This window comes from Podarcis vaucheri, assembly GCF_965113315.1.
Source record: "Podarcis vaucheri genome assembly, chromosome: 3".
In the NCBI taxonomy this organism is placed as follows: Eukaryota; Metazoa; Chordata; class Lepidosauria; order Squamata; family Lacertidae; genus Podarcis; species Podarcis vaucheri.
In genome coordinates, this window is record NC_138761.1 from 124,615,485 (window position 1) to 124,759,663 (window position 144,179).

At 44.1% G+C, this 144,179-nt stretch overlaps 1 long non-coding RNA gene across 1 annotated transcript; it reads left to right on the forward strand.

Annotated features, from left to right (window-relative positions):
* The first annotated feature begins 18,005 nt into the window (after positions 1 to 18,005).
* Positions 18,006 to 80,250, forward strand: LOC309528893. The gene is made up of 3 exons (XR_014217965.1): positions 18,006 to 18,137; positions 70,957 to 70,997; positions 80,142 to 80,250. It is a non-coding gene; the product is annotated as an uncharacterized lncRNA (long non-coding RNA).
* Positions 80,251 to 144,179: the final 63,929 nt, after the last annotated feature.

Genomic DNA, 144,179 nt, shown 5'->3' on the forward strand with positions numbered 1-144,179 from the left:
AGCTAGGTTGAAAACCCCCCAGCAATTTTCCCAACTTTACACAGTGAAGGAAGAGTTTAGATCAGCTCCAAGTCCAGCACTGTGTGTAATATTCAGTTTTGCTCAGAGTAGTCTGGGGATGAAGGGAAAATTGCCTAAGTAGGCATCTAAATCCAAATCTACCACATTCCCACTTTCCAAAACGCTATGTGAACCGAAACACTGCCATCCTTTGAAATGCACATTTATCTGAATTTGGGGAGACAGTTCTCTAACCAACCAATGTTTACAAAAATGCATAAAATAAAGATATGAATGAAAATAACATGCAAAAGTGCATTATATTACAGGAAATTGCTTGCAAAAATGTGTTTACTAGAATAATTTTGCACTAAGGTGCTGATTAATTTTCATAAGGACCTCCCCCCCAAAACAACAACAACAACAACACAACCCACTGCAAATTGTGAAGAACTGGATTTAAGGTTGGAAAAATGAGAAACTGAGAGGGCCCACATTGACCAATCCTTCCATCTCTAAAGTAGTAATTTTGAAATTAATGGACCTAACTTATTCATGTTCATTCATTTCAGTGGGTCTGCACCAAGTAAAACGTAATTTATTATCACCTTGCACTACTAAACAGCTATTAATTATTGTAGTTTATCTGAGCAGTCAATGTTAATAGGAGGGCAGCAATTATTGGACACAACCCAAAATAAGTAAGCTGTAATTATGTGCTAAACCAGATGGACCTCATGTGGGTGCAGGGAGGAGGGGAGGGAAGAAGGTTGGGGACACAATTTGAAGTAGAAAAACAGGAAGAAAGGAAAGGGTTCAACACCCACCACCTGCCCTGCAACTCTTCATTGTAAAATCAGGTGTTTCTCATCCGCCACCTCCTGTAAAGTGACCATTCAGAATTAAAGCACACTTTGTGTATAACATTTAGGTTGACCCTAAGGCTGTACTCCTGTGAACCTTTACTTGGAGCAAGTCCCACTGAAAAAAGTAGAACTGTTTCCTGAGTAAATATGTTTAAGATTATGTGGTACATTCCGTTTCTGGATTTTCTATGAACATTTGAAGAACAGGGCTGGTTCAGACATAAGACCTAGTTAATCCAGCATCCTGTTTTCTGATACTGGGCATTTTGCCTCTGTCCCACATTCTGCAGTGCTTTGGCGTCATAGTTTGTGAGTCACAGGGGAGGAATGATGGGATAAGAATGGCTTCCTAACCCTTTTCCCTCCGGTTATTTCTTCAGCTTATGCTTCCCAGCTTGCTTTTTCACCTGCAGTTGAGGATATCATACGCTCCAACATTCTCGAACGGCAAAGTGGGACCTCCCCCATGGACCATCCCACCCGCCACATCTCAGTGCTACCTGCCCAACCCATCTCTATGCTCTTTCGCTCACGCTGCTCCCCCTCTCTCCCCCTCCTACCTTTGCCTACCACCAAAATAGGACCTCTAGAATTGGAATCAGCAGCCACGGTAGCTTCTGTCAATCCAGGATGTCCCACCTCAGTCGGGACAGTTGAGTGGCATATGATATAGGGGCTCTTTATCTTTTCCTCCCATGGCTGAGAAAGTAGCCTGGGCAGGATGTTCTTTTGAGGAGGCCCTTCTCTGCATTCCATCTGTAGGAGAAGTACATTATGTGGGTACAAAAAAGAAGGCCTTAATGGTGGTCCCTTGGTTGTGAAATGCCCTCCACCGAGAGATAGGCCTGGCCCAGGCCCTATATTCTTTTAGGTACAACAATAACACATTTTAAAATCTACCTAGGTGTTGTCATTATTCAACTCCCTTAAAAACAACAACCAGGAAGTGGTTAATCATGGTCAGGAACAGGGAACCTGTGCCCCCCCCCAATAGTGCTACAAAAGTACAACACCCATCATTCTGATCATTGCATCCTGGGGCTGCTGGGAGTTGGAGTCAATGACATCTGGGGGCCATAGGTTCTCAGTCTTTGATCTGGATAAATATTGGATAGGACTTTGTTAAATTAACACTGTTTCAGTTTTCAGGGCAAACCAGAGGCTTTGGAAAAGTGGAAAGTGCACAATGCAACACACACACACACACACACACACACACACACACACACACCACACACACATACACACCCTTTATGCCTGCTTCCTTAGGCTTCTGGTTTGACACCATTATCCCGCCACCCGGCTGATTCTTCTTTCCTCTTCCTGAATCCTGTCACATGGACAATCCTTTGAGCAGTTTGATTCTCATGGAATCTAACATGTATTTGAGACTACCCAATATGGTCTCATTACAGTTTCTCTCTTTAAGAAATAAAAGAGCATTTTCCCCTCCCCTCCGCCGCCCAACTGGAAAACAGAGAGCATGGTTCCTCTTGTTAATTCGGGACAGTGGGAGGACAATAGAAGAACTGCATGTTGGCAAGTCTTGCTTCCTCTAGCCTCTGGATAAGAGATTTGAGTATGGTGGATATTGCCAATTCTTTCAAGATCTTCCACACTCTTTAATTGCCCTACAAATGAGAATTAAAAGAAAAGGACAAAAACAGCAAGGGTTGCCTCTGCCAAATATATTGGACTTTAGAATGTGCTTTATCATTAAGCTAAGTATGGATAATTGGTATAATGCTCAATAAATCAATTATAAATTATATGCACAAATGGAAAATTGAGAGGGAGGCAGCTAAGTGAATTAGTTCCCTTTAGTTTCTAGGAATATCTTATCTGTCTATCCCAGCGCTGCCGATCTAGCCCCATATTTCTTCCTAATATGTTTTCTCTAATCCAAATAAGAATGGTGTCTTCCATTGGCAAGTATAAAGCCAGCCTGAAGTTCCTGTTGTATTATGGTCACACAGAAGCTTGTGAGGAAATAATAAAAGATATGTAATGATGAAATGAGGGTAGAGGGAATGTCGATTTAGTTTGTGTTTAAAGGTGAGCTGCCATATCTGAACTTTCCAAAGCAAAATATGAACAAAGAACCCCACAGCTATCATTAGGAATTCACACTTATCTGAATTTTAGGATGCCATTCTCCAATGTGTACCAAAATGTATATATTAGGGGAAAGTATGCATAAAATGAATATTATTAGTAAAAATAACATACAAAGGTGCATGGGGGGGTTGCTTGCCAAAATATATTAGGAATATTGCTTGCTTGTCAAAAAATGTGTTTATTGGGAGAAATTTACACAAAAGTGTTAATAAGTTTGACATGTGCATTGCTATTTAAATGCAAATTGCTGCAAAATGTGGATAAGTGAAGAAAAATGTATTATATTACAGCAGATTCCTTGCAAAAATGTGTACATTAGTCAAAACTGCATATAAAATGTGTTTAGTATAGATTTTCACTAAAATACTGGCAAAGCTTCATTGGGATATTATTTTTTAAAAGTCCTCAGATTGCTATAGGAATGTGGAGAACTGAATTTAACACTAGAAAAATGAGAAACCTAGAGAAATGAAATTAAGAGATTCATCCTTATTATGAATTGATTGTTATGTAACCTGCCTCTTTTGCAGGGTGTGGCTATTAGTATGTCCCCCCCCTTTACTGAGTTGCACTCAAATATGCAAATATTATATTGCAGTATAAAATATGCAGCACAGATCAGTGCTCATGACGTTTAATTCCTGCCCAGTGCTGCTCCAGTTCATCGTCATCGTCATTAATTGAATTTCTGTACTTCCCTTCATCCAAGGATCACAGGGCGGCTTACAATATAAGAACAAAAAACCTCACATGGTAGCAAACAAAAACAATAACCCTGCTTTAGAAGCTACATGAAGAACAAGTTCCCACAAGGAGCTCATAGGCTCATGGGCTCCCTTGAGGTAAGACTCAAACCAATAGAATAGATTCAGCCTGGATAGCTCAGTTGGTTAGAGCATGGTGCTGATAACGCCAAGGTTGGGGGTTCAATCCCCATATGAGACAGCTGCATATTCCTATATAGCAGGGGATTGGACTAGATGATCCTCAGGGTCACCACCAACTCTGGTAAGTTACAAGAAAGGAGATTTTGAATAAATATCAGGAGGATCTTTCTGACAGTAAGCTGCTTGACAGGGGCAAGGACTCCCTCAGAAGGTGGTGGACCCTCTTTCATTGGAGGTTGGATGGCCATCTCTCATGGATGCTTTATTTGAGATTCCTACATCGTAGGGGGTCGGACTCAATGACCCTTGGGATCCGTTCCAAGAGTCCATGATTCTATTTGAACATCTCAAAATCCATCATAGCAGCACTCAGAATGCCTCCTTTATATCACTCTGCTTCTGTTTTATTATGCCCCCAAATTACTCACTGTGTCTTCTTCGTTCTATTCTTTGTTGCTTGAACTCTGCTTCTTTCTTCCATTCTTGATCCAGTCCCTTTCTGGATGTCATGTCCCCTGCCGTGCTGCTGGGATCAGGCTTGGACTGGCAGGTCCAGAAGGAGGAGGAGACAGAGGAAGGCGCTGAATTGTGGGAATCTGGGTTGGAGGAAGGGGGAGCAGAAAGCCTCAAAGGCCTGGATCAGATGGTGGGGAGGTTGGACACTGGTCAGCAGGAGGATGCAGCTTTGTTGCCCAGACCTGCCTGCCCCAATGCAAGGTGAAAAAACCCTGTGAATGACTGGGATGAGTGGAGAAACTTGTTGAGACATCTTTGTTGTTCTGAACGCCTTGCCCTGCTCCAGAACTCCTGAATCATGACTCCTGCGCACTGTATCTGCTGCTGTTCCTACACCAGTACTTGCCTGTGTGTTTGGGGCAGGACCCAGAACAGGGAGCAGAAGTAAATGCGATATCTCTGTACATATGGGGAATGAAAACATGATAATGGTTATTATTCAGATCACACTCAACAACACATCTAAGAAATATTAACATCTCCAGATGAGACAGCAAAACCTTAGACAACTAGAGTGCCGATGAGAAAAGGGGGCCTTCCTCTAAAAGCATATGAAATGCTGGAAACTATATATGTTTGTTGTTTTACTTTTCTGTTTGTTTGTTCTTATGTTTTTTGTGTTTTTGTTTTTGTCTTTGTCTATATAAAATGTGAAAACCCAATAAAAATTTTATAAAAATAAAAATAAAAGCATATGAAATGATTTCAGTGAATAATTGGGAGCAGAATTGTTAAATGTATTCTACAGTTGAAACTTTAATATTTCCATTGCATATATACAATCTTATTTTACTTTAGATTGCTTCAATACTATCAGTTAAAGTCATTGCATATTGACTGTTCCCCATTTCATTATAGGATTAGGAACAATCTGCATAAGAAACAGTGCTTTCTGCATTTCTTAAAAAACTGGAATGTTTGAAATTAGTTTGGCTACTTTGAATTCCAAGGGCATTTTCAGATATCACATTTGCCCTTTATTTGGCCTAAGCTAACGAGGCATTTGCACCAGGTTGTCTCCATTCTGTCACCACATAGTATGTATCCTGGACATCTGCCCTGTGGCAATCACTACTGCCATGTACTTCACATGTTTGTTTTTAATTATATTTTCCATTTATGGTTTTTCAGGCAAACACAGAGAAGTGGGTAGGCATGCATGCCTTAATGGGTAGCTTTTCCCAGCAGATTTTGTGTACTGTACATGTTTGCTAACAGAAGCCCTATTTAGAGGGTTAACATGTGGCGTCAGAGCATGTGAGCAGGGAGGAGGACTCTGCCCCGATGCCACGCCCTCAACTAGCCCCACCCTCCTGACTTCCACGTATTGTAGTGAGGATGCCTTTAGGTGCACAGCTTCCATAGGATCTGGAACTCCAGATTGTGCAGAACCCTTGAGGCAACTCCCGTGTGAGAGATTTCATAACACTGCAGGAGGTACAGAAGATTTACTCCATGAAACATTTCAATTCAATCTAGGTAGACAGAACACTTGAGGTCAAGTCTATAATGTGTGTGTAGGAGGAACACTCTTGAAGCAAAAGTTTGTAGCAAAAGTTCATTACCCATTTTAGCTTCTGACAGCATGTATAGGAGGGTAGCTGGTGTTGCTGACCTGTCTTGAAACAGGGCTATGAATGGCCCAGATGAGGGAAACAAGCCTTCCTCCAGAGGCATACCTTTACTCTCCCTCCTGAGGAAAGTTGTTGCTTCTTCTACTTCACCTCCTAGTGTCTTTAGCTGGCACAGACTGGAAAAATCTGGGAAGCGAAAATAAGGAGGAAGAAGAAACCTTTAAAAGTCACAGCAGCAAAGTTGCCATTGAGTGAAGTTGCTGTTCTGCCAAGCGTGGCAACTGGTGAGCTGTGACAGATCCTGTCAGAGAGGCATTGGCCCAGCTTGCAGGTGTAAGCCTGACCTATCAAACTGAATGGGAGCTGACAGAAGGGATTTCTGCAACATGAAATGGAGAGCTGACATGAAAACAGTGACGTGTGAGGGACCGACCAAACCACCCCAAGCAGAGCTGTCACTAGTGATGTCCAGAGAAATGACAGTGGAATACTAACTTTAGTTGATGTCAATTTAGTTGTCCTTTGTGTTAGGAAGAGGAGATGAAAAGGAGGAGCTATTATAATAGCAGAGAAAGATGGTAAAAATATTCTCCTTGACATATAAAGCAATTTCATATTTATTTCAGCGTCGTTAGGAAGAGCAAGCTGTATCCTGGGCAGCCTTATGCTCAGAGAACTTCTGGTCCTGGGGTCTTTGCAGCATGGTGCTGGGGGGAGATAGGCTCCACATGGAAGAGTAAAACACACACAAAAATGAGATGGACTTATCCTGAATCAGGCCATTGATCCATCCAGTCCAGTATTGCTTGACTGGCAGCAGTTCTCTAAGGCAGAGCCTTCCCCAAATCCAACCTGGTTCCCTCCCTATGTGGTTGGACTGCAACTCCCATCAGATCTGGGCAGCTTGGCTCAATGGTCAGGGGTGATGGGAGTTGTAGTCAAACAACTGAAGAGCACCAAGGCTAAGGAAAGCTGCTCTGTGGGCTCAGGCAGATGCCTTTCCCAGCTCTGCTCCCTGAGCTCCTTTTTACTGAAGATGGCAGGGACTGAACCCTGATTGAAGTTTGGAGGAGGGCTATTGCTCAGGGGTGGGCTATAGGCTTTGCACGATGCAGGCCTTGGGTTCATTCCCTGGCATTTCCAGTGAAATGATTGCAGTAAGTAGCCTGGCTGGGAATTACTCTTTTGCTTGTGGCTCGGGAGAGCTGTTTTATTCGGTAAAAGACAGCTTTGTGTGATTAGAAGCTAGAGAGCCAAACAGTCAGAACCTGGAATTTGAACTCAGTGCAAGCAGCAGGCTCAGTGTAAGGACCTCAGCGGCTGCAGGTCAGAGAGGGGGAGATTTCGACAGGCAAGGTTCTCTCTTTTTTAAAAAAAAAATATTTATTAGGTTTTCACAAATTATACAATCAAACACAACAATACAAACAAACACAAACAAGAAAAAAACCAAGTATAATTTCAAATCCTTATTTTCTTAAAACTTATTTCACCGACCTCCTCATACCTCCCCTTTCTGCGTACCAATTTCGAATATTTAATTCAGCAAATCCTCACCCTTAATTTTATCTAATTGTTAACCTTTCTTTTCTTTTAACTTAAACTTTACAGCTTTAATCCACTTACTTTCTAAAGTCGCATCATTTTAACACTCATTAATTTTACAATGTTTCTTAAGATAGTTCTTAAATTTCTTCCAATCTTCTTCCGCCGTCTCTTTTCCCTGGTCTCGGATTCTGCCAGTCATTTCTGCCAATCCCATATAGTCTATCACCTTCATCTGCCATTCTTCCAAGGTGGGTAGATCTTGTGTCTTCCAGTACTTTGCGATGAGTATTCATGCTGCTGTTGTAGCATACATAAAGAATGTTCTGTCTTTCTTTGGCACCAATTGGCTGACAATGCCCAAGGTTCTCAAGAAGGTGTAGGGCAGTTGCTCTACAATGAAGCAGTTGGCCAACCCACCCGCCATCTGCTTCTGTTCTCATTTGCAAGGACTGCTGGGTGGAGTTGGTGAAGCCAGGACAATCAAATTACTCCTTACCTACCTCATTCCAGGTCATAGCAGGAGGATTTAAAGAGAGAGCCCTGGCTTTCTATACCTATGGTGATTACCTTCTAGACCAGGGGTCAGTAACCTTTTCCAGCAGGGGGCGGTTCCACTGTCCCTCAGACCTTGTGGGGGGCTGGACTATATTTGGGGGGGTGAACAAATTCCTATACCCCACAAATAACCCAGAGATGCATTTTAAATAAAAGGACACATTGCATTGTACTCATTCTACACACTGATTCCTGGACCGTCCGCGGGCCGGATTTAGAAGGCAATTGGGCTGCATCCGGCTCACACTCCCTAGGTTGCCTACCCCTGTTCTAGACTCTACTCTTTTACTCAGTGTAAGCCATCTGAGTGGTCCCTGTCCTGCAGAAAGCACTCCTGACCAGGGGGCAGGCCTGCCTTTGCTCCTGAAGCTAATCCAATGGAGGATATGCTAGGTTGCAGGGGCTGAACTAGATAACTTCTTCATTCCTTTTTTCCCCTTTCTTGCCATGCTGTCTTGCATTCCTATGAGGAGTGCTGTTTAATGACTTAATGAATGCAGCTGAGGAATGGGGCTCACAAACAGGCTTCCCTCCATCCATCCCTCTCTGCTTCCACCACTGACCTTCCTTGCATGACTGATCTTGGGCAAATTGTTTTATGGTACCTCTCTGTGTCTTTCCTCCTATGACATGTTTGTATGCTACACAGCACAATATGCAACCCCCACCCCCCCCCCAATCCTGGATGGTATTAGACCTTTAGGTGTTACTGTAATACAAATAATAAATCTAAAGCAGATCCAATTTTAGCATTTTGAGAGGGAAAGAAAAAAACTTTCCTCCCCTAGAGCTAGAGTTTGAGGTTCGAGTAGTGGCAGATCATATGATGGGTTCAACTAGAAGGCCCTAGAGGGTAGAAGAGGAAATTAGAACTAGAGAAAGAAAGAAAGAAAGAAAGAAAGAAAGAAAGAAAGAAAGAAAGAGAAACTTAGAAATGCCCATTGTTCCTTAAAACTAGCATTGCCACACACTGGAAAGGGTGGGGAAGAATCGTCATTGTTTGCTTGAATGCATGACTTACCTGCGCCAGAATCCTGCACATAAACTGGCTCCATTTCAGCCATCTCACTCATATTGGTACATTGCTGAAAATCAGGATGTGAAAGGGTCCTATCCTCTGTTGGCAAAGTGCTGGTGCTATCAGTGGGACTTTTCATGACCTTCATGTAGTAGCTGACCTGAAAGAAGATATTGAATCAACAAGCAAGTCTATTGGAGCCTTCGTTAGATACCTATCCAGGTGTTACAGCTGTGAAGAATGCATTAGCAGTGTTCCCACCATCATGCAGTAGCAGCCAGTGGGGTGGCAGGGTTGGGGCTCCTGTAGTCTCCTGAATTCCCCACACTGTATGTGGCTGCCACTTACCAAGAGAGTGAAAGGGACAAAGCAGTGGGTGGGGGGCTCCACACAGTGTGGGAGCAGCGGCAGGCTCCTCGCTGTGGAAGCCAGAAGGAGCCATGTGACAACACAGCAAGACTATAGCAACTTGGAGCGGGGCTTTCATAGAATCATAGAATTGAAGAGTTGGAAGGGACCCTGAGGGTCATCCAAAGCCCTACAATGCAGGAATATGTGGCTGCCCCTGTTCTGTGGAACAGCATGCCTCTTGAGATATGACAGTGGCCCACTATCTGCACTTTTTGGAAACAAGTGGAGGCATTTTTCTTTCAAGAGGGTTTTTCAGGTTGGTGCAAAGGCCCTCGCCTGTTTATTCTGTATTGCTTTAAAACTGGTAACTGGGGAACCCCCCAGGGACAGAAGACTCAGAGCCCAGGGATTGGTAGTGGGTTGGTGACGAGTGGTCAGGGGAGAAGAGGGAGAAGAGGCAACAGGGGTTGGTGAGCAGGGAGAGGTGATGGAAGAGAGGAAGGGCATCAGGAGGCAGGGTGGAGGCAGGCTTCTGAAGAAGCCAGGGAGTCTCCCCCTCCTGCTGTGACCAGCTCATAACATTTTTCATAATACAGTGCTACCTTGGTTTACGAACTTAATCCGTTCTGGAAGTCCATTCTTAAACCAAAACTGTTCTTAAACTGAGGCGCGCTTTCCCTAGTGAGGCCTCCTGCCGCCGGTGCCCTTCCACCGTTCAGATTCCGTTCTTAGACCAAGGTAAAGTTCGCAAACCAGGACACTGGTATTGCAGAGTTTGTAAACCAAATCATTCTTAAACCAGGTTGTTCTTAAACCGAGGTACAGCCGTATGCTGAAAACACATCTCTCTACCCTAGCCTTTGACACGCCCCCCTCTCTCTTTTCTTATGATTATTTTAATTGATTTTAATATTGTATTTTTTAATCTTGTTTCTTAACCTTGCATTTTTATACTGATGTAGCCCACCCTGGGACCTTATGGGCCTAATGGGCAGGTAAGAAAACAACAACAACAACCAGTTTATTGTAACGAGTGGCTCCTTTTTAGACTACCCTCCCCACCCAAAGAATAGCTTTCACATTGACAACTAAACATTACAAAAGTTCAGCATAAACTATTTGCACGTGTGTGGAGGCACTATACTCTAGGGAATTAGTTTCATGTCCCCAAACAAAGAAATGTAATAATAGGCCTGCATTATTTGGTACATTTAATTGGTTTGTAGCCTAGCTGGAATTAACTATCCCTTGCTGTCATTAAGAAACGTGAGAGTAAAAAGTGGGTCACATACTCGGCTTTAACTGCTCATAAATAATTTCCTTTGAAACACTGTCCTTATAAACTCTGCCTTTAAACACTTAAGTCTGCCGCAGCTATTAACAGCAGGTGGGGAAAGGCGCTACTTTTACAAGGTTCAGAGGCAGGAATAGCAATCATTTGTACAGGATACTTTTTCAGCATGACAATGAAAGGTAACTAAATAAGACACAACATTATCAGTCCAATGAAATCAGGCATTCTTCTGTAAACAAACATTACATAAATGTTCTATGCCACAATTCCATAGCTTTATATGGCGTGTGTGTGTGTGTGTGTGTGTGTGTGTGTGTGTGTGTGTGCAATGCAAGCTGTAAATGAAGCTTACTTTTTAAAAGAGAGCAGGGATGGATTTTAGGTGGAGAGGCTGTCAGAGAAATTGAAGGAGAGATGAACACAAGATCTGGCAATATCTTCTTCCCAGTCTTCTCTCTATGTATGGTTGAGGTCCAGAGGTTTAGGACCATACAGAACGCAGAGCCAGAATTGGACAGGATCTCCGTATCAGAGGAGGTCACACAACATACAAAGGGAATCAGAGACTCCTGAGGGAAGCCCCATATCACCCTCCTAGAATACACCAAACCCAAAGACCCTGCATATTTATTTATTTTACTTCTACAATGCCTACCAACCAAGTTGCTTGGATGGTTTAGAAAAATAAATGAAAAACAGAAATACAGACTCAGCAAAACAAAACAAAACACAGAGACCAGCATACACCCAAATGTTGCATGAAACCAGACCAGCATAAAATCAGGATTTATTTATTTTTAAGCAGCAAAGGAGAACAGCAAATTAGTGCTCAGCTCTAAAAATGTACTGTAATTAAAAGGGCTGGGATAATAAAAATGCCTTTAACTGGCATTGAAAAGACCATAATGTAGGCAACAGGGAAGCGTCTCTGGGGAGGGCATTCCATAACTCAGTGCCACCACCAAGAAGACCCTCTAAGAGGCGCTTAACACCTCCTGAATGGATTCACCTCCGCCCTGTGGCAAACACCCCAGGATCTGAAGAGCACAGTGAGTCTGCACCAAAGTTTAAACCAACCACTGCAGTCCACACTCAACAGCACAAGACATTCCATTTCAGAACTGGACTCGTGAGGAGGCATCCCTACCTAAGTGTCACCAAAGCCCCTGTAGTGAACTGGAAAGGTGAGCTTGATTGACTAGCATTGACTGGTCAGCTGTGTATTTCAGGAGCAGGGGAGGAATTTGTCTAGGCTGCTTTTTGCATTGGATTGACCTGACCTGATTTCCCCGAACTTGCTTGCAGACCAAACTGCAACACAGTATGATTATGCACATCTCTGAATTTTGCGATGCAGTTTTGGTGCATGAAAAGTCTGCATAAATTTTAAATTTATTGTTGTACATTGTTTTAATTGTTTGTTTTCCTTCTGTGACTGTACCCCCAAGTGTGTTTTATAAGCTGGTCTCCGACCGTAATAAATGATCTATCTATCTATAAAATATATATCATACATAAAAGTAGCATATGAAATGGATAGTTGTAGATTCCCCATGATGATGGTTATAATGGGGAAAATCAAAGCTTTATTTTATATACCGAATGGCTCAGAATCTATAACACAGACTGAAGCAGGGAGAGCACAGATCCATTTTTTTCTTTTTGGGAAAAATAATAATACCGATACCAGGTGAAACTTGAGACCTGGGCACACCCATCCTGGTTACTTTCATCAATATAGCCCCTGCCAGCTGCCTGTTAGGTACGTTGGCAGGCATTCCAAAAGGATGTTTTAATAAGAAATATATAGGTTGAGCACATCACCCTTTTCAACAGACAAAAGACAATTTTCCAAAAAAGCTGCCTCAGCTGTACTTAACATCATGGGCTGGCATGTCTTTCAGCAAAATGAAGCTGAACAGCCAGCCAGAACCATGAGCCTTGTGCAGAGAGTAGTCAATTTGTCCAGTAATGTTCATCTTGCACTCTTAACAGTTTTATTTGTTGATCATTTCAGATGTTAATGGTAATGGGCCCCATTGGTATTGGGATATTTATGTCTGATAGCACAGCACAATTTACATTAATAAGACTCATTAATTTTCAGATGGTTCCTACCACTCAAAAGGGGAAAATGTGAGACACAAGCCTTTGTAACGTGATTCCTCTTGCCTGGTGCGTCATAGACCCACTAAGTACATTTCTACACAACAATCAATGCCCTCTTCTTGTTGTTATTGATTATTTGTTTCCTTGCCAAAAGGCGGACCATTTTCCCTTGGAAGAAAGCACTTCTTTCCACACATTATGATTTTTCTTCTTCCTGGGCTCCATTTGTCATTTTGCAAAAAAAACCCACTGGAAGCCTTTTTAGTTTTATGCTTCTATTTCCTACATCCTCTTTGTCTCTGATTGTGGCGATCAGAGAAATTGGGATGTGAAAATCATGTCCAGCATTAAAAGGGAGAGCTATAAGAGAAACAACAGGCCTTCTTTTGAACATGATACAAATGACTCAGCCCTTCAGTCATGTCCAATTTTTATAACAGGAAATAGAAAACTAATTACTGGCTATTTTGGTCTTTCTAAATCTCTTCTTTTTTATTGGTAGGACAATGAACAGTTACTCTATATAGGAAGAGAGGCCTCAAAGCAAATAATTTATTGGGTCTGATTTCCATAATGGCCTTTCAGGCCACAGACTGGTGGGCGCTGACTGCTAACACAGCTGTCCTGACCTGACATCAAAATATTTTTTTGCTTTTCTCTACAAATCTGGTTCAGTGTTTTATTCCTTTATTATGTCCATTGATGAAACTGGAACTGAATTTATATGCATAAATCAAATGGTCGAGCACTGCTAAATTAACAGAAAAGTATTAAACTAATAATATACGGCAAGGATTTAAGAATACTGGGGAGTTTTGTACAAATTTATTTTGGGAATAAGAAAACTAATCCCTGAGCTAGATATATCTAAAGCAAAACAAAATCTCTAAATGGCTCAGTTTTGGTTTCTTATATGAAATTGCCTATTGGTGGATGGATCTCTGCATTCTCCCCCCCTCCCATTTGCAATCTGAATTAGTTTTAGACTGAAATCAAAGTATGCCAAGTCATACTTTGAAAGGAGGTGGGTATTTCTAGCAATGTTTAATTTATAGAATGAGATGCATTTGGACTCCTGGCCAGTCGTGTACTGAGGATGATTCCAAAGTAGGGTTGGAGGATCTGTCTGTTTTGGTTCCCACTGTTTCTCATTTTTCCAGTCTTAAATTCAGTTCTCCACATTTCCCACCAATTTATGCTTTATTTTTTAAAAAAATGAAATGAAAAAGAAAAAGAAAATCCACCAGCATTTAAGCATGAATTTCTCCTAATAAACATATTTTATGTGCATTTTTATAAATGTACACATTTTTGCAAGCAATTTCTGTAATAAAATGCATTTAGTAAGCTACTTTCATGAATGATTTCATTTCTAGGCAAACTGTCCTCTAATATATGCCTTTTTATAAACATTGTTTGGTTGGAGAACTCCATCAAAAAATTCAGATAACCATGAATTTTGAAGGATGGTTGTGTTTCAGTCCACTTATCATTTCAGAAAGTACATTCAGAAAACTGATAGATTCTACTTTAAATGTGCATGGAATTGAATTTTTCCTCCATCCCTACCTGGAAGTCACACTATTGACCCCAAAGACCCTCCTCTTAAGTTATTGACATGCAGACCATGGATGGGAAAACTTTCAGAGTGAGGAGTGCCAAAAGAGTACCAAATGAAAGCTGTTGGGGTGTGTTTGGCACAATTCAGTGTTGAGTAAGGCCCTGTTACACATCCTAAACTCACACTCACAATCTGTCACACGCAAAGCTATTTTCCATGGAAACAGAAGCATATATCTGATTTTTAGTAATTCCACTCAAGTTTCAACATTGTATGCAAAAATGCACATAAAATATGTTTATTAGGAGAAATTCACGCTAAATGCTGATGGATTTTCTTTTTTCTTTTCATTTCTCCATAGACTTTTATGAAGTTTTTCTTTTTTAAAAAACAGCTCTTCAGCACCCTTTATCTGTCCTGACTGTGCAAAAGGCAAAAAAGAAATCAATAATGTCAGCAGAAGAATGCAAACACTGAAAGCTCTACCTTACAGCTATTCAAAACCTCAAACTTCAAAATGCAACTGTATCCTGAAAACAGCATGTATACAATCGGAAAATGCATTGACACTTTGGGCATATTACTAAGGAATAGAAGCCTACTTCTAGGCTAAGACGTTTTCCTTCAGATTTAGTCAAGAAAAGGACAGTCACAATTCTCTGATACAGTTTGTATTTTGGGTATTTGGTGAAAGGAAACTCTACTAATTCAAATCATATAATACTGATTATCAGTCATAGATATTAACCCACCATATCACAAATAAGGCGCAATGCAAGAAATAATTTGCTCGATTTGAATTTGCCCTCCCAAGTATTTTGCCACTATCACAATTTGGGAATGTGAGGTCCTATCAAAATATGGCAGGAAGTATCCATATGACAGCAGACATTTGTCATGTATGTTCTAGCTGAGATTCCTGCATTTCAGGGGGTTGGACTAATTGGCTCTTGGGACCCCTTCCAACTCTTCAATTCTATGATTCTTTGGTGGATAAGTTGATCTGTAGCAGGTAAAATGGGCTGTGGCCTGGGAAGGCGTGAATGATGTCAAAGCCTGGATTACAAAATAAGCCTTCACCTTCTGCTGCGGTTTCCCTCTTTCCCTTCCTCCTCCTTCACAGCTATTTATATTGTGTTGCTGTCAGCTGGGTTATTGCAGTTCTTGTACTACCAGGACTCTTCCTTTGTCATCTTCAGAATGTTTTTGGCTCAGGGGCAGATTGGCAGAGACAAAGGCAGGAGAACGTAAGAAGAGCCTGGTTGCTGGATCAGGCCAAAGGCCCATCTATCCTGGCATCCTGTTCCCATGGTGGCCAACCAGATGCTGGCTGTAAAAAACAAAACACCTTTATAGCATCATCTCTGGATCAGGAAAAACTTATTTAAATGTGGGGGGAAGCTTGTCACTTGAATGACAATGTCAGGTGGACAATGTGATGCACTGAATGCTCTTTAAATTGCTGGGTGTACATATCCTTGGGGAGCAGAATCAGGGCTGGATTAAGACCATTAGAGGCCCTAATCACTTAAAAGATTTGGGTGCCCCTATCCATATCTAATGCAAATAGAGACAATTAAAAACTGTAAAATATTATCTTCTACAATTATTTTATAAAGTTCATCCTGACAGAATCTTTTTTTACATGTTTTGTTGCACTGAACTTATGACATGTACCGGTATATTGTGGGAGCCTTTGTTTTTGTGGAACCTGGTTCAGCTGCAACATATGGCTCGTGGTCAACCCGACAATCGAAAATTTCTGTGGTGCCTCCCTTCTCTTGATGCCCTAAGCACGTGCTTGTTTTGCTTAATGGTTATTCCAGCCCTGAGCAGAATGCAGAGGGAACCATTGCCTGCATCTAACTCTTGCTCTCTGGTGTCATTAAAAGAAATGAAAATGAAAAAAAGTACTTTTTTCAGAGTAAGGCAGGAAAGGGTTTGAGCAGTGTGCTGACTTTTTACTTCAAATGCAAATGCAAGGCTGGAATTACTGAAACAGAGAGCCACATACAGTAATTCTCTCAACACTGTATGCATTTATTTTAGACATAGGCATCATTTTAACCAGGGTTAGCACCAAATTCACCTAAAATAAAATTCCATGATGAATTTAAAGGTTCTCAAAACTACCTATGAATGTTGAAATAAGTAAGGAGTTTGGATAAGACTAGCAGAGTTTTCAGACAGGATAGGTGAGTGCTACCATAGTTGCTAGTAAATTTCTTAAGAAGTGATATCCAAGGACAATTTGGGAGATTCCTGCTTGGGCAGACACCTGCGAAATCTCCAGAAAAGCAAGAGTGTTTTGACAAGAAGAGCAAGATGTCTCTAAAGCAGTGTTTCCCAACCGGTGTTCCGCGGCACACTACTGTGCCGTGAGACATTGGCTGGTGTGCCGTGGGAGGGAGGCGGGCGAGTCGGGCGGTGAGAGGCGGCGGCGGCGAGGATCCGCGTCGAGCCGGGGGCGGCTCCGCGGTGGTGGTGCCGAGCGGCGGGGCAGCGCGTGCAGAAGGGAGGAGCGCGAGACAGCGGAGGAGGAGGAGGCCGGCATGTCCGGGCAGCAGCAGCAACAACAGCAGCAGCAACTCCCGGCGACGGCTCCTCAAGCCCCGCCGCCGCCCCCTCCTCCGCCCGCTATCGCCGCCACCACCACAACAGCCGCCGCCGCCTCAGTTGCCGCCGTCCCTCAGTCCCTCGCTCTGCTGCCTCCTCCCACCCCCAAAGCTTGGAGGTTCCCCGGCAAGGGGGAGGGAAAAAACTTTCACTTTCGTGCGTCCCTCCCGGCGTGACGCTGCGCGCTGACGTCACGGGGCGGGGCTTTAATGGTGGTGTGCCGCGAGATTTTTTTTCAGTAAACAGGTGTGCCGTTGCCCAAAAAAGTTTGGGAAACACTGCTCTAAAGGGATCAGCGTTTAGCAATGCTACCTAGGGAACCTACTGCTACTTTCTTTACCAGGCCCCTGACTTGCATCGGCATATGGAGGTGAACACAGCCCAGCTAAGACGGAACCCCAACTCTCTCTGCAAAAGCCAGCAGATTTGCGAAGCCTTCATTTTTAGCAAAGGTGCTGCTGTCAGTAAGCCTGACTTACTAAAGGAAAGCAGGAGGGAGCGTGCCCAGCAGTAAAATTATAGCAGATGCTATAATTGTATGTGATTGAATTACAAAGGGAGGGGAGGACTCTATAGCGGTTTTTTTTCTGAAGTGGGAAATGAATTACACAACAGACCTTGCAATTGAAAAGTCAAGTGGATGTACACACACACACACACACACACACACACACACACACACAGAGGCACTCACACACAGACACAAAGTCGGCTATCAAGTCTAAACTAGGCATGATGGCAAGTATCCAGAAAAAAAGGTATGCCTGGTGCCAAACTTGTGTAAGAATAATGATTTAATAATCAGCCCCATTGCTTTAACGGCCCCCTTTTTTTTATAAACCACTTTCCCCTTTATTGTAACTAATCTCATTAAATAGGGTTCATTGTTTCTCTGTCACTGTCAGACAACAGGCTCTTTCAAGAAGAACTGTGCCATGGATTGGATTGCTCAACAGGATTTGAAAGAAGCAATAGCAACATCCTGATAAAAGGTTGGATTGAATATCTTTTGCCATTGGAGGGGAAACGGAGGGCTTCCCATGTTTGTCATTTTGTGTGCCATTTGGGGCTGCCTCTCAGTAAACCTTCTGTGAAATCTTATGAGAGTCTGAGATTTTTGGAAGGTGAGTAACAGAAGTGATTGATGTGAATGTGTGTGATGATATAAACCTTGTGGCAGAATGACAAAAGGGTAGCTCAGTCACCAGGGCTAATGTGAGGAAGGATGTGGTGACGGCCAGCAGGTAAACTGCCTAACAGCCAGATCCGGTGTTCCTTGTATTCAGTGGGAAGGCTGTAGCAGACTATTCAGGGTAGTGGCTAATGTGGTTATATATATATATATATATATATATATATATATATATATATATATATGCAGGTTTTGGTGTCTTCGGGTGTCTTCCCGTGTAAGAGTCGGGGTGTCTGGGCGACGTTTCGACGAGGTCTCACTCGTCATCTTCAGGCTGGTGCTTTCGGCTTCTTGTTACTGGAACAGAGCAGAATCTGGTGTTTGAGTTCCTATAAATACTGTTGAGGGGTGTGGTGTATAGCCTCCAACGTTCTGGGCAGAGAGGAAGTTCCTAGATTAGTGTGCCTTTTCTTCTTTTGTTCCTTAATTAATTGAGGGATATCTTGAGTGATTTCCTCTCTGCCCAGAACGTTGGAGGCTATACACCACACCCCTCAACAGTATTTATAGGAACTCAAACACCAGATTCTGCTCTGTTCCAGTAACAAGAAGCCGAAAGCACCAGCCTGAAGATGACGAGTGAGACCTCGTCGAAACGTCGCCCAGACACCCCGACTCTTACACGGGAAGACACCCGAAGACACCAAAACCTGCATTCCTGTACCCGTATATATATATATTGGTATAAAGGTAAAGGTAAAGGTACCCCTGCCCGTACGGGCCAGTCTTGACAGACTCTGGGGTTGTGCGCCCATCTCACTCAAGAGGCCGGGGGCCAGCGCTGTCCGGAGACACTTCCGGGTCACGTGGCCAGCGTGACATCGCTGCTCTGGCGAGCCAGAGCCGCACACGGAAACGCCGTTTACCTTCCCGCTAGTGTTGTTGTTGTTGTTTAGTCGTTTAGTCGTGTCCGACTCTTCGTGACCCCATGGACCAGAGCACGCCAGGCACTTCTGTCCTCCACTGCCTCCCGCAGTTTGATCAGACTCATGCTGGTAGCTTCAAGAACACCATCCAACCATCTCATTCTCTGTCGTCCCCTTCTCCTTGTGCCCTCCATCTTTCCCAACATCAGGGTCTTTTCCAGGGAGTCTTCTCTTCTCATGAGGTGGCCAAAGTATTGCAGCCTCAGCTTCACGATCTGTCCTTCCAGTGAGCGCTCAGGGCTGATTTCCTTCAGAATGGAGACGTTTGATCTTCTTGCAGTCCATGGGACTCTCAAGAGTCTCCTCCAGCACCATAATTCAAAAGCATCAATTCTTCGGCGATCAGCCTTCTTTATGGTCCAGCTCTCACTTCCATACATCACTACTGGGAAAACCATGGCTTTTACTATACGGACCTTTGTTGGCAAGGTGATGTCTCTGCTTTTTAAGATGTTGTCTAGGTTTGCCATCGCCTTTCTCCCAAGGAGCAGGCGTCTTTTAATTTCGTGACTGCTGTCACCATCTGCACTGATCATGGAGCCCAAGAAAGTAAAATCTCTCACTGCCTCCATTTCTTCCCCTTCTATTTGCCAGGAGGTGATGGGCCCAGTGGCCATGATCTTCGTTTTTTTGATGTTGAGCTTCAGACCATATTTTGCGCTCTCCTCTTTCACCCTCATTAAAAGGTTCTTTAATTCCTCTTCACTTTCTGCCATCAAGGTTGTGTCATCTGCATATCTGAGGTTGTTGATATTTCTTCCGGCAATCTTAATTCCGGCTTGGGATTCATCCAGCCCAGCCTTTCGCATGATGAATTCTGCATATAAGTTAAATAAGCAGGGAGACAATATACAGCCTTGCCGTACTCCTTTCCCAATTTGGAACCAATCAGTTGTTCCATATCCAGTTCTAACTGTAGCTTCTTGTCCCACATAGAGATTTCTATGTAAGCGGTCCCTATTTATCTACTTGCACCCGAGGGTGCTTTCGAACTGCTAGGTTGGCAGGCGCTGGGACCGAACAACGGGAGCGCACCCCGCCGCGGGGATTCGAACCGCCGACCTTTCGATCGGCAAGCCCTAGGCGCTGAGGCTTTTACCCACAGCGCCACCCGCGTCCCTATATATATTGGTATAGTCATTGGTTATACGAAGCTTTTTGACATATCACAGATTATGAGAGCCTGGAGCTAATAATAAATACCTGAAATTCAGCTTCCTTCACTGCTGTGTGGCCTCAGTACCCCTTAAGGTTACCAGGCCCTAATGTTGCTGTGACAGTGTTGCTACAAGAGACAGAATTGCTAAATCAGCCTCTTCCACCCTGGGCCCTTCATCTCTTCTGAGCATTGCCTGTCATGACTTGGGGCTGAAGGGGGGCTATGGCATAGAGGGCACCACACTGGGGAAGACTGTCTTATATTCAGGAATTAGCAATCCTATGCCGCTTTAGAATCCTGGCCAGCAACCTCCAGTCCTCTAAACCTTTGGTTTGCCCTGTTTCCAATACTGCAGAGCCCTTTCTTAGGCCAGCTCCCATGTGTCGTTTTGACAAGGACTTCTTATCTTTCCACTATGTCTGGTTTTAATCTGCGACAATGTGACAACTGTCCTTTCCCTCACAGCAGTTGGACTGCAGGCTGTTTAGTTCCTTCAGCCACTGAGCATTCTGTACTACCTCATCACTACAGGCTCAGTATAGAAGTGGCTCACCTAACAGGGGACGAACCACAATACTGACTTCTCAGCATCGGTGTTGCTGCTGTTTAGTAGACGGGGAGAGGTGAGGTGATGGGAAGGTTAGGGTTGTGGTGGGTGCACCACCCGAAGTGATGGATTGGTTCTGCTGATGTATCCTTACACCTGAGATATGTCGGATACAATATGGATAGAAAAACTTGATTGATAGCCTCTGTGGGTTGATTTTGAAATGTAATGTGAACTTTGATGCTGTTTTGAGAAAAAAACAGATATTGAAACTGTGGTTCATCAGTGAGTGGAAAACCTCAGAAATATGGGTTGCTCTTGACAAATCATGTTATCATGGCTCCATCTTGGCCAAAAGGAGATTGCTTCATCTACCATGTTAGAATGGTAATTGAAATCTGTCCTTTCTTGAGTCTTCAACAATACTTCCAGCCTCTTATATTCATATACAGTGGTACCTCAGGTTAAGAACTTAATTCATTCTGGAGGTCCGTTCTTAACCTGAAACTGTTCTTAACCTGAAGCACCACTTTAGCTAATGGGGCCTCCTGCTGCTGCGCCGCCGCCATGCAATTTCTGTTCTCATCTTGAAGCAAAGTTCTTAACTCGAGGTACTATTTCTGGGATAGTGGAGTCTATAACCTGAAGCATCTGCAACCTGAGGTACCACTGTAGAAATAAATGCCTATATAATGTAGGGTTGCCATGCATCCAGAATTTCCTGGACAGAATACTGTAGTCAGAAACAGTTCCCAGGTGGAATTTGCTAAAAATGTCTGGGAACAAACCGTGTTGGCACTGTCGTGTTTGGCGATTTTCCTCAAAAATTTCTTTTCCCTCCCTGCAAATAATAACTTTTATTTTAGAGCTTCTTAAAACAGCACAGGTTGTTTGAATCAAGTATATTAGATGGGTTTGGATTATTTGATTGAAATGTTTCATGGGCCACCCGAGTCCCAGGCCCCAATCCAGGGTTATGAGCAATATGATAAGTTTCTTGCCATACTCCACACCATCAAAAGCCAATTCAAGTAAAAGCTATTATCTTACACATGATGTCACTACTGTGCCATAAAGGTATATTGCAAATATATTAGGAACTATACCATGAATACTTTCAGAATTACACTAACAACATATAGCCTTCTCCTATGTCAGTGGTATTGTAAGTAAGAAGAATGTGAGTTTATATAATCATAGCACAAGCTATTTCGAAGTATTGGTGAGCTGTTGTGGACTCACATATCCAAGGTTGGGTTTGTAGTAACCATTGGGTGTGATCTACATTATTGTTACAAGAGGTCAATGGTTTTCAAACTGTGGGTCTCTTGGGAGTTGATCAGGAGTTCCTCAGTGAGAAGATGACAATATTCCTTCAAAAGCAGCTTCTCCATGAATACTATTTTTTCCCCAGCAATGCCAACTGCAAGGCAATAATGTGGTCCAAGAGGTCTGGCCACCATTCTTCACAAACTGGCTGTCTGCTCTAGGGCAGCCTTCAAGATGTTTTGGACTACAACTCCCATCAGATCCAGCCAGCACAGCTGGAGCTGATGGGAGATGTTGTTCAAAATGGCTGGAGTTTGGCGGGGGCTGCTGCAGAATATGCTGTAGAACACTGAACAATACACAAGTGTACCTTGGCAGACTGCTCAATGTGGAAAGGGTTCCCAGAAGGTAGAAAACTGAAAGATCGCACAATGTATATAGCAATCAGTGGAGGTATTTGGGCTTTCAAATTTCAGCAGCGCCCTGTGTGACACCAAAAATTGGTGTGTGCGCTCTCTCTCTCTCTCTCTCTCTCTCACACACACACACACACACCTCACCTTCCATTCTAAGTCATTGTTGTGACGTCCCTCGTGCGGGCAAACTGGTTGTGCTCCCTTAAATCTGTCTCTGTAGCAATAAAGCACCACCCTCCTTTATATTTGTCACTTCCCTTTGGAATCCAAGTGGTCTGATTCTGAAAGCTACTGAAAGGTGAGAAAGGAAGAACCACAGATAAATGGAGAAAACAGAGTGAATCGCAGATGGAGCTCTTGTAACAACAGGAAAAAACCACAGACTTTAAGCGGCTTAAAAATAACTGTCTTGTTACATCACAAGAGCTTTATCCTTTCAGGTATTAAACCAAAGGGCAACAAGGGATCAGCTCTTTTTATATCCGCAAATATCTTAAAATTCAGCTTAATGGATCAAAAGGAAACATGCAACAAATCCTATTTCGAGGGTGCAAATTCTTTCCAGAATGACTAAAACTCTAGAACCTGTTTTAAAATATTTATTTGAATATGTGCTTCCTCATCTTTGTCCAATCTGTTTTCATGACTGCAACGGGCTGGGCAGAGTGTTTGGGTGTGTTTTAAATGTGCTGCCTACTTTTAATATTTGGGGTTGTTTTAAAATTTAAGGTTTTAAGTGCCACCCAATCCTTATCCCTGCTCCTGCCAAGCTATGCCCTCCAGTAAAAGCAGGATTCATCCTTGGTGGCCATTCTGCAGCCAAATACCAAGTTCAGCACTGCCCCTGCTCCAGAGATTTTTTGCATGGATGAGAGTGCAGGCCCAGGATTTTTCTAATAACTTTTTTTTTAAAAAAGTCATTGAGCCTACAGTATTATGATTTCTAGCCATGGTGAAAAAAGTTGGAAACACAGGCGAATGTTCATACTTTATTAATTATTTTGGTACACTGCTATAATAAACCACTCTTGATTATTGTACTCTTCTGGGCATATGAACAATGCCAGAATGTCAGTTTTACATTAAAAGGATGCAGTTTGTGAACACTAAGTACTGAAATAAAATGTGTGTTTAATTAAGACTTTAATCTTTCCTGAGCTCAATTAAAAAATAAAAAGGTTGGGGGGGAATTGCATCCCTATAGGGGCCGATAATACTTTCCTAAAATGATTCCTATTCTTATGATGTTTATTAGTAAACATCCGTTTGGGTGAGTAATTAACTAGAATGTTTGGAGATTATTTTACTTCTGCTAATTGTGCTCTCAAGTCTAGATGATCATTAAACCAACAATGCAATCTATTTATTCTGCTGAGCCAAGAAATTAAACGGGCTTCTTATTCCATCAATACTGAGATAAACAGGACAAGAGTACCACTCAAGCTTAAGGTTAGTACTTAACATTTGTCTGAATTTTCCTCAACGGTCTGTCTGTTTGTTGGCCTAAGGATATAAAGTAATAGACACAATTCTAGGAGGGAAATGAAGGCTTATGTTGAGTCCACTTTGCAAATTCTGTAGCATAGTTCTTGGCATCTTTTATCATTCCCACTCTCCCTCTGATGTCTCTTCTCTTCACTTTCTGGGGGCATGATCCATCCTGTCATTGAAGCGTATGCAGTGGAACCTTGGTTCACGAACAGCCTAGTTCACGAACAATTTAGAACCCGAACGTCACAAACCTGGAAGTGAGCGTTCCGATTCTCGAATTTTTTTTTGGAAGTCGAATGTGTACTGAGCTTCCGTTTTTATTGCTGCGCTTCTGTTTTTAGAGAGATTGCACTGATAGGGCTGGTGAGGAGAAGCGTCCAGGCAGCGCTTAGCAGCCCAGCCGCTTTGGTGAGAGAGTTTTAGAATGTTTTGGTTTTGAAACAGACTTCCGGAATGGATTAAGTTCAAGAACCAAGGTACCACTGTCATAGGGTCAGCATCCCTCCGATGAAAATAGGGACATTCTTGCAAGTAGATAAATAGGTACCGCTCCAGTGGGAAGGTAAATGGCATTTCCGTGCACTGCTCTGGTTCACCAGGAGCGGCTTAGTCATGCTGGCCACATGACCTGGAAGCTGTACGCCGGCTCCCTCGGCCAATAAAGCGAGATGAGTGCCGCAACCCCAGAGTCGGTCACGACTGGACCTAATGGTCAGGGGTCTCTTTACCTTTACCTATGGGGTTGCGGCACTCATCTCACTTCAGGCCGCTATATACACATATACACATAAACATCCACTATATACACATATACACATAAACAGCCGCTATATACACATATACGTCTGCCACCTCGGGCCAATTACAACCTCTCCAGCTAACATTCCTCACAGAATTGTGGTAAAGAAAAGGTGTGTGAGGGAAAGGATCATGCACAACACCTTCAACAGATAAATGGAATGAAATAAAATTTTAGCTGGAAGCTAACTTGAGTCCCTGTCAGGAAAAAGTTCAGGATCTAGCAATGACAGCCATGAAAACTGAGAATGATCAGGAACATACCAAGAGAGTAAATCCTGTTGAACTTAGTGGGTCTTACCTGTGAGTGAGAATGCTTAGGACTGAGGTGTAAAGGCTGCAGTCTTTACTCAGTTACCCGGGAGTAAGCTCCATTGAATACAATGGGACTTGCTTCTGAGTAGACATGTAAAGGCTTGCAGTGTAAGGCTCAATTTACAATAAAGGAATAAACACTCCACGTGTTTCCTAAAAAATTGCTGGCTGCTGAACTGTTGCATTTAAAGAATAGGAAAGGCTTCATATGTCAGCTTCACCATTTCCTTCTTTTGGTGCAAGTCCACACACACACACACACACACACACACACACACACACGTACAGAGCAAAGGCTCCTGTTTCCAAAAACAACAGGAGGGAGAGGTCTGATCTTGGCACTGCTTTTAATTGTTCTCTGAGATGTGGAGGGGAAGAAAAAGGAAAAAGAAGAAGATAAAGGGTATTCCCTTTCCTACACACCCAAACACATGAGGCATGACACTGCAACTCCTTCGCTGCTCACTGGGCTGCTGTACATCTTCTTTGGCGATCACTGGTGATATTTGCTTCTTCCAGTGCACAGATATTAGTTCGCCTGTCTTCCCAAGGGATGTGTAAAATTTTTCGGAGACACCTTTGATGGAATCTTTCAAGGAGTTGGAGATGGCGTTTATAAGTGGTCCATGTTTCACAAGCATATAGGAAGGCTAGTAGTACAATAGCTTCATAATCAAGCATTATGTTTTCCCTGCAAATGTCCCGGTCCTCAAACACTCTGCACTTCAATCGGGAGAAAGCTGCACTTGCAGAGCTCAGGCAGTGCTGCATTTCGGCATCAATGTTGGCCCTCATGGAAAGATAACTGCCTAGGTAGGAGAAGTGATCGACATTTTCCAATGTTACACCATTGAGTTGGATTTGTGGCGCTGCAGAGGGGTTATTTTGTACTTGTTGGTGCAGCACTTTGGTTCTTTGACGTTGAGTGATAGGCCAAGCTTTTCATAAGCTTCTGCAAAGATATTTAGGATGGTTTGGAGGTCATCCTCTGAGCGAGCTCACAATATGTTGACATTTTCCCTGAAAGTGCCCAAGATGAGCAGCTAAATCTCTCCCCTCCTCGACTCAACAGGGACTGTCGGCTGGCTCAGCTTTTTAGACTGATGCCCTGCTCCTAAACACACTTATGTAGAAAGAAGTAATAATAAGGAACCAAGGCTTACCCAGCTTTGAGGTGTCCTGCTGCGCTCTGGCAGGATCCTAGAGGCCTCCCACCTCCTCCTCAAAGCTGGGCAACCACTAGGTTTTGGGAAGGAGGCCAGAGGACTCTAGGAGCCTGTCAGAGCACACATGCCTCCTTCCCAAAGCCTACTGGGCTACCTTCAACCAGTCTGGGACTCTGAGGGAAAACGTAAGAAGCCAGGATGCCTTATGAGGTTTGAGGGCTGTCCCGGCATTTTCAGGACAGTTGGAGACTATGGCATACAACTCAACAAAATTCTATAGCTCCCTACAAAGACACATAACCATAAGCTCAGTTCACACACGCCTGAAGTGTCACAGCTAGGACCAACCCAAAACATTTTGGCACCTAAGGCGAAACAAAAAATGGCATCTCGCCCCTCCAGGGAAGATGCCAGAGGGAAGACCTACTATCGGGAACAGGGGGAAATAAAGGTCTACAATGGGAACAAGCGGGTGAATGAAGATCTACATCAGGAACGAGGTAGGGAATCAAAGCAACATTACCTGGTGGCTGAATTGGGAATCATCCCTAGGGATGAGAGGAGACCGGCAGCACCTCCTATTTGCCAAGAGGCCACTTTAGGTGACATACAGGGGCTGCCAAGAGGCGGCACATCCAGCCTCCCAAGAATGCACCATAGCTGTTCCTGATACTGTGGCAGCAATGGGCAATGCATTCCTTGGAGGCCAGATCTGGTGCCGCTGTGGATCCCACCACCTGAGCTGGTTGGCTCACCTTGCCTCATGGGTGGACCAGCCCAGGGCACAGCCATGATTGAAAATAGGAGGTCTATTGTATTGTCTATTCTCTTCTTTTTCTTTCTTTATTTCCTCTTTCCCCCCCTTTTTCTTCCCTTTTTTCTTCTTTTTTTCTTCTCTTTTCTTCTTTTTTCCCTTCCTTTTGTAGTGCTTAAATTGTTGGAAAAGCAATAAATATTATTTTTAAAAGGAAAAAAAAAGAAAATAGGAGGTCTATGCCAACTACCCTCCTCCCGGGCATCTTCTAGCCCAGGTACAAGCTACTCAAACCCAGAGCTTGGCTGTGTCATGTACCCTAGAACTTAGTTCTTCTAGTTTCACAAAACTCCTCTTCCAGAAAATTGCCTCACTAATTTCCACTGATCTAATGGATCTCCATATTTCTTTCCTCCAAACATTATGTTCCTTGGTATTCTTCCATTTTTGAGTGTTTTCTACTCTATTACCATCCTTTGAGCAGGCTGCTAACCCTTCGTGATTTTAATTCACATGACTACTTCAAGATAATAAAGATCTTTTTTTATGACCAATATTTATGTCCCACTTTGCTAGCTAAGATGTTCAAGGCAGCTAAACAGCAATCCAATAAAAATATAATAAGAATCATGATTTCAAAATTAGAGCATTAAAATTAATAGTCCCACTTACTTAAACAAAATAAGAATAAAATAGCAGCAATCTGATTTCAAATTGCAATTTTAAAATCAGTACCTAAAAAAGCCCATTGCAATAAACAGTCCTTTCTGCCCATTTAAAGCACACCAGCAGTGGGGGTTACCAGACTTTGCTCAGATGTTCCAGCTTCCAAGTACCATAGTTTAAACAGCACCACCGTGAACTCGTTCCAGAAACAAATTTGATAGCCAGTGTAGTAGATAAAAAAAAATCAAGGTAATATGGTTTGTAGTTTCCAGTTAGATCTGGCAGCAACTTTTGAACCAATTGTCATTTATATTCAAGGTCAACTCCACACAGAGAGTACTTTTCAATAATCTAATAGCAGTTATAATCAATAAGTGACCATAATGAAATATATGAAATAATAATAATAATAATAATAATTTATTATTTGTACCCCGCCCATCTGGCTGGGTTTCCCCAGCCACTCTGGGCGGCTTCCACAGAAACCAAAAAACACTAAAATATCATACATTAAAAGCTTCCCTGAATAGGGCCGCCTTAAGATGTCTTCTGAATGTCAGGTAGTTGTCCATCACCTTGACATCCGATGGGAGGGCATTCCACAGGGCGGGCGCCACCACCGAAAAGGCCCTCTGCCTGGTTCCCTGTAGCTTCGCTTCTCGCAATGAGGGAACTGCCAGAAGGCCCTCGGCGCTGGACCTCAGTGTCCGGGCAGAACGATGGGGGTGGAGACGCTCCTTCAGGTATACTGGGCCGAAGCCGTTTAGGGCTTTAAAGGTCAACACCAGCACTTTGAATTGTGCTCGGAAACGTACTGGGAGCCAATGTAGGTCTTTCAAGACCGGTGTTATGTGGTCTCGGCGGCCGCCCCCAGTCACCAGTCTAGCTGCCGCATTCTGTATTAGCTGTAGTTTCCGAGTCACCTTCAAAGGTAGCCCCACGTAGAGCGCATTGCAGTAGTCCAAGCGGGAGATAACTGGAAGCATGCACCACTCTGGCGAGACAGTCCGCGGGCAGGTAGGGTCTCAGCCTGCATACCAGGTGGAGTTGGTAGACAGCTGCCCTGGATACAGAATTGACCTGCGCCTCCATGGACAGCTGTGAGTCCAAAATGACTCCCAGGCTACGCACCTGGTCCTTCAGGGGCACAGTTACCCTATTCAGGACCAGGGAGTCCTCCACACCAGCCCGCCCCCTGTCCCCCAAAAACAGTACTTCTGTCTTGTCAGGATTCAACTTCAATCCATTAGCCGCCATCCATCCTCCAACCGCCTCCGGGCACTCACACAGGACCTTCACCGCCTTCACTGGTTCTGATTTGAAAGAAAGGTAGAGCTGGGTATCATCTGCATATTGATGGACACCCAGTCCAAACCCCCTGATGATCTCTCCCAGCGGCTTCATATAGATGTTAAAAAGCATGGGGGAGAGGACGGAACCCTGAGGCACCCCACAAGTGAGGGCCCAAGGGTCTGAACACTCATCCCCCACCACCACTTTCTGAACACGGCCCAGGAGAAAGGAGCGAAACCACTGTATAACAGTGCCCCCAGCTCCCAACCCCTCTAGACGGTCCAGAAGGATGTTATGGTCGATTGTATCAAAGGCCGCTGAGAGATCCAGCAGAACTAGGAAACAACTCTCACCTTTGTCCCTAGCTCGCCGGAGATCATCAACCAGTGCGACCAAGGCAGTTTCAGTCCCATGATGAGGCCTGAACCCTGATTGGAAGGGATCCAAATGGTCCGCATCCTCCAGGCGTGCCTGGAGTTGTTCAGCAACCACACGCTCAATCACCTTGCCCAAGAATGGAAGATTTGAGACTGGGCGATAGTTGGCCATACTGGCCGGGTCTAAAGATGGTTTTTTAAGAAGCGGTTTAATGACCGCCTCTTTCAGCGGATCTGGGAATGTTCCCTCACAGAGGGAAGCATTCACCACCCCGCAGAGCCCATCGCCCAGCCCTTCCCGGCTAGCTTTTATAAGCCAGGATGGGCAAGGATCAAGGAGACAGGTGGTTGGTTTCACTCGTCCAAGCAGCCTGTCCACATCCTCGGGGGTAACGGATTGAAATTGATTCCATGCAACTTGACCAGACAGGGCTCCAGCACTCTCCCGCCCCAGCCCTGCTCCCACGGTGGTGTCTAGCTCCTTCCGAATATGAGTGATTTTATCTGCAAAAAACTTTGCAAAATCGTTGCAGGAGATCTTGGGGTCTTTACAAGGCCCCGGTGGTAAAGGTGGTTCCGTTAAATTGCGGACCACCTGAAAGAGTCTCCTGCTACTATTTTCTGCAGATGCAATAGAGGCGGTGAAGAAAGTCTTCTTCGCCGTCGCTATCGCCACTTGGTAGGCTCGACGTTGAGCTCTAACCTGTGTCCGGTCAGATTCGGAGTGAGTTTTCTGCCACCGACGCTCTAGCCGTCTCAGCGATTGTTTCATCGCCCTCAGCTCCGAAGAATACCACGGGGCTGTCCGGGCTCCATGCAATCGGAGAGGGCGCTTCGGAGCCAGACAGTCGATAGCCCTGGTTAACTCCGCATTCCAACGGGCCACCAGGGAATCAGCTGAAAGGCCATCAACATGGGATAAAGCATCCCCTACCACTCTCTGGAAACCATTTGGATCCATTAAGTGGCGGGGGCGGACCATCCGAATTGGTCCCACCTCCCTGCAGAGGGGAAGGGTCGCGGAGAAGTCCAGTTGCACCAGGAAGTGATCTGACCATGGCACTTCTTTGGTTTCATTTTTACTTAGTGTCAGATCACCCACGTCGCTAGAGGTGAATACCAGGTCTAAGGCATGTCCATGACTATGAGTTGGGCCCAACTTATTCAGGGACAGCCCCATGGAGGCCATGCTTTCCACGAAGTCCCGAGCGGCCCCTTGTAAGGTTGTGTCGGCGTGGATGTTAAAATCCCCTAGGACAACCAAACTAGGTGTCTCCAGGAGAACATCCGCCACGACCTGAAGCAGCTCGGACAGGGAATCCTTGGTGCAGCGGGGAGGTCGGTACACCAAAAGGAATCCTGTACTGCCCCTATTGCCCAACTTCCAGAACATGCACTCAGAAAACTGGGTCTTCCCAGTAGGACGCCTGATGCAAACTAATGACTTCCTAAAAATCACTGCAACCCCCCCTCCCCGCCCACATGACCTGGGTTGCTGTGCGTAAGAGAAACCTGGTGGGCAAGCGGCAGCAAGGACAGGCCCATCTGCCTCATTCAACCAGGTCTCTGTCACACATGCCAGGTCAAATCCTCCATCCACAATCAGGTCGTGGATGGCAGTGGTTTTATTCATCATTGACCTGGCATTACACAGCAACACCTTCAGGTTATGTGGGTTTCCCCTGTTGATTCCAGTATCCATCTGGTCAAGGCCAGACCCGGAGGCAGGGATAGTCTTCAAACAACGACTAAACCTGCCTCCTCGGTAATGACATGGTCTGGTCTTAGCGTAACTCCGCCTCCTGCCCATGATCACCGAGATCGGATGTCCCAGTGCTTTCCCCCCTGTGGAACTTGTCCCAGCCATCGTGTTGGCTGGGGCCTCACTCCCAGGCAGCCCTGATCCCGCCCCTTAAAAACAAAACACAAACTATACAGAACCAATAAAACAACAGAAAACAAAAACAGAACAATTATACTAAAATTAGTCCCCAACCAAATATCCATTACACCCACCCACCCCCAACAAGGGAAAAAAGGAGAAGAAAAAAAAGAAATACAAATTTAAATTGCCACCAACTGCTTGAGGACATTTTAAAACACATTGGAACAGGGAAGCAATTGCAGAACACTTCCCAGCTTCCCCAAAAGTTTGTTCCCAATAAGGGCCTGGGCCACACCCCCTGGGCCAGTTGGAGAAGGCCCTGGAAGGGAGCAGGCCCTGCAGTCCTCACCCAGCCGATGAATAGATAGAATGAACCAGCAAATACAACTATAAAACCATCAAACACCTTACCTCTGCAGCAAGTTAGAATTCCTATAGACAAAACGTATGAAACCTTGTAATTGCTGGAAAGGTAACCCACAAGATTGTGTGATAAAGAACTAGTAGAAGACTTTTTGCAATTGGGTGAGACTTACTATCTTAAGTTTCAAACAACAGCCTGCATGACTCCTTATCTAAATTATGTGTTAGTTTAATATGCCTATGTAAAATTGTTATTGTATAAGCATCACTCTGATGACTTTCTGCATTCTTGTGATGGGGGCAGAAGATTTTTGTTTTTTGTTTATCAAGGTTGATAAAAATGTTTTGTGTGTATTGCTTAGAGTTGTAAAACTGCACATGTTTAGAGCATTTGTTGCTTGTTGTTGGGCAGCTGGCAGCCCCAGCTGGAGAGCTGGTGAGGAGGAGGAGAGGCTCTGATGCGCAGGTTCTGGGGGGTGGGCAGAGGGCAGGGCCACCCAAGGCAGAAAGAAAAGGGGAGCAGAGCAGAGCACAAGGAACCTTCACTTTTTAAATTAAAAATGCTTTGTGTGTCCATGTCTCATCTTGCCCCTTTCTAAAATTTATTTATTGGTATATGTTTTTATTTTTCTAAAATAAAATAAAATCAAATCAGGATTAAGGTGTTTTTCTCAAGATGGTGGAGAGTGAGTGTGCTGTGTCCTGTTGGTGGGGACACAGTGGTGGAGGCACTCACCTGTCTTCTGATAGGAAATGCTCTGCAGGGGGGAGGTACAAAAATGTGAGGGTCAAGGAGGGTCAGTTTTGGGGAGTGAGAAATATTGGAGGGTATGCAAAATGTGTTGAGCAATTTACCATTTTGTCAAACGTTTCCACATTTTTTCAGTACCATTTGGAGGCTTGTCCCCCCTCCCCAGCTCCACCCGGTAGTAATACTGCATGAATTGTATCCTAAAGTTCACCAAGAAAATCTGGGTTCCACCAGCTTCAAAGTTTGGTACTTATCCCCATCGGTTTTCACATGAAATCTGTCTGTTCTGTGGAACTTCTCCCCTCCCTTCAAATCAGCATAATGGATAACAAACAACAGAGAAAGAGGAAGAATGCAAAGGAGAGGCCAGCAGGGAGATGCTGTCAGCAGGAAGAGCGGTGGCAGTAACTATTAGGTGATTTCATTCACATATGTCAAAGAGAATTCAGATACTTCTGACAATGAGCAGGCCGCAGAAAGTTCAACTGCTGTATTCCACCTGTTAGGAGATGAGTTTCAGTTTATGTGTCAGCATTTACATTTTCATCACAAGAGAATTTTTAATTTAAGTGCTATCCAACTTTGTCCTGACTTTAAAGAAACAGATGTGCTGGGTACCAGTCTTAAACAGAAGACCAGCTTGTGTGCGTGTGTGTGCGCGCACGCCATTGTTTTTAATGAATGTATTTTTAAAGGATATATCCCACTTTTTCTTAACAAAGAGGCTAACATCAAACATTTTAAAGAAGCATTTATTAATTAAACAATACAATAAAAGAAAACAGCAAAAATATTAAAAACCATTAGTGACTAAAAGGTCTCAATCCAGCCATTAACCTCTCCCAAAGGTTTAACAGACTGGCAGAGTGGATCAAGCAATGGAGTTAAACAGGGGCACTGCAAAGCAAAGGCTTCATAACTAGCAAGACGCTGCAATTCCTACCTTCCCACTCGCTGCACCCACCCCCTAGAATTCATCTAGTGGCTGAAGCAATTGTGAAAACAATTGGTTATCTTGCATTGCTGTGGGGGGTGGGGTGAGGAGGAGACTTCCGGTGCTCACCTTGGAGAGCAGCTCTTTCCAAATAGTATAATTATCTCTTCGTTTGAGTCAAGTCCATACCCAATACCTTGTGCATGGTTTGTTTTGTGCCTGTAAACTTCTCTTTTGCCAGTTGTGTCACATATGAAAGCAGGACAGTGGTGAGCAACTAGGGAAGGGGCCTTTTCAGTGTGCTTACATGATGACTCTTTTAGGTGCCATCAATCTCTGTCGCTGGTTTTATTCCGTGTTGGGTTTTAGTTTCCTATTGTTTTTTACATTTTTACATTTTACTTGTGAGCCACCCAGAGGACTCTTGTCATTAGGTGATATATAAATATTGGAAATTAACGAGTAAAAATAATTTATCTGTCGGAGCGGGGCCTCTGATGTTGATTGTAATGCATGGGAGAGAACAAATGGGCAGAAGCCTGCGTGGAGTGGGGACCAGGCGGGATGATCATATTTATTGCTGAGTGTTTTGTATACACAGGATGTATTTGGGGGGCAGGGATGCTGGAAGACCTATCTTGGTGACTGAGGGGGTGGGTCAGCATGGGAGAGGGAGCCATCAGAGGGCAGCAATTTTTCTCTGGGCTTTAATCTGAAGGATATTATGACCTCTCCTCTTTTAGTGGGGAGGAGCTTGTAGTCTTGCCTTTTTTTGTTAACTTTGTTTTTAGTCTTTTAGCTGAATTATCAAGTTCTTGGGTTTATACTGTTGCCCTCAATTGGGTGTTAATGTAAATCACTTTGAGTTACCTTTGTGAGAAAAATTAGTCACAAATAAAAGTTCATAAGAATAAAATAATAATACATTTTGGGAAGAAATAGTGAGGAGGTCTTTTCGGAGCTGCACCCCTGGTTATGGAATGCTCTCCCAGAGAATCTTAACTTAAGGTTACCAGATGTCACCAGATTTACAAATCTGTCCCCATACAAAATCCATTAAAGTTGAAAGGTTTCCCCAGATTCATTGAAAAAAATATGGTAACCTTATCTTAACTGGATCAACGTGAAGATCTCTCTAGCACCAAATGAAGACCTCTTTGCTCTTTCAAGGTTTTGCTTAATTATGCTTTGGTTGCATTTTAAACAGGGCTCAAATTTGCTTTTTTCCCTTTGCTGGTTTTGGGCTTTTTATTGAGTATATTCAGGTGTGTGTTTCTTCTGGTTTTCTGTTGTGTTTTACGTTGTTTGCATCAGTATTGTTTTAATACTATTGAATTGTGTTGTTTTATTTATCTTTTTTATAAATATTTTTATTGGTTTTTAACATACAAAATTATAAAACATACCACACAATTTGTCACAAATACATTCTTAGTGCACTTCCATAAGCACCTCTAATAATCCTCCGTCTTAATCACTTCTTATGCATTTCCTAACTTAATATTGCCTTTACATCTCTTAACATATCATCTCTCCTTCTCCAGTTTTACAATATTTCTAATATTATTCCTCACAGAACTTCTTGCAAACCTACAAATGTTGTCTGGTCATCACAAATACTTTTCAAATAATCCGTAAATTTACTCCAGTCTTCAGTAAATTTCTGGTCCCACCGTTTTCGCATCCTTCCCGTTAGTTTCTCAAGTTCCACATACAGATGGGTAGCCGTGTTGGTCTGCCATAGTCAAAATAAAAATTTTTTTCTTCCTGTAGCACCTTAAAGACCAACTAAGTTAGTTCTTGGTATAAGTTTTCGTGTGCATGCACACTTCTTCAGATACCACATAGTTCCACATAGTCCATTAATTTCATCCTCCATTCTTCCATCGTTGGTAATTCTTGTTGCCTCCATTTTTGGGCCAATAGTATTCTTGTTGCTGTTACTGCATATAGAAAAAGCTTGCATTCCTTTCTATTTATTTCATTTCCAACAATACCCAAGAGAAATGCTTCTGGTTTCTTTATAAATGTATATTTCAACATTTTTTTCAACTCGTTATATATCATCTACCAGAAACATTTCACCTTTTTACATTAGTGTGTTCTCCTTCATGGAGAGCACGTGTTGCGGTGGGGGCTGCCAGGACACTCCAAAGTTGGGGGGTGGGCTAATTGATCGTTGGCCACTGATGCGATTTGGGGCTTCCCTTGTTGTTGGGAAGAAATTAATGTTGCCATTTATTGATTGACAGCCAGAAATGCTAAAACTCCTTGCACGAGGCTAGGGCTTCCTCTTTTCACCCGTGCAGTGGATTGCCCGTCCCTCCCTCCCTAGAATAGGGTTGTTCGCTTTGACCTTGGTATGCCTGTCATGGGGTCGTCTGCTTTGGAGCGGGGGCCTGGTAGGAATTTTGTCCATCTGGCTGATTGACTGGGGCCATTTGGTTTTTGCCTACTGCGTAGCAAATCGTCACAACTTGTAAGGTTCGCGGTTAGGCATTGGTTTATGGTTTGGTTGGTTGAGGGGCATGGATTGGCTGTGCCTGCCCCTCTAATGCTGCTGCTGCAAGGGATTTCGTTAAAGGAATTGGGGGCTAACTATTGCTTGTCCACTCTGTCAAGGGGGCTCGGGCCATAGCAATGAGCTCCTGGTTGCATTTGGGGTGAGGGCAGGTTCCCTGCTCCGCATAACCCCCAAGTGTATTCCCCCATTCTGACTTTCGCATCATGCGGAATGTCAGTCTGTCCCCCATGGTGGGGGCAGATAGTCGCAACCAATGCCTAAGCAACCACTCACATTTTTGTATTTTAATAAAGTTGTGGCCAAAATTATGCCAAAAATCTTAAACAAAAACTTCTGTGTGATGTGTGAGTTATTGGGGTGGACCTGGGGACCTCGACACGCAACCCACCACATGTGATAAAATGTTCCCTCTTGTTTTATTTATCATATGCTGCTTACACTATTTTTTGTGCTAGTACTGCTTCTATATTGATTTAAGTTGGTTGTTGATGGTATTTTTATTTTGTTGATTTTATCATATAAATCCTGTGTGTAAAACAACAGTTTTTGGACCAGTATCATGTTACTTTTGAAGAGTGACCCCAGACATTACAGTATTTTTTTTAAAGCAAAACACACAGAGACACAATGAGAAGCCAAGAGGAAAGAGTTAGGATTTCTCTTCTTGAGTTGCTAGTCTCTGCTCAGGATTATCCCCTGGCTGTTGTGCTTTTAAAAAAGGTTGAGGCAATAAACAGACAACTGAACAGCATTCTATGATGTTCAATCCTAACAGAGTAAAGGGACTTTATTTGAATGATTGGTCAGTCCTATCAGAGATCTGATCCTTGTGGACCTGTTCTAATACTGTAGCTTGGGAAATTGTTTAGGGGAGTTGTTACTGTAATGGATATCATCATCATCATCATCATCTTTATTTTAGGTTTTCTTATGACATGTGGAAATTATTTGGTTGTGTACTTTTTGCTGTTTTCTTTATTGTTTATTGTTTTTATTTTTTATTTTTTTATTTATTGACTATTTTTGTTATGTTTGTAATTATGTGGTATTTAATTTGTTGTAACCCACCTTGAGCATATTTAGTATGTTGTAACCCACCTTGGAAAGGCGGCATACAAATAAAATGACTGATTGAATTATCTGAGCTTTGCCTTCTGCTCAGAGACTGCTGAACCCTCTAGACCTTTAAAGATAAGTCTTTGCAAGATTTTGTGCAGCAGCTTCTGGGTTGAGCTTCCCTGAACACGGCATTTCTAGGAAGTACTTGACAGATCATTTTTCATCAATAGGAAAATTTAACACCCTCTCATTAATTCCCTGCCCCCAATTTCTTGCAATTTAAAAAATTTTAATTTCTTTTTTTTTAAATGCAGGAAAAGGACTGCACTCCACATATGTGACTGACTGTCAATATGTCAACTCTGTGAATATGTCTGCATATTTTGGGCCACTGCAAAAATACAAAGGAAAGACAGTATAAAGAATTTGCAAACAAAACAGACTTACCCCTCTCTGCTAGGCAAAGTAACTTGCATGTGCACAGTGGCACTTGTTTCCCTGAGGTAATTTGGCAATAGTCCTGGAATAATTGGTAGGCTTTATGTCATGGGAAAGTCTTCAATCCAGAGTGGCAAAAAGCCTTGATCTCTGTATGCTCCAAGCTAAGAATAATTTACTAGCGCAAACATGGTAGGCTTGTGGTTCTGGCATTTGGAGGGACTACTATGCAGTCAAGCTTATAATATGTGTTGGCCATTGCCCCAGTCCGTTGGACATGATTTTTGTGTGAAGAAATGTTCCCACATACAAGTAACAATTTGTAGTAAGAAAAAAGCTGGTTGAATGTAGAGAAAGTAAACCAACATCCACTGAAAAACTGATATTATCTGGTATCCTGAACCTTCATTTCAGATTTCTCCTTTTATCTCTTTGTGTGTTCAGATCCAGAGACCTCCCTCCTAAATAAAGACACATTTGACTCAAATTTTAGTTTTAGTTTTTGGCAGAATTTAGGCCACAACTTAATTGATTACAGAAAAGTGAGTGGTTGCATAGGCTTTGGTTCGACTAGCTCCCTGCACCCTTGCAGGTAGCACTGACCCAGAGCTCTATCATAGGTCAGCCAAGGGTGAACACCTGAGGAAGGTGAAAAGCCAGGGAACAGATTCTGTTCACTCCCCAGATGCTCCCCTGGACTCAGGCATGGGCACAACTCCTTTTCGGGGGTTGACCAAACCAAACTGAGTCCCTGGATTCCTTTACCGGAATACCCTTCACGTAGGGATGGTGAAATCGTTCTCCCAGCCCTATCACATGAACCAGTGCCTATCCGCAACCTTACAAGTTGTGATGAATTGCTACACAGCAGGCGAAACCCAATGGCAACAGCCAATCAGCCAAGTGGGGAAAATTCCTGCCATGCCCCTGTCCCAACGACAGACGACACACGACGGCATAGTAAGGTCAATCTCAAAAGGCCCTAAAATTAGGGAGAGGTGGGTGTTCCGATGCACGAGCCGAAAGAGGAAGCTCTGGGTCACGTGCATGGGTTTATATAGGTCCCTTGATCCGTTTAGACTGCAGCCCCATTGGCCAGATTGAAACCCAGCATCGAGGGACTTACCAATCGGGTGTTGTGGCTGTCCAATATACCCACCCACAACCAAGAGGTCAGTCTCCAGATCTCACCACAACACATGCCCTCTTTTAGGGAGGACACGATTTCACAAAAATAAATGGTTAGAAGTGCCCAGCAGAAAAGTAACATTTGCTCATCTTTAGGGTGCCACAAGACGCTTTGCTGTTTTTGCTGCAGAACACTAACATGGCTGCCTGCATGAAAAGGGAGAAAAGGGGTCTCAACCTGCCTTTTGTGGTACATTTTCAAAGGGTCTTTAAGGGAAGTAGATAACACCATCTCCCTACTGTGTAAACCCCGTCTCAAAACAACAAGACATTGTTTTCCAGGAGGTGCTCTGTACAACAGAGGTAGGTTTACTCATTTGAAAAACTCTCGCAGAAACTCCCCTCCCCCAATTCCAATGGACAGCTTGCCGTTCCTGGGAGAAGGGAGGGGAATAACTTTATTTTATTTCATTTTATTTTAAATAGCATTGTAGAGCTGTTTTGTTAAGCCTCTGCGGCTTAAGCAAAGACAGAATTTATGATGTGCCCAGGAGCAAATGAACGGATGCTTGAAAACATTAATATTATTATTTATATCACTATTTAGTTAGCTGTGCTGGAAGGTATTAATATTACCATCATCATTATGACTGTGAAACAAATGCTGTGAAACATTGGCAATGGCGGGGTGGGTGGGTGTTGAATAAGGATGCTAAATATTACCCCCCCCCGACAATAAAACCTATAAATCAAAGGAGGAAAATGTCCTTTTTCAAGTAATAACCGCCCTCAAATATACCACAAGACTGAAAGGAAGGTAATTAACATGGCTCTTGTGCTAGTGCATTCATTTGCATTTATGCACATCCCCTTCCCTCTGCGCCCCCTTTCTTAGTGCCCTTTATTTATCTCAGACTTGCTTTATCTGGGAGCTTTCATCGTGGCTGTTGTTTATTCATGTTGCAGTTCTCCACTGAAAAACAAGCACATACCGTCAACTTCCAACTGGCCAACATGGATGCTCGGGATCACATGGGGATCAAAGCGAGATGAGGACAACAGGGGTTTCATTAAAATGTTGAGTTCTGCGCCTGAGGAAAGAGCAGTGAGGACGGGGGTGAGGAGCGGGGGGAAATATCATCTGGCCCAAACAAGTTTTAACTGGGGGGGGAAAAATCTGAGTGAACCACCTGTGGTCTCCTTGGAAACTGGCATGCAACCCCTCCAGCCACCTTTTAATGAAACCCCAGAGCCCCTTTATTAATTTATTAAAGAATCTATTTTCTGAAGATTCATAAACCACACATAACTCATACTCTGACACATCTCTGCTATGCTAATAGTGCTCGCCACTATGAATAATTAATTCTTTAATTAGTAATAATTAGATGCTGTTGTATAGGTCAGGCCACCGGACTGACAGCACGCTGTTGTTCAAATGTCACTGAGGGTCGCAGGGCAGGTCCTTAAACTGGAACGGCATGTATCATTTCTGCTTTATTCATGCCCATCTGATGCACTAGCGGGCTCCTTTTAGGGAGAGAAGATTAATATAAAACACCAACTAGAATGCACTGTATATGAAAACCTGGAGGACCATAGGAGTTTGGGAGCTTGACAGGTTATAGCACCAGATCTGAATATGTATGATGCAGAATATGAATGGTACAAGGCGTCTGCCCACCCCACCCCCCTACGCCTAATTTACAGAGCAGTGCTCTGGCAAACAGGAAGGACAACATATACAGTAGATACCTGGTCTTCTTCCAAATGCAGAGGCTTGAAAAGTGATGGGCAATAGCAAGATCTTGATCACTTTATGATGCAGCAAAGTTAACCCAAGCTGATTTACCTATGTCAGTTTTGCATGGTTTTGAATGCGTCTTAACTTGGTGATGTATGTTCCTTGTCAGTGATTCTGGGAGAGTTTTCCTTTGATAAATAGTAGCATTCTCAGCACAAATTTGACTTGGTAAAATCACTTTGTGGTGACATTTCCATGTAAGGTATGACTGTAATTGAACATCCTGATGGGTATAAAAATAAAGCTGCTTTTATCTTGTACTAATTAGTACTTTGTGGTGAAGTGGTTTAGACTGTTGGGCTGGAACTGGGAAGACTTAAGTTCGACCTCCTCTGAGCCACAAGAATCACTGACCCCCTCGTCTGTGCATTGTGTCACAGACTCAACCTCTTGGTCACTACATTACATTAGCTCTCATTTGCGTGTCGAGGTCCCCAATCCACCCCCCACAATAACTCACAACGGACACGTAATTTTTTGTTTAAGATTTTTGGCATGATTTTGGCCACAACTTTATTAAAATACAAACCGTGAGTGGTTGTTTAGGCATTGGTTAAGACTATCTGTCCCCCTGCCTGGGGACAGAACTGACTTCCGGGCACCACCGAAAGCCAGTGTGGGAAAACAAGTCGGGGAAGAATTGGAGCTGAGTCACAGACCCTCAATTCTCACCCACCTGCTCCCCGAAGGCTTGCCGGTCCTAGTCCCATTCCAGGGATTGGACGAAAAGATAGCAAGCCCCAGGATTCCTTTAATGGAATTCCCTTTCCGCAGCAAGCATGGAGGGGCAGGCCCAGCCTATCCTAACCCCTCCTCCACCAGATTTATAACCAATGCCTAACCGCAACCTTACAAGTTGTGACGATTTGCTACGCAGTAGGCAAAAACCAACCAGCCAGCCAATTTTCCAGGTGGAAAAATTCCTACCAGGCCCCTGCTCAAAGGCAGACGACCCCATGACAGGCATAGCAAGGTCAACGCAAGAACCCCTTACTCTAGGGTGGGTGGGCGGGTGATCCGTTGCACGCAGCAAAAGAGAAAGCACAAGGCTGCGTGCAGAGTATTTAAACCTTTTACCCCTCCCACCAAAATTGCAACATAACTTTCCCCCCAGCAACTCAGCAATCCAATCACTGCTCCCTGGCCATCTTGGAGAACTTACCCAGCAACGAAGGGGTGGCTCAGTAGACCCCACCACAACACGTGCTCTCCCTGAAGGAGAACACGCTTTATAAGAAAAGGGAACCACAATATGTTCTGGGGATTTCTCACCCTGTTGTGATAGTTCCATCTGAAAATGGAAACTTACATCAACTGTAATGCACATTTTCAGGTACACGTTTTGATAGTGACTTTGTCCTATTGCCCCATTGAGGAATGCAATGCTTCAACAAAAATATATGACTGATTAACTGTACGTTTGCCAGTTCTTCCTTTTATGCTTCATCTGATCAGCATCCTGAACTGCTAACAAGTGACTTGAGGAGGCAAAACAAATCCAGAGTATCTTTTCTTGTTGAAAGATTAGAAAAATCCCCTTTTGTTAAAGGAATGAAAGATGTGGAGGGGGGGGGACTAAACAACAAAGATGAAGAAGTGAACTAGCAGCAATTTTGCTCCCAGTAGGGAGAAGGAGAAAACAAATCCTATCATCAGAAATCTCTTTGCATTGTGTATCTTGATATTTTGGAGGAAAACAGTTGAGGGAGATGATACACAAACATTATTTGCTGATGACTATAGAACAAGGTCAAGCAAGATATTATGCTAAGGCTTTTTGAGATCTACATCAAGAAATGTGCTCCACTCAGAAAGAGAAACAAACATGAAGGCAACGGACAATATTGCCACATATCTTTTCATATGCAATGCAGGAAAGAAATTATTTTTTGCTTTGAATCTGCCAATGTATTGCCCTCAAAGAAATGCACCAGTTAATGAAACACTGAACAGATTGTCAAAGCAGAGGTTGAGCTCCTGAGGCAAACATCACTTATGCATATTGTCCACCAAGTCATTTCTTTCCATCTCCCCGACAAATGCACAGGATTAACTAAATAAAGGTGTAGTGAACCTGAAAGTTGCCATATTGGATACATTTGGAACCCGCTCATTGGTGTGGGAGGAGAGGAGGATAAATTTGCTTGCGCTGATGGGGTGCATTAATTGGATATAGCCCAACAAGCTAGAAATTTCAAAAAGTGGAGAATCATTTACAGAAGTACTGTGGGGGTAGTGATACTGGATAGTTTAGTTTAGAAGATGTACTATTGTTCGCCTGACCCAAAATTCCCAGAGCAACATTGAGATGGAGAATGAAATAAAGGCAGTAGCCAAAGGAGGAAATAATGGAGTAATGAGTGACCACTTAACCCTCACATAGAATAGGTGTGTGCGTTTTCCAGTCATGACAAAGTGGTAGAATGTCATTTAGATACCCTAAATGAACACGCACTAGAACAGTTGGTCATGAAGCCAACCAGATGGGCAGCAACCCCTGGATCGAATATTACGCAGCTCTCACAACCTGGTGTGAGATGCGTTGTTGAACCAATTAAGACTAATGACCATAGCGCTATCAAATTCAGCCAAGAGGCACCGGCAACCCACGCTATGCTACTGGAAGTTCTTGCCCATAGGTTGCTGGTGGGGTGATGTGAGGTGGGGTCTGCAGAGGCCCCAGTGCAGTGTCCTGGGCCCAGTAAATCCTTTGGCACTCTTGAGGTATACTGTTGGAGGTAGGAGGCACCAGTTGCTGTGGATCACAAGTAGGGAGAGTACTGCTGCACCCAAGTCCCACAGGCATCTGGTTGGCCACTGTGAGAAAATAATGCAGGATTAGATGGGCTCTTCTTAACCCTTTTAAGACTGACTTAAATTATGCTTGGCTGAAAATTTGTTAGTGTGTGAAACAGAGTAAAAAAGATAGAGTGCAATTTAACTGCCATCTGATTTGATGGAGGTGTCTATGCTGTCTAGAAGATTTGGAGAGTGGCTGGCTTTTAGTACACTTCCTCCCCTTGTACCTACCAACCTTTTAAATCTTTCCATTTTTTGCAAGTACGATGACATGTGCTCTGTTGGATTTTGAAGCCAGAAAATGACATTTTAAAACTCTGTTTTTTCACCTGAGAAGTACACTATACAATGGAGGGTTTAGAAACCTGTTTGATGAGAGCTTTATATACAAGAAAATTTGTTTTGATCTCCCTTTTTACTTTGAGACATATAAAGCATTCCTTTATTGTTTTGCTTCTAATTTTAGCTTTGAGTCCTTCTCTCTTTTCTTCTATAAAGAGTATGTAGATGCCATGTAAATATTATGCTAATTGAATCCACAGTCAATTAATGTGTACTATTATATTCACTAATACCTGATAGGCAATGTCACATCAACCCTCCCAAGTTTTCTTTGATCTTTGTCAGAGGCAGTAAGGCTGTCCCTCCCACCTGTATCTCCTTTGTTGACCATCTTTTTCAATATATCAATATATCAAAGGGGGTGGGATCAGTGAAACATCTCTGTGGTTTGTGCAGAGGTGCAAAACTCTGGGCACCAGTAATCACTGGCACCTAAAACAACTGGTTTGTGCCTGATATCTGGTCATTCTTCTTACTTGGCTTCTACAAAATGTTTCTAGTGCCTAAGCTTTGGGAACATGTTTGCAGCTCTCTATTTTGACATGATCTAATAAAACCTATATCATCCCGATTCCTGCCACATTGCCAAAGCAGCAAGATAAAGGGGGGCATATTATTAAACAAACAAAGCCCCTTGCTTTTCATTGAAAATTATCTTTTCATCTAAAGAAAACTCTGCATTTTTTTTTAAAAAAAATATATTATGGAAAGCCAGTCAGCATACTTAACACATTGTTGAGATGTCACAAAACTTTCTGGTTTCTTTAAAAACCAGGAAGGTAAGGCAGGATGTCTGATGTGTCCAATAGCTACACACACACACACACACACACACACACACACACACACACTTATCCCTTTCAGTTTGCCTTGGAAAAATATGTGCAAAAATGCTAGTTGTAATTTGTAATTTCTATTTTATGAACAGATTCAAAATCACATTCCAACTTACTTTCTGTACATAGCTGTCAACGTTTCCCTTTTTTTAAAGGGAAATTCCCTTATTCCGAATAGGATTCCTCGCAAGAAAAGGGAAAAGTTGACAGCTATGTTTCTGTACAGTGGTGCCCCGCAAGACGAAATTAATTTGTTCCGCAATTTTTGTCGTCTAGCGAATTTTTCGTCTTGCGAAGCACGAAATCCCATAGGAATGCATTGAAAATCAATTAATGCGTTCCTATGGCGGTTCGAATCCCCGCGGCGGGGTGCGCTCCCGCTGCTCGGTCCCAGCGCCTGCCAACCTAGCAGTTCGAAAGCACCCCCGGGGGCAAGTAGATAAATAGGTACCACTTACCAGCGGGAAGGTAAACGGCGTTCCGTGTGCGGCTCTGGCTCGCCAGAGCAGCGTTGTCACGCTGGCCACGTGACCCGGAAGTGTCTCCGGACAGCGCTGGCCCCCGGCCAATAGATGTGAGATGGGCGCACAAACCCCAGAGTCTGTCAAGACTGGCCCATTCGGGCAGGGGTACCTTTACCTTTTACTATGGTCAAAAAAAGTCCAAACAAAGCCAAATTTGGTACAACAACAGTTTATTAACTGCTCTTTAAAGTCACACATACTGTAAAGAGCAGTTCAAAAATTTAAGGGAAAATAAATTAACTTTATAAACAAAACATGTCTTTGTTTTTAGTCAAAGAAAAAAAGTCGCGAGACCTTTTCGTCTTGCGAAGCAAGCCCATAGGGGAAATTCGTCTTGCGAGGCAAATCGCGAACGGAAAAAACTTTCGTCTAGCGAGTTTTTTGTATTGCGAGGCATTCGTCTTGTGGGGCACCACTGTATCTGCTTCACATTGGTGTATATGTCCTGTCCTGCTCCATTCAAAGAACACTATAGGAGTTTTGCTTGTTCCTAAACAAACATACATGAAATTACTTTGAAAGCAACTGTACTGCCATTAAAGACCAAACAAGATGTGGCACAGGATATATGAGGTTCACCCATGTGTTTGCTTTGGAGATTGGGGAAATGGTAGCCTGGGAGAGGACGTTTCGGCTAATAATAATAATAATAATAATAATAATAATAATAATAATAATAACAACAATAACAATAATAATAATTTATTATTTATACTCCGCCCATGTCATTTCCCTGATCCAAATCTGCCCACCTCCCAACAGGGCTGCCATTAGTTCCCCGGTGGTAGGGAAGAGTATTCGCCTCTTTTGGCCCTTAGTCAAGAGAACTTCACCATTCAGCAAGACTATTGAATGTAGCTCATAGAACTACAGTATATCTTGCCGGTGTAAATCATCTCTTATGATTCTCATGGTGGTTAGCATCCTCTTCACCAGCTATATATAGATTTAAAAACAAATAAAAATAAAAATTTAACAACCGCCATAAACTAGGCCAACTAATAAGATGGCATTCTCATGGAGGGCTGCTCATGTTGAAAGCAAAGGACACATATATTCAGCTTATCTAAGTGACTTCCTCTTCTGCCTGATTTATTGCCACAGCAGAAAACTTCCCTGCACATTCTGCAGACTCTGAGCATGTGCCCTTGCCAGTGCATGTGAGGTCACTGATATTGTCAAGGGCAATTTTTGTCAGTTATTGAAATGAGAACTAATTTGACCTAATCTAACTTGACAGACAAAATAGTTCATCGGTGAAATAAGCCAACTCCAGAAGCTGGTGCTAAAGATGAGGAGGGAGGATGCATTAACATGTACATTGTAACCCTAGACATGTCTGCTCAGAAGTAAGTACTGCTGAGTTCAGTGGGACATACCCTAGATTATTGTGTATAGGGTCACAGCTCTAGTCTGTATGCAGGATTTTGAAATATGGGGATGGGGTGGGTGGTTAAGTATATTTCCTTCTCTCTCCCCTTTTGATTATAGATTTTAGGTCTGGAATCTGTGGTACCCTAGCAAAGTCAATATTGTTGTCAGCCAGAACATCTTGCTGTTAACTGGAAGGGCCATAACTCAGCACATGCAATAGGTCCTGGGTTCAGTCTCTGGCATTTGCAAGTTGTTGTTGTTGTTGTTTAGTCGTTTAGTCGTGTCCGCCTCTTCGTGACCCCATGGACCAGAGCACGCCAGGCACTCCTGTCTTCCACTGCCTCCCACAGTTTGGTCAAACTCATGCTGGTAGCTTCGAGAAGACTGTCCAACCATCTCATCCTCTGTCGTCCCCTTCTCCTTGTGCCCTCCATCTTTCCCAACATCAGGGTCTTTTCCAGGGAGTCTTCTCTTCTCATGAGGGGGCCAAAGTATTGGAGCCTCAGCTTCAGGATCTGTCCTTCCAGTGAGCACTCAGGGCTGGAGCACTCAGGGCTGATTTCCTTAAGAATGGATACTGTCAGGGGTTCAGGAGCAGAGGCAAGGGCAAGGGAGGAAACAGAGAGCGAGGGGGAGGAGGCAGAAGAAAGGATGAGTGATGACGACGACCCGAGATCTCCGAGTCTTTCCAGTGAATCGGAAGATTCACAGAAAGGAGCACCAGTGGCCAGGGCAAGGGGGGAGCCTAGGGGGACACCCCAGGAGGAAAGGGCCAGAGGGAGCTCAGAGGGGAGCAGTTGGAAATCGGGACCAGCGTCACCAACAGAGAGCAGGGGAGAGGAAGGGAGTCAGGTATCAAGCGCTGGCAGCTCACAACAGGAGGGAGGGCACGAGTCAGGAGTGGCCACACCTCCATCAGGGAGCGAAGAAACAGTCAGACGGAAAGTGGAAGGTTGGGCGCGCGCGCCAAGTTCAAATGCACAGGAAGGTGGCGCAGTAAGCAGCCCGGAAAGGGAGCCAGGTCCTAAAGCCCGGCGCAAGGAGACAGAAGGGTCCGGGGGGTCAGCGTCAGAAGAGTCCCGGAAGGAAGAGACCCCGGGGGGCAGAGGGACCCAGAGAAGAACAGTCAGGCGGAAAAGGTGGAGTAAGGCTAGGATATTAAGTTGGTGTACAGGAGGCGGGGACCCAGACAGAGCTTCGCCGATCTAACCATAAGACGTAGAGTTGCACGCAGCAGCTTGAGAATGGGAACTGTAACTCAATAAAGACTTTTACTAAATGATCGCTGGCTAGCGTGATCCTCTGTGAGCTAGGATCGGGGAGCAACTCTGACAGATACGTTTGATCTTCTTGCAGTCCATGGGACTCTCAAGAGTCTCCTCCAGCACCATAATTCAAAAGCATCAATTCTTCGGCGATCAGCCTTCTTTATGGTCCAGCTTTCACTTCCACTTCCAAAGATTCCTGCCCGAGACCGTGAAGAGCCACTGCCAGTCAGTCTAGACAAAATTGGGATAGATGGTCTGACTCGGTATAAGGCAGCTTTTAGACTGACCCTGATCACCTTGCAAACCTGTATGGCATGGAATGCCTAACCTAGGATCCTCCAGTTGGTGTTGTAAGTCCCAACAGCACCAGCAAGCATGGTAACTGGCCTGGGATTAGGTGTGCTGCAGTTCTACAACAACTGGGTGTATGGGGTGCTAGGGGAGGGTTAGTACCTCTGGTGGGGGACACGTCGTGCTCTTTCTGGGGTAGTCTGTCTGCCTTTGGTCCCCACCCTGTGCTCAGCCACCCCTGCTATATAGGTGTTGTGAGCATTCTTCCCAAATACAAAACGTGAGATGATGTTCCTCACTTCCTCTCCCCCCCTCATTTTCCCCATCCCCTTCACAATCCATATTGGGAGCCTGCCCTTATTTCCTTCCATTCTCATTCTATCACACTTAATGGGCTTCAGCTAATGTTTAAGTTAGAGATGGGGGCAAAATTCAACTTAGTTCACATTTAAAGGCAAATCTACCTAATCCATACTTTATGCAACAAAGTGTGAACTGAAGCAATCTTCAAAATTCACAGTTCTCTCAATTTTGTAGTGCAGTGCTCCAGCAAATTATTATGGTACAGTGTGCATATTAGAGTGAGAATGACCTAGAAAATGCATTATATCAGGGGAGAATGGTGTTCCAAGAATGTGCATATTAGAAGTTCACATTTAAAATTTTGTGAGGAATTTTTTTTTTAAAAAAAAGACAGTCGCAAGCCGGGTGCAAGTAGATAAATAGGTACCTCTCTGGAGGGAAGGTAAACGCCGTTTCCGTGCGCTGCTCTGACTCTCCGGAAGCGGCTTAGTCATGCTGGCCATATGACCCAGAAGCTGTATGCCGGCTCCCTTGGCCAATAAAACGAGATGAGCGCTGCAACCCCAGAGTCGGCCACGACTGGACCTAATGGTCAGGGGTCCCCTTACCTTTACCTAGTTTCAGTACATATTAGTAAAACAATCTGGAAATGATCACTATACAAAAGTGCGGTCTGTGAGGATGTTTGGGTGAATGTTTACATGTACACATGTTCAGATGTGCCACCTTGCCCCCACAATAGAGGGGACCTGGGGTCGCTTGATGTCACCATGTCACACGGTGTGCTCGTGGTGTGCACACATACTGCGGGGCATGTGGACACGTCGTGTGGACACCCCACAGCACGCACACATGACATGAGCATGTGCCACAGCTTGTGCACATGGCTGCCACAGATGGAGCAAGCTTGTTTCCTCCTGCTCTGGAGGGTAGACCCCAAACCAATGGATTCAAGTTATAGGAAAAGCGATTCTGATTCAACATCAGGAAGAACTTTTTGAACAGAGGTTGGATGGTCATCTATCATGGATGCTTTAGCTGAGACTCCTGCATTGCAGGGCATTGGACTACATGACCCTCGGGGTCCCTTCCAACTATTTAATTCTATGATTCTATTATTACAACAGATCTTCAAATGCTATCTTTTTTTTTAAAGGCTTAATTAACCAACTAAATAAATAGACACTAAAATAATTAGGCAAATGTTTTTGAACAGATGCTTGATTTGGCATCTAGCCTATTATCTGACCTAGCAGTGAACTTACTAGGGATGTGAAGAAGTAAGTTGGATGGAATTGCTCCCACATTTTAACATTAAGAAATGTCTAGATCAAGTAAACAGTGCAGGACTGAGCTGATAAATGTGAGATGCTGTTGACAAGATTATGTTTTGTCATGCCATCATCCTGGGTTATTATTTTTAATCTACTCCTGGGTATGCTGCATTGTATATGCTATTTTATGTTGTCTTTTTTATCATGTCGGCAGATTTGTGTATTACGCATTAGATCCATTCTCCTTCCTCTTTGATAGGATATAATTCACAAAAGCAGTGTGATAATCAGATCACAAGCTCTGATGCCTCTAGTATACAATTAGATGCACCTCTCTCTCTCTCTCTCTCTCCTGTTCTTTCTTACTCATCTGTCTGTGATAACTGACCATATAAAGTGAAAGAGGTTAAAATAATCTCACCCCAATCACTGCTGAGTGAGTTGGATTTTCTGTACTCTCTTTGCGCTCATCTATCTCACCTGTGAGGAATGAAGATGTTCTGTAAAGGGCGAGTGCTGTGTGCCATGCTCTTGAGTTATGGGTCATGAAAGAAACAGAGCACTTGCCCTTGGGACATGAGCTATCCCACATGTAATATATTTTCCAAAAGTGCAGTGTGCTCATAATTTCTGGATGTCTGTAAACTCAGAATTATTGCTACTGCTTCAGTTTGGTTCAGGATTTCTAAGCAAACTCATAATGTCTCTGTAAAATATCCATCTCGCTGACTGTATCCATGGCTCCATCTCATGCTCTAGGCGCTTCTGCCATAGGTCACATGAGCAGTTAATCACATAAATAACCAAACAGCTGCTAATAAAATACCTCTCTGTGGTCCTTTGATGCCCTCCATTACCATAGCACCTGTATGCCCCACAACCCTTAATGGAGCTCTCTTTTCAACTGCCCCATGAGGTAGAAAAATGCTGTCATCGCAATTTGAAGGTAGTGACCTGAGGGACAGGAAGGTTAAATGACTTCCACCAAATACACCCAGGTAGCTTCTACTGATGCATGGACTTGAAACTAGTGTAGAAAGTGGAATCCAAATCCTAAAAGGAATGAATACTATTGTATCACTTTTAAGAGAACTCCAGAGAAATAATCCATTAAAATAAATAAATGGTTGCCTTCACATGTCCAGCTGCACAGTATTTTCTTCCACCATGTGAACCCTACCATTATGGAGGTCCAAGCTGGATGCTCCAAGCTTAGACTGCATGGCTTTAGCAATCCATCTTTGTGTTTCTATACAAATAATTTAGAAACATTTACCATTTTGAAGCTCAGTTAAACTGCCTGTCTTTGCCTGCTGCGTTATGGAAAAGCCCATGAATCTAACCTTTGAAGAGTTTGTAAGTAAACAATTTTTAACTTGTCAAATATGTGTCTTTCTATGCTAAGGGAAGTGGGGAGCTTTGGAAACAACTTAGAAGGGGATAACAGCCTATATTCCCACCCTTTACTTTGTTGCATGTTTTATGATTTTAAATCTCGGCTGTACCTCCCTTCCAAAGAATACTATCCCCAAACTTGGATCTAGGTATCCAGGGAATCCCCCTTTTATTTTACCTATAGCATTTTCCCTTTAACCAAACCAAATACAAAATATGAACAGTGAGTACAGACAGCAACTCAGAAACAAATCAGAATTTTAAGACATGCAAAGATACAGATAAAAAGTGATGGTCACACACACCCCTACAATATACAGGACTGTTTTCTCTGGTGGTTGGATCCTATAATTTTACAGAGAAACATGGTGTCAATTCATGTGTTAAAATGGGCTTTGATATGCTCATGTGAGTGGCTTTCCTGTGTGAGCAGTGTGCCATCAGAGAAACACACTGAAGGCAAATAAGCAATCTCTGTAATTAGGTCACTTTGGGGCAGTGAAAATTCCTGCTCATGGAAGCAGCTGTATCCTCCATCAGTCTACTTCTCCAGCATCATGCTATTCAGGACTCCACTAGACAGCCTGTTTATGGAGCATGCATCCCCATTAGCTTGCATAAAGTTCATGCAGGAGTTAAATTATATAGTTGGATTATATAATCCATGAGCAAATGTTCTGATTTGCTCGTGGGGTGATTGCATGTTCATTCATCCCACAATATTCAATGCATTTCCTTGTTACTTTCCAAACTGCAAGAAGTCCAGCTCTTTTTTAGAGTGGATTAGTTGTGCTAGGGTGATGGGACTGTTTAATCCAATTTAACTGCCAAATTTAAAGTCCCAGCATGCACTTGAATCCCTCCTGTGGAATTCTGGAGGCATCCTTGGGTAAGTGGACCACTTGTGTGAGCAGTTATTTACACATATCTATATATACTAATACAAATTTGAGGCTTTCCATTCTCAGGCTTATGTAGCCCAAACCGTACAGCAATGCCCTGTTCAAAAGCACTAATTTTAAAAGGAAAGTTGCTAATAGAACCCATTACTTTTGAAATTCTTTTTTTAAAAGTGAGAAGTAATGGTCAAATATTTCATTTGCTTATAAGCTAAGTTGCAGGGGGCAGGGTTGAATTAATTAAAAAATAAATAAAGGAAAGCTACGGTAATTTATAAACTGTGGTGGTACCCCTCTTTCTTCCAGCATTCTTCCTCCACTAATGATTAAGAGTAAAGCCTATGCTCTCATTAAGTACCCATCAAAACTGGGAAAGAGAAGAGAGTTTCTGAAATATTTACCATGGCTACAGTGTTATTAGCCCAATTCTGAAACAGGAATGTGATAACTGAACATGTCTCAATGAGCAGAAGAGCCTCACTACAGTGAGATCATTTCCAGAGGGTAAATTCCAGCTTGCTTATATTTTATAATACAACATAGAGGAGATGTACATTCTGTTGCTAAAGGGGAAAAGCATATGTCCTTTACAGAAGGAAAGAAAAATAAGGAAATAGTGGAAGGAAAACTATACAAATGTATTCTTCCTTTACCTTTTAAAAGATTACATGGTGTTCAGTAATATTATTACAGTACTTATTATTATGAGTTTAAGGTGGCTAGAAACAGTAAGCGAAAACGATGTGTTCTAAGTATCTTAAAAATCATTTGCAATAATAGTAGTACACAGACAGGACAATCCAAGTGCCCCTTAGACCAGACCATGACTTCATCAGCAGCATTGACCTCCTTCCACCCACAGGAGCCGGTGTAAAGCCATGAAATGGGGGCATTCCCAGGGCAAAGCTGAGCCAGCCCAGGACCTGCTGAATCCCTGGCTGGTCTCATGGCTGTTGCATGTTGCCATTCACTCCCATCTGGATCATCCTGCCACATCTTCTGCTGCGGTAGCTGTGAATGTCAGGGCAGTGTTTGCTCTGCACCTCCACAAAGCACGACTGGTAGGAGCAAGGAGTTTGGCTTGCACCCAAAAGTAGCTAAAAAGCACTAAGGACAAAGTGGGGTGTTGTGTTTCCACCTTTTGCTGGGGCAGCAGGCTGGGGATACGGATGTTTGGAATTGAGTTCTTCTGAAAAAGTGATCAGAGGGGCAACTCATGAAACCCACATACGCCTGATGACCTCCAGCATGGCAAGCTGGTGGCGGAAATATTGCCCATTTCCTGTGCCAGAGGCTAGCAGGCATAGGAGCCAACTCTTAGGAGCCGAGGTCCCTTTGACACCACAAATAAAATAATTGAGGGGGTCAGACCTCCCCAAAGTTGATGGGCATTGCCATTCAAATGGTGTTTGTGTGCCCATCATGTGATTGATTATGAGGGGTGGCGCATATCTGAGGTCCTCCCAAATATTTTAGTCAAGTTGGCACCCCTGCTAACAGGAGCTTGCAAAGCAAGAGCCTACTGCACCCTGGCAATATTCCTAGGATGTCACTTTGCATGCAACAGGCATCAAAGAAAGCACCACTTACTCAATGGAGCAAGGACCAAGAACATGGATAATAGGGAGGCCAGGAATTAAATATCTCATGGGTCTGGAGGCCACATGTTCAAATAATATTAATATGTGTCTCATGATCTTACAGGTGAGTTCTGGCTCCATTCCAAGCCAGCACCCAGAAATCTGTCCTCAATGGGGCAAAATTTGGTGGCATTCCTAGTTGTTAGTGAGAAAATCCAATTCTTTGTTTTCCTAATATTTCCCTGTTGTGCACAATCAGCCAAACTCCTTGCCTGACTTTCTGAAAAAGTGGGGTTTTAATTCCACTTCGCTCCAGATCAGGGAGCATAGAGGGTGAGCAATGGGACCTGGGAATAAAAGGGTTCAGGGTTGCAGCAGTGGTAGACTTTCCTACTCTTCTGTTACCCTAAAGGCAGCTTTCCTGAGTTCCAGCCTGAATCTAGTCTCAGTTGGTCACATCCAAATAAGTCATGCAGAGGATCAGCATGGATAGTTTGGGATTTTGCCCACACTTTCTGCTCCAGAATAATTTGGGCTGTATCTGTTTCAGGTTGAAGACATACACAATGGTTGCGTACACACAAAGCATATTTGAAGCATATTTCCCCTCAAAGCTTAAAGTGCTTTAAAGCTGTAGTGTTGGTGAAAAATATGTTCAACTTTTACTTCTGAAAAGGATATACCTTTCATCAATCTCAAGTTCCACTTGCTAGCATCTTAAGATGTGCATCAGTAAATAATTACATGGCGATACCAGCTCGGCCCCTGACACTGCTCCTGAGAGCCCTTGTCAAGAGCAGCTACAGCTGTCTGAATTATTTGAAGGTGAAAATGTATCCACCTACTCTTGACTGCACATTGTTTGGAGCAGAATATGTGCATGTCATACAAGGGTGAAAAGAAACCCAGAGGAAAGTATTCTCTTATAGCAGACATCTTAGCAGCATTTCTTATGACAAATGTCTGACAGTTTCTTTCATGTTCACTGCTCTTTGATTTTCTATTTTTATTTATTTATCTTTAGTGCCCTCTGGTTTGGTCTTAGCCTTTTCCCTGTCAGTTGGCTGCTTCCTACCCTCATATAACATGCATCTTAGTTTTACCCTTCAGCTTTGGTGTCAACTGTATGGATGGGCACAAGAGTCTAGTGTGTGAAGACTGCAGGACACAGCAAACACCTGAAGATAAAACTACAAAAATGAGTGCTTCTCTCTCTAAATAGGAAGTGAAGCACAGAGTTGACGGCTACCAGCTTTTCAGTTGGCAAGCGTGGCTGCACCTTTAATTGCAACTTGATATGCAGATATTAACATTAGATCAAGTTTATACTGTGACGATCAGGACAGGTCATTCTTATAGCAGCAAGATCTAGACACAGATGCAATATGAGAGAGTCTACGCTTCCAGCCCTACATATGTTTAAAAGGTAAAGGTAAATGTACCCCTGCCCGAACGGGCCAGTCGTGACCGACTCTGGGGTTGCGTGCTCATCTTGCTTAAGAGGCCGGGAGCCAGCACTGTCCGAAGACACTTCCGGGTCACGTGGCCAGCGTGACGAAGCTGCTCTGGCAAGCCAGCACCAGCGCAGTGCACGGAAACGCCTTTTACCTTCCCGCTATAAAGCGGTACCTATTTATCTACTTTAGGTAAAGGTAAAGGTACCCCTGCCCGAACGGGCCAGTCTTGACAGACTCTGGGGTTTGTGCGCCCATCTCACATCTATAGGCCGGGGGCCAGCGCTGTCCGGAGACACTTCCGGGTCACGTGGCCAGCGTGACAAACCTGCATCTGGCGAGCCAGCGCAGCACACGGAACGCCGTTTACCTTCCCGCTGGTAAGCGGTACCTATTTATCTACTTGCACCCGGGGGTGCTTTCGAACTGCTAGGTTGGCAGGTGCTGGGACCGAGCAGCGGGAGCGCACCCCGCCGCGGGGATTCGAACCGCCGACCTTTCGATCGGCAAGCCCTAGGCACTGAGGCTTTAACCCACAGCGCCACCCGTGTCCCTATTTATCTACTTTATCTACCTATTTATCTTTATCTACTTTATCTACCTAAAGTAGATAAAGATAAATAGGTAGATAAAGTAGATAAATAGGGACATTTATCTTTATCTACTTTATCTACCTAGGACGCGGGTGGCGCTGTGGGCTAAAGCCTCAATGCCTAGGGCTTGCCGATCGAAAGGTCGGCGGCTCGAATCCCCGCGGCGGGGTGCGCTCCCGCTGTTCGGTCCCAGCGCCTGCCCACCTAGCAGTTCGAAAGCACCTCCGGGTGCAAGTAGATAAATAGGTACCGCTTACCAGCGGGAAGGTAAACGGCGTTCCGTGTGCGGCTCTGGCTCGCCAGAGCAGCGATGTCACGCTGGCCACGTGACCCGGAAGTGTCCCCGGACAGCGCTGGCCCCCGGCCAATAAATGTGAGATGGGCGCACAAACCCCACAGTCTGTCAAGACTGGCCCGTTCGGGCAGGGGTACCTTTACCTTTACCTTACTTTATCTACCTATTTATCTACTTTATCTAGGACGTGGGTGGCGCTGTGGGTAAAACCTCAGCGCCTACTACTTGCCGATCGCATGGTCGGCGATTCGAATCCCCGCGGCTGGGTGCGCTCCCGTCGTTCGGTCCCAGCGCCTGCCAACCTAGCAGTTCGAAAGCACCCCCCGGGTGCAAGTAGATAAATAGGGACCGCTTACCAGCGGGAAGGTAAACGGCGTTCCGTGTGCTGCGCTGGCTCGCCAGATGCAGCTTGTCACGCTGGCCACGTGACCTGGAAGTGTCTGCGGACAGCGCTGGCTCCCGGCCTATAGAGTGAGATGAGCGCACAACCCTAGAATCTGGCAAGACTGGCCCGTACGGGCAGGGGTACCTTTACCTTTACCTATTTATCTACTTGCACTTAAGGGTGCTTTCGAACTGCTAGGTGGGCAGGAGCTGGGACCGAACGATGGGAGCTCACCCCGCCGCGGGGATTCGAACCGCCGACCATACGATCGGCAAGTCCTAGGCACTGAGGTTTTACCCACAGTGCCAAATTTCACTCACTTAAATGCATAATTATGGGTTGAACCCTGTTGGCATCTGATTGATTTCAGTCAGTATCCCCTAAGTAGGATCAGTGTTCCCCCCCCAAAAAATATATGTTTAGGGTACTCTCATTTTCCTACTCATATTGAAATACTGCCCCTCAATGAGGCCAAACTTAGATTCACAAAATGTTTAGGGGCATGCGTCCCCCTGCGTCCTCCCAGAAAAAAGCACTGAGTAGGACTATGTCTGGATCCAACCCTAAGTGTTCTTGGAATAGCTCATTTGGAGCTGGGATTCAATGTTTCCAACAATTTTACTAAAATATCACACTGGAGCTACGCTTCTTTATCTATTTATTGTTTATTGAATTTGTGTACCATTCTTCATCTGTAGATTTCAGGGTGGTTCACAGCATAAAAATGCATGATAAAAATACAATACAGTGGTGCCTCGCAAGACGAAAAGAATCCGTTCTGTGATTCTCTTCGTCTAGCGGTTTTTTTCGTCTTGCAAAGCAAGCCCATTGACGGATTAGCGGATTAGCGCTATTAGCGGCTTTTAGCGGCTTTTAGCGGCTTTTAGCGGCTTATCTGCTGATCGGATCAGCTGATAAGCGGCTTAGCGGCTTAGAAAAAGGGGGGGGGAGAAAAAAAACAGCAGGAACTTGCAAGACATTGTCGTCTTGCGAAGCAAGCCCATAGGAGATTCGTTTTACGAAGCACCTCCAAAATGGAAAACCCTTTCGTCTAGCGAGTTTTCCGTCTTGCGAGGCATTCGTCTTGCGGGGCACCACTGTAAATCACAAGAACAAAACAAACCAATAGCCCCCCTCTCAACCTTTGTTCTCCAAGGTGCTCCAGGTGTTGCCCCTGGTTCTCCCCCCACTTCATTTCACACTCACAATAGCCCTGTGTGGTGGGTTAGGCTGAGAGGCAGTGGCTGGCCCACGGTCACCCAGTGAGCTTCATGGCTGAGGGAGGATTTGAACCCTGGGCTCCCAGGTCCTAGTCCAACACTCTAACTAATACACCACATTTTGTCTAGGCTACCCCATCGAAAAGCTTGAGGCAGGAAACAATAATTTAAAACAAAGGCACCAATAACAGATCTGTACAAGAGGACTGTGCCTTTTCTTTGGAGGTAGGAAATCCAGAAGACATGAACTGGAAGGTCCAAACATATTTCTGAAATGTAGAAATGTTATCATCAAATCTCTGACAAGATCGGAAGTTCCATTGGCTGACATTCTGAGCTTTCCTTTATAATATAAAAATGGCAAATATATGAGTTTGACCAAACTGTGGGAGGCAGTGGAAGACAGAAGTGCCTGGCATGCTTTGGTCCATGGGGTCACGAAGAGTCGGACACGACTAAACGACTAAACAACAACACCACTCGGGTTAAGAACTTAATTCGTTCTGGAGGTCCGTTCTTAACCTGAAACTGTTCTTAACTTGAGGTACCACTTTAGCTAATGGGGCCTCCCGCTGATGCCGCTTGATTTCTGTTCTCATCCTGAAGCAAAGTTCTTAACCTGAGATAATATTTCTGGGTTAGCAGAGTCTGTAACCTGAAGTGTCTGTAACCTGAAGCGTCTCTAACCCGAGGTTCCACGGTAATTAGAATGTGTTGGCCTGTACCAGCCTGCCCATACTTGGAGATCAGCTTGTGAGTCTGCCTGTGAGAGCAATTCGACGGGGAGGCGAGGGAGAGGGCTTTCTCAGCAGCAAACTCATGTCAGCAAAACTCTGCTCCAGTTGAACTACGTAAGGCCTCATCACGACAGGCCTTTAAATGAACCCATCTGTTTACAACCACCTTCTTTTAAACGAGGGGTGCATGTGAGTTACAGTATATATATGTTGGTGTTGCGGTTTATAATTATTTATCTGATTTTATTATCTTTAGTGGGCTGAATGCTGTTCTTCCTGCCGGCTTTGGTATTTGTGATTTTAAAAAATATTATTGAGTTTATACTGTGAATTTATAGATTGGACACCACCTTCGTAGCGTTTGATCCTAAATGGCATTTCTACAAATATTTTAATGAATAAACACAGCATACCACAGAAGAAGGAGAGCCTTCAGCAGCATGTAAGTGATGGGGGGGGGGTCAGCTTAAATAGTGATTCTCCTTTCATGAACTGTGATGCTGTTATCTTCATTTGTGAAATGTTTTTTGGGTGTGTAATGCCCTGCTAGATAGAACCCCACATTCTGTTTCCAGCAGTGGCGTGGGAGATGCCTCTTGGAGCAAACAAATTACCAAGGGGATCATCAGCGATTGGCTGTTTTCTGACACAATGCAGACCTATAGTTTTTGCATTATTTAAAAAGCTATTGCTGTAGCTGCTGCTGCTGCTGTTAAAATTTTTATATCACCCTTCATCTGAAAACCACAAGGTGGTTTACAACGTAACAGAAAATACGTAACACAATAGGCAAAACAACAACAACAACAAAAACCAAGAGCACCCCCATAGTTTAAAAGGCCATAGCTTGTTTAATCAGCCCAAGGCCTGTGAGAATAGAAATGTTTTTGCTTGGTACCTAAAGATAATGAAGGTGCCAGGGGAGAGGATTCCACAAATGCTCCTTCTCGTGTTGCCTCTCGGGCACCTTGGGTGGAGTGCCCAGGGGCGGGGCAAACCACCCATAGGGGCCCTATGGGCGACGTGCGCTCGGTGCCGTCCTCTCCCGTGCCGTCCCTATGGGCGCCACACACTCTGTGCCATACCTATGGGCGGTGCACCCTGACCCTATATGGACCCTATAGAGGTGCCCATAGGGACGGGGCACATGGTACGGGTTGCGGCACCCATAGGGATGGGGCATGCAGTGGGACCTCAGCCGCCCTACAGCTGGGGGGGAGGCAGAGGGCAGACAGCGCGGAGCTTGTGGGCGCTGAGACGTGTGGCTCACACGCGTTGCAGGCCCTGCAGTGACGAGGGCCACCTGCCATTTTGTCTTCCCATGTCAGGGTGGCACCCGGGGTGGATCGCACACCCCTTTGTATGCCCCTGTATGGGGTCTGCTTGTGGTCCTGCACTGTTTAAGTCTTTATAGGTCAAAACCAACATTTTGAACTGGCACTGGAAACTGAGTGGCAGCCAGTGCAGTCGGCCAGGACTGGTAATATATGCTCAGATTGCCTTGAGCAACGTGCCTACAGAATTCTGCAGCAGCTGGAGTTTCCAAACTGACCACAGAGGCATCCCCATGTATAATGCATTGCATTTCTTTTCATCATGAGTTTAAGGCTGCGATCCTATACCCACTTACTGGAAGTCCCAGTGAACTCAGGGAGCATGGGCGTAGCCAGGACGTTTGTTGGGGGGGGCAGGACTTGGGGGGGGCAGAATTGACGTGGTTGGTCACTTAGTTAAGTATTTCTATTGTTTTACTTGATCGGGGGGGGGGGGACAGCTGCCCCCCCGCCCTCCTTGGCTATAACCATGTCAGGGAGACATCCTTTTGAGCAGATATGCATAGGATGGCACTGTAAGACAATGAGTGCCTCAGCTTGCTTAGTTTCTTCAGATGCACTTCTTTATTTAAGGAAAAAATGTGCAGCTGATAAAAGCCTAGTCAGCATGTACAAATGACAGGTAAGAAATCAGAAATTTGAACCAAATGTTGAAAAACCTTGCTTTAGCTTTTCTACCTTTATCGAAGCCTGATTCTTTGTGTACAAAGCAATTTTACTTGGGAGAAAGTTCCATTGAGCACGGTTGGCCTTGCTTCCAAGTAAATTTGCATAGAATTTGGCGGCATACAACCTCTTCCAAGATGGCATTTTATTTTTTCACTCTGAAAAGCAAAAGGTACTGATCTCAATCTCTGTGCGTGCAAGTGTCATACTATTAATCAAATAGCCCCATAAGCTTAAAGGGGAGGGGAGCTTCTTAAAAAGAAGAAGTTAAAACCAGGTCAAGTCAGTCTGGATGTTCAAAATGTCAGCAAATTGCATGCTTGAAAAGCTACAAAAAGATATTAGGTTTTTGAAATCTGAGAGGGAATCCATACAGACAGAAAATTTACAAACACTTTCCCTTTCTAAGCTCACCAAAAAAAGGAATCCTCTGGGTGCGACAGACGTGCTTTGAGAACAGAAGGATCAAACACCCAAAGAGCAAAAAGTATTCTTTATCAGTGACATTGAAGAACTAAATAGAGTGAAAGGTGGAGGAGCTAATTCATTACGACTGAATAAAAAAGCAATTTAAGGGCCACACGTGTAGACTACGTGTGCTCAGAAAGTGAAAAGCTAGCATGCTGAGCCATTGGAAGGAGTTGCTAGACATCTCTATGGGAGCAACACACCGGCCTCCCATAGAAGATCAGGGCCAAGTGCAGTCTGGTGCATAGACACAAAATACTGTGAAGCATTAAGAGCATGAACCTGGTACTCCAAGGTCAAACCTCTGCCACTGGGGCTGATGGCCACAGCAGGAAAATGCAAGCAGTTCCAGCTAGGACACTTGTGGAACAGCACAGAATCCTCCCGGCTTAGGATACACCATTTTATATAAAGCTCAGAGATCTGTGGTGATAAGTGTGGGCAACAATTCACCGAGTTGATACCCCCAGATTCTCCTCTGAAAAGCGAGGTTGTGCTTGACCACCACCAGTGATCATCAGGTCCCTGAAAATTGTACTCAGGTTGTGTTAATATATATGAATTAAAATGAATTAAAATATGAATTAAAATATGCAAACTAGAGTGGTTCTCCTTCATAACAATAGACACTGAACAATGTCCTTGTTCAGGGCAGTCTTTGTGCCTTTGTCCACACTGGGGAATACTGAATATCACGTTGGGCATTGCCATGGCAAACCAAACATTTATGCCACTTACCTGTCTCTTAAGGGTGACTGTTGCCTGGCCAGGGCAAGGATCGTGACAAATCTTAATCTCCTGACCTATTTCACATGTTCTTCCCAACACCTTTTTTACCCTTCTTACTTAAGAATATCCAGATGAAGCCTATCACTTTGAACACAGTTACAATTTCAGGTTTGAATTTCAGTGAGTGCTTTGTGGCAATAGCAGAGAAGGGTTGTTGCCAGTTGTCTGTTATTCTGTTGCTAATCCCAGCCTGGCCAGGTGTATGGCCTGCAGGTAAGGCGTGGGAAGCTGCTGAATACCAGATCTCTTTGTTGCGCATTATCTTGTTAGTTAAGCTGTCATAAAAGTTTTCAGTGTGAGTGTGTGTTCGTGTGTGCTCACATGAAAGGCAGAGTTTAATCGAGTTACACTTTTGCTTACTTTTCCACATAAGTCTTTTGCAAAAGAACCCTAGAGAAGGCCAGGTAACGTTGAGCAAAAGTTTTGTATGCAATTTATGTTAGTTAAATTTGTAGAGCAAATGAAGGCCTTAAGCTACCTGTAACCCATTTGAAAAGCAGTCATTAAAGCAGGTGGAATGACGGTTGGGTCTATTGTAGCCACTCTTAGACTCATTTTACCTTGGTTTGAGCTCTCCAACGTAGGATCACCGATCATTGTTTATTTTAAAGACAGATGGAAATGCCTTCTTTGAATGACTAATACACATGACAAGATCACAGCCAGATATCTACTGAACATCTGCATGGCCTCCCGAGAGGTCCTGGGTTGTGGCCACGTCCCTGTCTTGTATATTTAAAGCAGGATTATTTTATCCTTGTAGGCACTGGAATGACTCACTGGAGATATTATGCGGTATGTTCTGGGATAAAAACAAACTAAATCTATGAACCCATTTTTGGGATTGTATCATTGAAATGAATGGATCTTATGTCTGAAGGCTTCACCCAGAGCAAAAAAGCTGGCTAGCACCCCTGTAGCTATGGCTCTGCCTGGCGGTTACTAGGTAACCTAGGTTACTAGGCAACCGTCTCTCTACCCTCACTCACAGGGTTCTTGTGGAGAAAATGGAGGGAGGGTGGCATAGGAAGCTGTCCTATACAGAGTGAGGCCACTGGTCCAACTTTGTTGTTGTTTAGTCGTTTAGTCGTGTCCGACTCCTCATGACCCCCTGGGCCAGAGCACGCCAGGCCCTCCTGCCTTCCACTGCCTCCCGCAGTTTGGTCAAACTCATGTTTGTTGCTTCGAGAACACTGTCCCACCATCTCGTCCTCTGTCGTCCCCTTCTCCTTGTGCCCTCCATCTTTCCCAACATCAGGGTCTTTTCCAGGGAGTCTTCTCTTCTCATGAGGTGGCCAAAGTACTGGAGCCTCAGCTTCAGGATCTGTCCTTCCAGTGAGCACTCAGGGCTGATTTCCTTAAGAATGGAGAGGTTTGATCTTCTTGCAGTCCATGGGACTCTCAAGAGTCTCCTCCAGCACCATAATTCAAAAATTGGTCCATCATTATTAATACTGACTAGCAGTGGTTCTCCACTATTTCAGGTTGACTTTCCCAACCCTACTTAGTCACACAAGGGACCTTTTGCATGCGATGCATGGCCTCTACCACTAACTACAACCTTTCCCATATATGCCATGCCATTTTGAGAACCTTGAAGAAAAAGTGGTAAAGGTAAAGGCGACTGTGGGGTAAAGGTGACTATGGGGTGCATTGCTTATCTTGCTTTCAGGCTGAGGGAGCCGGCGTTTGTCTGCAGACAGATTTTCCAGCTCATGTGGCCAGCATGACTAAACTACTTTTGGCACTATGAGACACCGTGATGAGTGCCAGAGTGCAGAGAAATGCTGTTTACCTTCCCATTGCAGCGGTACCTATTTATCTACTTGCACTGGTGTGCTTTCTAACTGCTAGGTTGGCAGAAGCTGGGACAGAGCAATGGGATGCGAACAGCTGACTTTCTGATTGGCAAGCCCAAGAGGCTCAGTGGTTTAGACCACAGCGCCACCTGCCAGTGGCGTAGCGTGGGGGTGCAAGGGGGGCCGGCCGCACCGGGCGCAACATCTGGGGGGGGGCGCTCGCTGCCTCCGGAGTCGCCGAAGAGCCTCGGGCGCAGGCTCTTCTTGTGGAACCGACGAGCTGTGCGCGCGCCCGGGCTGTAGGCGTCCGGCAGGCAGCGGCTCTCAGCGGCTCTCAGCGGCTCTCAGCGCTCGTCGCAGTCCCCGAGCGTCAGGGCCGCGGAGGACGCTCCAGGCAGCCCTTCCTCACAGCCCCGCTTCCGCTGCTGCTGCAGCTGCTGGGCCATGTTGCATTTTCCTCGCCTCTCTGCCCCCCTCCTCCTCCGGGCAAGCGGCGTCGTTTGGGCGGCAGCGCCAGCGGCAACTCGCCTCAGATCGGCAGGTTAGGTGTTAGGGGGGGGCGCAAATTACTTGCCTTGCCCCGGGTGCTGACAACTCACGCTACGCCACTGCCACCTGCGTCTTTATTCACACCTAGGTGACATCTAAATAGCCAGCGCCCACCTTCTTAGAGGGCTGAGTATTTTTGCATTATGCCACCCGAGGGGGAAAGCCTTGATCTATTGCAGCACTGCACAATTCAACAAATGAAGCAGCTAACTTTTATGAGTTAGCCAGAGCACTATGTTATTTAGGAGATGTAGGGCTAGTTTTTGCAGAACACTAGGCCAAGACAGTCAGTGTATGGGAAACAGGCTGTTTTCATAAGCAGAGATATACCAGCCGAGGAATTTCTACTCTGTCACAAATGTTCTGCAAAATGCAGCATTCTCCCACTTTTGTATCAGGAGATTGCCATATATTTTACAGAAAGTAACAATATGATAAGAGGTGCCTCAATGCTCATGAATAGCATCTCTGAGGAACCTGCTAGCACAAGAGCAGCGCTACTGGTGTGGAACTGTTTGCAATTTCTCTAGCTTGAATGGGTAGCGGCTATGCAATCTGCTGTATGAGTCACGAGAGCTTTGATTGAGGGATGAGCACACCTGGGAACTTGGGAACATCTGGTAGAAGGGCTCACTTTTTTAAAAAGCCATCCAATGACTTGGGAGCAGCATCTGTGTAGAGTGCAACACATGGCTAGTTTGGAGTAGGAAAGTAGGCAGAATTTGATCAGATCTAGGAATTTGATCAGATCTAGGTGAAGGTGGGCTGTAAAAGCAGGAATACAGAACTAAGTTATAAAAAGAAGAGCAATGGGCTGAATGAGTAGCATTGAAAGGTATGGTATCTGAGGTGACAAGCAAGTTCAGTTTGTGGCTGCTCCCTCCTATCATTCACACAGTACTACAGTTCCCAGAGTTCCCTGGGAAAGATCTGATCACAGACCCTCTGAGTGTCCCTGTTTTCCAGGGATGTCCCTGACTTAGAGAAGCTGTCCTGTTTCTGATTTGATCCCGGAATATCCCACTTTTCCTTAGGATGTCTCTATTTTCATTGGAGAAATGACGGAGGGTATGGAGTTATCCAACCCCTGAGCCGTCTGAAGGCAATCCTGTATAGGGAAGGGTTTTTAAATGTTTCTTAGTTTTCGGTTTTATGAATTATGTGGAAATTGTCTTCCATTTGGTTGTGTATTTTCTGATGTGTTTTATTTATTGTTTATGACTTTTGTTATGTTGGTAATTATGTAAATCTTGTGATGCTGTATGCTGCCTTGAGCATTGTGTGGGGTAAAAAGGTAAAGGTAAAGGGACCCCTGACCATTAGGTCCAGTCGTGACTGACTCTGGGGTTGCGGCGCTCATCTCGCTTTATTGGCCAAGGGAGCCGGCGTACATCTTTCAGGTCATGTGGCCAGCATGACTAAGCCGCTTCTGGCGAACCAGAGCAGTGCACGATACGATACAATATCTTTATTGTCATTGTCCCTTGTGGAACAATGAAATTGAAAAACTACATAAAACTACATAGAACTACCACAAAACTACATAAAACTCCATAAAAACTACATAAAACATTCAAAAACCCCTAAAAACTCTAAAACCCCATTTTAAAATACACTATATTACAGAGAGTAGTATACGAAGGTAAACACCGTTTACCTTCCTGCTGGAGTGGTACCTATTTATCTACTTGCACTTTGACGTGCTTTCAAACTGCTAGGTTGGCAGGAGCAGGGACCGAGCAATGGGAGCTCACCCCGTCACGGGGATTCGAACCGCCGACCTTCTGATTGGTAAGTCCTAGCCTCTGTGGTTTAACCCACAGTGCCACCCATGTATAAATAGTATAATTATCATTATGGAATGGGACGGCCCTATTTTCATTGGAGAAATGTTGAAAGGCATATGATCATTAATAAATGCCTTTAATGGACAGTCAGGCAGTTTGAACTCTCACATGGTGAACTCAATGATACTTGAGAAAAATTCTTTTATATTGAAAAAGTCACTACTCACAAACCTCTTATGTTTCCATCCTGTCACAACTCACATTTAAATATTGCCCTTGTTAATCTGAAACAGTGTGAAACGTGGAACTACTTAAACTGCCCTAGACCCAAAACCGGCCTCTGCCTTCCAGCAACGAGATATGAAAGGAGGTAGGGAGAGGCTGTTGGCAGGCTGCCTTGCTAACGTTGGATAGTGTTGTGGCATCACCAGGAAGGGAGAATAATCTGACCAGGGCACAGAAGGGGTGAAGCCTGGGAGTGGCGAATGAGCTACTTCTCTTGGGTAGCTGCTTTCCGCCCCCCCTTCCCCTCAACTTTTTAAAGGCTAGCTGCCTTGGCAACCCTGAACCAGGCTTTGCTAGAGTTCTGCCTTCTGGACTTCGTCCTAAACTAGTTCCATTCGTGATACGAATTATGCCTGATCATTACCTCTGCAGCAGGCATGCAATGGAAATGTGGTGGTCAGGGTGCCATCTTGAATAAAATATTCTGCAGGTAAGCCCCACCCTGCATAATCAATCGCATGACACAGTGAACACACACCATTTGAATGGGAATGCCCATCAACTTTGTGGAGCCTGGCCCCCTCAAATATTTTATTTTGGGGGCTGAAGCCCCATGGCTCCTAGCAGTTGGCTCCTATGGTGGTGATGGTACTGCAGATGTGTTGCGGGTGTGTCACATGTTTGGATGCTCAGCTGCATTAAAACTCCTATGTGCACTGGGGTGTTGTTGTTTTTTTGGGGGGGAATATTAAATATAGGAAGCGTTTTAAAATAAGTTACCTCTACCTACAGATGGACATTATAGCTCACTTTATGTCTTGTTCTACTGCCTCATTCTACTGTTTGTGTTGTCCAGGCTTGCAGCAAACCAATCACATTTTACTGCTTTGTTGTTGCACACCCAGTCTCTGAACCCACTGCCCCTTGACTGGGTAGGAAGAATAGTCACAGCACAGCTTAGTTGGCTCAAATAAGGCCACAACTTTATTGACTACAGATGTAAGAGGTGTGGCATAGGCATTGGGCATAACCATTGATTTCCAACCCACCTGCTGGCAGTGAAGCAGGGTCAACCTGGCAGCAGGGAAGTCCCATGATGACCCTTGCAGGGCTTGCCACAGCCTGGGCATATGGACAGAAGCCACGCCTCCCGGACCCCTTTAACAGGAGGGGTAGGCAGAGACTACAACCTCAGCTCCACCCAAGACTAAGATTTACCCAATGCCTAAACCACCAAAGTTGTGACGATGCTATGAGTTAGGCAAAATTACCAGGCTGGAGCCCATTGGTGTGGTGGACACGAAATCTGGTGACCAACATGGTCATAGCAAGACATAACATATACAAGACATAACATAACAAAAAGGAGGGGGTGATCTGACAAAGAACTGAGTGCAGGGGGGCAGGAGCAAGGCTATGTGCTCCATCAGGACCACCCCTAAGGGGAGTGCTGCCTTTTCAACATTGGTTGAAAAATCAGTTACCTCAAGGTTCTGCTAGTTTTCTCCCATGTTGTGCAAGGTCTTACCCTGGCTTCAACCCTGGTCAATTGGCAAATTGGCCTTCCCAAATCCAGGGCATCAGCTTTAAACTTCCTAAGGTAAAGGGGTAAAGGGGATGCCTGACCGTTAGGTCCAGTTGCAGAAGACTCTGGGGTTGCGGAGCTCATCTTGCTTTACTGGCCATTTTCCCCCAGACAGCTTCCAGGTCATGTGGCCAGCATGACTAAGCCGCTTCTGGTGAACCAGAGCAATGCACGGAAATGCCATTTACCTTCCCACCAGAGTGGTACCTATTTATCTACTTGCACTTTGACGTGCTTTCGAACTGCTAGGTTGGCAGGAGCAGGGACCGAGCAACGGGAGCTCACCCTGTCACGGGGATTCGAACCGCCGACCTTCTGATCGGCAAGCCCAAGAGGCTCAGTGGTTTAGACCACAGCGCCACTTGCGTCCCACTTCCTAAACTGACATCCTAATCAGCAGGTCCAGACCCAAACTTTGTGCTTAGAACACTGGACATGTGGGTGCAGAAGTATTTCAGTCTTTATAGTCTCAAGGCTTTCGCTGTTATATACATCCCATTTGATCAGCTCTTTGAAGACAAGTATATCCATGCGCGTGCGCACAAAACCCATACTCGTCCTTCCTGCTTGCCACTGGGAAGAATTCATGCCTGACCTCAGATTTGATAGTCAGTACATATGAGCAAGAATCGCTACGGCTAGAGATCTAAACTGACAGTGAAAAGACTGACAAACACATTTAAAACGCACCGCTCTTCTGAAATGTGTCTGTGGGAAAATGGCACTTTCTTAACTCAGCAGACCAGCTGCCTGCATACGTTTGATCATATCTGCTTATTTTAGTGAAAAGACCGTCCAAAAAAAGTTGGGTTTCATTACTGTCAACCCTGCTACACCAGCTTCCTTTTTTTGGCACACAAATCCACTTATTTGTTTGTCAGTAAAGCAAAACGACTGCACCTTGTCCCTATTGCAGTAGGTGCTGCACTGAACAAAGGAGTGACACGGGGCTTAATCTGAGTCTTTGCAGTCGGCATTAGATATTAAAGGCAGGGTGAAAGGAAAGGGCAAGAACTGAGAATGGTGAATGGCAGAGGATCTGATGTAAGTGCCAGCGAAGCTCTGGCAGCATCTTTTAAAAAAAAGAAAAGGGAGTGGGCTTTGCTGTGGGATTTGGAAGGAGAGAGTAAAGGAACTTGATGCACAGAGATGAGGAAGTTGCTGGTGAATATAACAACAACAACAACAACAACAACAACAACAACAACAACAATTTATTTATACCCTGCCCATCTGGCTGGGCTTCCCCAGCCACTCTGGGCGGCTTCCCAAAAAATATTAAAATACTGTAATACATCAAACACTAAAAGCTTCCCTAAACAGGGCTGCCTTCAGATGTCTTCTAAAAGTCTGGTAGTTGTTGTTCTCTTTGACATCTGGTGGGAGAGCGTTCCACAGGGAGGGCGACACTACCAAGAATGCTCTCTGCCTGGTTCCCTGTAACTTGGCTTTTCACAGTGAGCAAACCACCAGAAGGCCCTCGGCGCTGGACCTCGGTGTCTGGGTAGAACAATGGGGGTGGAGACGCTCCTTCAGATATACTGGACCGAGGCCATTTAGGGCTTTAAAGGTCAGCACCAACACTTTGAATTGTGCTCGGAAACGTACTAGGAGCCAATGTAGGTATTTCAAGACCGGTGTTATATGGTCTCTCCCAGTCACCAGTCTGGCTGCCGCGTTCTGGATTAGTTGTAGTTTCCGGGTCACCTTCAAAGGTAGCCCCACGTAGAGCGCATTGCAGTAGTCTAAGCAGGAGATAACCAGAGCATGCACCACTCTGGCGAGACAGTCCGCAGGCAGATAGGGTCTCACCCTACATACCAGATGGAGCTGATAAACAGCTGCCCTGGACACAGATTTGACCTGCGCCTCCATGGACAGCTGTGAGTCCAAAATGACTCCCAGGCTGCGCACCTGGTCCTTCAGGGGCACAGTTACCCCTTTCAGGACCAGGGAATCCTCCACACCTGCCCACCTCCTGGGCCCCCAAAACAGTACTTTTGTCTTGTCAGGATTCAACCTCAATCTGTTAGCTGCCATTCATTCTCCAACCGCCTCCAGACACTGATTTAACATTATTTTAACTCACAAGTACAGATTTGAGGTTTTTTAAAAGTGTCTGTGGAGACAGAAGTGGTGGCTTGGTAAATATAATGGAAATTTGACTCTTGGAAAAGGAGAGTTGTACATGGTTGTGTCTACATTTGAGTATTGCACACTTTTCAGTGGTCATAGGAAGGTGTGAACTGGCTCTATTGGTAAGTATTGTGTCCGAAGTGAAGAGAAGAACAAAGTGGCACATGGACACATGATTAAAAATCCACAAGTCTGAGCAAAGACCTGGCAGTCCTTACTGTAGCAGAACCATGCAGGCTTTGACGGCTGTGGGAGTTGCTCAGTTCCTCAGCAAAATCTCCCCGAAGGTCAACCTACTGGAGATGTTTTATGCACAGTGTGTCTTCCTAAACACAATGCTCAGACCCATTATGTTGAGAATGGAGAAAGTGTTCACTGGCATATGAAGTTGGAACATCACATTTGAATGTGTTCCGTAATAAAAGAGGGCACCTGGTTAAATAGTGGAAGCCCAATTTAAGTGGCAAATCCTAAATTGAATATATAGCAATTACTGACAGTTAATACCAGCCCTACTAATAAAACTGTAATTAGATCTCATGTGGAGCTATAAAATGAATGTGTTGATTGAACCAACTGCTTACTGGATGTCTGATGGACAACTTGTGCTGATTGCTCAGTTGAAGAGGCCATATAATTTCACACTGTACTGAAATTCTTGGCCTTGGATGGCACAAGTATCAGTGCAAACAAATAATTCAACAGAATACAAAAGTGGAGAGAAAAGGTGTTGAAGCTGGCCAGTGTAGGAGCTGGTACAGATGAGCGGATTTCTGCAGTTCCATTCTGTAATTGTTCTACGATTGTGATATGCTTTTGGTTCCATTATACAGTGGTACCTTAGGTTACATATGCTTCAGGTTACAGACTCCATTAACCCAGAAATAGTACCTTGGGTTAAGAACTTTGCTTCAGGATGAGAACAGAAATTGTGCTCCGGCGGCGCGGTAGTAGCAGGAGGCCCCATTAGCTAAAGTGGTGTTTCAGGTTAAGAACAGTTTCAGGTTAAGAATGGACCTCTGGAAGGAATTAAGTACTTAACCCGAGGTACCACTGTACTTCAATTCCAGTAGCACTTCAAGATTTCAGAATGTGATCAAATAGATTTTAAACGTACAATGAAAATTGAGGGGATTGGTATGTAGATAAAAAGAAATGTCTAAAAATCCTGCAAGTCCCCCACCTTTAAGTGCAGTTTCACTATTATGCTAAATGCTTTTAATTTTATTCTATTAAAATTCTATTATGCTAAATGCTTTTAAACAAAAATGAGGTGATTTTTGTAAGAGAATTCATTTTTAAATTTACTTTTGGTGTGTTTTACTCTAGAGACACAAAAATGAGTAAAAATCCTACTCACCCACCTCTGTGTGAGATGAATACCAAGGATGCAAATTGGAATGACTTACTTGTAAACCTTAGAATGAAAAAATGATAAAATTCTACTCCTTGGTCACAAACAACCCCAAAATGGTTAAAACTGAAAATACTGTCTCAAGTTTAAAGGAGGCAGCTTTTGAAGGCTTTAAAATGAATATGTTGAGTTTGTTCTAGAGTTCATTTTGTTTGTTCCCCTCTCATTGATATGAAACTGCACATCTGCCAGAATATAAGTGTATTTTATTGGCGTAAAAAGGATTCAGAGGTTGTAGTAAAAAAATTATCCACAATTCTATGTCTCATTATCAGAGGAAAGTGTAGTAGATGTAGCCAAATTTTCAAATAAAAACTTACTCTGAGTTAGTATGTAGTTCATGTTTTCAAATCCTTTTCTTTCTCAGGAGGCACCACATATCGAGTAACTGTTCTGTTCTTTGCTCAGGTATGGCTGGTACAATATTATATATAAAATATATTTTCACTTATGTAAATGAATGTCGCTCTGGACTTCAAAGGAGGAATGCAGCCTAAGCAAGGAAGCCATTTAAATTACTCTTGCTTCTGACATTCTCATGATATTTCCTTCTTGAAACATTTTAATTCTCTCACACCGAGCCAAATTAAATCTCAGGATATTTTTACTCTTTTGCACAAAACCTTCTTCTGCAATCTCACCAAACTCAGTGATATCAACTTGCATACCAAGGCCAGGTAAGCATGTTGATTTATACCCAATGCCTTAGCAGAAAATGCTTCTGCTCCCCACAACCCCTGCAATCCTCAGTACCATGTTTCATTCTGTTCTGGAGGATCCCACAACGGGGTGCGGGGGACAGGGGACATGCTGCCAGTAGGAGAAACCTGTGAAAATTAAGCGCCCTGGCCACTACATGAATGCAGCAACATCATTTGGTGCAGCCCACTGTGCATAAATGCAGCAGGAACACAACTTCAAGATTTCGAGGCCCAGAATGCAGCATGACTTCAGGTGAAAAGCAGAAGCACAAAAATGACGATTTATGCAGTTTTAACCCTACAAACCTTTGAGGCAGGTGACTCACAAGCTAAAATACATGCAACTTTCTGGACTGCATTTTCTATTAAGAAATCTCTGAACTATAGCAGCACCACATGCAGAACTAGCTGGGTTCCAATGGTGTCACTGGATTTTCGGCAAGTAAGCACGTAAGTAAATATATCTAAAACATATATCCTGCAGCATAGCCAATAAGGCACTTGTAACAGCTTAATTTTTTAAAAAGTTACAACCGTAGAATAAAAATTACTTACAACCTACCTAAAATAAAACACAGAATCATAAATCGGACTCCCATAAATGCTCTTTCTTCCAGTGATATAGTCATTCTTCACCTTCAGCTGCAGTTTCTACAACCTGCCATAGCTGCTACTCAAATAATATGCCCTATTACAGAATGTATATTCTTGCTAGCCTGCATTTTAGATTTGCTTTAACATTCTTAAGAAACTAGGTGTTATTTTAACCTTTAAAAAAACACCTAAATGAGGTGTTGGGCACCGTGTAGCAGCAGGGTTGATCGATGAACAGTAGAGAATCAAAAGGCTGATCTCATAAGCCCTCCAGTGTTGGAGAGGCTAAGAGAAACCTGTTGAGATTCCTTTTCCCAATCCAGCTCCACCTGGCAATAAAAATGTCCATGAATCAAAATGTAATACACATTTCTTTGATGGAGATCCCTGTAGAAGTCCTGCAGAACAGCTCCACTCTCTGCTCTCTCTCTCTCTTTCTCGTGTGTGTAGAAAGAATGAAATATGAAATAAAGCACCATGATAATTCTCAAAACAATTGCAGCTAAAATTTTGTGTCTTGATTGCTAAAACATTTCGCTGTGATTCAGTTGTGTTTCTGGTGAAGTAAACTGTTGAGCAAGCACCTTTTTTAAAAGAAAAGAAAAGCACTATTTGTACTAAAAACGATTGTAAACAAAGGTATTCTGAGCCTCCTGAATGCTCAGAAAGCATGTTTAATGTCTCCCTCCTTAAGTGTAACAAAGGCTTCACCCCTTGCAGAGATAGCTCTCCTTGGCCAACAGTGAACTTCACCAGCACAGCAGAGGCACTTTGGGGAACAAAGTGGCCTATCTCTCAGTGTATCTGAAGAAGTGTGCATGCACACAAAAGCTCATACCAAGAACTAACTTAGTTGGTCTTTAAGGTGCTACTGGAAGGAATTTTTTTATTTTGACTATGGCAGACCAACACGGCTACCTATCTGTATCTCTCAGTGGTTGAGCATCAACTTTGTATGCAGGCGGACTCAGATTCTATCTTGGGCATCTCCAGGTGTGTGCCCTGTCCGAAACCCCAGAGAGCTGATTCCAGACAGTGTATGCCACAAGTTGCCAACATGGCACCTGTGGGCACACACCTGCCATAGAAACCTTACCTTGTGCCTTCAGAGTCCCTTCCCACTGTGGTCATCAGGTTTGAGTAGGCTGTGTATTGTGTTGCATCTGCAGTAGTGCTGCTAAGTCCCTTCTGCTTGCACAATGGAACTTTCTCCCTTTCCTGACCCTGGTGTCCCTCTTCAGGAATGGGGGGGTGGTGAGGACTCTGCGGCAGAAGGAGAGGGAAATGCAGGGTCGGACCCAGGAGTGCGCTGAGGTGAGCCAATGGAGCCAATGCCTGCCCCCACCCACCCCGGCCTGAGGATGTGGCTCTGCCATCTCCTAACATGGATATCACAGCAGGAGGTTACTGGAGAAGGTTGGGGGCCACTAAGAGGTGCCACGAACAACTAGGCTGCACCTGCTGCTGTTGCTACTTCAGAAGAGCTCAGTTCCAGCTTGTTCCTTGTTGGAGCAATGTCAGAGCTCTGTGTTCCCCAGAGCACAGCCTGAGCCCTGCCAAACCCTGCTTACCTTCTACCGGAACCTTGTTCCACCTTGTCTTGTCTTATATGACAGGGGGCCTTGCTGCACTACACCCCTTCTCCTCCCCACTAAATCATTTGGGGCAAGTTAGGAGAGGGTGTAGTGGGCAGGGGAGGAGAGGTGGGAAAGTCCCATTGTGTAAGCATCAAAACTTTGTGCATCAGCACAAAGGATGAGGGCATTGGAATGAGGGCATTGGAAACACACACCCTGCTCTTCCTTTGCTGCTGCTCTCAGTGTATCCCCTTTGCTGCCTTTAACAGGGATAAGTCACGCTGTGCATTCTGCAGCCGCCGACTCTGGCCTTTCAAATTTTAGTGGTGCCCTGTGCGACACCAAAATTTGGTGCCCCTGACTCACACCCTCCATTGAGCATCATTGTCATGATGCCCCCCACAGCACCCTCTCAGCCAGAGTCGTCTTTCCCATACGGCTTAGTGGTGCGTTGCGCCAGGGCGCCAGCCTGTCAGGGTTGCCCCAGTGAGTGGGGGAGCTGCGCAGCTTTGCCGGCAGCCTCCCCTTTCCCTGCATGCCCATCAGCTGTGCCCCGTCAACCATATGTGCAGCTTCCTTCCTAAGCCTCCGCGGGACGAGAGCGATCCCTGCAGAGGCTTAGGATGGAAGCTGTGCCCCGCCAACTATATGGCTGGTGGGCGCACAGCTTCCCTCCCAAGCCTCTGGGGGGATTCCTCTCCCACAGCAGCATGGGGGAGAGTTGCACCCCCCCATGGCTGGCAGTGCGCAGCTTCTCCCCCCATCTGTGGTAATTTGGGGGCGCTGAGTAGATATTTGCACCCCGGCGCTGCATCTGCTAAAGACGGCCCTGCTCTCAGCTCAGCACCCAGTGCAGGCAAACTGGTCTCACTCCTTTAAATCCACCTCTGCATTCTGGAGCCATGTGAAAGAAACATATAGTTTCTCCACAAAATGAAGGATACTGATTGGCCCAGGGTCAGAGACGTGTGTGCCTAGCTGGCATGTTCATTGGTACTGGAGAACACATAGTGCGACTGCCTCATGTGATGGGGTTCGAGCAACCCCCCCTAGCGTATTGCTCTGTTGCGGCTCCAAAATGGTTGCATTTATTTTCACAGCATTTTGATTTGATTCTATATGGCATATAGTCGGATTAGCTAGATGTGATTTTTTAATGTTGATATTAAGTATATTATGGCAATGTTTCTTATATTTTATTACACACACACACACATGCCCAAACTAGGGGGTGTATGTGGGAGCCAACTAACAAGGGAAATTGGGGTGATTCAGAGGTCTCTCATCGCTCCAAGTCAAAGTGTGTTAATAACCCCTTAAGTGGGATCAGCCGCCTTGCATTGCTCTGTTGTTTCTAAACTTAAATTTCCGTATATGTTTCTCTGATTTCATAAGCTTTACAATAAGACTGTCCAAAAAGTTGCTCATGGAGCATAGAAGAGCTCTGGATAGCTTTATGTTAAAGCACAACAGCCGAAGATATTTATAAGTTATGGGGAAATGGATATAGCTATTTCTTAGATACCCCATTATACTGAATGAGGAAAACAGAGTTTCATTTTATACAGAGTGGCATATAGGGGACTTCCGGATTAGCGCCTCTGGCAATGGTGGATTTCCTCTGATCGGGAGGAATCCGCTCTGTGGAAATCAGGGTCTGGACCGCCACGGCGAGGCGGAGACCCACCAAAAACCACAGGCGGGAGGGGACGTGGGATTCGGCTGGCACCTTTTTCGCCTCCCCTACTCGCAGGGAAACCCGGTTTCAGGGATCCGGAGCGACGTGGGGTGAGTGGTGCGGTGCTTCGAATCGACTGCTTCTTTCACGGAGTGAAGCCGCATTGCTGTTGCCGGAGAGCACTGACTTTTTCCTGTGGAGAATTGGACTCTAAACAACTACCCATGAGTTGAACGGAAAATTGGATCTCTAAACTTCTTAATTTGGCATCGAAACGGGAAGGCTTCAAACAGGAAGTCCGCCTTCCTCTTTTGTAAATAGATTGAAGCAAAGACGTTGCAAGCTAAAGCCTGGAAAGTCTTTTGTAAAGGATTAAATCTCCATCGGTTAAAATTACTACCCCCCCCCTGGAAGCAGGAGAAGAGGGGGGAAATTCTAGATCGTTTAAGCCTGCAGGAGAGAGAGTGAAGAAAGATAAATCACCACCGTTTCGAACCTGGGAACGGGCTGCCAGTAAGATTGACGTTTTGGGAAAGTTCATTGACTGTGAATAAAACGTATGTTGACAGATAGTTAAATAAGAGAAATATATTGCTTCCACTGTTTCCTTTTGCACTTAAAAAGGAGCAAAAAAAGTAACTGAAAATCGAAACTAACTGTCGCTGGATCTGCGTTTAAAAGGATGGATACAAATAGAAATTGTTTCCCCTAGAGGGAGCTTTTGAAACTGTTGCAGGAGTGGAGCTGGGGAATTTTCCAGCTGCAGAGATTAAAGAGCGTGAGAATCAGAGTCTGACCTTGGATAAGAATGTTGACAGAAGAAGCCTTAGTGATTGCATTTTGCTAGACAAGTGCTTTATTGGAACAGCTTCATGAGAAGATGTATGTGATGATTATTAAAATTGACAATTTGGGGAAAAAATGACTGAGTTGGGACAAAAAGGGAATACCTATACAGAAATTACTCAGGAATTGACCCAGGAATCTGTTTTGACATGGCAAGCTGTGGAGAAGACAAAGGAGAAAGTTGTTGTTGAACCTCAAGTAATTCAAGTGGAGAGAGCCCCGGCCTCCCAGAGGCAATTTGATGAGCATAAGCTGTTGCCCTTTATGATCGAATCTAGAGAAAGCCAGATTTGGAGGGATGGAGCCCTGCTTGGATTGGAGAAGGAAAGTTGGATAGATCCTCCTATGCAGGGATGCTCTGGCCTTTGGGATCTGGATTTGGGTCAGGGGGAGAGTGGCGCTCTGAAATATCTTTTGGACTTTAGTTCTGACTATGGAGAATGGGCTGACCTGTCGAGAAGGAATAAAGACATTGTTAGGCTGGAATTTCCCCGAGATCTACTCCTCAGTGCCAAAGGAAGGAAATTAAGAACAAGATCAGCAGAAGATAAAGTAAAGTGCATATATAAATATGAAGAAGATCTGCAGAAGGGACATGGAAGAGAGTTAAGAGCCTCGGACAGAAGGTCACCAGGTTGATGGACTATATGGTATTGATAGAAAGGACTGACAGGACTGACAGAATCCGAGATCAGGGAGAAGAGGAAGATTGAAAAAAAGTTTTAAAAAAACTTATTTAGAGAAATGTTGCAAAATTAATGAATGATAGAAAAATGTTGGAATGAAATTATATAGCTTTAGTAGAAATGTTATAAGGAGTTAAGTATAAATAAGTTTTAGGGTTTTAATGGTAAGATAAGGTTAAAATAAATTAAGATAATTAAATGATAGAAAACAGTGAAAGATGGAAAGGATTTGCTGAAATAATTAATAACTAGAATACAAAAAGGGAGGTGTGAGGAGGTCGATGAAACAAGTTAATGAAAGATAAAGATATGGAAATAATGGATGTGTTTTTAACTGTTTTTGCTTTTGTTTTTGTTTTGATGTATTGTGTTTTTTGCTTTTTTATATGCATTGTAATGTATTGATTTGTACTGTTTATTTTTTCTCTCTTTTTTTACTTTTTTCTTTAATTCTTAAACTTTTAAATAAATATTATTTTTTAAAAAACCAACAGAGTGGCGTAGAATCCAAAGCACAGATCAAAGGACAGAGAACACAGAGCGACTCAGAAACAGATTAGATTTAAAAAAAAAAATGCACAGCTACAGATGCAAGGTCCATGCACATCCCCAGTGTGCATGCACACAGACATTTGTACCTAAATGAACAATTGGCCAGGGCTCTAGTATAGTTGAAGTCCTTACACTGATGACTGAAATGAGAGAGGTTGTGCTGGTGAAATGCAACAGAGGCATTCTGAATAAGTTGGTAGCTCATGTATATCACTGCTGAGAAAGATGCACTAGCAGCCAAGACATGGCAAGTGTGTGAGCAAGCAAAGTGACATCTTCATTGTTAGGAAGCTGTGCAGTGTTCTCTGGCATGAAGTGACTGAGCCGATATGAATCATCATCATAGATAGATAGATAGATAGATAGATAGATAGATAGATAGATAGATAATGGTGACTGCAGTCATCTGTCAAGGTTCCATGAAGTAAATGTCACAGGTGAATAGCAGCTTATGCCTATGTTATTCTGACAATGAAAGCATGGCTCTGTATTTTGGCAGCACATCAAGTTCGTTGAAAACAAGGGGTTTAATTCCTCCTTGGTTTGGGCATGCTGCCCAAGCATCAGTGGATCTCAAACCTTTGTCTCTGGGTCACACTTTCAGAATAAAAATTTGCTCGCGCCACACCAAATCTCTTATGGCTAAGAAATACATTGGAAAACAAAAGGGAACAACTCCTAGCAGTGCTTGATTTGTAACACAGAACATGACTACTTTATAATATGATCATGCATAGGAGCCAGCTAAAATATTTGCGGGGGTCGGAGCCCCACAAAGATGATGGGCATTCCTATTTAAATGGTGTGTGCGCACTGTGTCGTGTGATTTATTATGCAGGGCGGGGCTTACCTGGGTCCCCACAATATTTTGTTCAAGTTGGCACCCCTGTGATCATGGGACATCGAGAAAGTATAAAACAATGTAACTACATAAGAATCATTCCCAAAATGTAATTATTAACAAGCCTTTCATAACACGTACAAACTCAATGAGTGGTGTGAGCTTCCTTTTGCCAGATAATCTCATTTATGTTAGGTCGAATTTGAGACAAACAATAATAATCTCATCTCCTCAGCCCAAAGAAGCCTTTCTCTTTTCTGATCTTTCATATTTGTCATACTTGAAAATCGCAGTTCACAACAATATGTCATGGAGAACTGTAGAAGAATAGCCAGCGCTATTTTCCAGCACTCTGTTCGAATGGCGATTCCGGATCACAACTAAGATTGTCCTCAGTATCAGTTGATGCTCTTACTCTCATTTTGAAAAGATATCTATCCATATTCTGCAAATAAATAAATAAATATTTTGGTACTATACTATAGTATTCTATACTATATTGCCCTGAAATGTTTAAGTGTTTCATTGATTGTCCTTGAATGTTCCCACCACACTTGCCATCCTCTCCTGCCACACACTGTGGCTCACCACACCCTTTGAGAACCACTGCTATACATCCTAATGGCTGCTTCTCATTAAAACTCAACTCTAAGTGATGTACACTGTGAGAAAGGTCCTAGTTTTCGCAAGATTCCAGCCAGGGCCAGCTCTAGGATGAGGCAGTGAGGCAGCTGCCTTAGGCAAGTGATATTGAAAGGCGGGGAGGGGACAGAGCTGTGAGTGCCATGTGGCCCGGCCTGCCCTCAAGCACAGTGGAAGATACTTTCCTTTCACCTGTAGTGGAGAAAGATTCAACTGCAAATCCAACTAACCTCTGTATGTGCCTTTGGAGAGGGCACCATATTGCCCTTCACCTCAGCATACTTGTCCTGATTTCAGCAAACTTACAGGGTTTCCTTTCTACATGGGTGGTGGTCTTTAGAACGAGGGCGACTGGGAATGACCCTTGTGCGCATCAAGCAGGGATGGGAAAGCTGTGGTTCTCCAGATGCTGCTGGACTACAACTCCCATCATCCATGACCATCCGCCATGCTGGCAGGATCTTCTCGAAGCTGTAGTCCAGCAACATCTGGAGGGCCAGAAGGATCACCATTGCTGACCTAGAGTGTTATCTGACTCACAAAACAGGCAGTTCCTGTGTCCTCAGAGTTCCAGGCCACTACACATTGAAACCACTTGCTCTGTAGATGTTCCTTTGTCCTCACACATATCTGAGGACCTGGCTTGTGTCTGTGGAGAGAGATGGATAGGCTACATGGATAAATTATAGATATTTGCATCAGCCGCAGCCATTGCAATGTATTTACAAAACATAAAAGCAACTGAAACACACACAATTGTCAAATTAAAAATTATACAAATTAAAACACAGAAAGCACCACAACTGTCTTTATTTTAATGGCATCTGCAATGAAACACACACACACACACACACACACACACACACACACACACACACACATATACAGGGCACATTCTTTTCTACAATCCCATTACCTTTTTGAGAAAAGTGTCCTTATTAAATTGTTGAAAAAAGAAAAGAAAAATCAGAACTGAACTCTGGAACAAAGTATCTGAAACAGTAAAATGTCCTTAAAGGCCAATTAGAAATTGCAATACTGGGAGTTTTACTACATGTAACTCCACTGTAATTATCAATCAATGGATTCAGTTGAAAAAACCCCTCAAATTCACAGCTGGGGAAAAAGATACTAATTATTTCCTGTTAATTAAGACTGTGCTGGGACTCAGGCTTACCATCCTTCAAGTAAAGGATTGACACATCAATGCTAATATAATGCTCAAGGTCCTTTTCAAAGGCTTTATTTCTAATGTTAATAAATTGGTGTCACATTATTTTAAGTGTCTTAAGCAATCATGCCATTATCTGTCATTTAAACACGGCATGTCTGTATAAACACAGAGGGTGATATAATAACATCGCCAGGGACAAAAATTGGGATGATTCAATTTGCTTCCGAAAACATGAAATTTGAATCATTTGTCTTTTGACAGGTTTGTTGGAAGACCACATCAAAGGTAAAGACTGTTCATAAAGTATTAGTTTGTTCACTTGACTTCAATATAATTTTTTTCAGTGATGTCTAGTGAACAATGTAGAGCTCTGAGTTGATGTTTTATTCAACAATAACATCTTTTTAGTGCCTTGTACAAGTTGTACTTTTATTTATGTCAAGGCCATTTTATACGGCCAACAGTGGCTTAATCTTACAAATGGGTAATTGGCAACAGGTTTTTTTAATGGATTTGGGTAAATCTGGATTAAACAGGCTGTCTCTTAATGCCAACACCATCATGTGGACGCTGCCCAAAACTGCATGAACGGCAGAAGAAAAGACTCCCTGGAAAAGACCCTGATGTTGGGAAAGATGGAGGGCACAAGGAGAAGGGGACGACAGAGGACGAGATGGTTGGACAGTGTTCTCAAAGCTACCAGCATGAGTTTGACCAAACTGCGGGAGGCAGTGGAAGACAGGAGTGCCTGGCATGCTCTGGTCCATGGGATCACGAAGAGTCGGACATGACTAAATGACTAAACAACAACAACAACAAGAAGCAGCAGCAATCATAATGAAGGCATTCTTCAAGAAGTACCTCCAAATCGGCCAGCATAAAATGTGGGTGGCCATTCAGCTGTGGGAGAAAGGAAGGAATTGTTCCTGGTCAATGAAACCCAGTAAGCAGTGCAAAATTTAGGAAAAACAGTGCAATACAAAATGTTTTGCTTTATTGCTATATACAATCAAGTCTTAGAATCCAACAAAATGTTTACAATAGATTTTCGTGATAAAATATCCTTGTATAGAGACTTGAGAATGATAAATTGATTCACTGATACATGCACATTGAATAAATGTGCATGGGCACATGTTGAAAATAGTCACCCATTGCTCACATGCTCAGTGTCCTTAACGTGTGATGGCCTGCTACGCATGGCCTGCTATGCCATGTGGCTGGACATGCACAGCCTAACAACACCAGAACAAAGAGTAAATTGTGTTCCCCTTTTTGGAGGCAGAAGGGCAGTTTGGTTGGGGGCTGGCTGGCAGGCCTAAGCATTTCCTGCAGTGCTTAGTTCCATTGGACTGGCAGTGCTTGGACAGCAAAGGAAAGGGATCTAGAGTGTTCTGACATAAGCTGCTTCCCGTGTTTCATGACACTGTAAATGGTCCCTTATTTTAAGAGAATGTCCATCTGGAAACCCTAAAGGGAAAAGAGGTTATCACTCTGAAAGAGGCAGCAGGGCCTTTAGGCATCATTAGAGTGCGTGAAACTACAGTCTACCTGGGCCACATCTTTTACGAGCAGGAGCTGTCATTTCACTGCCCACTGAAAACCTATTTATCTGCCATGGAGAATGAAAATGAGTTCTTTTTCGTGTGCAAATGCCGGTGGCAGATTTGCCTTGCCTAACTTTCACAATTTAACAAACTTTTGTCATTTCCCCCACAGCCAATTTAGCATATTCTAATCTGTTCCTCCTCACACACAAGACACACACAAACACCAGCTCCCACCACCATTCCTGTTTACTATCTCTTTCCAAATAAACATAATATTTTTTTAGCAATGACAGGTGATTACCAGTCTCTCACTCAGCCCCGGTAATTCATTTGTGCCTTCCAGCAGCCATGAGTCATGGGTCTTTTACACTTGTCAAGGAAACCTAATCCTTACCCTTCATGGGCCAGATATCCTAAAGATGGCTGAACATGTAATTGCCTTGAAGTGTAAAATATTTCCCACATTATTTATTATGCTATTGCCAGCTAGTACCTCTATAGTTAAGGTTGTGTCAGCATTTTCATTATAAACCTATATTTCCAGCTGTAAAAAACCTGCTGGAAGGTAGAGCTGGTGCTTGATCAAAATTAGGGACTGCTTACTGGGAGGGATAAGGGGAGCCGTGAGGCCAGGCCAGTTTAGAAATGTGGAAGCTTTCTGGGTTGTGGTGGTTTCTTTACACTTTTTTTATTCTTTGGGATGCTACTCCAGGTGTGCTCAAGAAAGGCACGAGATTCCAGGCTTTATGTGAATGCTGTGATCCAAGCACAAAGAGTTGCAGTGCTGGCACATGAAATACCACACCACAGCTTTCCCCAGCATTGTTCTTATCTGAATTTCTGTTCATTGCACTGAAGCAGTAGTTCACCTAAGATGAGGTATAGGAAAGCTTCCTGCCTTGGAGGCAGCCTAAACAACAGCGTGACAAAGGCCCTGGCTCTAAAGAATGTGAACTATTGAATACTTTGTTTTCAGTACAGAGTGATTGTTTTATGCTTGCAGTCTGGCTACTCCAGCTTCTGAGCTAGAGAGGTCTACTCAGAAAATAAGTGGGGAATGTGCAGAAAAGAGCAACCATGAGATCTAGCCAGAAGTTGCTGCTGCTGCTGCCACCACCACCATACATCCCCAGGGCAGACAGGGGGGTCAGGTGGGGTATCCTTGGGATGCTGTCCCATGGGATTCTGTGACCTCAGGTGGCTGTTTCAGTCTGCCTGATGGGCGGGCTGGCCCTGGGCATGATCAAAGTTTACAGAATTATGTCTGATGTTGAGAAAGTAGCTAGATACCTTCATCCAATATTAGCAGCAAACTCAGGAAAAGGCAAAAAAAGGGGGGGTACATCTCCACTTAATTTATGGAAATTTTCTGCCAGTAAGTGTGGTGATGGCTTAGATGGTTTTAAAAGGGGGTTAAGACAAATTTATTTATGTATTATTTGTGCATTATTTTATTTTCTATTTTGATTAATTGCTGGAGGTTAATTCTACTAGCTATGCTCAGTATGTGGCACCTCCAGGTACATAGACTGGATGCCCTGGAATACTTATTGCTCGAGGGAAAGCAGCTGGGGGGGGAGGAGGAGGAGGAGGAGGAGGAGGAGGAGGAGGAGGAGGAGGAGTTTGGATTTTATATCCCACTTTATCACTACCCTAAGGCGTCTCAAAGTGACTCACAATCTCCTTTCCTTTCCTCCCCCACAACAAACACTCTGTGAGGTTGAGTGAGGCTGAGAGACTTCAGAGAAGTGTGACTAGCCCAAGGTCACCCAGCAGCTGCATGCGGGGAAGCGAACCTGGTTCACCAGATTACAAGTCTACTGCTCATAACCACTACACCACGCTGGCTCTCACAAGCCTTGCCTCCATGATAGGATTGTGGTTGTGGGCTGCCAGGAGGCATCTCGGTGATTTTGAGGATGGATGAAGGTCCAAAGGTGAGTCTATTCTTTGATTCAACAGCACTCTTCTTAAGTGTTCTTATTTATCTTTGGTAGTGGCATAGCTAATGCCTAGCAACCACATGGGAGACTCTTTTGGTCCCCAGCAGTAGATGGCATGGTCTTCCCTCCAGAAACAGGGGCTGGGAGGAGTTTCAGATGGTTTCAGTGGTCAGCTGATGGTAATGATGCTGGCCAGTGCCGCTGTCAAGACAAGACTTTAGGGCAGAAGTTCAGGTTCCCACTCAGCAGTGGTTGGCAAGGTATCGTGACTTACCTGACCTCCCATCACCGGCATCACTATGGCTTACTGGGAGGGAGAGGAGCAACGAGGCAGCAAGTCTGGCACAGTGAAAGCACACAGATGGGAGCACCAGATTGGTTCTGCCATTGTGTCTGCACCACACGGATCTAGCTGCCGCCTCCTCCCTCGTGCTCCATCTCTTGATGCACTGCAGCAAGGCCACGGCACGGAGGTCAGGTAAGTGCTCCCACCCTGCCAACCGCTGTTAGTCCCACACAGCAGAATGAGGCGAGAGGTGGGCAAACACAACAGGGTTACCTTGCAACATTTTAAAAGAAGTGAAGGCAAACACATTCCTATTTAAAGATGGACACCCCAGGAAGATAATTAAGTCCAGGGTCAAAAATTGTCTAACCCCACCACTGATGCCAATCCACAGAAGCAGACTTTTCCTTCATCTGAGTGACTGCTGCGAAAATATTATTGGCATCCATCTGATTTGAGAGACAATGGAGTATGTCTCTGGGGGTGAAGTCAAACCGCTGGAGGTTCACAGCACCTTCTGTGGCTGCAGAGACCAGTAACTCCTGTGTTGTTTTGCTGCATGAGCAGTACCAAAGTGACCTCTCCTGTATGGAGGTCCTGAGCTACCCAGATGACAAGAACCTCCTCTCGGACTTGCTTTCACTTGCTTTCATAAATTATATCTTAACCCTCCAAAGTGATTTTTTTCTAAGGAAAAATAATTCAGGAAATATTGCTATGAGCTTTCACACTTCTCAGGCAAAAGCAGAGATCTCACTCTCCCTGCATTCCGTAACAATCTAAATGTGTGACCATGGGACAAAGTAGTCACTTATCAAACTTCTTGGTTGCAATTGGGAAGAAGGAAAAGATGGCAGCAGTGTCTTGGCAGGTGACTTCTTCAGAATTGGAAGTTGCTCAAGGCTGGATGCTTGTTAGGTTGTGATGGATTCTTGTCCCAGCCATAGGCGCCGACTCCATGGGGCTTGAGGGGGCCCGAGCCCCCTCAAAAATTCGTTTGGGGGGGCTCAGCCCCCCCAATAATCTCGGGCGGCGGTGGGCGCGTCCGCGGCTTTTATAGGGCGCCCGGCGCGCACCAGCTTGATAACGGGCACCGGCGCAGCCGGGGGCGCCGGGCCGGGGGAGGGGGGCGGCCGGCCTGTCTCCTTGGAAACCCCATTGAGCAGCGCCGGCTCCCCCGGGAGGGCCATCCCCCCGCGCCGCCGATCGCCAACACCGCCGACGCTGTGGCTGCCCGAGCCCGAGCCTGAGCCTGAGCCCGAGCCGAAGCCCGAGCCTGAGCCGGAGCCCGAACCCGAGCCCGTCAGTCAGTCAGTCAGGAAGGAGAAATGGGGAGGGAGACGAGGGAGGAAAATTGCGCGCAGAGTGAAGAAAGGAGAAGGGCGAACGAGACGAGCTTCCAACCCAAAAAAGGGCTGGAAGACTGGGAGGATGCAGGATCGGGAAAGAAAGCGACGCCTTCCCCGCCCGCGACGTCGCCCGCTTGTCATTGGCAGCGCAGCGGGCGCCCAGAGGGGCTGGGCACCGGCGCAGGGCTGCTCCACAGCCGCGGAGGACAGCTGCGCGGCTAGCAAGGTGCGCCGCGTAGAGCGCGGCCCTTGTGTGGCCCGGTGGCCAGGCAAGCTCGGGCGGGGACCCCCACGCGAATCTAAGACGGGAGAAGAGGGCAGAGCAAAGGGGGTCCCTTCCCCAACCTCCGGCTCTGAGACTTCCCTGCGCCCCAGAAAAGCGAAAGGATTTTCTCTTCTTCTTTCTTTATAAATATTTTATTAAGTTTTCAAATACAAAGTTAGAAACATACACTGAAGAAAAAAGTAAAAGAACAAGAAAAAGAAAAAAAGAAAAAGAAGAAAAGAAAACCAACCATTCAACACATTTTTTATATAACTAACTGGACTTCCTCGCATCTCCCTTACCCTGCATTCTTTATAATAAAGATATCAGCAAATTATTACCTTGTTTCGTACCTTATTTTGTACTTTTCAAATACTATACCTCTAAATTTAACATACTTTTCATCAGTTACTTATATCTTAAATTAAACATAGTATTACCTTAGATTTTGACCTTTTCTTACTTAAAATATAATTTCCTGTTTCCCAAATCTAATTGCTGAAGCTATAGTTTCCGAATCGTGTAAATTTTTAACATTCATACAACTTATATTGTTTTTGTAAATAGTCCTTAAATTTTTTCCAGTCCTCTTCCGTTGTTTCTTCTCCCAAATCTCGGATTCTGCCAGTCATTTCAGCCAGTTCCATGTAGTCCATCAATTGCGTCTGCCATTCTTCCAGGGTGGGCAAATCTTGTGTCTTCCAATATTTTGCGATAAGTATTCTTGCTGCTGTAGTTGCATACATAAAGAAAGTTCTATCCTTCTTTAACACTTTCTGGCCAACAATGCCCAAGAGGAAGGCCTCTGGTTTCTTGGGAAAGGTATACTTAAATACCTTTTTTAACTCATTATAGATCATTTCCCAGAAGGCCTTCACTTTTGGAAAAGTCCACCAGAGGTGAAAGAATGTCCCTTCAGCCTCCTTACATTTCCAACATTTATTATCAGACAGGTGATATATTTTTGCAAGCTTGACTGGGGTCATGTACCACCTATAAATCATTTTCATAATATTTTCCTTCAAGGCATTACATGCCGTGAATTTCATTCCGGTGGTCCATAACCTTTCCCAGTCCTCAAACATGATGTTATACCCAATATCCTGAGCCCATTTTATCATGGCTGATTTGACTGTCTCATCCTGAGTGATTTTCTCTTCAACCTGCCCTCCATCCTCTTGCAGAAAACTCTTTGCCTGCCCTGCCCGTATCTCGTTTTTGCTTTTTAATTCCACACACGCACCCTTCGGACTTCGTGGCAATCGGGCGCGCGGGTGCGTTTCCTAAGAGAGTGAGGACCCCCGCCTCCTCCCCACCTGCTCCCTCGCCAGCCAGCCAGCCGCGCGTCCTAGCCGGAGAGCCCCGGCCGTCCCCGTCGCGCAATCGGCTGGATCTCCCTTCAGCAGGCCGTGCTCACAACTCGGCCCAGGGACCCCCAGCAGCGGATCTCCGGCTCAGCTGAAGAATCCGGCAACAAGCCCCCTCCTCCCCAATCGCTCCGCCGAAATACGCTCCAAAACCCCCCAGATAGGCCGCCGGCCGCCAAGTCTAGTGGCGCCCTGAGCGAGGGTCTCTCCCCAACACCGCCACCTCGAACTGCGTTCTCCCGGCTACCCGAGCGAACCAGCGGCAGGACCCCGGTATGGGCCCCCCCAATATTTTTTATAAGTCGGCGCCCCTGGTCCCAGCTGTATAATTGCTCTTGATATTTTGAAAATAAATAAATAAATAAATTGTGCCAAACAGTGAAATGATTGAATTGTTTGTCCAGTGTCACTTGCATAGACCAAGACGATGCTGAAAGAGACAAGGACTTTGGGCTAATTTTATCCTCCCATATGTCAGATTGATTGTATGTTCAGTAGCTGAAAGGGCAGAGGGTGTTCATCTACATGGCATTGCACACAGGAGCCAGCCCACCCTTACCCCAGTGGCAAATTTTTGAATGTCATCATGGGTTTCTGCCTGCCCTCAATGCAGGCACCTTTTTTCTTTCTGTTTTATAGGAATGCTTAAGTAAAAGTGGCGGGGGGGGGGAGGCATTGCATGCAGAATGACTTGTATTTTTACCACCTGGAAGGGCACTGTAAAGTTTTTCCTGATCCACAACAGCCCAAGTGGATTTTCATCTCAGTAGCATCATATAGCTACAGCTGATTAAAATCGTACCAACATTTACAATTTGCTACTTATGGTAAAGGGACGCGGGTGGCGCTGTGGGTAAAACCTCAGCGTCTAGGGCTTGCCAATCGCATGGTCGGCGGTTCGAATCCCCGCGCCGGGGTGAGCTCCCGTCGTTCGGTCCCAGCTCCTGCCCACCTAGCAGTTCGAAAGCACTCTTAAGTGCAAGTAGATAAATAGGGACCACTTTCTAGCGGGAAGGTAAACGGCGTTTCCGTGTGCTGCGCTGGTGCCGGCTCGCCAGAGCAGCTTCATCACTCTGACCCGGAAGTGTCTCCGGACACCGCTGGCCCCCGGCCTCTTAAGTGAGATGGGCACACAACCCTAGAGTCGGACACGACTGGCCCGTACGGGCAGGGGTACCTTTACCTTTACTTATGGTAAAAAAATTTTAAAAGAGGAACAAATCAGTGACCACAGTCTTTTATTCATTTATTCCTATCATCCGAGGCACAATCACTGCTAACTGAAAACTTCCCCAATATATCTGTCCTTCGTATAGTTGCACAATTTGAGTACAGCTTCCGTACTTTCTTCCTGCACAAAATACTGCTGTGCTTTAGCTGATGCAAAATGTGATTTGCTGTTTTGTTGCAGATGACAGTTACCTAAAAACCTTGTGGGATCCTCAGGTTTGTTAGTGGCTGTACTCACCTCCCAACAGCATGAGATTCTGTTGGTGGGGAAGAGCTTAATCTCCCTTGGTGGGAGGTGGAGAGAGGCTGGTTGTTTTGTCCCAGCAGGGAGATGGGGTGTAAATTAGGATGCCCCCCATATGTGTTTTTTGTTTTGTTTTGTTTTGTTTTGCTTATTTATTTTTGCTGTTGGGCTGTTCTTATTCAATGGACCCATTTGTCCATACATGATTATTGGTTGCTGAATGTTTGAATGTTTTCTCAATAAAGTTGATGGAATCACTGTGGTAGGCGCAAGGAGAAAGTGGTTGCCAAGTGATTGTCTCTGTGGGGGTCATATGTTCACATTAGTTTTGTGTTGTGTGAATGTGTGTACGCGAATGATTTTGGTGATTCCATTACAGGTGAGAACCTTTTTGTAACAGTTATTATATTTTCTATTTACATGCTGTAATTATTATTTTGTTGCTTATGAGTTGCTTTTGCATTATTAATTAATTTGTTTCACTTATGTGCATTTTTGAGATATCGATTGTTGCTTAATTACCTTACTTAAAACATGATATGTATTATTATTATTAGTAGCAGTAGCAATTGTAATATTAAAAAATGCTTTGCTTACAGATTTGCGGTCCCGGTCATGCATTGTCCTATGCAGCAACAACAGCTAATGCAGGCAAAATATTCTTGGGTAGAAATAGGAAAAGTAGCTTCAGAAATGTGTTTGAAGCTGGGAGCTTACATTGTGAAGAAGAGAGTGGAGAAAGGAAGAGAAGCAGCACATCAACTCCTCTCTCACCAGAGGCGAGGGGGCATGATTTAACTGAGCCTTCTCTAGCTGTTTAGGACACTGCTAGAACACTTAAGCCCTTCATACATTAAGTAGCAATCATGCATAGTTATGTTTGACTGCAAATTTTCCACAGATCCATATTTTGAAAAAATATGTCTGGAATGTTTTAAAGGAGGACTTTAAAAATACTACCCCTAACCACAACCATAGCACAATTTCATTTCCTACTGGTGCAACAAAACAAAATATGTAAAAGCTTGAGAAGCTGTCTTGGAGGTCATTTAATAAAGGCTGAGTTAGAATCAATACTGTAACTGAATAGATTGTATAAATTTGCATGCAGGTGGTATTAATTGTAATACTTTCTTAGAATAACATTATGAGCTGTTTTGCTTTTTGCTATTTGTGTTCTTAATACCAAAGTGATGTCCAATTATGTCTATATGAATATGAAAAATAAAATATGACACCTTACAATCTGTAGAGGTGAAAGCTTTGAAAGTTTACATCTAAAAACATGAAGTGTGAATTAGGAATATAGCATCATTCTTGTGTTCCTCCCAAAATGGTTTGATACTTTGCATGTGGTCTGAGATTGTGCACGTGAGCACCTACTGCAACCTCTGTTGCTTCCTCCTTCCCTTGCCCTACAAGGGTCTTCCCCCACCTTACCTGGAGCAAGAAAAAGGGGAGGGGGGTTGTATAGACCAATGATGGGCTCTTGAGATGCTGGTGGAGTACATCTCTCTTAATCCCTGACCTTTGCCCATGCAGGCTGTGAGTGATGGAAATTTGGAGTTGAACCACACCTGGAGGGTCACAGGTTCCCATCTCTGTGTGAGAGGCAGTGCCAGTTCCCATCTCTGTGTTAGAGGAAGCACCCGTTTGCTGTTGAGGAACACCCTGGCCCACCTTTGGCAGAAATGGAGATAGTCAATTTTTCACCAAGGACACTGAAACATGTAGTTCCAGCACATTCAGTGGCAGGAAAAGAAGATCCACTAGGGAACTGCAGCTTCCCACCTCCATGGCCTCTCTCTCCTGCTAAGTTGGAGAGTGCTTGAGAGAGCAGGGGAAGGTGGCAGAGAGTACTTTAGGTGCACGTGGAATGGGGCACTTTTTGCACCCCACATCCTTGTGAGTAGGGATGGGGGTGGGAGTTCAATTCAGTTCACATTTAAAGGTGAACCCACCTAATTTACACTTTCTGGAAGAATGCACAAACTGAAATGCAGCCATCTTTCAAAGTTCATGCTTTCCCAGATTTTACAGCAGTGTCCTCCAGCCCAAAATGTGTACAAAAATGCATATACTGGTGTAGAGTATATACATAAAAATGTGCATATTACTGAAAATAACATTCAAAACCTGCCTTATATTAGAGGGAAATGAATTGCAAAGAACATCTATTAGACAAAATAGCATGAAAAAGTGTGAAGGTAGGATAAATTCATGCCAAAATGTTGATGAATTATCACGAGGACAGGTTTTTGTTTTTTTGGTAGGGGAAATGCAAAGTGATGTGGAAATGTGGAGAAGTGAACTTAACTCTAAAGAAAGGAAAGAAACTGAAAGAAACTGACCAATTTGCTCATTCCTACTTGCAAGTAATAAAACAAAGGAGGTCATTTTCACCACAGTAAATACATATTTGGAAACTTTTATACAGTGGTGCCTCGCAAGATGAAAATAATCCGTTCCGCGAGTCTCTTCGTCTAGCAGTTTTTTCGTCTTGCCCAAATCTTGCAGGATAAGGATATCCATACGACCCTGAAAGTGGCTAGGTTTCTGGTCGCTGTCCTTACCCAAAAGCGCTGCCAAGGAGCACTACAAGTTAATTAAGGCGCAGCATGTCATTCCATCTTACAGTATTTTATTGTTATAGTGGTGTTTTAGCGGCTGTTTTTTCCCCACGTGCATAAGCTGTTATTTATGTCTTGTTTTTATCTGTATGGGCCTATGGCCGTAATAAATATATTATCCTATATCCTTCGTCTTGCGAAGCAACCCTATTAGCGGCTTAGCAGATTAGCACTATTAGCGGTTTAGCAGCTATTAAAGGATTAGCGGATTAGTGGCTAAAAGGCTATTAGCGGCTTAGCGGCTTAGAAAAAGGGGGGGAGCGAAAACAAATCGGAAAACTCGCAAGACGTTTTCGTCTTGCAAAGCAAGCCCATAGGGAAAATTGTCTTGCGAAGCAGCTCAAAAACGGAAAACCCTTTCGTCTAGCAGGTTTTCCGTCTTGCGAGGCATTCGTCTTGCGGGGCACCACTGTATCACAGATACAGTGAAGGTTTGGCTGCAGCCCCCTGCGAGTGGGCACTCAGTGAAAATCCCAAGGTTGTCATTGTGTAATGCATGAAGTGGTAAGATTTAACATGTCTGGCATCTGCTGGCTAGGCTCACATCTGTTTTTTTAGGATTGCTCATCCTAGTCATATGTTTTGTTACAGAGATGGTTTGGTAAGGGGAATCCCTACACACAAAAAAGACAATACTGTTGATGTGAGAATGCAACATTATTTCCCTTTGCCATTAAAATATTTTGCTGAAGAACACTAAAGTACCTCTGTAACACAACCACTGTTGACAAGATACAACAAATAACTCTGCATTTCCAACAAATGATATACTCTTGAGTATATCAAGGAAGCTACAAAATGTATCACATTGTATGTGTGTGTGTGGGGGGGGGTACTAACAAGGTACTTTAACACTTGCAGCTCAAAAGCTTTGGATTTTCTTTCTTTCAAAAGAATATTGAATTTATTTGCTCATTAGCAACAAAGGTAGAAGCACCGGCTATTAATGAATGTGGTGAGAGCAGCATAGATTCGCTTGAGATGGATGTTTCTGAAAACAGAATTGCTTGGAGCTGGGATGTGGTCAATAGCAAATAGAATTCTCCATTAGTGCCTTGTGGAGGTTGACAGTTCTCTTATGGCTCACGGTGACCATTTGTGGAAATGGGACACTGGGCTGGGTGATGTGCAGGTACACAGTATATAGTCAGAACAATGGGAGGACTCTAACATCACACTTTGTTGAATGTGTCATCAGCACAAACATTCTGGCTTGCTGGAGGGAATGATTCCCTCCTGTGCACTGTTTTGAGGGTTCTCCTGCCTGCCCCAGGAGGTTTTGGGAGGCCCAGGGGGAGGAGGGGGAAAGCCCTGTTGTGCAAGCAGAGGTCCTTGCGCAGGGCTTCTGTTGACAGGATTAATTAGGTGAATCCCGCCCAGTATGTCAACTCTCCCTCCGCTTTAGAGTATCTGAACCAAATATGAGAATCATCTGTAATTCCTTACAGCTTTGTGAAGAAATTCCTTACAGCGTAACTCCCTCATTTGGATTTCCAGGCAATGGTGTCTTGGTGCAGCACAACAAAGTGGAATGTACTATTTCAGACCTCAAGTGGGGGATCCCAGATTTGAGTGCTTTCTCTTGTTAAATAAAATGCAAAAATAAAATGCTGCATGCAGAAATGAAACTTTGAGGGAAAGTTCTAGCCTTTCTGCTCTAGTCTTCCATTTTCAGGCCAGTGGATATGTAAGGTAAAGGTAAAGGGACCCCTGACCATTAGGTCCAATCGTGGCTGACTCTGGGGTTGCGGCGCTCATCTCGCTTTATTGGCCGAGGGAGCCAGCATGCAGCTTCCGGGTCATGTGGCCAGCATGACTAAGCCGCTTCTGGCAAACCAGAGGAGTGGATGGAAACGCCGTTTATCTTCCAGCCGGAGCAGTACCTATTTATCTACTTGCACTTTGACGTGCTTTCAAATTGCTAGGGTGGCAGGAGCAGGGACCGAGCAACGGGAGCTCACCCCGTCGCAGGGATTTGAACCGCCGACCTTCTGATCTACGGTAGGCTCTGCGGTTTAACCCACAGCACCACCCGCATCCCAGTGGATATGTAAGGAAGCAGTAAACAGCGATACGCACCTGCAATGTGATGTGATGCAGTCCATTATGCAATCTCATTCCCACCTTGGTTCATTGCATGCAAAGATCCAGCTGGGGCATAATGGTTTCCAGAGAGCAGCATGCTTCAAACCTTCAAACCACATTCACTTAACAGTAGCAGAGAGTTGAGAACAGGATTGCACCCTTTAGCCCCTGCTCCACCAATTTCCACACATTAAGTAGAAGGCTTGAATGAAGCCCTATGCGTGATTGGTGACCCTAATTTCCCAGGTTTCCTGGATGCATCTACCATGGAACATGTGGGTGGAACAAGTAGGTGCATTCCCACTCACCACTGCCAAGGAACATGGTTTGAAGGTGTGAATCAGGTTTGATAAATGAGAAGGATCATGTTCTTCTCATCTGATTTCTCTGCACAGATCTTACACAAAAAGGTACAAGTCAAAATCAGCAGCTCAGCAGCTGTAAAAAAAAAGAAAAAGATCTCACTAGGCCGATGCAGACTAGCAGAACATGGAAGAGAAATGCAGTAGTGCACCCACACAAGCTTATGATTCAACCACCTATTTGTCCTCTCTGACACCATAGTTCACATACTTTAGGTGGTCCTGCTAACAGATATCCACATGTCCTCAGTCTTATTTGAGCTGTGGTTATAATTGCTAATGAGAGCACTGGCCCTGCATCGGGGATGTTTTGATATATGAGTTCTTGATGTAGGTGTGTGCCATTACTGGCTGCAGAATCTAGGCCTTCTTTTGGTTGTGGGGTCAGAAAAGGTGGAGGTGAAATGGCAGTCATCTAGGTGGGAGAACTGAAGTACCTCTTTTGCAGGGACAACATTGCAGTCAAAAGGATTCTGCCTAAAGCTTCCTTCTCCGTTGCTTGTCCCCACCCCCCCATTTCAGAAAGCCCACACAATAATTGCACTCATGGTGGCTTTCTGCTAGTGCAACACGATTGCAATACTGGCATAATTGTTTCCCAGCCACATAACATTGGGCAAGGTGTTTTGGAGCAAAACCCCAGAATGAATTCTTTGTGAGGAAAAATGGACAAACTTTTAGGGCCTGTAACTAAAACAAACAATTAAGATCTTAAGTGAAAATGAACTAACAAATGACATATTTTGGAATGCTGTGGTCAGCTCACGTGATTAGGAAGGAACTACAGTGGTACCTCGGATTAAGAACTTAATTCGTTCCGGAGGTCTATTCTTAACCTGAAACCGTTCTTAACCTGAGACACCACTTTAGCTAATGGGGCCTCCCGCTGCCGCTGCGCCACCGCCGCACGATTTCTGTTCTCATCCTGAAGCAAAATTCTTAACCTGAGGTACTGTTTCTGAGTTAGCGGAGTCTGTAACCTGAAGCGTCTGTAACCCGAGGTACCACTGTAATCAAAGGGGCATAACGACACTGGAACAGCTGGTAGAACTTCAGTTGAGTGCCAGGTAAAGTAATAATTGCAACAACAGTGTGTAACAAATCATTTTTCTAAAAAAAATGATTTGACACTATGATAAACATTGGAATGCATTGAGCTATGTTGTCTGGATTGTCAATGAAAATTGAGTAAAATGATGAGAAAACTGCTTGTGTGGAAGCATCTCAGGCCATTAACTTATCAAAACATCAATAGGGAACATACTGAATAATTTAGTCCATGTATTTCCTTCGTATGAGAAATGTTGCACACAACTGCAGAGGTCGGAAATGGACAAATGCTGACAGTCTCATGTTAACTACATACGATCAGAACTCCAGCAATATGAACAACCCATGACAATCACAAACAGGTGGCAGCCCTGCACAAACAGGACTTTTTGAACAGGGGCTGCCCCGCTCGCTTCAGGGTGGGGAGTGGGTTGTGTGCACAGTGGGGTCTGCATGCATGGAGCAGTCCTCTTGACACCGGGGGTAGGGGAACGAGGCAGCTCCTGCTTGGGGGAGACCTCCATGTGGGATGCATCAGAACCCCGCAGAGCTTTGGATGGTAGCCAAAGCCTCTTCCCTGAAAGAACCTTTAGTCTAAACAGACCCCAAAGCTGCACGGTGGGAGTTGAAAGAGAGATAAATCACCTTCTCAAGGGCACACAGCGTGTTAGAGGCAGCAGGATAAGAACTCAGGGCTCCGGGATGCCAGAATGAAGCTTTGTCTGTAAGATCACAGATGCATGACTGACGCTGGCGATAAGGATAAACTATATTTTTGTTTCAAGAACAGAACTGATAAAATGAGAAACGGCTCGGCCAAGCATGCCAGTCAGTGTCAAAGCCTCCCTGCTCCTCAAATCACGCACGTTAAAGTGTCTGTGGCCCCCCCCCGAAGTCTCCCCTTTCTGTGCCCTGCACCCTTCATCTTTTTTCCCTATGACATTTGAGGTCTTCACCCAGGAAAGGTAACACGGTTTCTTTAAGAAAATACTTATAGTAATAAAAAATGACTTTAACCGCAAAAACTAATAATTGCTAAGGAGCCAATTAAATTCTGAAAGCGAGATGAAACCCTTCTTATTTCCCCTGGTGATTTTCTGCTTTAAACTCGCTTCCGTGTTGGGGTGGGGGGGAGAGGGAAGAGCGGGAGAGAGGGGGGGAAAGAGAAAGAAAATATAATTTCAGAAGCTGACAGAACTCATTGTTCGAGAAATTTTAAATTCAAAAAAGTTAATAAAGCTCAACTATAAGATGAAGGGAATTTGCATTTCACAGATTAACAACATGTACAGCAAGAAAGGCGATCCGCCTTGCCCCAGGTGATAATTTAAGAAACCTTTGCATATTTTATTTAAAACTGGGCCCAGTTTGGCTGGGTAATAAAACAGACAGATAATGATTAGAAGGTCGGCCCTTCAGGGCACACAGCTTGGGCCCTAGCAAATACCAAACAATGATCCCACAAGCCTGGCTTGCTGCAGATTAGTCTAATTGCCTGCTGATGTTTTATTTTTTTTCTGAAGTTCTTTCCCTCCCTTCTCCTTGAAACGCTAAACAGGGTGGCAGTTTTGGTATTTGCATTTTTTATTTTTTGCTGCTCATTGCACACATACGGTATATACTATCTCCCCCCCCCCCTGTGTGTAATTGTGTGTATATTCATACGTGTGCACAAAATGTGCATTTATTGTGCATATAAATATATACCAAATGTGTACGCACATGCACACTTTAAGTGATTTTATTATTGTATTTTTATATGGTAGTAACCTCCCCTGGACCTTATGGTGAAGGGTAGGAAATCCTATAAAATAAATAAATACACACACACGCACACACACATCTCTCATAAACAAATTCCATGTGTGCACACATATAATACATATTGATCCTGTATATATGTAGTATAGTATAATCTAGTGGTCCAGAAGTTACATAAAAAAGTATGCAAGGCTCCATAGAGCACTGATGTTCCTAACATGGAGCATTATATGAGCATGGACTGCTTCAACTCTTCACTATTGAGGAATCCTTCCTGACTAATTATCTAACACTTTCTCATGTGTTCCTGCATGTACACACACTGGAGACCTTCTGTGTACACTGCAGTTGCTGGCCTGTGGTTATTGTCTATTTGATCGTTCTCCCACATAAGCACCGAATTCTACATGCTTCCTAAATGCATTGGAAGTAAGACCTTCTGATTTTAATGGAAGTGATTTCCAAGCTCAAAAGTGTGCCTGAGATCATGGCCTTCCTTTTAAGTAAACATGAGCACTGTAACTCTTAAGACAGCTGTAAAAGATAAAAAGGTTCATCGGGTTTGCTTTTCTTCTCCTTTGCTATAAATTTGGAGCTGATAATAACTTCCTTGTACATAGTTAATTTGCAGGTTTCTGTGATATATCCACAAACTCTAATTCCCTAGGCTATAGTTCTCTGTTTTGTTATGTGAGACCAAAATTTGCCTGCGGTGTGAAGCAGGCTGTTCTGCAAAGCACACAGGTGAGAAAGATCTCCAGGATTTGGTGTCACCTGGTTGTTGATGAGGGAAAATCATTAATGTGAGGAAGGAAGGGTTGCCCTTAAGACTGTAAAAGGAGGTGATACTGTTCAACACTAGTTTGTCAGATTGCAAAGTTTGTATGTACAGAATAAAGAGTATGAGCAAATACAGAGAGTCCCACCAGCGAAGGGTCGTCACTGGGGGTGAACAGAGGCGCTGCCCAGAGTCTGCCCTTAGCATGCCAGTGCCTGCCTACTTGCTGTACAGGGGTTGAAACTGATTTTCAGCTGCTTCCTTCTTGCTCTCAGTGTTGCCCTTGTAGAACTCAGCAGGCAGAGGGTAGGAACAAAAGTAGAATCCTGCTGGCCTCCCCGACTTCTGCCCCACCAGTCCCAAGCAAACTTTCCCCACAATATTTTGTCTGTATGAAATGCTGTGGTTAACTCTAACCCCCTTTGCACCTGCTAGTTTGGCAGTGCCTTTGGTGTGTCTGAGCAAAATACCGTATTTCTCTGCTGAAATTTAGACAGCCCCTTTCAAAAGCCTCTTCCTTTTTGTTTTGCTGTTTTTCCCCTTTCCTTCTTGATGGCGACTTTGCCTGTCAGTTTTGTGTCACTTGCTGTACATGCCAGAAATGTCACTTGGAATGACAATACTAGGAAAAGGTCAGGGCTATTACTGAACATGCTTGGAGCCTGAAGCTCAATCCAGTCAAGACACTGAGATTCAGCTTCAGGAAGTGATTGGGAAGAAGTCAGCCACGGGGGAAACAGAAGTATTTGGCAGCATTGGTCCATGGAAACAGTTCCTTGGGGCTCTGATATTTTCTGGTCCAGGTAGCGTATGCTGTGCAATTAGCACCAAGAGCTGGCATATGTACAAGCAACACCGACCTGTCAGGATCTTTCCACAAAAGTATACTAACTGAACATTGGCTGTATGCAAGAGTATTGCCTATAAATCATACCTTGGTTGTGCATTTGCCTGGCTGTCAGCGCAGAGTGCTTCCTCTTACAGGTGCAGGGGAGGGAATTCATTGTATCTCACCTTTATCTCAGCAAACTTATTTTCACTGAACAAAAGAGGAGCAGCAACTGAGAGAAAATCGGATTTAGACCATTTACCACCATTCACACCTTTGCTAATGAGCACTCACACTCACACTGTGGGTGCCCTTTGCTTCGGACCAGGCTTATTCTTTGCAGGTTCATGCCTAGCCTCAGTTAGTCAATTTACACTGCTGGAAGGTGGGGCCAGTCACATAAATGGGAAGGGGGGGGGGAGCTGGCAGCAGCCAGGCAGTGGCTCAGGAGCTTCACCCACCCATCTAACCCCCCCCCTTTGTTTGATGTTTCTTGTTTACAGGTTAACTGTTTTGCTTCCTGTTTAGCGGGTGCTGCTACGGTCTTTTGACTGGTTGCTGTTGACGAGCCGGGAAGAAATTTTCCTGCATTGGCAGGTTTTGTCTTCCCCGTAGCAATTTGTCACAACTTTGGGGGTTTAAGGCCTTGGGCAGAATCCTTTAGTCTTTCCTTCCCTGAAATTGGGGGGGGGCATGAAGTGGTGACTCAACCCCCCCCCCCCCCCCGTGCGGTGGTGATTCCAGGGTTCCCTCTTAAAGGGGTTTGTATATGGGAGTTACTGGCCATATACTGAAAGGTTGTCAGTGAACAAGCGTCTTGCTGTGCACCCTCCCATATCCCATTCACCCTGAGGAGCCCCAGTTCCCCCGGCTGGGGGGCTGGGAGGGATACACGCCCAATGCCTAAGCCAAGGTCTTTCTACATTTGAAAGTTTAATAAAGTTGTGGGCAAATTTTAATTCTATAACACATTGTCAGAGTCCTTATTCCTTTCTGGGGGTCCCTGGGGGCTGGGGCGGTCGCTGCCTGGTCACACAAAACAATCCTGGTCACTGTAAGTCACAAGAAGCCAAAGATTCTTTTTGTGGCAAAATAGAAATTCATGTGTGACACAGGGCACCATTATATTGCTTTCTTCCTGTGACAAAGGCACAGGGAAACTCAGGTCAGGGGCCCAAAGTAGCCCTCTAATCCTCTCTGTCAGCCCCCCCCATACACCCTCCCCAGACCACACCCTCCCTGGCAACTTCCTGGGTGTTTTTACCTGTCTGGCCTTGAGCTCCAACCATGCCTCTTGCCTGTAAAGGGTGTGTGTAGCAACTAGCTTACTGTGCAAAGCTGCCTATGTTTCTCTGCCCCACCATCCACTGGCATGTCACCCCACCCCGAGAAGGTTGCGCAAGAGGGTTATGGCACAGCATATGGATCCAGTGTGTAGGCTTGTGTTGTGACATCCTCAGTTTGCAGTGTTTCTTGGCACCAGCCCTACATCTTTGGTTGCCCACTAGTGAGGACAAAGATAGACAACGGAGAGATGGTTTCTTGAGCGTAGAGCTCCTCTACCTTAAAGGGGAAAGAAGGAGAACCCAACATCTTTGACAGTGATCCCATGGAAATCATGGCTTTCCTATGTGGCACCCAGGCAACAGATTCCCCTGCCAAAAGAAGACAGCTTCTGGGTCACTAAGCCGCTTCTGGTGAACCAGAGCAGCACATAGAAACTCCGTTTACCTTCCCCGCCACAGTGGTACCTATTTATCTACTTGCCCTTTGACGTGCTTTCGAACTGCTAGGTTGGCAGGAGCAGGGACCGAGCAATGGGAGCTGACCCCGTCGTGGGGATTTGAACCGCGACCTTCTGATCGGCAAGCCCTAGGCTCTGTGGTTTAGACCACAGCACCACTCGCGTCCCTCTTTATTTCCCTCTTATTTCCCCTTTATTTCCCTCTTAAAATAAGAATGACGTAACACAGTCTTCTTGAAAAATAACAGTAAAGTTTTACTCACATTCAGTTCACAACAGTAATCTGAAGGCAGGCATTATCTTGTGGTTACAGTTACATTTGTAGAGAAAAGAAGTCTGAGTTAGGTCTCAGACTTTCTACTTGTGGCCTCCATCCTCTGTGAGGATGTGCCATGTCCTGGCTAAAGCCAGGAGCAGTAGGGATCCGGAAGTGAAGGTCCAAAAGAGGAAGATGGTTGCAAGGCCAGCCCTTTTACCTGGTCAGCTAGGGTCCTGCCCACCTGCCTGGTCACACACAGTTGAGGAGGATCCAGAGCAGGTATGACAGGATGTCCTCCTTGTCTGGAGCCACATCCCCCTGTGTGTCCATTCTAGGCAACAGGAAAATGTTGTACTTGACTGCTCTAGTAAAAATATTAAAGCGCTAAACCTCAGATGACTAAATAAATATTATGTTGGGCTTGGATCACAATTTGCATACAACTTGCATACAAATCCCTGGTACAGATATAAAAATAGATAGATAGAGGGGTTTTTTTTGTTCCTTAAGCACTGCATGTACAAGTATAATAAATTGACTAAACTGTGTCTATAGACACTTTAAAATAAAGTAAGCCTAATTTTTCATCTTGAGCCTATAATTGTAAAGCCAACTGCCTTTCAGATTTACACAGCTATCTGCCAAGTGCACCAACAAAGGTACCGTAGAAATAGTGTCAGGCCAGCAACAGACAGAAAAAACTACAGTCTCTGAAAGCTAATATGGAGCAGGGATGGATGGGTTGCACTGTGAGATGAATGTGAAGCAGTGTGGTCTGTGGAGTGTTCAGATTTTTTTTTTCCTGTTTCAAAAGGAATTTTTTACCCCAGGCCAGAAGCCTTTGTGTCAGAGAGACTGTCTCATTTCTCTTCTCAAAGGCTGTCAGAGATGACTGAGATTTGAAAACCCTTTTCTGATGTTGATGAGGTCAAGGAAGGCAGCACTGGCAACCATCAGTCATTGCATCAACGGTGAGCTGAGAAGACACGTGAGGGCTGGAGGAACGTGAAGGGATTATATTTGGAGGAATGCGAGAAGGAAAATTGTATATGAGTAAATAAGTATGTTTTAAACAAATCGGAAAAGGGGAGAGAGAGAGAAAGAGAGAAAGAGAGCAGGTCAGGTGATAATGCCAAAGTTTATTGTATTAGCATTCTGCTTGAATAAGGGAGAGAGATGGAAGAGGTCCCCAATGGGATGTTCTGAAGAAAGGATAGTTGACTAGCGGCAAAAGATATATTAATATTACTTAATCAATACCTAAAATTCTCCAGCGTGCTTTTGTAGAAGCCTGTTCTATAAAGTTGCTGATTCTATTGAATTGTGTTAGCTGAAAAGAATATACAAGTGAAAGACCCCGATGACTTGATAGGAGGCGCTGAGATTGTCTAAACACAACACACACACAATGAATCCCGCATTGTCAGCTGAGATAAAGGTGTGGCATTTGAGATGAAGTACCCCATGTTGGGATTTGTGTAAGTGCACTGATCAATTAAGATTAATGCTAATTGCTTATTAAGAGAGGTTCACTGGACCCCCACTCACCCACATGTTGAAAGATCATGTGACGAGAATTGGCGGGGGCCGGCAGGAATATGTGCAGCGTACGTTTCGTCATCAAATCAAGAAATTTGGTGCTTGGTAACTTTAGAGTTGTGAGACAGCAACAGCACTGTCAGCTTGATGTTTATTTTTTCTTTGTTATAGCATTTATACTTCACCCTTCCAGTATAAATGCACAATATATGAGTTTCAGCATCAACCAATAGATATAGTTTTGATAAACTTTATTCTTTTTTGGGGGCCCATGGCAGCCATTTTGTGCTGGGATCTTTGGCAATTCTACCAATATTTGAGTACTGGCACCTCATTTTTTAAAAGCAAAAAAGCACTTTCTTTATATGCCACTTCAGGAATAATAAAAGCTGGCCATATAACCACATTGCAGTGGTGCTTGTGTTGGCAGGAGTCACAGAGCCTGATAGTAGCATTGCTTCTTACCTGGATGGGACTGAAGTATAGATCAGGACAACAGCAAGGTCAGGGACTATGCTGGGCACACCTTTGCAACCAAATCCTTGCGCATATGCAGCCCTGACCTCATTACTGCTCCAACACCATCTTGGTAAGCAGCAGTAATGCCAGCAGGGCCGTCTTAAGCATATCTGGCGGCGTGGTACAAAGATCCCCTTTCCCAGAGTTGTCGACCTTTTTTTAGGGCTGGAGGAAGCGGGCTGTGGCTGCAGGGCGGCTCGTCTGGCAGGGAAGAGGTGGAGGCTGGACGCAGTGCCTCCCAGCTCAGCTGGCTGCTTTGTACCACGGTGGCCATGGCAGGCAGCACACCGATCCTGCAGAATTCGGCGCCTGCAGGCTAAAAGGGAAAAAGACGAACCAACGCTTGACAGGAGCAGCGCACACACCTTCACTCACTCAGCGCGCTTGTTTGGTGTTCCCCGGACTCTTGTCTGGCACCCTCCCAAACTTGGCGCCCCGGCGCCCCGCGCCACTAACCTCTCTGGGTAAGATGGGCCTGAATTCCAGTGGCAGGAGGGCAGTGATGCCAGTTGGGAGATATGATTGAGAAGTGAAAAGTAGTCAGCTTTAAACAATGAGATACCTCACCTTGTCATCAGGCTAAATGAAATCACACTTTACTTCTTTTGAAGTGAACCACCTACAAGATATTGATACCCTCTAGATATTATAACTAGTCTGTCCGTTGTTGGCGACAAGAGGCCCTTGGCAGTGGACATGAGGTCCACTATTGATAGACTGAAAATGAACAGGCTATAGCAAGCATCCTCCTGGAAAGGTAAGGGAGCTGGTAAAGGTGAGAGCCTTTATCAGTCAGAGAGTTTGCAGGACTACATATGGTGTCAAGGTTTGCTTCAAAAATTATCAGAGCTTGACTGAACCTTTATGTACCGGGAAGGCTTTGCCATCTGAACCAAGCCCTGCCCTTTCTTGCGAAGAGGCCATAGTTTAGCACACTTTGGGCATTCTGTGCTTCTGGGGGTGTGGGACTTGGCCAGCTGGGCTGGTTCCTCATGGGATTCTGGCTTTCTTCTCAGATGGTCAGGCTGCTGGTCCATGGGCCTGTGTCCAGCACTATGTGACCTTCCTCCCTGATCTGCTCTAGGAAATACCATGACTTTCCAATTGGTACCTGGGTCTGTGTCAGTGAGTGGACATAACATTGGCTCTTCCTCAGAGTTGATGTCTGACTCACCGGACAGGTCCAGGCAACATTCCCAGAGCCTTCTGTATAGCATGCAGCTCATTTGTTGCCTGTGCTCTCCCTTCCAACCCTCTTCTTCCCCATTGCCTGGTAGCATGATAATTTATACATTTTCCCCACCCCTATAAGAAAAGCCCTGGAGGAACAGAAAGACCTGCATTGTCCAGCTTCCTCCTTCTCACAGTGGGCAACCAGGTGCCAATCAAACTGGACATGGGGGCAACAGTCCTCTCCCAGTGTCATTCCCCAGAAACTGGTGTTCAAAGGCAGCCTGCCTCTGATTCCTGTAGAACAGTATACATGTGTGTAAGAAATCCAAGACTTTTTGTATGGTCATTGGGACTGTGGCCAGCCACAGCTCCTCCTCAGCCACAGTCCCTCTCACACCTCGCATTCTACTGGCCATCCCTCACGCCACCCTCTCTATCCCACTGAGTCTTCTTGCCCTTGAACTCTGCTAATGCCTCTCACTTGCCTGGATGCAGGATCGAGAGGGATGTGTGGGTGCGTGCAGAAGCTAGACCTTTGCCTCTGGCCCTTCCCACCGCTGGCATGAAGGTTGTTCAGAAGAGAGTGGTCTGAAAAGAGGTTCCCCAGACCTGGTAGACAGCCATCCTGGCTGGTAGCCATTCATAGGCTTGTCCTCCTTGAACTTGCCTGATCCCCTGTAAAAAGTCATGTAAGTTGGCAGTCATCATCATGCCTTGTAGAAATGAATCCTCTAGTTAAAACTATGTACTGTGTGAAGAACTACTTCCTTTTATCTGTCTTTTCCCACATTTACTTTCATTGGGTAACCCCAGGTTTTAGTACTATGAAAGAGGGAGAAGAACTTTTCTCTGTGCACTTTCTCCATGCATAATTTTATCCACAGAACTTCATCAAGTCCTGTTGCTCCCAGGGGGACTTGTTCTGTTCAAAGCATGCAGAGGCAAGAATAGTTATGCACTAGCCACTCCAGGCTGTTGGCAGCTTGATGACTTTTTCTGGAGTTTTGCGAAAAAGGAAATCATTTTTTAAAAAATGGATGGAGGCAGTACTGCAACCCTCAGACCACTTTGCAATGGGACTGCAAATTCTGAAACGGACTAAACTGGATCTGATCCAGAGCATGATCTACCTGGATCAAATCAGTTGAATCCAGTTTGGAATCTGAGTTCTGTGGAATACTCCCCTGGTTGACATTTCCATAGAGTTATTCACTTTCAACCTAATATACTTTGCCTGGTCAGTCACTAGCAGCTCAGATCCCATCAACGTGGGGTGTTTGGGGTTTTGCACCATTGTACTTTGTTTTGCACTTAAGGCACCTCCAGACATCGATTTTCTCATGATTATTGGGGTGGTTATACACAATCTCACTTTCAAGACTGTTTGTGCCTGCAAAAGTTTCAGGGCAGACATACTATTTAATTTCCAGTTTGTGCATACCCCATAACTCCCTGCAGATATCCTGCAACTTTTTATACCACAAATATTCTGGATTATTTTTTGTCCCACTATAGTGGAAGTGTGCCACTTAAGACAGCAATAATGCAGTACCATTGAGGAACAATTAACGAAGGCGAATGAGGAAGGGAGGGGTGCACATTTGATAAATAAAAAAATGTCCCCACAGTGGCGGAGCAGCAGTTTATCCCACTTTTATTGTTCTTGCAGGAAATCTTTAAAATGGGCCCAAACATTGCCAGATGCCTAGAATTGGAATAAGAAGAAAAAGAAGGAAGGAATGGAGACAAAATCAAATTTTGGTTAATCCAGTGGTGGAACAGGAGCATTTCACCAGGTGTGTGGCAATTGTGAATTAAATCGAATGTACTAAGTAGAGTAGCCTAATCTATTAAAAAGCATTTCTGCTTAATTAGAAGTCAGATGCAAGTGGAATAGCTCTCAGCAACTGTGTATTCTCATTTTCCTCCTTCTGACCCTACTTGGGTAAAACTTCTGCCTTTCCTTTGTACTACGTATGATTGTTTCAGCAGTTGTGCAAATCCTTGTGCACCAGATGCACAACCTGCTCACGCAGTATGCAGCTTGTATCAGTTTTCCTCGAGCAATCTATGTTCCAGGTGGTGCAGCAGAATGAATGCAGGATCACAGCTTGCTTCAGAACTACACTGTCCAATGACATTTTGTTGCTGTTTAGACAATTAGAACCCATCCACTCAAAAACAGCCAAAGGTCCTAACAGAACCACTTTTCCCCAAGTAGATAGTGTGGTGCTGTGAATGGTATGTTTGACTTCTGGAGAGACTTGGGTTCAAATCCCCACTCAGCCATGAAGTTCACTGTTTAATCTTGACCCAGTCGCTATCTTTGTCAGCCTAAGTTCTCTCACAAGGTTGCTGTGACGATAAAAACTGTGGCCAGACCTAGGCCACTCTGAGCTACCCAATACTGGGTTTATGAATTTGATACCTACAAAACAATGCGTGTAGAGGATGCTCTGGATGAAGGCAGTATTGCTCAGTACTTCATGAGACTGAGCCACAAATTAATTTAAAACGTAATTTTTGCTCTTCGCCTGAAAGCAAACATGCTAGTTCCTGCCTTTCCCCCTGACAAAGGGTTACAGCATTTCTTAGCCTTATGGGTGAAACCCCTCTCCTGTTTCATAACAATATTTTACTCCCGAGTAATTTATTTTTACAGTGGGTCTGCGTTGTCTATGTGACGACCATAGAGTTCTGTTGTTTTCCCCCTCTTCTTTGCCTCCCCTATGTTCACTCGCATCTCAGCCAGAAGTTATTTACATTAGTCATGTTTTTAAAAAGGAAAGAAATCATAGGTTTCTATTTTTTAAGAAAACCAAGGCAGGAACTCAACAACAACAACTTGGAGAGTAGATTTACAGTTCTGCAGCCTTTGCTCTTGCCTCGAGGCCTGATGGGACTTTGGTGTCCTTGGAGGAATGGCAGAAGGAAACACTAGGGGCCAATTGCTGATTTTATCATTCAAACACAAAATTTGTTACACCACTTTATCAGTCAGAGGGAAAGCAATTATAGTGTGGTTCAATTTTCCACTCAATGGCTGTACTGGGGATCAAAGTCAGCTTTTATGACAAGAGAAAATGTTTTGCTATTTTATTTGTTACTTAAAATAAAAATTTAAAGTCCTGGCACTTTAAGTACAATATAATCTGAGAGTGTTTATGTTTTTCTTTCCTTCTATAAGATACACTTGATTACTTTAGTCTTTCTCCTTTTAAATAATCAAGGCCCTTTCTCTCTTTCTTCCTATTATATTATAAAGCCCATTGCAATGCAGAAATGGAATTTTCACGCTTAAAAGCAATACAGCATTAGAAGTCTATAATCAGCATGGAAGGAAAATTGACAGAAGACCACATGGTTTATTATGAGCTGTTCTTTTCTAGTATCTTTTTTCAAATGAAAAATATAATGTGTGTGTTGGAGTTTCTCATGCATTCTCTTAAAAAATAATGGACACAATGATGAAATAAAATACTTCAACTGAGGCAAAACTCCTTTCAAAACTAGAGATGATTAACTGAGGAAGAAGGGATAAACTCTAAGATTTGAATCACATTTCAATCTAAAATCACCCTGTTTTGACACATTATCGAAACAAGTGTGCTTTTAATTGCTTTAATTTTTTTTTTTTTACAAAGGAGACATAATAGTGGAATGCAGAGAAACTATATCACATCCATTCCATAAAGGTAATAATAATACTTACAGAAGGGTTTATACAAGCCTTTTCATCTGAAAACCTTTTTACAAATGTTAACTAATAAACCCTTAAAATACCCCTGTGAGGTAGGAGAATGTGAGCAGAAAGAGCAAACTATTGCTACATCAAAGAAAATTGCATCAATTATTTAGCTTAATATTTTAATCACTCTTCGAAAGCAAGGCAGAATCTCATAATGATTTTTCCTATATGTGCCACATTGGAAGGTGTCACAACTATCCAGCAATCTTCATTTCTTAAAAGTACTATGTATTTAAATTTGCTTTCATTTGCTACATTTCCCTGTGATTTGCACCTGTTTAGAAATCATCCTTTATTCAGGCCAGTGAACTGGAAGAGAGGGGCAAATAAAAAAACGTGTCCCTAAGCACATTCCTGGAGCCCTGTAGAGCAGGGCTCCAGGGGAAAAAAACCCCACTTGGCCCAATCCAATAAGAATGATGACAGATGCACACAGATGCAGGTATCCATGCCCACTTAGCCCTTACAGGTGTGGGTTTGCCATAGGCTAATGAGCCCCAGAAAAAATGACCCTGTATCCTGCAATAGCACCAATAAATAAAAGGTCCTTGGTGTTTGCTTTGGCAGCACCAATCACAAGTTTGGCCAGTAAGGATAACTGCTGCTGGCACCATAAAATAATTCAGTTTTGGACTGGATCACCTTCTGGATCACGGGCTTATCCTTGCGCATGGTGGAGTAGCAGGCGGACACACTCGTCTCTTCCACAAAGTTACATGTGTCTCCAGATGGGAGATCTCAGTTCTTTTTAGCTGTCCCTGTTCTCTCCCTCAGTCCACCAGTTGAGATACAACAGGCACCCACTATCAGTACTTTCCAGAAATAACGAGGTATTTTTGTTCCAACAAGCTTTTCCAGTTGGTATCCACAATAAGTTTCCATACCGTGTTCTGCTATTTTTGTAGCTGTTTTATAATATACTTTGCACGTTGCCATGGGATATGAAATGGAAGGTGACTAATAAACAGCAGCAGAAGTCCTAGGAGCTCTTCTCCATGTTTTGATGATGTTCAGCCCAAGTCATTCAGACCTTCATTTCGGGTTTTGCACACACATCTACCTCCTTGTCTGAGGTCAGTGGCATAGCATCAGTGTCAGTGGGATGTGAGAATCACAAGTGCAGTCTCCAAGCCTGGTCCTATAGGTATTAGTTCACAGACAGCACTTCTTTGAGCTGCTTTAAAGCTTGGCATCGGGTCTGCTTACAGCTATAAAATTTTAAAGCCAATTAAAAGCCAGTTGCTAGGTAAGGGATCTAGAAAAAGCCAGAAGCAAAGGGGGCAGGAAAGTGGGGAAATGCAGGTTCTAAAATTATTCAATGATATCTTGAGCATTTAGTCTTGACTTTCGCTTTTGAATTGTTATTTAAAAATGAACTGCAAACAGACAAGCACTATTTTCAAGCATTCAGACTTTTCGGCTGCTACATCCTCGGCTGCATTGGATAAAGTGTGAAAGGTTTTTAAGGACTCTTCTTTCTCATATATATTTGCCTGCTTAGAGGGAGAGAGAGACAAAGGGGGGAAATCATTACTTTCTCCTCCCCAGCTATAAAAGCCACAGGATGCTTTGGTCTGACAAATTTAAATTAGTGAAGTGTTTCTCCCACATGGGAGGCTGCCGGCCCTGGCTTGTGGTCAGAGATAAATTTTTCAGTGAATCTGTACCCAGGGTGATTAAGGGAAACCTCCTATTTTGTCCTCTGGCTATTGAACCGATAACAACACTGTTGCCTTTTGTTGATCCCCCAAAGGTTTCACGCCAGCAGGGAAAGAGAGAGGAGAAGGTCAGAGAATTCACGGGGGCAATGGAGAGAGATGGCTGAACGGGCAGCGCTCTGTAGTGACTGTAGTGAACAACTGCTGCTTTCTAACATACCATTGCTTTCCTACATCAACTGCTAGAATTTAATTATGTCTGGGAGACTCCCTTCCCTTGATGGGGAGGGGAAAGGAAGCCCTTTTGTGCTGCTGAGGCGCTGCTCTTCCAGTTAGCTGTAAGGAAGGAGGCCTATCGCCATTGCTCCGCATGGAGCCTCGTATAGCACTGTATTTACTGTTATAATCCCACAATGCCACTCTCTGTGACAAAAAGCAAATGTGGCTGGCATCCGACTGCACCAAAGCAATTGTAGCTATCCCAAGAAAAAGGACGAAAGAAGAAAAGTCTGAACTCTTGCTCATTAATTATTTCATTGTTTTTCCTCCGCTCACTTGCACTTTCGAAAGAAACGGATTTAAAAATAAATAAATCACAGTGTGCTTGTGGTTTAGCACAGAAATGAAATGAGATTTTAAAAGTTAAGAAAAGGTATGGTTAGAATCTTGTCTGCCATGATTGCTGGGAGGAAGATTTCACCCTTTATCAGTACCTCTCACTTTGAATTTTTATATATTATGTGTCAGGCATGCTATAGCACCTGTTCTCCATAAGTGTGGTGGTCTTCCTGAAACGCAAGGCTGATATTAGTATTGTGCCCAGTCATCTTACAGTCTTACTAGCATGCTAGGCTGATATTATTATGCAAACTAACCATCCATAAGATGCTCTGGTTTTGCATAGGATTGCAATGGGATTTGCATAGGATTGCAATGGCAAGTGACCTCACACAGGCTCTCGGATGGGTTTCCCCATCCCTGATTACAGGTAAAGGAGACTGGGTCTGTTCCAGGTGCCACATAACATGAACTACAAAGCCCCAAGCTTGCCAATTTTAGCTGTGTTCAGCCGAAGTCCAATTCAAATTAATAGGGCAAGTTAAACTTGTCTGATTTCAGGTCAAGCATGACTAACATTAGTGGTAAAAAGACCAAAATACATAGAAAATATTTTAGGTATATGAGCTATGTGTTGAGGAATGAAAGAGAGAATTATGTTGCGCATATATATGTGCATCCCAGAATGCTTGCAAGAAAGACATATTTGATGCTATTTTTTTGACAAGTTGTCATGCCTCAATCTATATTAAGAGAAATATCTGACATGTCAGAACCACCATTTCAATCTGTCTTGTTTGGGCAATGCCAGAACATACAATAATCTCCATTGTCTGACCTATGAAATCTATTCTTTAAGGTCATGCAGTATGCCAGACACATTAACGCAAGTTGCTTTATTATATACCAGCATGTGTTCAGCAAGGGTATTGGACAGGAAGCTACTGCAGACGTTGACTGGCCCCAATACCGAGATCGTGAGTCATATTTAAGGTTTTGATCTTAATCCCATTTACTTGAGAGTAAACTCCATGGAACTCAGTGGGACTTACTTCTGAGAAAAGATGCATAGAATTGTGGTCACAAGTTATTTCTCTCGTTGAATTTTAATATTGCTCCTACCCGGGTCAGCATTGCCCTAGTTCATAGCTGTCAACTTTTCCCTTTTTTAAGGGAAATTCCTTTATTCCGAATAGTATTCCTCATGGGAAAAGTTGACAGGTATGCCCTACTTACCAGATGGAAGGTGACAAAAATTGGGGAGGTGGCACAGCATGGGGTGCCCCCACCCCATGACCCCAGCAGCTCAGGAAAAAGCCACACTATCAGCATAATGTAAGAGAGAGGGTGGACTGTGTTTGTCTGGGAGCAGTAAAGGAACTCCAAATTATTTCTGTGCAGTTTTTTCAGCCAGCACTCCAAATGCAACATGAAAATCTTCCCACTTTTGCGCTATTGACTTGTTATTAACTATTGGCCACGAACAAGCATTCAATGCCTTTCATTCTTAGACTTGGCATAAGCTTACATAAAGGTAAAGGGACCTCTGACAGTTAGGTGCAGTCGTGGACGACTCTGGGGCTGCGGCGCTCATCTCAGTTTATTGGCCGACTGAGCCGGCGTACAGCTTCCGGGTCATGTGGCCAGCATGACTAAGCTGCTTCTGGTGAACCAGAGCAGTGGACGCAAACGCCGTTTACCTTCCCACCGGAGCGCTACCTATTTATCTGCTTGCACTGTGTGCTTTCTAACTGCTAGGTTGGCAGGAGCAGGGACCGAGCAACGGGAGCTCACCCTGTTGTGGGGATTTGAACCACCGACCTTCTGATCGGCTAGCCCTAGGCTCTGTGGTTTAACCCACAGCGGCACCCGCATGGCTTACATAGGGACACTCAAATACAGAGCCCGTGGTGCTGGACAGATGTCACTTCATAACTACCTTGTATGTCTCATTGGTGAATCATAATTAAATAGAAGCCTTTTCCTATCTGGTATTCCTTACTGTCGGTTTCAGCTGTGTGAGCAAGAGTGGAGGCTCCTTTTTCAACTCAATGCACAGTTCGCCAATAATAAAGGGGTCGCGTGATGATGAAGAGAAGGAGCCCAAGACAAAAGGAAAAGTGTGGCTGCTCTTTTCACCCACACAAGACACCCACACAACCAGTGGCGGGGCTTCATGCTCTGGCACTGGGGGGTGGAGAGCAGGCGGGGGCATGGCTGGCGCACGTTGTGGGGACGTGGCATGCCACCCGCAGGGGCATCACGCCCAGCGTGGGGGGGGGCAGCCACAATGGCGCCCCACTGGGATCGTGCTGCTGGGGGTGGTGCTCTCCCCCTGCCCCCTCTTCCTCCGCCAGTGCATACAACCCACACAGCCATGGGCAGATGCAGTCTATCCCTGACTCCCAGCTGCTATAGAGAAACAGTAAGCAATGGCTATCACCATCTTACGGAATTTGTAGCATCTCTGAAATATCTGGCTCCTGGCTCCCTGTTTTTTATAAGGTGCTGTGCTGATAGGCACACAGACAGACAGAGACGGACAGACAGACACGCAGCCACCGACACACACAAGTCAAACATCATCCCTCTACCTGGTCATCAGATGATGAATATGATGAGTGTGGAGAAAGATTAATCTGTATCTCAACCAAGGCGCCTGAAACCTTTCTGTCCAGCCCAGGATCAGGATCAAAATGGCTCCATCCCCACTGGTCCCCAGCACACTTTTGTCCAGTGGTGATGCAGTCGCACATTGCCACAAAACTGGGGAGTGCTTAGCAGGACAGATCAGGTCTTTGGGCCTGCATTTCACTAATCTTGCTTTAAAGAGCATATTGCAATTACTGGGACCCCCCCCCCCCGCGCCGTTTCATTTCTAGGTTGCACAGGCTACAATGTGCCAGCATCCCTTCCCTGGGTTAGACACAGACTTGTAACATGGGCCTCTTCCTGATGCCCCACAGTCCCTTGAAAAACTGGATAACTGATGGATAGGTAGATCAATGAAAGAAAAGTGCCTAGAAGTCATGTAGGCATTGCACCCTCTGGATTCTAGTCAGTTCTTGTGTATTCTGGAGAACAGTGGTCTCACTCAAACATGTTCTGTGAGGTGCTGTGTGAAGAAGGGTCACTGAGGGGAAGGTCCTGAGGGTCTGATTGAGAGGCTTGGAAGTGTCACACGGGGCCCCTAAGCCTGAGGTTTCTAACCCCTAGTACAAAGGGCCTTAAAATCCATAGTAACCAGGCTACTATTTTCTGAGAGACTGCCCATAGATTGTGGTTTGCTTAGGAAGTAACTCAGTATTGGTCCATGTCCATGTCATTAGACACCCCAGCTTTAATTTCACCAATGCTCCAAACCAGGGGTCAGCAGGGGGCTGGTCCACTGTCCCTCAGTGTAGGAATGATCACTGGGTGTGGACACACCCCTCACAGATAAAGCCACAGCTGTCTGAACATCTTGCCCACTGTCTAACCATTTGCGGTCTCAGTAGTCTGCGGTGTCCTGTCTGTGACCTTTGTCTCTGAGACCTTTGTCTCCTTCGTCATACATTGTGTAAGGGGAAAATGATGCGGTGGAAACAAGTGCCAAAATAACTTTGTACCACCCCATGATCTCGGGACTGGAAGGTGTGTAAAGGTCACAGCTCAAAATGTATCTGCCTGGGTTTGCATATTGTGTCAATAAAAGGAGCCTCCACAGAGCTGGCCGGCAGCTTGCTTGTGGTTCACCTGTGCTCAGCTCACTTGCATTATCAACTCCTGCCTCATGTCCTTCACTTCACCTCAGACCTTGTGGGGGCCGGACTATATTTTGAAAAAAAATAATAATGAACGAATTCCTATGCCCCACAAATAACCAAGAGATGCATTTTAAATAAAAGGGCACATTCTACTCATGTAAAAACACGCTGATTCCCGGACCATCCGCAGGCCGGATTTACAAGGCGATTGGGCTGGATCCAGCCCCCAGGCCTTAGTTTGCCTACCCATGCTCCAAACTGTGAAGTGTCTACAGTTGATAGGTTTATTGATTTTGGGTAGTAGATAGACAAAATAAGGACAAAATATTGGTGAATGGCAGATTTCCTTTTGGACATCTGTGGGAAATTCCTTCATGTGCTCATGTAGATCCTTCTTGTATTCTTCAGTGTACTCTGAACATACACTGAGAACATAACAATTAGAAAGTTTTCTCTCAATTTCCCATGAAACAGGAGTCGGAATATGTTCCTGATCCTTGACAGAGTTGCATATCTATTCTGTTTCTATATAGTTCAGGTTTTTTGGTGTGTTTTTAAAAAATGTTGAAACTTTACCTATGCTTCACTTACCTGGCATAGCATTGCAATAGTGAAGGTGCTGTGGAAATAGCCCACCTGTTCCCGAGTGCTATTTAGAGATTGATTTCTTACAGTATGTGCTTTCAAAGAAGACCAGCTAATTCATTCTTATGCACTCAGGTGCATTCAGGCAAAGCTTTCCCTGGGTTTTTTCCCTGGCATGTGGAGAAAATGTAAGCACTCCCGCTGCTTGTAAGAAACCTCATATACGTATGGTTGAGTTCCAATTTAGGTCATATAAACTCAAAATACTAAGAAGTTTATCTCTGAAATTCAGCTCTTTGAATGTTGAGCAGAAGCATGAGGAATACAAATGCTTGCCTTAATAGAAGCTTCTTGCTTTTCTAAAAAGCACATTAGACACATTTTACTGTACTTTCCTGTGCTACCATATCATGAAGCATTGGCCAGTGCCCCCACTCCCTGCATGTACAACTTGTTAAAAATTCTTGGAGCAGATTTCATGGATATCACAATGTGACTTTTGAGATTTTTTTCAAGACTTTGATTTATATTTTAGTTATAAACAATTATTTGTTGTTGTGTGATTATTCTTCTGTTAAACTGGGGGTGGGGTGTAAACAAGCTGCTGGGAAAATATTGCCTCAGGGATGAGTCCTTTTGGAACGTGTGGATCAGTCATAAGTTTCCAACTACATGTTACATTGGCCATGTGTATTTTATAATATATATATTTTTAGTTAGCAGCTGCAAGATCAGGACCGGGTGGTGGTGGCTGGGACAGAAGTGGTGTCAGGATAGAAAACTAAGCATGTGAGGCCAAACTAAGTGTTTAAAATAACATGTACTTTTGCCAGAAAACTGAAAATCGAGGCCTAGCAACAAATTGCCTTATGCAAGTGGTATGAGAAGAAACCAGGAAGGAGCCCAACTACAGATCGTTCTATTCTCAATCTGTTATTTTACCATGGTATGTCTCCCTGCTATGAATGTTTATTTTATCTACTTGCACTTTGACGTGCTTTTGAACTGCTAGGTTGGCAGGAGCAGGGACCGAGCAACAGGAGCTCACCCCATCGCAGGGATTCGAACTGTCAACCTGCTGATCAGCAAGTCCTAGGCTCTGTGGTTTAACCCACAGCACCACCTGCGCCCCTGGGGTCTTATTTAGTCCTAGTTAACTCCATCTCCTTAATTACCAGTCCTCCTGGTCTCATCACATTTCCAATATAAATTGGTTCCTTTTTTATACATTTTTACAAGTTTACTAAGGGTGAGGTACCATCTAAATATCATCTTATGTAGGTTCTCTTTTAGCATGCTGAGAAGCTTATTGTTGTTTTCCACAATTTTTCTCAAGAGACCATATCTATGTTGTGCCCTAGGTCAATTGCCCATTGAACCAGAGAGCTCTTTATCATTTCTTCCTTAGTCTCCCACTCAACTCCTTGACTTCTCCATGGATTTTGATGCTATTGCCCATGGTGTTCTGCTGGAGCAACTTTGGGGGTGGTAATTGGAGGCACTGTCTTTTAATGTTTCTGCTCCTATCTGTAGGGTCGCTACCAGAAAGTACTACTGGCAGACTGTTTCTCAGTCCGTCACAATCAGGAGGAGCTGTGAAAGTGTCTAGAAGCAGTGATGGGCTGAATGGGGTTCAATAAACTACTAAGGCCTTCTTGCACCTGTTGCAGTTTCCAGACCAGATACAAGGGCAGCCCACATAAAGTGTGTTAATCTTAGTCTCCAGTAACTACTCATGGCTCTTGTGAGAGCCAGTGTGGTGTAGTGGTTAAGAGTGGTGGTCTCGTAATCTGGGGAACCGGGTTCGATTCCCCGCTCCTCCACATGCAGCTGCTGGGTGACCTTGGGCCAGTCACACTTCTCTGAAGTCTCTCAGCCCCACTCACCTCACAGAGTGTTTGTTGTGGGGGAGGAAGGGAAAGGAGATTGTTAGCCGCTTTGAGACTCCTTAAAGGGAGTGAAAGGCGGGATATCAAATCCAAACTCCTCCTCCTCCTCCTCCTTTTCTTTCATCTAAGGTGTACGGTTGAGTCGGAACCTGGTGTTTCTACATCAGATATTGAACTGAAGGAGCAGAGGAATGTAACAGATGCCATGGACAGTAACATCAATTAAGGCACCAGTTACTGTTCATGATAAGAAAGACTCAGGTGTTCTAATTTTTATGTAATTATGTTATTTTTATGTTTAGTGTTTGGAAGTGCCCTGATGTGAAATTTGTAAAATGTCAGCTGTACTGGAATGAGGCCCTATTATTTAGCATGTAGTGATACCAAGGTGCTGTGCTATTAAAAATATATATATATATATATATAATGTAGAGTTAACATATCAACAATAAAGTCATCTAAAGACATATTGTACACCAGACCTTAATTGGAAGGCTTATGCCAGGCTGGGATTTTTATGCAAAGAGATGGCAGCTTTCTAGGAGAGATAATGGAATAGTTGAAAAATAGAGTTGAATTTATTATAATGCAACTCAGGATGATTAAAAGCCTGTGCTTATTAGACGCATAAAATGTATTACTAAATCATTTGGGGGACATATAATTTTCCAATTATTTATGCATCACAGTAATTAATGAGAGTAGGGATGGAGTCAATGATTCACTGTGTAATACATATGGTAGTTACCTGGGGAGGAAAAATTACAGAGCTACCAATTATTTGCTTTAATGTTTTGGTAATTATGTCCTATGCCTAAGTTGATTTTTTATTTAATTCCATTTTTTAAAAGCTCAATTTTTTAACAATGAAACTGTTTTTCTTTTCAAGTGTCTCAATTAAGTCTTACATGGAGAAGAATATGACTCAAAATTTCAGCTTGATCATTTTTTTATTTTTGCTGGTAACCCAAGGAGTAATCCTCTCTGAGGTCTACGGGGTCCTATCATTTACACAGCAACCAGCCCTAAACCTTTGTGCCCTGATCCAGCAAAGGTGGTCTGAGTGCAGATTATGTATACAGTGGTACCCCAGGTTACAGAAGCTTCAGGTTACAGACGCTTCAGGTTACAGACTCCGCTAACCCAGAAATAGTACCTCGGGCTAAGAACTTTGCTTCAGGATGAGAACAGAAATTACGTGGCGACGGCGCGGAGGCAGCAGGAGGCCCCATTAGCTAAAGTGGTACTTCAGGTTAAGAACAGTTTCAGGTTAAGAATGGACCTCCAGAACAAATTAAGTTCTTAACCTGAGGTACCACTGACAATGTTGATGTGGTTCAACACACACAAACTGTCCTTTGAGGAATCAGTCCCTGAATTCTGTACTAAGGTCAGCTGTGGAACTGATGAGAGAGACCCAACAAAATTTCACACAACTGACCCAGTCATTCAAGAAGAAATGGTTTTGGTGAAGCCCCCCACCTTTGTCTCATTGATTCATTTTGTTGGTTCTCTAGCTTTCGTACTTGGGAGAAGTCCCAATGAATTCAAATATAGCAATACAGTTCTCAATAAGACTGCTTCAATTACCTTTGCTTGCTTTGGTTACTGCCCTTCTTTGAATCTGTATTTAATTGAATAAAATGAGCTGCTGGAAGAAAGAGTCACCTATTCTTTAGACGTGTGCACATCTTCCCCATAGGTATTCAATCTGTGCTCATGGGATAGTATAACAAAATAGCAATTAAATGGTTAACTGTTGAAGGATTCCCTCAAAGGCAAAGAGGAGAAGAAAGTGGGAGCAGTGAGGCACAGTTGCACAGCCAACTTCCACAGGGCTTCTGGTGGAACAGGTCATGACACACACACAGTTTTGGATTGTTTTATTGTTGTTTAGTCATTTAGTCATGTCCAGCTCTTCATGACCCCATGGACCAGAACACTCCAGGCACTCCTGTCTTCCACTGCCTCCCGCAGTTTGGTCAAACTCATGCTGAGAGCCAGCACTCGAGAGCCAGCACTCGAGAGCCAGTGTGGTGTAGTGGTTAAGAGCGGTAGTCACGTAATCTGGGTAACCGGGTTCGCGTCTCCGCTCCTCCACATGCAGCTGCTGGGTGACCTTGGGCCAGTCACACTTCTTTGAAGTCTCTCAGCCCCACTCACCTCACAGAGTGTTTGTTGTGGGGGAGGAAGGGAAAGGAGAATGTTAGCCGCTTTGAGACTCCTGAAGGGGAGTGAAAGGCGGGATATCAAATCCAAACTCTTCTTCTTCTTCTTCTTCTTCTTCTTCTTCTGGTAGCTTCGAGAACACTGTCCAACCATCTCATCCTTTGTGGTCCCCTTCTCCTTGTGCCCTCCATCTTTCCCAACATCAGGGTCTTTTCCAGGGAGTCTTCTCTTCTCATGAGGTGGCCAAAATATTAGAGCCTCAGCTTCAGGATCTGTCCTTCCAGTGAGCACTCAGGGCTGATTTTGTTAAGAATGGAAAGGTTCTTCTTGCAGTCCATGGGACTCTCAAGAGTCTCCTCCAGCACCATAATTCAAAAGCATTTTGAATGGGGTTTTTAATGCTTTTTCCCTCAAAAGCATTTTGAATGGGTTGTTTTAGCCTACTTTTTTGTGCAAGCCTGGCATGTCAAGGGGGAGAAAACTGTGCACGCAGGTAAAGAAATATTTCCATATATGCCAACAAGAGATCTCAGGTTTCTAGAACTTAAGTAGGGCAAGGAAGTAGTAATTTAGGGAAGGAACCAATACAACATAGTGGAAAGACATCCCATCAAGCACCACCTAGCAGTGCAAACATGGGGGTAGAGTTCAACTGAAAGTGCTTGTGTGTGTGTGAACCCCCACAAAAATGCACACACACAAAGCAGAGATCTGTGCAGCCCATCTGTACATTAACACTCTGGTGTGCTACAGTCGAAGTTGAGGAAATGGCACAGAGGAAAGAAGTAAGCTTCCTCCACCCAGCTGCCATTGCCCTAATTCCATTTCCCTCTTCTGCAGCACTTTTATGACTAAAAAAAAGGGAGGCAGGGAATCCAGTCATGTGTTGGGTCCTCAGGACCTGGGACCAGGAAAAAAGCTCCATCCAGGTGCAGTAAAACGCAAACATAAGGCTTCACATTCTCCCAATTTAGCATTTACTCTTATATCGAGAGATATAAAGAAGGCCCTCATGTTTTGCCCGGCAAAAGGGCATTTATGCTCTTTTTAACTAAGAAAGTGATAAGTTCCCCTACCATGGGAATTCAATTAACACTCTCAAACAATGTGAAATTCACAGGCACCTTCCCCTTCCAAACCTTTATCTTAAACCCAATTCTTTCTCCAGCTTTTCCCCTCACCCAACTCTAGACTGCATCTTCCTATTCCTTGTCTTCTCTCACTGTAAAGCTCTCCCCAGAGCTTGTTCTGGCAGGTGTGTCTGGGTCACGTGTTCTTTAATAAGAATACAACCAATGCTATTTGGAAGAGAGAATAAAATTCCCTTTTGCACATGCCCACCAGCCTCTTGCCAGCTTAGGCTTGGTGCTATTTAGAGAGGCATTTCTTTTTAATGAATGAGCTCAGAGTGCTAGAATTTCCCATGAAGATCCCCCCCCCTTAATTTTTGTAGCACATTCAGCAGATTATGTGGGTGGGATATGAATCAATAAAGCTCCCAGCTATACAAAGCCTTTGGGTGTGCAAGTCTGTGTTGAGATATTTGTTTGTTTGTTTATCCCAAACAGAACTAAAAATCTGAATAGGTTTTTATTCCTGCCAAGAAATAACAACATACCCGCCTCCCACAAATCCCTGCTGTGCTAGAAATCTACTGTATACTAAGCACTGTTTTTATTGCAAATATTCATGAGGAAACATTGTTGGTTTTAATGATGGGAGATTTTAGAGAGGCTTCTCCCTCCCTTTGCTTCAGCGTACTGCATTGTACAGTAAAGCAAAGGCAAGATTATCTGGTACACCGGGAATGTTAGAAGTTCCCTGATGAACTCCCATGCCCAAGGGGCAACACTCCACACAGTATCAGATGCTGGGATCATACAGCTTATCTATATTTTTATTATTGCATTTATATCCCACCTTTCCTCCGAGGAGCTTCTTCCCCTCCATGTTTCATCCTCGCAGAAGCCTTGTGGGGTAAGTTCAGCTGAGAGACTGTGACTGGCCCAAGGTCATCCAGTGGTCTCTCAGACCCTCGTCCAGCACTCTGACCACTACACCACAATGGGAGTGGGCTGCTGCATTCCTACTCTGTTTGTGGGCTTCTTAGTGGCCTGTAGTGGGAAGATGATGCTAGCGAGAATGGAGGCTTGGTCCCATCCTGGAATGGAACTGAGGGTGCTGTCAGCAAAAACTATTACCTGTCTGTCTGTCCATCTGTCTATTTGTGTGGGTTATGAAAACTATCAAGGGACCATTTTTTTTAAAAGAGAACCAAATAATTGCATAGCTAGGTCAGACCAAAGGATTATTCAGCCTGTCATTTCATCTGTAAACGAGGCCAGCTTGATTCTACTGGAAGATGTATAGGCAGATTGTGATGCAGGTGGTTACAGGAGCAGCCCATCCCATTTCTTTGCCTGAGAGGTTCTTGAGATCTTGCCAGAACCTGGAAGTCACAGCTGCTTCTTGCTTCTCCAGTGGCTGCAGTGGTGGGCAGTACAGCACAATTCAGCCGTGTTTTTCTTTCTCTATTTTGAATGACCACCAGTGATGAGCCATGCATATCTCCATTGAGAAAAGGTTCCAGATGTGTGGGACCACCACTGAGAGAGTCCTGTCCTTAGTACTTGTCCACTGGTAGGCCAGAGAGCAGAATCTTATACACTTGAGCTTGCTCATACAGGTGCATGTGGTATTTCAGATAATGTGGCCCCAAACCATTTAGGGCTTTAAAGGCCAAAGCTGGCCATGTAAGTGATATGGAATAAGTGTGATATGAACCAAACACCCAAATCCCACAAGTGTTCAAGCTGCCGATTTCTGTACTAGTTGCAGTTGTTAACAGCAGCCCATGTTGTAGTTTACTCAAAGCCGCCTTAGGTACACATTACAGTTGTGTGGTTTGAACCAGGAACTGAACGCTTATGTTTCACCAGCTCAGCCTTCACTAACGTGGTCCTCCAGGTGTGTTGGATTGAAACTCTCCCTCAGCCCCAGACAGCATGGCCATGGGCTTGGTGGGAGTTGTTGTCCAAAACATCTGGAAGGCACAAGGGGGCAAGTGTCTGGAAACAGGAAGGCAGGGAGCCACTGCTAAAGTTCTGCCCATGCTTCGCTTCCTCTGCAGATCTGCGCAAGCGAGGACCTCACTTCAGTATATGGGGCACTGCCAGTGGTGGGATGAAACAAAACTTGCTGGTAATTTTTTGTACTGGACTTTTTGCATATATATATATATATATATATATATATATATATATATATATATACACACTATTAAAGTATTCACTTGTTTTATCGCTCCATGTAGTTTCAGGAGAGAGAAAGAAAGAAAGTAGAGAGGGGAGGAAAGAATCCATATAGCTGCATGACCTTGTAGTGATCCAAGAATCTAGTTATGGTTCAGAATGCCACAGCGCAGTAACGGCGTTTCTCCTTCCCAGCCCTTTTGCGCAGGTGCCTTCTGTAGTTGGCCCCATGACATTAGTAATTATAACAGGCTTTCATTCCACTGGCAGGCTACCTGAAAGCCCTGAAAGGACTAGTTCAGATATACAGAAACACTGAAGAAACCAGGAGGAGGAGGAGGGGGTGGAAGACAGAGAGAGATTGCACCGAAGGGAGAAAAATATCATATTTGGATCTGAGCACTTGCTGCCACTTCATAGCAGAGGAGGTTAGAATCAAACCACAGTGGATGATAATTGCTTTAACTAGGCTCATGAGTCTTTTTACCAGAAGCATGGTCAGAAAGGTTGGATATGGCTGGCGAACTGATATTTCTCTGACTTTCTCTGTATATGGGAAACCAGTTCTCTAATGCCCCCTTTCCCACATCTGCAATCCATTATACATATGCCAAATGGGAATATAAATAGACTGATTCTTGACTAGGGATAGGGGAGGAATTTGGTTCTGTTTTCACTGAAAGCAGAATATGAAATTCACACTTTCTGAAGGCATCCTTCAAAATTTGCACTTATCTGAACTTTGCAGCGCAGTTTTCCAACCTAACAGCATTCACAAAAAATCATATATTAGGGGAAAGTGTGCATAAAAATGAATATATTTGTGGAAGTAGCATACAAAAATGTGTCATTGCTTGCAAAAACTTGTACATTAGTTAAAACTGCCTACAAAGGTATATTTATTAAAAGGCCAAAATGCAGAAAAAAATTTATGAGGATTTTTTTTTAATTCACAAATTGCTGCAGAAATGTGGACAACAGAATTTAAGGTTGGAAAAATGTGAAACGAAGAGAACTGAAATTGACAACAATTTCCATGCCTATTCTTGACATACTGTATTAACAATATAAGAGATATTCACCAGTGGAACAGACTCCCTTGGAAGGTGGTGGACTGTCCTTCATTGGACACTTATATGCAGAATTCATCATGCAAAAAGCGGGAATGGATGAATCCCAAACCGGAATTAAGATTGCCAGAAGAAATATCAACAACCTCAGATACGCAGATGACACAACTTTGATGGCAGAAAGTGAGGAGGAATTAAAGGACCTTTTAATTAGGGTGAAAGAGGAGAGCGCAAAATATGGTATGAAGCTCAACATTAAAAAACACCAACTAAGATCGTGTCCACTGGTACCAACATCTCCTGGCAAATAGAAGGGGAAGAGATGGAGGCAGTGAGAGATTTTACTTTCTTGGGCTCCATGATCACTGCAGATGGTGACAGCAGTCACGAAATTAAAAGGCACCTGCTTCTTGGGAGAAAGGCGATGACAAACCTAGACAGCATCTTAAAAAGCAGAGACATCACCTTGCGAAAGCTCTGGTTTTCCCAGTAGTGATGTATGGAAGTGAGAGCTGGACCATAAAGAAGGCTGATCGCCGAAGAATTGATGCTTTTGAATTATGGTGTTGGAGGTCTCATTTGTTGTTATTGTTTGTTGCGGTGATAATGATGGCCATAACAATCTACCAATGAAGGTATTTTCCTGGAATAGAAGGCTGTGTTCACATTCCTCTTTTACTGTGCACCTGTTGCATTGGGTTTTTCATCTGTTTTTGGATGGTCGTTCCCAGAGGGTGTTACTTGGGGAGTGCTTTTCAGCCCCGTGGAACCTTCCATGTGGGGCTCCGCAAGGCTCAATCATATCCCCCACGTTGTTTAGCATCTACATGAAACCGCTGGGTGGGGTTATTCAGAGGTTTGAAGTACGTTGTCAGCAGTATGCTGATGACACTCAGCTCTATTCTTCTTTACATCTGCAGGTGAGGCACTGGATGTGGTGGACCATTCTCTTGCCTTGGTAATGGACTGGATGAGAGCCAACAAACTGAAGCTCAATCCAGATAAGACTGAGGCACTGTTACTGGGTGGGACCCTAGACCAGCAGGGAGGTCGCCTGCTCTTGATGGGGTTACACTTCCTCTGAAGGAGCAGGACCATAGCTTGGGGGGGTACTCCTTTATCCTTTGCTGTCACTCAAGGCTCAGGTGGTCTCAGGTTCCTTTTTAACCAGGCCTTTGGTTGATTTGATTGACATCCTATGCCCTTTTAGAATGTGTTTTTTATGGGGTCTGTTACTGGCTTGTTGTTTTATTTTGATTATGTATTTTATGCTTTTATATTTTGATTTTCTTCTGTGAACCACCCTGAGACCTCCGGGTATAGGGCAGTATATAATAATAATAATAATAATAATAATAATAATAATATAGATAGATAGATAGATATAGACATAGACATAGACATAGACATAAATATAATATAATATAATATAATATAATATAATATAATATAATATAATATAATATAATATAATATAATATAATATAATATAATATAATATAATATAATATAATAATATACAATAAATAATAATAATAATTACAAAATAAAAAAAATCATTCCTGTAGCACCTTAGAGACCAACTAAGTTTGCTATTGGTAATACCCTAAGGTGCAACTGGAAGGAATTTTTAAATTTTGTTTTGACTACGGCAGATCAACCCGGCTACCTACCTGTAACTAATAATAATGACGTTACCCAAAATGCATATGCAGCCTGTACTTAGTTGTAAACTGCTTCTGTTTGATGCATAGTTTCTCAAGCCAACTTCACACTGACTGGAGTCCTGAAGCCGTTCCTAATTTGTCTCCAGCCAAGGTGTGAACACAAACAGTAGTGAATTAAAGCTGTGCTGATTTGAACTGCTTGGGGGGAAAGCGCACCAGGGGGAAAGAACCTCACTGTGCTCTAAGGCAGTAACGTGAACACACCCAAATACATTAACTTTCTTCCCTTCAAAGGAAATTCCTGCAAAGAGGACTTGAAAACAATAAAGTGCCACTGGTCACGCTTGGTCTGTATTAAAAATAGTTCCCAAGAATGGGTCTCTGCTTGCAGAGGTGAGAATGAATGTTATGCCTTTTTCATGCCAAATGCAGTAAAAAATAAATTTTTAAAGAGCCCAGGCCCAATCATGTTGTGTTTCAATAATACTGTGAGTTGTCAATCCTAAAACCTCCATGTACACACTGGTAAGGAGATTTGAGAGTGAAATGTGACCGCTGTCTTTTAGCTACGGAAGAGAAGCAAGACAGAAAATGCGTGCCGGTTACTTGAACTACAGAACTAGGCTTGGAGCCAAGACTGTGTCCGCACTCGATGGGGGAATCCTGTTGTCTTTCAGGTGCAGGAACAGCAATTGCATACGCAAAGGAGAAAGTCTGTTTCACTTCCATTGTCCTGATTGCAGAAGGGAATTTTCAAGGAAAATCAGTCAGCCATTTTATTCTGGCCAGTTCCCTATTAACTGTCATTAAACATCCCGGATGTTTTCACACATATGTATTGACTTATGAGTCATTGAATTTGTAATTCAAAAAGTTATAAAGAACTAGCCATCCTCATACTTACATTTCCAATAGCAATATTGTGTCATGTTTTTTATGATCCTAATCATGCATGAATGTTTTATTCTTACACGTCTGTATTCTCTCTAAGAGTGCTTCCCACTGTCCCAGTCTGAGGCAGAGAAGGTCTCACATTACTGAATGTTCCTCCATACCAAAAATTCCCTGCACATAGAAAATTAGCATAGAAGGAGGAAGGCTTATCTTACAAATTCTCTCTCTGCTGTCTAGATTTCTAGGCGGAGAGCATTATTTGTATGGGTGAATATTCGATTATATGAGCCCACTTGCGGTTTGTGGTGATTTGGTCTAAATGGTTTACCATTTTCATGCAAACTAGGCCTATACCTCACTAGTATGGGGGTTTTGTAGTCTTAAACACGAGTATTTCATTCCAGATAACACAGACTGTTGTGGGGGCTCTTTGATACTATGAAAGTGATACTATGAAAGGGGTTTAATGTGGATGCCACATTTTGATCTCCTTTGAGCCTGTACAGTGGTACCTCGGGTTAAGCACTTAATTTGTTCCGGAGGTTGGTTCTTAACCTGAAACATGTGGGCAGTTACCTTTCAAGCCCTTAGTGGCTTGGCCCTCTTCCCACACCACCCTCCCCATTCTGCTGGGAAGCTCTTTTCGTGTCCCAGTCAGGGCTGCCTCAGGCCCTTCCTTCTGGCTGTCCCTTTGGCCCTGTCTCTCCTTGCTTTTCCACTGTGTGGTCGATATTCTTATATTCCAGCAGAATGTGACTTGGATTCTTTTGTGACTGATTTTCTTGGGGTTACATTGGGGTTGTCTGCCGCATCTGTCTCTGGTTTTACTGCTGGTTATTGATATTGTTGATTGTTTGATTACTTTCTCTGAGCTTTTATTGGTTTTTAAAAATGCTCTGAGCCAGGGGTCAGCAACGTGCGGCCCATGGGCCAGATGCGGCCCACGAAGACCGTTTTACCGGCCCACGAGCTGCCCCTGAACAGAGCCACCTACTCAGTGAGTCCCCCCTGTGCTGTGATAAACCGGTACAGCGCAGTGCGGGGACTCGCCAAGCAGTGCCGGAAATGTCGAGATGCTGAAAATCACTTCTGCACAGGCACGATTTTCGGCATCTGGGCTTGTGCAGAAGCAATTTCCAGCACTGCGGACATGCACAGATGCGATTTCCAGCGTCGAGCTGCGCCAGTCCGGCCCACGGGCGATCTCTATGGGAGTGATCCAGCCCATGGCCGGTAAACCTTGCCAACCCCTGCTCTAAGCTGTCCTAAGAGTGGCAAATGCTGTGGAAGAGTGGGATAGAAATGTTTTAAATATTCAAATAAACAAGAAACAAAAGTCTTCTCTGGATTAATTTTAATAGAAATTTAACAGCAAGGCATGCTCACGGTCCCCTGATCCTCTTAACACTAGTAAATGCTTCCTTTCAATAGAAATGAACTAAGTGTTTAAGGGCGATCTGTACTAAGAACCAGTTCACCTGCTCTACTTTTTCCCAGGTTTTTCTGCAGATGTGCATCTGTCTACACAGCAAGAGCAGAGTCTGTGAAACATAATAGAGCTCTCACCCACAGGGCCGGCCTGAACGTGAAGCAAGGTGAAGCAGTTGCTTCAGGCAGCATATTCCAGAGGGGACATCATTTTCCAGCTCCCAATCTCCTTCTGTTCATTAAAAAAAAATCTGGAGAGTAGTGTCATTTAGACTTTTTTTTTGCTGCAGGTGAAGAGGAATATATGCAGTTCTGCTTACCAAATGCAAATTTGTGATTTCTGAAAGAACTTTTTGGATGGAGCTCATTGGTGGTACTCATTGATGAGTCTGTGGTTAATATGTGCAAGTTCTATTTACAGTGGTACCTCTGGCTATGAATGCTTCTGGTTACGAACGCTTCGGGTTACGAGCTCTGCTAACCCGGAAGTAGCTGCTCCTGGTTGTGAACTTTGCCCCAGGATGCGAACGAAAATCATGCGACAGAGGCGCACGCGCAGCGGAAAACCCATTAGCGAAAGCTCACCTCAGGATAAGAACGGTTTCAGCTTAAGAACGGACCTCTGGAACGAACTAAGTTCGTAACCAGAGGTACCACTGCAGAACATTTCCTTTGTTTTTGGGTGGAGTGGCATTTGTATGTTCAAGATTTTGAAACAAGATGGTGTGTCAGCCCAAGACGCAAAGGGTGGAATGCTTCCCCTGCCCCTTCCAGATTCAGAAGCTGACCGGACTGGCAGATGACTCTTACTTCAACACTGGCAATTGGACACTGCTCTCTGCTGCAGCTGAGGGCAGCAAGTTAGCTTAGGGGGTGTTAGCAGACTGAGAGATACACAATGCTCTGAACTCCAATGTTTTGCCACCTCCCCCCCCCCCCCGGACAGGCCTGCGTGCCAATTAGCCCTGAGATAACAGAATCCTCAAATAGATTTTCAGTACTCATATTCATATCAAGGTGTTAGATATTTTTATTCTCACAAGTAAGAAAATGGTCTCAGAAGCACGAACCCTCTTGAGAAAAGTTACAGTTAAAGCCTCGTCAAATATAGCCCAGTCCTCACTGTCGTGTTGCGTGTCTATATGTATGTTTACTATAAAATAGGAATTGACAAATCTGTTAATTTCATTTTCAGTCAGTTGCCATTTTTCAAACCTAAACTCAGCTCATCACGTTTCCACATCAGCTTATAAATATTTTTTTATAATCAAAATACAGGATTGCCCTCAGATGGCTTGGGGGTTGGATAACTCCACACCCTTCAATGAAAATAGGGACATCCTACCAATACCCTCCATGGGACATGGGTGGCGCTGTGGGTAAAACCTCAGCGCCTAGGACTTGCCGATCGCATGGTCGGTGGTTCGAATCCCCGCAGCGGGGTGCGCTCCCGTCGTTCGGTCCCAGCGCCTGCCAACCTAGCAGTTCGAAAGCACCCCCGGGTGCAAGTAGATAAATAGGGACCGCTTACTAGCGGGAAGGTAAACGGTGTTTCTGTGTGCTGCGCTGGCTCGCCAGATGCAGCTTGTCACGCTGGCCACGTGACCCGGAAGTGTCTCCGGACAGCGCTGGCTCCCGGCCTATAGAGTGAGATGAGCGCACAACCCTAGAGTCTGGCAAGACTGCCCCGTACGGGCAGGGGTACCTTTACCTTTACCAATACCCTCCAACATTTCTCCAGTTAAAATAGGGACACTCTAAGGCAGTGTTTCCCAACCACTGTTCCGCGGCACACTAGTGTGCCACGAGATGTTGCCTGGTGTGCCGCGGGAAAAATTAAAAAATCCGAAAGATTTTTTTTAAAAAGTCAAATTTTCGATTGGGGCGCCATCACTAGATGACCCCTGGGGTTCCCTCCCTCCCTCCCGCTCTGCGCCTCCCTCCTCCTCCGGGGAGGCCCTTCCTGGCTCTCGGCCAAGGCTTGGCGGCTGCCACTCACTCGCTCGCCCACCCGTCCCTCCATCCCTGCACCCGGCCTCTCCCCCTCCGTCCCCGGCGCGGGGGCTGCCGGGATCCGTAGTCCCCTCGGCCTTGGGCTCCGTGCCCGCGCGGGGTGCGCAAACTATGTTTCCCAGCGTGGCCTGGCGGGCCGGGCGTTTTGTTTGAAGCGCTCTTCTCCCGGCCATGGAATGAGCGCGGCGGCGGCAGCCGGGCGGGCAGGGGCTCTTCCGTGCAGACCCCGCGCAGCCTGCCTGCGCCCCCGCGGAGATCGGGCGGCAGGATGGAGCCCGGGGATCCCCGCGGAGGCAGAGCGGTGGAGGCGGAGGCTGCCCCCTAGGTAGGGCTGCGTCGGGGGGGTTTTATTTTTGCAATGCTGCATCCGCACCGGAGGGGACGCATCGGACCACGGGGAGACCCCTTGGCGGGCATGCAAGGCAATGCATGCGTGCAGGTGTTGCATGGAGTGCAGTGCAGTGCAATGGCAACACGGCGCCCTGCATGCATGCATGCAACTTCCACCGGCGCTCCGGACTTGGCAGGTGAGGGGGGTCCCCAGTGGGCGGCAGAGAGAGCCGGGAGGGCGAAGGGGAGCCGGGGGGGAGCAGCGCTGCTCCCCGAGCCAAGCCCGGGGGGAAACTTCGGCGTCGTTGCACCGGGTGTTGGAAGCGGAGGCTGGCGGGGGCCCCTCACCTGCAAAACCTGGTCGCCTCTCATATATTTCGTGCATTGCATTCATCGCCCGCTTTCTCCTCCAAGGAGTTCCCGGGGGCGCGCGTGGTTCTTCCCGTGTTATCCTCGCAACAACAGCCCTGCGAGGTGGGTCAGGCGAGTGGCCCAAGGGAGCACCCAGGGATTGTCCTGGCCAGGTGGGGTGATTTGAACCCTGCTCTCTGCCCGGTCTTCGTCCTCATTTAGCCCCCACATGTGCATGACTGTGCATGACTGAGGTTTTCCCCCCTCGTCTTGGCTATGGTGTGAGTCTGTGCTGTTAATTAATGGGGTTCTGCCTTCGGAGAAGATGAGCCAGCCCTCAAGGAGGTGATTATGTAATTTGCTAGCAATTCATGTCCCTCCCGGCATGACGCTGCGCGCTGACGTCACGGGGCTGTAATGGTGGTGTGCCTCGAGATTTTTTTCATGAAACAAGTGTGCCTTTGCCCAAAAAAGGTTGGGCAACACTGTTCTAAGGAAAAGTGGGACATTCCAGGATAAAATCAGAAACCAGGACGGCTTCTCTAAATCAGGGATATCCCTGGAAAATAGGGACACTTGGAGGGTCTGATATGAATTCTAGCAAAACTGATCCCCCCCTCTCTCTGAAGATACCATAGACAGCAGCAGGCAAGGTCAGTGCCATTCATCCTCTAGGTATTCTTGGCCTGCCTGCAGTATACAGCATACTGGAAGGAGAAAGGACAACTCAGAGAGGTGGTGTTTAGTGAAGGTGATTGAGAAGAATGGGAATTGGTGTGGAAAGTCACCTGCCACATCTCTTTTTACAACAAAGCTCGCCTGCAACAAATTTAGACCAGTTCTCCCTAATTAAAAACATCTAGAAGATCTCTCAAAGATCTAAACAACCTACCTTAAGCAGTTCGGTTAAACATAAGTGTTGATTTGCTGGTGTTCCATCATTTCCCTTAGGAAGCTGAAGAGATACTTTAGGCTGGGAGCCTTCCTGTGTATTTCATAGCTGAGTGGGGGATTATTTCTGTGCTCAGCATATTATAGCATACTAAAGCACACTATATCTTAGCATGGGCAACTAAATAAAGAATTATAGCCTTTGGTTGGGGTATAGAGGCACATTGGCACCTGATCTTTTGCCAGAGTTACAGGGGTGAGAGCTGTCAAAGAGGCAAACTGCGTGAAAATTTTAGGGATATTGCTGATGCCAAATTTCACCTTGTACTTGTATCTGTGCTTCTGAACATTTTCTGAGTCACTCTGTATTCTGTTTGCTTCAGTCTGCTGTTCAGCTTCTCAGTTCCTCTGAATAAAATGAAGCGGGAAGTGTCTTCCCCATTCACTCATGTGGACCATCTAAAAACAGCTACAGTTTATTTCCTTTTTGGCAGAAGCTGGTTAAATTTGTAGGCACGGGAATTGTGAATGAATGAACCAAATGAACCAGAATGAACCAGAATGAACCAGAATGAACCAAATAGAGTGAACTCTATAGAGTGAAGAATTGTGCATTATGGGGGTGTGGAGAGAGTGTGTATGAACAGTGCTTAGCTTATTTTTTAGTTGCTATTTCATTAATGTTGCCAAATAAATGAAAGCTAAGCCTGCAAAATTGCAGAAAAACAGGTCCAGGGTCTTTGGTAAGAAAAGTTTCCTCTATAATCCATATTAGGACAATAACTTTATTCAGCCAACTTAAACTTCAAAATCTGTATTCATTTCATATTTTTGATGAGGGGAGCGATTTTTCGCTTTCACTCATCTTAATTAAGAGGTGAATGTATATTGTTGCATGTAATTTTTTTAATCATTAGCTGCTTCTCTTTGATTTTCTTCTGGCAGTAGCTTGTGTTGGGATGGGGTGGGGATGTTCTCCAAAAGGCATTTCAAGATTTGGCTGTCTTTAATGCTGCTTGAAAAGTACTGAAAAGCTCCAGAGTATTCCCCACTCCTGAGAGTTGTGGACAATTTAAAGTTAAATGAAACTTTTAAAACTTTCTTTTTTTAAAAAAAATCAACCAGTGCTCTAAGAATAACAATATATTTAAAAGCTGTTTGGTGCTCCACTGGCAGCATTTCGACAGCCTCACGTCTTGCAAAGCCCATGGACCTAGAGTAGGAAAACATAGGGACAGCGAAAACATAGGGGTGCAGTGCATGGAAGAGTAGAAGAGAATACACAAAAACCAGAGAAATGCAAGACCTCAGGAAGACTCTGAACCAACTTGGAGTGGGGTGTTGACATCACAGTTTGACTCAGGGAGGTAAATTAGCTCTAATCACATCAATTTGCCTTGTTATTCACAAACAAAGCAGTCATATACATTTAGGGAAAACCACAAGTGCCCTCACTGCATTTGATCAACATACACTCTGGGCTGCTTCCAAAAAAAAAATTAAAATCCCCCAAAAATATCAAAATGGGTTTTCTGGGTTATGAGATAATTGCTTATGATATTTTACAGTTATACCAGATATGGAGCCATTTTGTATAAATTGTGGTCATTATAAGCAGTAAGTGTGGTTACTGCCACATATAACTAATGATTTCTCTTCTCTAATGAAACTTTCCATCATTTCAGTGGAGAAAAATTGTTTTCTGAAATAGATCTCATTCAGCATTATTGTGGAGAGGCATCACAACTGCATTCTTTTTCTTCACCAAGGGCCAGATTTTCAAAGGAACTACATTGGCATTGAAATGAGTGCTGCACACTTGGTGAATTCCACTGTGTTGCCCTGGGCCAGATATTTAGAGATGTTCAGCAGGCTTGATAGTCACTGAGCCATTTTGAACTTCAGCTCCAGCTTTGGATGTTGAGTTTTTCTGAAAATTGCTGGGAGGAAGCTAGTGGCTTCTCTGCACTTTTCAAAATGCATGCCCAATTGCAGGCGTTGATGAACAGAAATTGGAACCCAAAGGCCTTTGACAATCCAGACCCACCAGAATGGTCTGCAGGAGGGGGTTCCCTTTTACTGGCCTGCGATGATCCTTCCAACCCCCTCCCCCCCCCCACGGGGCCTAGCGTACGCAGCAATGTGACAGCCAGTCGCTAAGTAACAATGAGTGGGGATAATAAATGGGAGAAATTCCTTTAGAGCCATTCAGGTTCCCACCACCCGCCATAGAGAATATTTGCTCTTTCATACTTCAGTGAAGAATTATGTAGCATACACAAGTTGCAATCAGGTTACAGCACAGGAGTGTTCTGTAATTTTATACGGTGCCCACACCCAACCTTTGCATAAGATGTTAGCTAACCAAATGGGACAAGGTGCCTAATTGATTTGAACTGAGACTCTTCTTCTTTATTAAAAAGCTATCCAGAAGGGAGGGGGTGAAGAGGGGAACGAGAGAATGGAAATAAGAATCAGAGCAACTCCCCCCCACCCACCCTTCTCCTCTGAAGGAAGCAGCAGTGTCTCCTTGCAGAACGACAACCCTCAGGATACAGCAGTTGTCTTCAAATCTGTGACCATAAAAAATCATTATCTCTGTGAAATACAGCAATTTGGGAGATAATCAAACAGTGACCAGGGGGCAGAGCTGCCAATCTGAAGGATTATGCTCAGCGCACGCTTGATTCCGCCTGACCTTCCTCCGAGCCAGCTGTCAGCTTGGCAAAAACGCACATGGATCAACTCGGGGCACATTCATTAGACTGTCTTTGGTGAAGGAGTCATTTGCATAAAACCCCAGCTTTCTTAATTAGTACTTCATTTTTCCCTTGACTTATTTTGTGGCTGAGTTTGGTCTTTCTATTTATTTGTTAAACTCTCTGGGAAAAATATTAAGTGTGTGTGGTGATGTGTGTGTGTATTGGGGGGGTTGAGGTTGTTTGTTTTTTAAAACAAGGGGGTGGGCAAAAAAGAGGGAGACAATTTGACTTGCAAATTATGTTTGTGATAATTAGGCAATTAACATTTTTTTTCCTTAGTGATGGAGGTAGTTTCCACATAGTAACAAAAGATGAGACAAATGACTAAAAATTCAGAATATGGTATTCAGAAATTATCATTTGATCTTTTGGATGGAGAATGTTTCACAGTTGAGTGAAAGAAGATTGGACACTGAAGGAAAAAGGCACTCTATCTTCCCACCTCCCAAGCACACTTTGGCTACAAAACTGATATTCTGTTGACCAATTAGTAATTCAATGTGAGAAATTATCATTTTTCAAACCCAATAGATATGAGGTGGGGGAGTGTGGCCTTTCTTCATCAAGACACAATGAGACAATTTTGTTTACGCAATAACATGACCATCAATAGAACCGTACATGTTAGAAATAGCTGCTAACAGAAATGCACTTTCAGGGTGCCTGTCTGCTGCTGCTACCAAACCCACTCCACAGTGAAGGAATGTGATAGAGAGAAAGGGAGGGAGCAGCGGTGATTTCTGCCTTCTTTCTCCTCTTCTTTGGCTCAGTAGTAACTAGGGATGGAAGGATCTGTCAGTTTTGGACCCTCGTTTTCCTAATTCAGTACTCCACATTTACTCCACATTTCTGCTACAATTTGAGATTTTTTTTGGGGGGTGGAGTAAATCCTCTTGAAAATTCTTCAGCATTATACTGCAGTTACACCTAATAAACACATTTTTAATGTGGCTTTTACTAATTTACACCTATTTGCAAACAATTTCTATTTGTTTGTTTGTTTGTTTGTTTAAAAGTTTCTGTACTGCCCCTCATCTGAGCATCACAGGGCTGTTTACAATATAAAAACCACATTCTGTATGTTGTTCTCACAAATATCTTATTTTTTATGCACACTTTCCCCTAACATACGCATAATTATTTTTTAATTATTTTTTAAACTGGTTGGTTTGAGATCTGCGTAGGAATATTCGAATTAGTGTGAATTTTGAAGGATGGCTGTGTTCTTATGCTTTTTGGTTCTCAAATTGTTTCAGAAAGTGTGAAGCTGATGGCTTTGGCTTTAAATACAAACTGAGTCAAATTAATCTCCCATCCCGCAAAGTTCTCTCCTCCACCCAAATCACCAGCCTCAGGCACCACTCCATTGTATCCTAAGGTTGGTATAAACTAGGGGTCAGCAACCTTTTTCAGCCGGGGGCCAGTCCACCATCCCTCAGACCTTTTAGGGGGCTGGAGTATATTTTTTGGGGGGAAATGAATGAATTCCTATCCCCCACAAATAACCCAGAGAAGCATTTTAAATAAAAGCACACATTCTTCTCACATAAAAACACCAGGCAGGCCCCACAAATAACCCTGAAATGCATTTTAAATAAAAGGACACATTCTACTCATGTCAAAACACGCTGATTCCCAGACCGTCCATGGGCCAGATTGAGAAGGTGATTGGGCCGCATCCAGCCCCCGGGCCTTAGGTTGCCTAAACATGGTATAAAAGCTGGGCAATTATGATGAAGCTCCTACCTCAGAGTGGAACAGAGCTGTATGAAGGGGTAGTTTAAATCGGTTTCTCCCCACACCAACAAATTCCTAAACATGAGTGGATGGATTTCTTCAGCTGGACAGTTGGTCAATGTGAATCTTGAAATGGAAAACTGCACTTGTATAGGTTCAGGAACTGTGTTATGGGCAACCTGTCTTCCATTCCTCTGATGTTCTGTCATGCAAACAAACTTGTTTTTTCACACAGCATTGAGGAGAAAACTGAATCTAGGTGACTAGTGGGTTACCTCCCCCTCATTCCTTCTTTTGAGATAAAATCTTGACATTTTCTTACACAAACACAACAGGCATTTTTAAATGTTCTTCGGCTTGATGATTTTTATAAATATTTTGAAAATTACTGTGAGAAGTGAAACTAGCCCCCCTCTGATTGCTTTTTAACATCATCCTTTAAGCTGGCAACTTCCAAGCCTAGAGTTCCACTCTCTGAAGATTAGATGACTGGTGAAATCTCCATTGCACTTGATGGAAGCACGATCAAAATGTTTGCTGGATCTTCCTCTTGACCATCAGTTGTGTCTCATTTCTGCTGTGAAACGGTGAAACAGCTTGATTACTTTTTCAGGTGCAGAACTAGCCTTTAACCCCAATCTGCAGTGAAGGACCTTTTCTTTAAAAAGAGGGGGGAAGTTACATATCATTTCTGCTGCTGTTATTGTTGCTACTACTATTATTTTCCCTTAGCTCTTTCTCTCAATCTATCAATGTGTCCTCTTTGTTCTTATTCCTCCCCCCTTTCCCCATCTTTGTTTCTTCCTGTTATTTCCCAAAGATTCTCATGATAACTCATTCTTAGGCAAGATCACCTCTCAGCAGCTGAAGACCAGTGTGCCAGGGAGGGGAAATGATTTAGAGTTGTGCCCAACATTTCAAAAAGTTCTCTTTTGATCACACATTGCGTGGGCAAGGGCAAAGGCAAAATGAAATCCTCCCAAAAGATTCTGGGCTGGGGAGCTGGAGGAGACAAAAGGTCACACACAATGGAGCAAATCTCCCCACCACCAGCACTTCCTGGAAAGTCTTGGGAGCAATCCCACATCACATCCCACTGTTCCAAGGAGGTGAGCCTGGGGGGAGGCTCTACAAGGCTGTCTGCAGAGCTTCCTGCTGACCTCACTTCTTGGTGGGTAAGGCAAGTGGTGTCCACCTCCTGAAAATTTTGAATGCATTTCTTTTCCCTTCCTCAAGGAAACAGCAGGTAATCTGGCCATGGCTTTGCAGGAGAAGAATATTTTGGGAAGCAGGGAGGGAGCAGGCTGTTTCAGTCCAGCCTTAGAATGCATGCTTCTGCCTCAGTAAGTGTAGGCCAGGGGTTGGCACCCTAAGGTCATGGGCCACAAGCAGCCCATGGGGGCCATTTAACCGGCCGACGAGCCACCCCCCAAACTGCGCTGCCCGCTTGGTGAGTCCCCACGTGCTGCACTGCAGTGTGGGGACTTGCTTCTGCAGCACCGGAAATCGCGTCTGCGCATGCACAGACACCAGAAATTGTGTCTGCCCAGACACAGGCGCTGGAAATCGCACGCATGCGTGACCTAGTCCACGGAGGGAGCTCCACTGTAGTGAACCGGCCCAGGTGAGGTAAACCTTGCCAACTGGTGTAGGCAGTGAGAAGTGCATGGCACATTTTGCCAGATATATGTGGGAGTCCAGAAAAGCATAGAGTTCCCTCTGCTCCCAATTTCACTGTTGTCAAAAAGCAGAGTCCTTCACTTCTTCCCAAAGCCAGCTCACCAAGGAGATGAGGAGAAGCACTTGCCTCAGGCAGCAGAAGTGCGAGAGACCCACCCATCACTTCTGACATTCTGGCACATGGCGTTGCCCCTCATCTTCCTGCCCCTGGGGTGGAGAAGGCAAGCAGCAACACCTTGTGGGATGTTCTTGCTCTCAATGAGTTTTGCAAGAGAGGGGGCATTCTGGGGGCAGTGGAAGTGGCGGGGACATAAAGGTATGGCAGAAGGGGGTGGCACATTTCGATTTCACCTCAGGTGGTGAAACAAGACGAGCCATTTCTGCTCCTGCCTGATAGTCAAAAACCAGATCCGTGTTTGAACTGGAAGCAGAAGGCACTCCAGGTTCCCTAGATGGGAGGGAAGCACGGAACTCAGAGTGAGCTGAGACCTTGGTTCATGGCAGAGGGGAGATTTCAACCTGTTTCTCCCTAGCCTTCCAATCAGGTTGACATTGTTATAAGATCTTGATTTATCTCCCCAATATTTTTGTGCACTTGAGGAACTCAGATGAATGCTGTGTCTCGATTTTAATAGCAGACTCTAACTCTCAGATTACTGAAAATATAGCCAAGTTATTTGCTGTGGCCATCAAAATTAGGCCACACTTGTTAAGGGAAAGATGAATTCTAAGTTTCATCATTTTTTGAACTGTGTCTAATTTTGAATTTTGTTATACACATATTTTGAAAGCCACAGAGTGTGTGCCTATTGTGCATTTTCTCTGTTTTAGTTGTCTTGATAACCCTGTCCCATATTTGATGCTTTCAGCCTGTGGACCAAATAAATCTAAACTAAAAGGAAACTGCAGCCTTGATATGTCTTTTCTATGGGGTGTTTTATTGATGGATTTTGTTTATCTGTAATGCACACACACACACACACACACACACACACACACAATTCTTCGTGATTTATATTGAGCTTCTGTGAAATTCTGCTATTCTGGATAAACTGCCATTTTCTAGAATATGTGATCTCTATTGTTGGATTTTATTTCTTGTATTGTTCTTTTATTTTTTCTTCCTGCCTTCTGTTTTTAAATAGTATTTGAATCTGACTGCTTCTTAATGCTATTATTCTTTATTCTCTTCCGGCTAACTAATGAGAATAATTATTGAAGTATTTTTCAGTGTGAATTATCTACTAAAGGCTAATATGAAAGCACCAATCTCATTTTAAATTGGGTGGGGGTGGCTGTGGAAGATGCCATGCAAGCCAAGAATTGCAATCCCTGAAGTAAAATAACAGGATTTTTATTTACTAAGGTCTTCAGTCTATTCATTGGTTTTTATTAGCATTGAAATAACATTTGGGGAAGATTATATTACGGATCTTTTTTATTTTAATATGGATATTTAAAGGTTCACAATTAAAAAAAGCCTCTGTTAATATTCCGATATCTTCTAACCAGAAGCCAAGAGGGATCAGTGTCATGGCTTTGTACTAGCACAACCAGAATGTGGGATTGCTCATAGATTCTCATCAGCCTATTTTGTGATGCCACAGCCATCCATACTGGAGACTATACCCCAGCATCCCACACTGCCAGTTTGGGATTTCAGTGTGAAAGTGCAGGTAGCCGAATCAGAAATTAAAAGTGCTGCATTGTTCCGAATGCTGTGTAACATCCTCTCATTGTGAGTAGCAGGGAGCAGAGCACAGATCACCCCAGTTGTCATGTGGTTGGCAAATAGTTGCTCAAACTGAATACATCACATCACTTGCAAAAGAGGGACTATGGGGTGCAGTGCTCCTCTCACATTCAGGTCGAGGGAGATGAAATTTGTCCACAGACAGATTTCAGGTCATGTGGCCAGCATGACTCAACCACTTCTGGTGCAATGGGACACCGTGACAGAAACCAGAGCGCATGGAAACGGCGTTTACCTTCCCGCCACAGTGGTACCTATTTGCACTAATGTGCTTTTGAACTGCGAGGTTGGCGGGAGCTGGGACAGAGCAACAGGAGCTCACTCCGTCTCAGGGATTCAAACCGCCAACCTTCCAATCGGCAAGCCCAAGAGGCTCAGTGGTTTAGACCGCAGCACCACCCCTGTCCCTTAAAAGAGGGACTATAGCTAAATGGTAGCAAAGCATATAAACCACAGGTCTGTGAGTCCTGTATCTTGGATCTCTGAGGAAACCACTGTTTTCATTTGTTTGCTCATTGGATAATTCTTAAGAAGCAAAGAAATTGTTTTCTGAAGGAAGAGAGCATACAATGAATCATGCATCTATATGAGCAAGAGCTGATTTTCACCCTGTCGTGGATGCACATGGAACTTGCAAGTCTTTCTCATTCACTTCCATGGAAGATGTGGCTCTGAGCATCCATATTGCAGAAAGCTCTGTTCTTCATGTGAATAGAGTGGATAAAATGGAATGGGTAGCCCATTGTTCTGACTTTGCCAAGAAGCCCATAGGGGCACAATGGGGCAAGGCAGAGCAGCACTCTGCCCCTCAAGCAATTCCCCCCAGGCTTGTTGCCTGTGTTGGCAGGATACATGGGAATGGAGGATCCTGGGATTGAGAGGGGTTGATTCCTCAAGGAATGCAGGCCCCCAGGGTATGAATTCCAGCAGCTCTGATGCTCACAGGTCCCCAGTCTGATGGGTTCTGGCACTGGCTCCAGTCTGGTCTGACTTTGGGCTCAGGCCCTGTGGTGGCAAGGGTGACAGTACCTTTAAGGCAGGGACCCTTCCCTAACTGGCTGCCGTGATCTCATACAAAAATATGGGATGTCCCATTTTTTCCAGGACACTTGGCAGGTATGGATTCAGTCATGTACACACAACCGTGTACATAGCAACAATGAAGTATGGCCACCCTGAAATCCCATTGAATCAATACAGCTTAAGCACAATGCCTATGCAAAGGAAGTGAAATCTGTTGGTCGCTGGGAAATTAATCTGGATCAAGATCTTCACAATAAGTCCTTCTGTCCTTGAGTCATGAAATCAGCTCACCAATACTGTTCAAAGAAAGGAGTAGAAAATGTATTTTAGAAAGCTGTAGCATTTTTTATTTATTTGATAGGGGTTTTTTTGTTTAACAGTCTTTTTCACTTAAAACCTTCTCTTTATTATCCCCATGTTAAGAAGTTGCACAATTCAATAAATAAATAAATAAATAAACAAACCAGTAACTGTTATTGCTACCTAAATACCATTACCTGGAATTTCTCAGAAACATTAAGACTTCAAAAGGGTTAATTAATTACATTAGCTGTGTCATTATCCTGGCAAAGTTCTGCCCGGAGGGTGTGTGGATCCAATCAGCTGCTAAGTTTGAAAGAGCTGTGTCCTTCTTTCATGAAAGAAAATTTATCAGACATTAAGAGCATGGTCATTAGCAGAACCTATTGTTTATCCTCTCTCAGGTTGGGGATATATCAAAAGGTATAACAGAGACAAATATGGTAAATAAGTATTTTCTTAATCTGTAGCTTAAATAGAAGAGAACTCACCATTTCTTAAATATTTTTGCAGTCCTTGAAATGTATAGAATTGAACATGAATCACAATATATGTATTAAAATACATGGAAATGCTTTTGTTAGTGGAATGTAGAGAACATTGCATTGATTCTTCGGATGTTTTGTACATGATTATTATATTAAAAAATCAGAACAGTGGGAATCTCTCTCTCTCTCTCTCTCTCTCTCTCTCTCTCTCTCTCACACACACACACACACACACACAAGAGAGAGAGAGAGTGTGTGAGAGAGAGAAAGTGTTCATTTCAGATGCTGTAATCCTCATCCAACTGAGGCCAACAAATTTCACAGCTCACATTTGAGGAGAATTGTGTTTAAGGTCCAACGTGGGCAAACATTTCTCCTTTGCCATAACCTCTAGGAACACAGCATTATCTTCCCAGCAACCAATGAAATGAGCTGGGAAACTTACAGCAGCTTAAGTCTGCGTTGTATAATGAGAACTCACTCCTAAACATCATAACAGGGAGAAGAAACGACTTGGCACAAGGTTGTCACTTTCTGTGCATGAAGTAAAGTCCGACTTAAAGGCCCAAATGGCTACCTGTTTTCTTTATATGATAAATCATTTAGCATCTGCCCACCTTCTAATCAGCCCTCTAGTTGAAAATGCTAACCCTTTGTTAAAAGTAGCTTATTATTAAACAAGTCACTCATTTATACACAAAATAACATTTGCACATTGCTTCAAATGTTCAAAGTATATTATAGAATTGTAATCCTTACCACAGTCTTTTAAGATATGTCAGTATTATTATCCCTCATACTGCAGATGGTTAGACTGAGGCTAACAAATAATAGTTTGAGAATAAGTTCGTTTAGGGCTTTTCTGCACTTGAGTTCACTGTGGATTTGACCTTCCATGTGTTTCTAATTCTTTTGTAGTACCAACACAGTGTCCTCCTCCTAGTTACAGTCCATAGTCCCCCCCCCTCTGGATTCAGATTTCCCTGATCTCCAATAAGGGAAGAAAAGTTCATTGAGTGGTGACACTTCTCTGGCTACGGTCTATAGCCAGACAGTACCTGCTACTTCTTTGTTTCCATCAGCCAAAAGGAAAGGATGCAGTCCGGCTTCTTCCACTGGTTGTTGCTGGAGGGAAGTTCACAGCAATTTTTTTATTTTATTTTTCACCTTTTAAAACAGCTCTTTGGAGCAGAAGTGGTCTTACACAAAGTGGGTGTTTAAAAAATAAAAATCGCCCTTGCAGGTACAGGAGGCTGCAATGGGAAAAGGGGAGAAAATGAAGTATCAGCCCTTCATACGAGTGATTCCAAATTCTTGCCTGGCTTGGAGCACGACACTTTAAAATAATAATAATAATAAACTGGGCAGTGGATATAGGACATAATATTGAAATGGCAGCATGGGAAAGATTGTGGAATGTGGATCTGAAATTTACAGCGTGCTATGCGATAAAAGAAAATTACATGAAAATGATGTATAGATGGTATCAGACTCCTAGTGAATTAGAAAAAATGTATGTCGAAATCAGATACCTGTTGGAAATGTATAGAGAAGGAGGGTACCTATTTTGTGGTCATGCAAGGTAGCAAAAGCTTTCTGGGAAATGAGTTTAAATAAATGAAGATAACATTTAAAAAACAAAATATAACCAGAAGCTTTTCTTTTAGGTATAATTGGTGGAGAGGTAACCAAAGAACAGGAAAAAAAATATGTATGCTACTATGGCTGTCCAAATGATTATGCCCAGAGATGGACAAAAGAAACCGTTCCAACGAAGGAGGACTGGCAATTAAAACTGATGGAGTATGCAGAAATGTACCAGAAGAATAAGTAACCAAGAAGAGAGACTTTTTCAAACAGAATGGGGACAATTTATTGATTTGAAGATGCATTGTGAACAACTTAAAGCATTAGCAGGATTGACATAAACGTGCAGTAAGAAACAATTAAAAGGGAATACAAAGGGGAAATTAGTAAACAGGTTTGAACTGGACATGCAGTAGCAAAATATATAAAATAAGTAACTGCAGAAAGGAGGTGAGGGAAGTCAAGGGAAATGTAGATTGACTATGTAAAGACTGTTTTTTCATTAGAATATTTGTAAAAGGAGAAAATGAAAAATACAATTATTATCTATCTATCTATCATCTATCTATCTATCTATCATTGATCTGTTTTGTGCAAATCTAGTAGATCAGAAAAATTGTATTTAATAAAGTAAAAAAGAAAATGTGTGTATACAAATACCTGCAGGCATGACTACTGTGGATCTCAGTTTCTCTGACTTGGAGTGGCACACATATTTTAAAAATCATTTTGGCTGCTCCTTTGTGCAAATCTGGTATATTTGAAAATTTGTACAGTGGTACCTCGGGTTAAGTACTTAATTCGTTCCAGAGGTCCGTTCTTAACCTGAAACTGTTCTTAACCTGAAGCACCACTTTAGCTAATGGGGCCTCTTGCTGCCACCATGCCGCCGGAGCACAATTTCTGTTCTCATCCTGAAGCAAAGTTCTTAGCCTGAAGCACTATTTCTGGGTTAGCGGAGTCTGTAACCTGAAGCGTATGTAACCTGAAGCATATGTAACCCGAGGTACCACTGTATTTTCAAACTTAAAAAAATTAATAGGTGCACACTCATAAACAAGTACATGCCCACATGGGACCTCAGGTTTCTGGAACTTATGGTGGAATGTGGGGTGACAGCACACAAATGGAAAAACTGGCTGATGTTCCCATTAACACCATAGGGTCCACATGGTTTTCATGAGTTCATAGCAGAGGTGAGATTCAGAATCAAGGAATACCTAATTCCTTGCCCACCATGGGCAGAAGTACTAATACTGGTGGAGAGTTGGGAAGACAGATGAACTAATATCAGTGTACTGGAAGAAGCAAAGATCACCAGTGTCAAAGCAATGATTCCTCAACATCAGCATCATTGGACTGGTCATGTTGTACAGATGCCTGATTATCGTCTTCCAAAGCAACTACTCTATTCCGAACTTTAAAATGGAAAACATAATGCTGGTGTCAACAAAAGAGGGTTAAAAACTCTCTCAAGGCATTTTTTTAAAGAAGAAAGTAGTATAAACACTAACAATTGGGAAACACTGACCTGCGAGTGCTCCAATTGGAGAACAGCCAAAGGTGTCATGGGCTTTGAAAACACTGGAACTCAGGACGCAAGGGAGAAACGTGCTAAGAAGAAGGCACGCTTGGCAAATCCACACCATGCTCAACTCCCACCCGGAAGCCAATGTCCCCACTGTGGAAAGACATGTGGATCCAGAATCAGCCTCCACAGTCACTTACGGACTCATTGTTAAAACCGTGTTTATGGAAGACAGTCTTACTGGGCTACGAGTGATCGCCAAAGAAGAAGTTATATGGCAATGCCATAAAAGAATAATAACAGAATAACAGAATAAATAACAGAAACGTATCCTATTAATATTCAATACAAGATTAATTGGGGGGCTGGAAAGCACTATTCAGTCCTACCCACCTTTGCATCTACCTTCCCCCTCCCTCTTCTGCTTGGAAAGCTGTGAAGAAATCGCCCTAAAAATGTCTTTAGTCGGGTTTAGTTGGGGGGGGGGGCAATATGTGGAGGGTTAAATCTAAAATGCTAAGCAATCTTTGGCGGCTGACAGTTGTTGGTTACTTAGTTGCATAAAACTAGTCTGAAAAGTTGGGTTCTTTTTATACAGTATTGAATTGGGGGGGTTGTGAAATTTCACTTCTGATTGGCTTGCTGGACGGAAATTCTTGGTCATTCATTGGATGGGAAAAGTGACATGGAGGGGAGGAAAGAATTCTGTGCCACTCAGTTCTGATTGGCTGAAGGGCAAGGTGGCTGGAACATAAACTGGTTAGGTCTGACTGTTCAGGGGAATGTGACTATATGAGTCCCTTGACCAGAAAAAGAAGAAGGTTGGAGGCAGATGTTGAGCTGAAACAGGTAGAAGAGAGACAAGCGGCTAAGGAATAGGCTAGGAAGAGCCTGGAAGTAGAGTTACGCACCCCCCAAAAGGCTGAATCACTGACGGAGAAGCTATCAAAGGGCTGTGAGCAGCAGGGGTGCCAACTTTAATAAAATATTGGGGGGGCAGGTAAGCCCCACCCCACATAATCGATCACATGACACAGCACACACCCATCTGAATGGCAATGCCCATCAACGGCAGAGGGAGCTCAAATATTTTATTGGGGAGCTGAACTGACGGGCCCTGGGAGCTGGCTCCTCTGGTGAGCAGGGAAGAAGAGTTCAGCAAGGCGCTTCAACTAGAAAGAGACCCTGCAAGCCTGGCTGATAGAAAACCAGCAGATGTCTTCTGTACCTGGTAGTCGTGAGACTGACAGACCGTGGGGGAAGGGCCTAAGGGTGACTGGCACACAAGTAAGAGTACGGTAGGAGAAGGCAGGGCCGGCTCAAGACATTTTGGCACCTGAGGTGAACAACCAAATGGTACTCCTCCCATCAGTTGAGATGAGAGGGAGAGTGAAGATCAGCATCAGAACTAAAGGGGGAATTGAAGATCCACATGGGAATTAGAGGGTGGGAAGAAGATCAGCAATGGAATGGAAGGAGAGAGTGAAGATCAGCCTCAGGAGAGGAGAAGGAGGAGACGGTGCTGGAGGAGGAGGAGGAGGTGGCAGCAGAGGCAGGAGCAGGGCAATCTGCTCCCCTCCCAGGGGGTCCCTATCTGCCACCTGCGGTGGTTGCCTCACCCTGCTTCATGGGCTCTGGGAGAAGGTATATAACAGGATTTTAACAGCCAGCCTTATGTAAGCTTCTGTGTTTGCAAGCAACTGCCGATTATAATGATAATGTTATAGAAGCAAGCCTGTGTCTTAAAGAAATAGTATAGTGTTTACCTTATTTTACCTTTGAGTTAATAATAAAGAACAACTGAATACTTCTGTTTACTTATAAAGTGAGTCTGGCTGGCTTGGTACCATGTCTAAAGTCCCACAGCTACTGGGTTGTAGATGAAGGCTTTAGTAAACAACATGGTATAGCTAGATGGTATTAGTGGTTGGAAGGTTTTGGGGGCTTCAGTGCAGTGGTGGGAGCAGGAGAAAAATAGAAACCCCTCCATACACTCAGTGAGTCGGCAGTGACAAACAAGCGGCTGGTTCTCCCCCTACGAAATGGGGTGGCTCCCTGCACAGGTAACTTTACTGTAGGGGAGAGGAAATGAAATATTAACGAGGAATATTGCAGAGTGGTGTTTTTATTCACTTAGAGATGATGAATGACACACAGTCAGTAGCTGTTGAAGTTACAGGGCTGATAAATCAAATTTCAGCTTGACCTAGGGCTGTCATCTCACCATATA